The 119569-nt window shown below is 43.8% G+C and overlaps 7 protein-coding genes across 11 annotated transcripts in view; 3 read left to right on the forward strand and 4 right to left on the reverse strand.

The window, feature by feature from the left end:
• mia2 (MIA SH3 domain ER export factor 2) overlaps nucleotides 1-724 on the reverse strand; it is a 10709-nt gene extending 9985 nt beyond the window's left edge. For 2 of the 3 annotated variants that reach the window (XM_079286216.1, XM_079286217.1), the window contains exon 1: nucleotides 1-25. This exon is cut by the window's left edge and continues 183 nt beyond it. Coding sequence is in view for 1 of the 3 variants with exons in the window: in XM_079286218.1 (XP_079142344.1) it covers nucleotides 605-628 (24 nt within the window). In the remaining 2 variants the exon portion in view is untranslated. Of the gene's footprint in view, nucleotides 26-604 lie in introns of those variants that run through there. The other variant, XM_079286218.1, reaches the window with a different exon arrangement.
• Nucleotides 725-9026: 8302 nt separating this feature from the next.
• gemin2 (gem (nuclear organelle) associated protein 2) lies at nucleotides 9027-12187 on the forward strand. Of its 2 annotated transcripts, XM_079286434.1 has the most exons (11): nucleotides 9027-9245; nucleotides 9616-9700; nucleotides 10030-10119; nucleotides 10301-10342; nucleotides 10443-10502; nucleotides 10666-10782; nucleotides 10913-10957; nucleotides 11050-11118; nucleotides 11226-11336; nucleotides 11606-11664; nucleotides 11846-12187. In XM_079286434.1, the coding sequence occupies exons 1-11, from the start codon at nucleotides 9124-9126 to the stop codon at nucleotides 11883-11885; spliced, it is 840 nt and encodes a 279-aa protein (XP_079142560.1). In that variant the 5' UTR covers nucleotides 9027-9123; the 3' UTR covers nucleotides 11886-12187. The 2 variants fall into 2 exon arrangements, with proteins under 2 accessions (XP_079142560.1, XP_079142561.1); XM_079286435.1 differs by lacking the exon at nucleotides 10301-10342.
• Nucleotides 12188-12645: 458 nt separating this feature from the next.
• Nucleotides 12646-20055, reverse strand: pnn (pinin, desmosome associated protein). Its single transcript, XM_079287311.1, has 9 exons — nucleotides 19935-20055; nucleotides 18731-18811; nucleotides 18089-18160; nucleotides 15724-15799; nucleotides 15521-15615; nucleotides 15297-15372; nucleotides 14769-14924; nucleotides 14463-14601; nucleotides 12646-14344 (listed from the first exon to the last, which is right to left on the reverse strand). The coding sequence occupies exons 1-9, from the start codon at nucleotides 20045-20047 to the stop codon at nucleotides 13140-13142; spliced, it is 2013 nt and encodes a 670-aa protein (XP_079143437.1). The 5' UTR covers nucleotides 20048-20055; the 3' UTR covers nucleotides 12646-13139.
• A 13590-nt stretch (nucleotides 20056-33645) lies between these two features.
• On the reverse strand, nucleotides 33646-39841 carry fbxo33 (F-box protein 33; the record flags this gene model as incomplete). The annotated part of the gene is made up of 6 exons (XM_079286956.1): nucleotides 33646-33911; nucleotides 34994-35291; nucleotides 35407-35615; nucleotides 35732-35892; nucleotides 37307-37393; nucleotides 39408-39841. The coding sequence occupies 6 exons, from the start codon at nucleotides 39839-39841 to the stop codon at nucleotides 33646-33648; spliced, it is 1455 nt and encodes a 484-aa protein (XP_079143082.1).
• A 3096-nt stretch (nucleotides 39842-42937) lies between these two features.
• On the reverse strand, nucleotides 42938-53586 carry LOC306789996 (cyclin-K-like; the record flags this gene model as incomplete). The annotated part of the gene is made up of 11 exons (XM_079286101.1): nucleotides 42938-43645; nucleotides 43968-44036; nucleotides 44140-44170; nucleotides 44251-44423; nucleotides 44523-44692; nucleotides 44951-45008; nucleotides 46539-46644; nucleotides 48830-48961; nucleotides 49283-49364; nucleotides 49780-49944; nucleotides 53582-53586. 11 exons carry the CDS (start codon nucleotides 53584-53586, stop codon nucleotides 43200-43202), a joined length of 1437 nt encoding a protein of 478 aa, XP_079142227.1. The 3' UTR covers nucleotides 42938-43199.
• setd3 (SET domain containing 3, actin histidine methyltransferase) lies at nucleotides 50644-76148 on the forward strand. 2 transcript variants are annotated; one of them, XM_079286408.1, is made up of 13 exons: nucleotides 50644-50699; nucleotides 55596-55719; nucleotides 57119-57211; nucleotides 57351-57499; nucleotides 58540-58612; nucleotides 59056-59312; nucleotides 65787-65845; nucleotides 67510-67624; nucleotides 67732-67806; nucleotides 68217-68383; nucleotides 70800-70885; nucleotides 72326-72486; nucleotides 72712-76148. In XM_079286408.1, exons 2-13 carry the CDS (start codon nucleotides 55617-55619, stop codon nucleotides 73183-73185), a joined length of 1812 nt encoding a protein of 603 aa, XP_079142534.1. In that variant the 5' UTR covers nucleotides 50644-50699; nucleotides 55596-55616; the 3' UTR covers nucleotides 73186-76148. The 2 variants fall into 2 exon arrangements, with proteins under 2 accessions (XP_079142534.1, XP_079142535.1); XM_079286409.1 differs by lacking the exon at nucleotides 50644-50699 and adding an exon at nucleotides 51023-51099.
• Nucleotides 76149-109806: 33658 nt separating this feature from the next.
• Nucleotides 109807-119569, forward strand: part of bcl11ba (BCL11 transcription factor B a) — a gene marked incomplete at its 5' end in the record, with an annotated part of 41620 nt that continues 31857 nt past the window's right edge. The window contains one exon of the mRNA XM_079286102.1: nucleotides 109807-109861. Coding sequence (XP_079142228.1) covers nucleotides 109807-109861 — 55 coding nt within the window. The remainder of the gene's footprint in view (nucleotides 109862-119569) is intronic.

Genomic DNA, 119569 nt, shown 5'->3' on the forward strand with positions numbered 1-119569 from the left:
CAAACGGGCTGGCGGCGATTTCACATCCTATTCACAACACCGACGCTCAAGAGTGGACCACGTCACATTGCACGTCGTAGGGGGGACAAGATGTTGCATTCTCTCTGTAAACTCCTCGTCTAGATTCCACTAGATTAGTTCTGCTTCATAACGTGATATCAATTACATTAAAATATATTTGAGGTATTACTTAATGCACATACATTGATTTGAGCACTCACGGGGTCATGTAGATATATTTACACCCCCGCAGTGTAAATGGTTCACTCGCAACGTCACCAATTGTAGAATGCCACACTGGCACATCGGAGCACTTTTAAAGTGACACCGACAGAAACAGGTGTCCCTACACTCAGGGCTCTGACGACACCGAAATGCAAAACTCTCAATGTCGTTGAGTCTTTGATAATCTCCCGAATAACTAACATTATCATTTAAAACGTAGCACATCATGTTTTTACACAAACACCATATTTCTCAAGCTGTTTACGACCATGTGCCACGTGTATTGAGTTACGGCAGGGTCATGGTAATAACAAGCTGGTCCAAGTAGTACATGGGTGAAAACTCGACTCAGTCAGCAAATGTTTCAAAGACTACTCACCGACCTGACCTCGTTTTTGTCCATTTGAAACTATCACAAGACCTTTGAAAATATTTGAAACGGTTTGCCTGTAGAGAAGGGGGGTTGCCAGCTGGCTCAAGGTGTGCAACAGACCCCAGCACTCAGGAATGTGAGCGATGATGACGGAGCCAAAGCCAGCCTGACAGCTAAATGTCCAGAGGGAGAGTCAGGTCGACATGACACAAGTTCCGTCTCTTAAAGAACCAGACTACACAGTGTGTTGACACTGAAAGATCAGCTGTATGGACCACTGAATGTTTGTCAGAAGGTCAATTCCAGCACCATGTACACAAAGATCAAAATGTAGCCATGTATAGGCCATGTGATACATGTGTACTTTTAAGTTACCTTGCTGGCTAGGCAAAATGTCTGACCAAACAAAATGCACCCTGCTTTAATTAAGCCCCAGTCATAATGTCTACGAAACAATGTTGTGAAATGGGGGAAAAAACAGTGAAAGAACATATTTAATTTTAAAAACTATGCTCGTGTTTTTTATTTTTTTTTTACATTCAATTCTTTTCACCTGGGAAGAAGTAAAGTTTTAGATCGCTAAAGAACTGTGCTCCAATGATTTTCTGTTAGGATTAAAATCAAATGTTGTGTCTTTACTGCACATCTTGTGCATGATCAAACACCCCCCCTCAGACACACATACGTTATCTCTGTTCGTGTTATTTAATGGTGTTTGGTACGGACCTGAAAGACGACGTAGAGCGAAGAACAACCATAATGTGTTGTAGCTGTGTAGTTAGATGTCACATGACAAACATATCGTACTTATATCTTTGAGCGTTTTGTGATAGTGGAGCCTACATCCAGCCTCCATGGAGTTAAATCTGCAGATAAATCTTACCTGCACAGTAAGCCAAATGAGGAGCTCCCTCGCCGCATGAACATGAGTGGTTGAGTCTTCGGCGATCTGATGAGCAAAGTCTAGAATTGGCCTCATTACCCCTGGAATTAGATTCACAAACATATTGTCACAAAGGTATATTATTCAAATTCAACTCAAAGCTTTTATCTTTAATGTATTAATGTAGTAGTGTGAGACTAAATAATGTTCTGCATGCCATAATGTTCCAGGCTGTGTGTCGCAGGAGGAATGAGGATGCAGCAGGCCGCGTTGCACTCCTTTTTAATGTCTTATTACTTAATATCTTTGAATCCTCCTTGATTTAGGGATACTTGAGTCATCCATACCTTCCAGTGGCTGTGGTGATGCTGACTGAATGTGAGGACGGGACTCAGGGGGCACTCTCTCTCCTTCACTTGTTTTTCCCTCCTCTCCCCTTTCCTCATCCTCGTCACCCTCTCTTTTGCTGTGCCTCCACTCAGTCGTCCATCTTTCTCTTTATCCAGCCCCACCCATTCATCTCTTGGAGCGTTGCTATCCAGGCCCACGGAGGAGTCCTCCTCAGCGGGCGTCTCCTTATCTTCGCTTTGAGTTGAACAGGATTCCCCGACACAGCTGGCCCCGGCTGCATTTAACAGGGAACACACATGCAACTCTGATTGAGATCATAGCAAGTCAAACCCATACTTAAATTCAAATCTCAAAGTAACTTAAAGAATATCTTTGAGGCCATGAAAATACTTTGCTGGTTTGTGCTGCTGATGTCTGATTCACCTGTGCTGAAAGTCTCTCTCACTCTTGCCAGCAGCGTTTCTAGCTTCTGAAGTGCGATGAGCGTTCTGGTCTTTTCCTTGTCCTCCCTTGGTGCGTCCGCGAGCCTCACGCTGGGAGCCACCAGTGCCTCCTTGTGATAACCCAGAAGTCTCTCTATATCCAGAAATAACGAGTCGTCGCCATCGGGGTCATCGGTCGTGGTTCCCACACTCCCTAACACGTAATCCAGAAACTGCAGCTTGTGTCGCCCGAAGAGCTCCGTCAGAACGGTCAACTCGTCTGCGCTCATGTGGGCGAGGAGGCTCTTGTGATGTTGGGTGAGGGTTTTAGTCTGGAGGGGGCTTTCTGTGGGGTGAGAACGGGTCTGCGTTGGGGACGGAGGTGATGTCTGGGTCTCTGCGACAGGAGGAGAAGGCTGCGGCTGCTGCCGTGACACGGTGATCGGAGAGTCTGAGTGCAAATCTTTCTCGTAAACCTGACTCGAATCAGTGGTTGAATCCAGTTCTTTCACTGGAGGGGGAGAGGTTTGTACCTTGGATGTCTCGCCCGTGTCAGAACCCAAACTCGGTGCAGACTCTTTGGATCCCTCAGTTTCGGTGATGGGCGATTTGAAAAAGCTAAAGGCGCTTTTGAAAAGGTCGGCCGCTCCTCCACTTCCAGGCTCTCCTGTCCCTATATCGTGACCATCAGAAGGAGCAGATAGCACAGCCGGGCTTTCAACGGGGTCAACGGACAAAACCGGAACCTCCATCCCTCCGTCTGTCCTGAAATCATCATGTTTAGCATTCATCTCTCTCTCTTCAATGTCAGTGTGCTCCTCTGTTACTATCATATGATCAGAGTGTACTTGCTCTGTTTCCTTCTCAGGGGAAACCCCTTTGCTGATGGTTTCAGAGTCTTCAACCTCCGTGTTGTGGGCCTCACTGGAATGCAGCTGATCATCTTCTGTGTTCTCAGTTGTCTGGCCAAGTGAAAGTGGATTACTGCCCTCACCTGAATGTGGCAAACAATTGTTTTTCCCCTGGTCGGCCATGACGCCATCATCTCTTTTCTCTTCCTTTTCTTCCTCCACCTGTATTCCATCCTCATCCTTCTCCAGGCCTTCAACTGGTACCGGCTGACTCGCTCCTGTCCTGTCTGCTAATATTTGATCATTGTCGGCCACTGGATTTTGCTGTCCTGTCTCCATTGCCCCTTCCTCTATTGAGCTCAACATATTTGCAGGATCATTTCCATCTGTGTCCCGCACAAATCGGTCTTCTCTAGCTTCAGAACAAAGCTCATTGGAACATTTAAGGGTCACGTCTTCCTCTTTGTTCCTCATCAAACGCTCCACATTCTCCATCTCCTCAACCTCCTCTTCCATTTCACCCCCGACCTTTTCTTCCCCTCTCTCCTCCTCTTCCATCTGTGGGTTTTCGTTCCGGCTCTTTTCAGTCTGCGTGGACGGTTTGGAGAACACAGATTCCGAGCTGTTCTCGTCTTGTGTCTCTATCCTGTCGCTCTCTGGCTCTGGACTGTCTGTGTCTTTCTTAGCGTGAGGTAAAGAGTGGAGGCTGTTTTCCATCTCTTCCTCAAAATTAGACTGTGCTTGTTTTTCTTCACCCTCTTTAGTCTCTTGTTTCTTTACTCCTTCTGCCTCCTTCAACTCCTCCCTTTCCTCCGCTTCTTTCAATTCTTCTACCTCCTCCTGCTTTTCCTCTTTTAACTCTTCTATCCCCTGCTGCTTCCCCTCTTCCTTTAACTCCTTACCTTCATCCTGTTTCTCCACTCCCTTTAACTCCTCCTGCTTATTCTCCTCCTTTATCTCCTCCATCTCCTCCTTCTTTTCCTCTCCATTTGAATGCTCTTTCTCCCCCAGTTTTTCCTTTAACTCCTCCATCCCTTCCTGTTTATCCTCTTCCTTTATCTCACTCACTTCCTCCTGTTTCCCCTCTTCTTTTGTATCTTTCTCTTCCCCCTGTTTCCTCTCTTCCTTTATCTCCTCCACTTCCTTCTGTTTCCCTACTTCCTTTATCTCCTCCACTTCCTTCTGTTTCCCTACTTCCTTTATCTCCTCCACTTCCTTCTGTTTCCCTACTTCCTTTATCTCCTTCACTTCCTTCTGTTTCCCTACTTCCTTTATCTCCTTCATTTCTTGCTTTTTCTCCTCTTCCTTTATTTCTTTTACTTCCTGCTGTGTCTCCTCTCCCTTCAACTCTTCTACTTCCCCCTGCATTTCATTTTCTTTTGACTCCCCCACTTCCTCAGTCTGAGTCTCTGTTCCAGAGCCGATAGCTGACTTGAGACCACTTTCATTCAAAATGTGTTTCTCCAACTCAATTGTCTCAGTTTGAACTGGCTGGAGGTTATTTTTGTCGCTATCTCTCTCAGTTTCTTTAACAGTTTCCTTTAGCTCGTGTGCATCACCAACACTTTGAGTGGACCTCTGTTGCATATGTGGAGACACAGAGTCCTGATCTGCAGTGTTTTCAATCTCTGTTGCACTCTCATTGGTGGAAAGCGTTCTTCTGTCCTCCTCTGAGGCACTTTCATACGTACTGTCAGTACTTTTATTCGTAGAACGGGATGATCCAAACTCCTGAGGGCTGCCCTCACCAGCCTCCCCCTCCTGTCCTATCTCACCCTGAAGTGTCTCTGTTTCTGTGCTATCAATCATAGCTGGTGAATCTGAACTATCATCATTAGTTTCTACACCGTGAGAAGGTAGAGGCTCATCCTCATTAAAGACTGGTTCATTTCTCTCCTCAGCTGTGCCCGACGACAACAGAGGCTGACTCTTTCCACCGCTCTCTCCACCGCCTTGACTTTGTTCTGCTGAGTCATCAGTCCGGGTCGTGGAAATTTCTGGGTGAAGGACATCTGTCTCTGCGTCATTCCCTTCACCTTCATGACTACTCGCACCGATTCTAACCGCATCGGTGGATTCTTGTGTGTTATCACTCTGATTTGGGATCCCGGCCCCTTCCTCAACCGCGTCCTCTGTTTTGTCCTCCTCAACCTCGCCTACAGATTGCCCCACGGAGTTTAAATTCAAATCCACAGTCCCAAAATTGATGCCAGATTGTGTAAAAAAATCCTGATCATTGCCACTTGCAGTGCCACTCTTGTCTCTTCCTGCCTCTCTGTTATTAACCTCAGCCTCACTTTCTATTGATTTGGACATCTGATGATCTTCACCCTCCATTTCTGCAGATTTCTCTTTCTTGCAATCGTCTGAAACATTGTCTTCCTCTTCTTCCTTACTGCTGTTGAGCATTGAAGACATGCCACCTTCAGTGTGGGACATTTTCTCTAACTCGGCCTGAGGAGAAATGTCTTCTAGGTCGACCTCGGATGCTGCATCTTCAGGTGAGACACGATCCTTGCTGCTGTCTGAAGTACCTATGTCGTTATTATTAATGTCAGCATTGACTCGGATCTCTGGTGGGACATTTTGGTCTTTTGGCGTTTCCTCCACTTCTGATTCATTGCCAGTCTCTGTCCCTACCTCTGTCGGTGCACGTTGAGATTGATTGGTATTCACATTCTCTGAGCCTGTCGGATGTTCTAAGGTTTTGTCCTCTTCAGTCTCTTTAAAACCACTTCCTGCACTCTCATCAACTTCCCTCTTGTCTTTCCTGAAACCTAAAATGTCCCCGATCCCCACATCAAACCAAGAACCAGACGCTGGCTGTTCTTCCTCTTCCAGGATTGTCTCCTCGGCCTCTCTTTCAGGCGTTGTCTCGTGCCCTGACTCCTGATTGGTCAGGCCGAACCCCAGCGTGCTTGACAGTCCGCTTCCCAGCCAATCCAATGTCCCATGCTCTTTCTTCTCCTCTTCGTGTAATTGGCTGCCTTCCAGGTCCAGAGACATCCTCCTACTCCTGAATCTCTCTGCTGGTTCTTCGTCATCGTCTCTTTCTTCATCTCGCTCTTTTTCTGCCGTTTTTGTCTCTCCTCCAAAGCCAAGCCACCCACTCATGGTTGATGTAAAATAATCTGCATTTTCTGTGTCTTCTTCTCTACTTTTCACAGCGTCTTCAGGTTTTCCCTCTCCTCCCAACCCCAGCCATCCTGTCACGGACGAAGCTACAGAAGCTTCGGCCTGCCTCTCTGTTCCCTTGTCTTTTTTCCCTGCTTCAGCTAAACTGCTGGCTTCTTCCTCTTTAGCCAGACCTAACCATCCTGTCACTGAAGAACCAAGCCAGGAGGAGGATGGAGCAGACCCACCTTGTTCCCTCAGAGCCGCAGGAGTCTCCCGCGCTCCCTCGAGAGTCCCGGCACCGCCGTCGCCAGCACTTTTGTTTTCGTCCTCTTCTGCCGATGTGCCGTCAGCTTCCTGTGCCGAAACTGCAGAGGGATCTTCAGATGTCGAAGGACTTTCAGCGCTCGTGTCATCTGGGTATGGAGATGTTTGGGTGGTTTCTGACTCCTGGTCTTTCTGATCATCATCAGCATCACCATCCAAATGACTGGACTCAATGGGGTAACCAAACTCATCCATGCAGAAGAAATCTGATTTCTGAATGAAGAGAGGAAATGAGGAATAACAGATTCAACATTACTACTATACAGATATATATATATATATTACGATAGCAACTACTAATTTAGGGTTAAATACTGTACCATATCACAGTCTACCATTCTATTTTATTTGATAGCAACCATATGATTTAGTCTTTATGAAAGAGAATGATTTGACCAAAGCCTATAATCTGAAGAGATACTGAAATCAAAGCCTATTCACCTGTGTTTCCACTACTTTCTCCATAGCAGCGTAAACCAGCTCCTCTTGCACCGCTTCCTTCGGGAAATGGCCGAACTGTTTGTCAATCTGAAAGCAAAAGGAAGCAGAGTTCCGTAAAGCCACGGCAGCGTTGTGGACGAATGGAGGGAAGGAGCACACGGCAATCAAGAGGAGAGGAAAACGAGAGACTGACAAATACGATGAAGTGCATTTTTCATATTCTCTGAAAAAGTTCCCCGCTTAGTTTTAGGTTCCTCGGCTATGAATGCAAGGATGGCTAAGTGATGCTGATGACAATAATCATGTTGTTAACAGCTGTAGGCCCATCAGAAGAGAAGCTTTGACTGTGAGCCTGATTAGCACACAGAGACTTTGTACAAGAACTCTTGGAAATTCAGGAGGATACTTAGTACTGCACAGCATGGTTAAAAGGGGGATTTCATTTCTGTTATTTTTAAATCCTGACACATTCTAAGCTAAAGGTTACGCGTCTGATTGAACTATAATCTTGTACTCCATCATAATGAGAAGTACTTACAGTCCATCCAACTCATTCCATGTGTTTCTTCTAACAAGCATGCTTGTGCTTCAGGTGTACATTTGTGTGAAACACTCCGCTGTATAAAAGAAGGTAGATTCACATTGATTCATGTCTTTGCTTCGCTCAATGCAGGAGCGGGTTTTGGAGCATTTGTCAGGTCACCAAGGTTTAACAAAATCCCTGCGAGGAATGGTGTAGTGTGGGTCATTACTTTAAGAAAAATAATTTACATCTTAATCAATAATAAAATGTCTGAAAAGCAGAGCAGTTCTTATACAGTGGATGTGTGAAGTGATTACAAAATAAAAGACTCACAGGTAGGTAGTGATGTTGGGTCAGCACATTAATATGTTCGTGTTTACAGTCATCCACTCATTCCGTCTGTTTTCGTACATAATTACACCATTATATAAATGAGCTGGAGTGCTCTCACAGACATTTGTTGTTTGTCAGGTACAGTGTTACCATGACTGAGCCAATCAGTGCTGAGAACCCTGAACTCTCTGTATTATAATCAGGACTAATGTCTTCAATCTAGAACCTCACACGAGGGACTGTTTGAATGGAGAGAAAGAGATGGAGCTATCAGACTCACACTGCCTGCCCAGAGGTCTTCTCTCTTTCCCGTCAGTTTGTGGTAAACAAAAATGGTGTCCCCTCGTCTGAAGCTCAGGAAACGGCAGTCCTCGCCATGGTGGTCCCTGGTGGCCTGCACTCTGCTCATCAGGCCTGCACACACACACACACACACACACACACACACACACACACACACACACACGATTAATAACGATTAAAATTAACAAGCAAAAAACGACCATCATAAAGAAAGAAAATACAGACTTAATTAGATAGAAACCACCTCATAAACGACAAGATAATAATTAAAAACTTACTTTGACACTCAGAATCTCCACAGATCTTGTAGTCAGACAACAATCCCAGACTGAAGTGAGGTAAAATCACAAAAACTATGCCTGTACCCCACAGGATTGTGCATGCCTGTGAAACAGCCATTCTTGTTGTCTTAACAGGAATGAATCAAGAAGAAATGTCCACACTAACTCCAAAAGAACTGCGGCCAGTTGTGCTGGCAAGTGGACATTGCCTGTAAACTGTTGCTGTCATGAATACCCAATGGTAAGTGAGAGCGCTGAGATAAGATATAAGGCGAGCCTGAGGATAATCATTAACATACAAGAGCTGTTTAGCAATACAGCATTATATCTGGACACTGGTCAAAGGTTTTTGTTGTATTTTATTTCAGTTCAATATTACAGAGGCACTTCTAAAATGGTCATTTCCCCGTGGACTCTTTTTTTTTAAACATGGCAGCTGATTATTATTTTGGTCAGACCACGTCGTGGACGTTTTGTGGACTTCAGCCTTTCTCTAGAAATATGACAACTCGTGCGGCGTTCACGTCACCATAACAACCAACGCCGCGCACAGAGTCAACGTCATCACTCCGCGCTTCCAATCAAGATGGCGTCCTAGTTTCACACGTTATACCAACACAGGCGCTTGATTCGCACTTGGCAACAACATTGTACCTCGCACGTCTCGACAGACATTCGCTTTCAATTGGTTTCAAAATGAAGTCGGACGTGGAGGAGTTAATGCCGAGGCTGCTGCCCGTTGAGTTTGGAGCCGCTGCAGAGGACCTGGACCTGAATGGACCGCCGAGAAACCCCCGCGAGTACCTCCGACAAGTCCAGTGAGTTCACCTCAAATAATTCCTCTTTTGTTCCGCGTGCACAGTGACAGAATTAGGGTGAATGCCGTGTGCTACACCGATGCTACCACCGGAAAAAGTGTACAAATGGTGGATAACAGCGAAGCTCGTCAGCTAACGTTAGCTAGGTTCATGTACCCAAAGAAAGTCAGACAGCAGAGTTGTATTGTGACAGCCAGTGTTACTATATATTGCTTTATGCTTCCATGCTCAACTATACTTGCATAAAAAACATGTATTTTTTTATGTGAGTATAGTACATGAGGTGAACCAGTTCGCCATGTGCTTGAATGTTATGTTTCATGATATATGTTTCATGTTATAGCTACGTATAATCGATGTTCTTCGTCAGGTTGGAGGCCTCACTGTGCCCAGAGGTGGTGGTTGCTCAGATTGACCCCAAGAAGCTGAAGAAGAAACAAACCATTAATGCCTCTGTGAGTAACCGTGCACACTATGAGGCGCGTCGTATTAAAGGAAACAAAGAGTGCATCAACATACAGTGCAGTACAGATCTTAATGAGTCTCTTTCATGTCATTTGTGCTGTTTATTTGAGTAATAACGTTATGTTTAAGAATCATCAGCTGAAGTGTTGTGTTTTTCAATGTGCAAATCCAATCCCTATTTTATCAGTAGACCAGACTGCTTCTGTAAAGTATAAAATGAGTTTCAAGGGACACACGGATCATTATGGCGGGTGTGAGATCACGTGGGATTGGAACTACTATGTATTCCACTCCTCCAAGAGGTGTCTTCTGTTTGAAGGTGGCGGGTTGCCATGCTGCTCCGGAGGGGTTCTCCCCCAGCCTCAGTTGGCAGCAGCACCAAGTCAGCAACTTCTCACATGTCAGACAGGTAAAATAAAACCCAGAAGACATCTTCCAGTACTTTGTTGTTGTTTTTTAACTTTAGTTCATAAAAAGCCAAACATTGTATCACATGTACCGTACATTCTAAATAACCAAAACCTCAAAGCAATGTCTGGAAACCCTTTGATGAGCCGTCTAATCACTGAAGGTATTCTGTTCTCTGCTAGAAAGGTGTAATCCATGTCACGGGATGGTCAAATAATCTTACGGTACTTGGCTCTGTGTTCGCCTGTGTTTTAAGTGTGTTGCAATGATGCTCTTTGGCAGGGTTATTGAATTAAAAAATACAACAATCCCTTTTGCATTCAGAGCATCACAAAGAACAGGGATCACTGGAGCAGCAACATTCTGGACGACGACGTAAAGATGGTGAGGAGATGGCGTGGGCCGTAGAGTTCATTCCATGGTTACAAGTGCAAACCGATCACCGGTACATTTGAGGTGTCACCTCGAGTTTGTGTTTGAGCAGAATACTGATCACTAGAAACACTTGGATTTGGTATGAATTCACATTTGTGTGTGTGTCCGACAGCCAGAGCTAACAGACGAGGAGGGCTGGAAGAGGTTTTGTTTAGGAAAGACGGTCTATGCGGGCGCTTCATCCGGACAAACAGAAGCTGAACCAGAGCCGTTGCTGGATTACAGCAAGGTTGTATGAATGTTTGTGTGATAAAATGACTCATTTATTGAACTATTGTCATTTTTATTTGATGGTCAGGTAATGGGCTAAATTCATACAAGAATCTTTCTATGATAATGAAACGTGTGTCCGTGCTCAGGTGGGCTACCCTCCCTTCCTCACCATCGTCAGCAGACTGAACCAGGTGAACAGCCTCCTCCTTCACACACGCAGCTCACATTCTGAAAACCAATCCAGCCGTCTGATTACTTGCTCTCTCTGTCTCTGTGTCGTCAGTCCACAGTGCTGATGGTGTTGGAAGTTCTAATCTGCTGGTTTGACGAACACAAGTTTGTTCCACAGTTGGTGAGTTCAGTTCGTTAAGTCACTCCGTGTTTTTCCGCGATCGGTTGCCAACTCCTCATGTGACACCATGTTGTTGTGCGCCTGTACCACCCGTTTGCCTGCCATAGGGTCGCTGGTTGTACGCGTTGTTGGCCTGCCTGGAGAAGCCTCTGCTGCCCGAAGCCCACTCCTCCATCAGACAGCTGGCCAGGGGATGTGCTCAGCTCCGCAGCACACTGGTACGACTCTACCAATGTGTCTGCTGCTCCCTTAGCTCCTCTGCATTTAAGTGGAACATCTACAAGTTGAATTCATCTCGTTGGTGCTCAAAGCTCCCCGCTGAGATGTAGATGGTAGCTTATAGTGTGTCCTGTCATGGTAGCTCTCACAGCTCCTGCCAGAAACATTTAATCCGTAATTCCAGTAGAAATACAACCTTGTACTTTTAAATGTGTACTATTCACAGCCAGGACTGTTCCTTTTATATTTTGCTTTTATGATTCCACAGGAGAGTCAGGAGGACGAGAAACTGCCTGCCCTCAACCTGCTAATCTGTCTTGTTGCCAGGTAGCTACCACTGCGGTCACATGACATTTAATACATGAGGGCTGCCTGGTTATATTAAATCCAAAGCATAGAGAGATGTCAAGAGTTTGTGGTCCTACCGGTATCTTGTTTATACAGTGATACCAACAGATTACAATTTGTATTATATACATAACATGCGTGCTCTGCGTCTTTCCTGCAGATACTTTGAGCAGAGTGACCTGGCAGACCAGCCCGAGTGAGCACAGGGTTGAGTAGAAACGTGTGGCATCCCTCCAGATGACTGAAGCAACATATGGACAATTGAAGATGGACTCTTAAACCCAGCGGAGAGGACGCTCAAAGGAAGCAGCAGTGCAAACTACCACAGAGAGCTGCAGTGAACGTTCAGGACGTCACCAAAAGATCTGGATCATGAACTCACAACCGGGATTATTCTAATTAATTTGGGTCTCTGCTGAAGTATCGGAACAACCAAAGCAGGAGATGATTATCATTTGTTGATTCTTTGTAAAGTTAGTTTTCTATTAAACAGATTTACTACTTATAACATTGTTATTGGTCATAAATCACCTTCAAATATAGCTGCCAAGATCAGCAACCATGAAATGTGATTACAAGGTGTGTTGTGACTTTATACTAAAGTCAAACAAATCTTAGGTCAAAGTAGTGTTGCCTTTGAAAAGACCAGGTAGCTGTTCAGGCCGCTGTTGGTAGAGCTGTGAAAATATAAATATAAATCACTGTGCTGGTTCTCCGGTTTCTCCAAACTGGGGCATGCTGACAGTCATCTACTGTAGGTTATACACCGACTGGATAAGTACCTCACAGTATCCCTAATTGTGGAGATTCTGCTTTCACAGCATTTTAAATGAATTCTTTGTTTTGGACTGTTGAGGTCATCTTAGACTCTGGGAAACTGCAATGGGAATTTCTGTATGTTGACATTCTACATACCAAAAAATGTCTGATTTATACTGAAAAGACACACCACACGTTCACTAATATCTCACCTTTAATTTGAAGCAGATTTTTGGTACAAAAAAAAATGGAAAATACATTTTCAAAAATCAGTATTTGAGCTAAATCACACATGTACCTACGTGATGAAGGTACAAGGGCCCTGACATTGATCAAGTAGTGGAAACAGATGAACAGCGGTCACGTCAACTTGAAAACACTAGCGTGTGTTGATGATTAGGATGGAAACCTGTTAACATTCAACACATTGCGCCACAAAGACCTTTCTAGAACCCAGACATCACCCCTAAATCAAACCCATTTAGTAAGGCGTCCAGTTTACATTTATTTTGCCAAGTAAAGGAAACATTTTAACATCCACCGTTTAATTCCTTTTTGACATCAACTCTTGAATCCCTACACTGAGAAAAAAAAAATCATGTTTAATCACATTTTGAGAGACAATGCCAGTTTAAAAACTATTTTCATATGTCATTAAGCAAACCGTTGATTTCCCCTCAGTGGTTTCCACCCGATCAGCGTCTCTTGTCCTTCCTGTCTCTATCTTTATGCTCCCTATTGCTCCGGGACGACCTGCCCCTCCCGTCATCGCTCCTCTTCTTCTTCTCTTTCTCCGTGGACCCCTTTGAGTCCCTCCCTCCTCCTCCTCCTCCTCCGCCGCTCCCTCCTCTCTTGCGTTGACTTTTCTCTTCTCCTTTCTTCCGGTCCCTGGCCCTGTCAGACGGCCTCCTCTTACGCTTGCCGTCGTCTCGGCTGCGACTTCGGCTGCTCTTGGACGATGAGGATGAGGATGATGATGAGGACGAGGAGGAGCAGCTGGATCCTGAGGATGAGGAGCTTCCGCTGGAGGAGGAGCCGGAAGAGGAAGAGGAGGAGCTTTTACTATGACCTTTCTTTGACTCCTTTGCCTTCTTCCTCCCTCTCCCACCGCCCTCCTTAGAGGGTGCGAGGGTGATGCTGGGGGCCTCCTGGGAATCGGGCAGTTTTTGGGGAGCTTCGTCCCCTAGTTTCTCCTCCACGGCCTGTTTCTCTGTTGCCGTGTTCTGGACCTCGGGGCCAGGGATGAGGAGGATATCCTGCCCAGGCTCCGTGCAGGCTGTTTGGGGTTCTGGGGTTGGAGGGGATGCCTGGGTCTCAGAGGGCTTAACTGCCGGCTCCCCTGCTGTGTGGCTGAGCTGGGGCTGGTGACTGGTGTCTGGTGCTTCTTGGCTGGCTACGGTTGGTTCAGAGGACTGGGTGTCCTGGGTCTTCTCAGTTTGGAGGTCTATGGGCCCCTGCTTACTGTCTGCTTCTTCCTCATTGCCCTTACTCCTGTCCACCTGCTCTGGCCCGCCCTCCCCCTCCATCTCCTCTGACCCCGGACTGGCTTCCTTCTCTCCTCTGTCCTTTACATCTTTATCCCCCTCCTCTCCTACCTTCTTCTCCTCACTCTCCTCCTCAATCAACTCCACCTCATTCTTCTTCCCTTCCTCCCACTTGTTGTCCTTCTCTTTCACCTTTCTAAACCCCTCCCCCTCCCTCGCCTCATCTTCCTCCATCTCTGCATCCCCCTTGTTACCTGTCACCTTAACTACCTGACCCGCTGGCTTACCCTCCGTCGAGTGGTCCATCCCTGTTGCTGCCGTGTTGCCATCCTGGTCGCGGTTTGGTTGCCTCCGGGGGCGGGACTCCATCTTGCTGAGGTGTTCGGCAAAAGCCTCACGCCTCTCCTCAAACACCGCTGTCCAGAAAACAGAACCGAATAGCCACAGAGGTTACAAAGTGATAAACACACAAGTCTTCCTCAAGTACAGGAAACGCATGGTAAAGATGCTTCTGACGAGAAGAAGGCCACTGACCATTTAGTTTCTTGGTGGAGTCACAGAGGAGTTTCTGTGTGGCGGAGCACATTTTTCCAGGTACGTAGAAGAGGGGAGGCTTGGTCTTGGTACGAATGTATTTCACCAGACAATTGTTGTGGCTGGTCCACTCCTCTTGCTAACAGAGGAAAGAGAAGGTTAAATACAATTCTGTCAAAGTACAAACTGTCTCCATCTCATTTGTTTTAGATGCAATCGTAACAAAACACAACAGTATATCTCAACATTCATCTCCAAATGCAAACAATCAGTCTGTGCTGCTCGTTTCTACTGGTATTTTCTTACCAACTGAGCTAATTCCACTTTCTGTTCCAGCAGTCTCAGCTCAGTCTGTTTGGTTCTCCTCTCTTCAAACAGCCCCCTCTTGTCACTCTCCACCTTCTTTTTCTCAGCCTCAGCCTGAACCTCAAGCTTCTGCTCGATCTCTGTACGACGCTTTTGCTGCAACAGCAGAAGATGAGTTCAAGAGGAAGATAAACAGTTTTATTGAATGGTATTGTGCCAGCAGTGACAATACACAAACACTATGGCCCAGACGACAGCCATTACTTTTACAATCAGAGCACATATATCAACCAAATGTTTTTGCAGTCTGTTTCAGTGACAGCTTAGCTAAAGCCCACCATCAAAGTCATCGAAAGCATAATTAGATACAAATATTTCAGGGGCATATTGTTATCGTTGCGCTGTGGATGAAATCAGCCAATACCAAGAACTATTTTCAATTGACATCTCTTCAGGAAGTGGCTTTACTTGCTTTGCCTGCCCTCAGAGGCCAACAGTTCACTCGGACATTGGACAGATGTTCCTCACCTTCTCTGTGGAGACGTGGGACTCTTGTTTGAATTTCTGCAGGGTCCCCATCAGCAGGCCGAACATACGCCGATTCCTGACCGAGAGCACAGACCCACCATCACACACGACTGCCAACTTTCAGCTGTACACTGATCTTCAGTGCCATTTATATTTCCCCAATTTCTGTTTGTTGATGAAATTTAACAAATGTGAGCATAAATATGACAGTGGTGCAGGCCTACCTCTGTTTGCCCCTCTCATCCATGGTTTGATCTTGAATGAGGTCTCTGCGTGTTCTCTCCTTAGAGGTAGCTACTACAGACGACTGCAACGCCGGCTGAGGGAAGAAGAAAACACGACGGAGAGAAACTCATTCGTTAGGTCCATTTGTCTTCAACAACACTGAATGTCTTCGCTTAGCAGCCCGCCAACTCTTCATTCTTACCTTTTTGACGTCGTCATCGTCCTCGGCGTCGCTGTCGTGACGCGAGTCTCTCCTGGCCCTCTGGTCCCCCGCCAGCCTGCAGACACACAAAGAGATAAGACGCCCAGAAATACTTCACACATTCTATGTAACCCCAGCACGCTGACAGCTAAGACTCACATCTGTCAGACACACAGAATCAAAGCAATTCAATTACTAAAAAACACTGGCGTGACCTGAACACAAGGGTACAAAAAAACAACCAGAAAGACTGCACCAAACACCCTCAGAACATATGGTGAATAATGTTGTATTTCCTGATTGCTGGTTGACTGGAGGCAATCTTTGAGCTGTGTGCAAATGAAAGTGTTTGGATCCCTTAGAGCAGCGGTTCCCAGACCGGGTTCACGCAGCCCCAATAACACCTTAAAAAAAAAAAAATGCAACAGAGCCCATTTATCATCCAAGAAACTGGATGAGTGTTTGTCTGGACTCAGACGACCTGATGGAATCCTACCACAGGTACGTCTGTATTCTACTAAACGACGTCTGTATTCTACTAAACGACATCTTTATTCTGTTAAACTACTAAATGAACTGTGAAGAATAGAAGAACGGATCATAAAAGTCACGGATCAGATTAGCACAAAATTAAAAAGGCTACTAATTATTAGGGGTGTAACGGTACGCGTATTCGCATTGAACCGTTCGGTACGAGGCTCACGGTTCCGTACGCATGACGAACCGAATACGTTTTTAAAAACCTTTATATAACCAGGTAGTCCCATTGAGATTAAAAATCTCTTTTGCAAGATGTAAGTAACAATACTACATAACATTAAGGAGCAGTTCTTGTTTTTTATGCTTATGTGTTGCTAAGAAGACACCCCAGAAGATGGGTCACTCAGGTATAGTTCCATCATTGTTCAAAGTCAAAGAATAACTTTATGATGTTAGTTGTAATGAATAAATATATTTTAAAATAAAGTACATTTCTCTGGCATTTATAGTTTTCTACTGTACCGAAACGTACCGAACCGTGGCTCCACTGTATCGCACCGAACCCGTACCTAAAATACAGTCTGGCGGCAGGAGCTGAAGTGCATTTTTTTAAATTATATTTAATATTAATTGTTACACCAGTATGCTGCGTTCACACCGGTCGCGTTGATTTTTTGACGCACTGCAAAATCGCATCCAACGCGCCGCCGGTCGTCTTCACACCAAACGCCGCAAAATCTCGTAGCGCCGGAGAGGGGGCGTGGTTTATCGTCCTGGAACCCGTTCACCTGGCCGCCATTTCTTTCCGCTGTCAACCGTGAAAGGAATAAGGACAATTGCTGCTTTGTACGTGTTGTGGAAGTCCCTCAAACATCGGAATGCCAAACGCCGTCATGTCTGGTTCATAATATTGTTCAGAGGAGCTCCGTGGATTGTATCGAGCTGTATTCACTGTCTAGCAAGCCACCGGTCGCTGTTTACTACAGCTGTAGGAACACAAAATAAACTGATTTGGCTGTGATTCAACGGCAATAAACCAACCAAAAGGGACTCCGAAATAACTACATAATGATGCCGATTTGTACTTGTCTTCTCCGACAAAAAGGGACTCCGAAATAACTACGTAATGATACCGATTTGTAGGTTACTGGTCTTCTCAATGGAGCTCTGATGGATCGGTGCTAGGCTATGCTAACATCGTAGCAGCTCCACCAGCACTCAATAACGTCACGTAGACGTAAATACGGCAGCGTCTATTCATTGTACCGTATGGTGCACGTACGTACACACACACACACTGTACACACTGTACACAACCTTTTTTTTATTTCCTGATTCAACAACGGCAGGAAGTCAGTGATGACAGGGGGAGCAACTCAACGCTGATAGGCTATCGCGCCACAGCGTCACGCGATTATTTCTCAGAAGTTGAAAAATTTCAACTCGCGCGTTGGCGATTTTGCGGCGTCCAACGCACTGCAATAACGCGTCCAACGCGCCATCGCGGTGCGCCAGTCTCATCGCGTCTGTGCATAGACTGTATGTAATCTCAACGCGCGTCAAAAAATCAACGCGACCGGTGTGAACGCAGCATTAGACCACCATTACATGTTTCCTCTCGCGCACCCCACTTTGGGAATCCCTGCCCTAGAGCAACACAAGCAACCAACAAATGTAATTTCCCAATAACCGCAATAAAGTCTCATTTAAACCAGAACATTTTATTGAAAATTTAGTGGAAGTCTATGTTTTACTAATCTACTGAACTTACTTGAGTTCCTTTCAATCTACATGGGATGTTTTACCATCATGAGATTGTGCGCAGGGTTGCCGTTAGTATGACAGTTTGATGCACATTGCATATTGAAAAACATTTAAATCTCACCTCAGCAGGACTCCTTCGATGTCCCTCTGCTTGGCAGGGGGGCCGCCGCTTCCCATGTCTGAGAGACTACGCCTGGGACAGGACAGAGACACAGCGGTTAGACTTTAAAACAATCTGAATCTCTGATCTCTGATCTGTCGACAGCCAATTGTCTGATCTGGTCTGTAGACAGCCAATTGTTAAAATGCATCATTGCACATATACTTATTGAGTGTATTGTACACGCAATGGCCAATCCATTAGGTACACCTGGCTAAAACTAATGCGGTCTGATAAAACAGTCAGTTCTAGCTGCAACTGTTGATCAGGCTATTTCATGGTCACTTTGGAAACAAGTTTGTTGCAAAGTTGACTTGTATAGTTCTATATTAAGAGGTGTTCAGTTTACATCTTAATATTTAGTGTAAACACATTCATATATATACATTGTAATACATACAAATCCACATTAGTCTTTTATCAATTAAATTGGTGGCTTATTAATTAGTCAAACTCACAAATGTGACTTGAAGAGGCATGGACCAAATTTCGTAACTAGTTTTCAAATTAAAATGCGGTCACTTGCACGCCGTCCGAGAGCACACCCAGAGTCTGAATGATCAGAAATGTTGTTGGATGCAGCCGACTGGAGCACTGAGTTACCTGAGCAGGTTCACTCCTCTGCCTCTACCTCCACCGGGGCCTGCCATGGGGCCGCTGCTGAGCCGACGGATCTGACCCGGTCTGTGAACACAACCAGAAACAACGTCCGTCAGTCGTTCGTCACATCAGCTCAGAGGTGTTGGTATAGCATTCTGGCAGCAGAGACATTTGGTAAAAGTAACAAAACAGGTAACGCAACGATGGCCTGCCTCAGTCGGCGCTAGCTGCCATTGGCCTGTCTCGAACGATTCCGTCGTGACGCCCTTTCCGGTCATTACGCTGTAATTTTCTTCGGCGATCGCCAACCAAACGTAAATAATATCAATTCATACATATCAAATAATCTATGTGTCAAATTTCATGAATATATATGGACGTTTATATGTCTAAATACTATAGGAAAGTGACTTTGATGAGAGAACGCAGAAAGAACGCTCGGGCGACGCTTAAACAGCTCAAACGGAAATTAAGGAGCTTTTATTACATCATTTGGAGTTGTTGAAGCGTGATATCTTATTGTGAAGGACAGAACTACGGTCCCGGATGTGTTGACAGCATTGATGGTCATTTTTGCGACCCTGGAACAAGCGAATATCCCCGAAAAACCAGCAGCAGCCAGTGTTTACAACGAGGATAGAAGTCCGTACGGATTAGGCCAAGAGCAGTGCACGGCTAATTCACCCGTGTTAGCATCGTTTTAACGACTCTGGTAAAGGCAAAGTAACTAATAATTACAACAATATTTCGTTTGAAAGGTACGACGTTCAACTTCAGTTTAACACCATTAAATCAACTGAAAACATTAAACGATCATTTTTATCAACATTGTAAGTGAATTGTATTGAAACATTAGCTAAAAACTGTCCGGTTTGGGGTACAACTCCGTTAACGTTTTATCTGGAGTGACACGCCTGCAGGGCCTTGCACGGTACTGTGGTATTCCACTTCAATATTAAGACCAATCTATTGATATTTATGAGTTGTGTGTGGCTAATCTATCAGTTTGGACGCAGCGAATGCGACCTTGTGTAGGTTCCACAAGCACAAAACAATGTACGTAGGTGGTAATGTTTGCTAACTAGCTAACCGACTCACGTTAGCAAATGTTGCTAATCAGTTGAATGCTAGCAATTTGGTTAGCTCACCACGAGAAATACGCCAACAGCAAAAACATAAAAAACACTCGGGCTCGTTCTTATTTTACCTTGATTCATTGGGGTCACGTCCTGTTAATTTACGAATATTGTCGTCCACATTCTTCAGGCTTTCCTTTGCTTTTTCGAGCTGGTCTTGCAAGCTCCGCACTACCACCGCCATCTTGCCAACCAGTTAGCGCGAATAACGTGTTGTTTCTTCTTCTTCTACCTTTGCTCGCTCTTCTTTTCTTCTTCGGTTGTGGCCGCTGCTGAGATGCGAGGTTGTGGCACCGCCATCTGTTGCTCAGTTGATGTTTTTGTATCCGAAAAGCATTAACTCATAATTTATGCCTGTTTGAATTACATGCATGCCGTTTTTAAACCCAACATTGACAGAATAAGACATCTGACGAAATAAAAAAACAATCAACAAAGTACGAACACATGCCCTCAATGGGGTATTGTCAAGAGGAAGATGAGACACCAGACCCAACAATGCAGACGAGCTGAAGGCCCCGATCAAAGCAACCTGGGCTTCCACAACACCTCAGCAGGGCCAGTCTCATCGCCACCGTGCCACGCTGCATTGATGCAGTAATTCATGGAAAAGGAGCCCCGACCAAGTATTGAGTGCATACTGTATACGGACATACTTTTCAGTAAGCCAACCTTTCTGCATTAAAAATCCTTTTTTAAATTGGTCTTATGTAATGTTCTAATTTTGTGAGATACTGAATTTGGGGTTTTCATTAGCTGTAAGCCATAATCATCTAAATTAAAATAAATAAACGCTTAAAATATATCACCTTGTGTTTCATGAATCTATATAATATATGAGTTTCACTTTTTGAATTGAATTACTGAAATAAATTAACTTTTCGATGATATTCTAATTCATTGACATGCACCTGTAACTGCCTTCTCATCAACAAAAATCAAACTGTATGGCGGAGACCCAGTTCAAGAGGAAACAACGACCCCCAGCATTTACCATCAAATAAACAAAAGAGTGCACTGTAGGGCCCACTTGGGTGCAAACCCCATATGGGTGGAGTTTGGAAAGATAGAAATCTTCCATAACAGTACTATGTCAATCGGCAGAAGAGAGTTTTGTTCACAAATCAACAATAAAGTCTTCAGAAGATTGAAAGCTGTCTTTGTTTATTCGCTAGCAAGGGAAAAATGCACAACATATTCAGTAGTCTGTGGTGGAAGCTTCAAAGTATGAATCACACAAGCTCAGTTGAGTTGGGAGGAGGGTTGCGAAGGTGATGTGCATGCAACAAAATAAAAAGGTAAAACAACAAGAAATGAAACAAGAAATATAACACATAATATCCATGGATTCCATGGACAATTTAATTCAGGCATGGTGATGAAGTGGTGAAACAGCCAACCAGTTTGTATAGAGTACACCCGAGCAACTGGTCCGTATTGATTGCTGACACTGTTGATGACACTGTTTGTACCAGTCTTTTGATTCTGGTTCCTGGTGTGTTGCTCCCTCGAGGGTGACTACGTCACTTGTAGATCCCGCGGTGGTGACACAGAGAACTCCATCTGTCGGTCACATGCGGAGGCGGTGATACAGAGAACTCCATCTGTCCGATGGCGATGTGCATGTAACAAAATAAGGTACAACAACGAGAAATTAAACAACAAATATAACACATAATGTCACACGAGCAACTGGTCCGTATGATCAGTTGTTTGTATTGACACCGTAAGAAAGAAACTACGTCTGTCGGTCACCTGCTGTTGCCGTGATGGTGACACAGAGAACTCCATCTGTCGGTCACATGCAGAGGCGGTGACACAGAGAACTCCATCTGTCGGTCACATGTAGAGGCGGTGACACAGAGAACTCCATCTGTCGGTCACATGTAGAGGCGGTGACACAGAGAACTCCATCTGTCGGTCACATGCAGAGGCGGTGACACAGAGAACTCCATCTGTCGGTCACATGTAGAGGCGGTGACACAGAGAACTCCATCTGTCGGTCACATGTAGAGGCGGTGACACAGAGAACTCCATCTGTCGGTCACATGTAGAGGCGGTGACACAGAGAACTCCATCTGTCGGTCACATGCAGAGGCGGTGACACAGAGAACTCCATTTGTCGGTCACATGCAGAGGCGGTGACACAGAGAACTCCATTTGTCGGTCACATGCAGAGGCGGTGACACAGAGAACTCCATCTGTCGGTCACATGCAGAGGCGGTGACATAGAGAACTCCATCTGTCGGTCACATGCAGAGGCGGTGACACAGAGAACTCCATCTGTCGGTCACATGCAGAGGCGGTGACACAGAGAACTCCATCTGTCGGTCACATGCAGAGGCGGTGACACAGAGAACTCCATTTGTCGGTCACATGCAGAGGCGGTGACACAGAGAACTCCATCTGTCGGTCACATGCAGAGGCGGTGACACAGAGAACTCCATCTGTCGGTCACATGCAGAGGCGGTGACACAGAGAACTCCATCTGTCGGTCACATGCAGAGGCGGTGACACAGAGAACTCCATCTGTCGGTCACATGCAGAGGCGGTGACACAGAGAACTCCATCTGTCGGTCACATGCAGAGGCGGTGACACAGAGAACTCCATCTGTCGGTCACATGTAGAGGCGGTGACACAGAGAACTCCATCTGTCGGTCACATGTAGAGGCGGTGACACAGAGAACTCCATCTGTCGGTCACATGTAGAGGCGGTGACACAGAGAACTCCATCTGTCGGTCACATGTAGAGGCGGTGACACAGAGAACTCCATCTGTCGGTCACATGCAGAGGCGGTGACACAGAGAACTCCATCTGTCGGTCACATGTAGAGGCGGTGACACAGAGAACTCCATCTGTCGGTCACATGCAGAGGCGGTGACACAGAGAACTCCATCTGTCGGTCACATGCAGAGGCGGTGACACAGAGAACTCCATCTGTCGGTCACATGCAGAGGCGGTGACACAGAGAACTCCATCTGTCGGTCACATGCAGAGGCGGTGACACAGAGAACTCCATCTGTCGGTCACATGCAGAGGCGGTGACACAGAGAACTCCATCTGTCGGTCACATGCAGAGGCGGTGACACAGAGAACTCCATCTGTCGGTCACATGCAGAGGCGGTGACACAGAGAACTCCATTTGTCGGTCACATGCCGCGATGGTGACACAGAGAACTCCATCTGTCGGTCACATGTAGAGGCGGTGACACAGAGAACTCCATCTGTCGGTCACATGCAGAGGCGGTGACACAGAGAACTCCATCTGTCGGTCACATGCAGAGGCGGTGACACAGAGAACTCCATCTGTCGGTCACATGCAGAGGCGGTGACACAGAGAACTCCATCTGTCGGTCACATGTAGAGGCGGTGACACAGAGAACTCCATCTGTCGGTCACATGCAGAGGCGGTGACACAGAGAACTCCATCTGTCGGTCACATGTAGAGGCGGTGACACAGAGAACTCCATCTGTCGGTCACATGCAGAGGCGGTGACACAGAGAACTCCATCTGTCGGTCACATGCAGAGGCGGTGACACAGAGAACTCCATCTGTCGGATGGCGATGTGCATGTAACAAAATAAGGTACAACAACAAGAAATTAAACAACAAATATAACACATAATGTCACACGAGCAACTGGTCCGTATGATCAGTTGTTTGTAATGACAACGTAAGAAAGAAACTACGTCTGTCGGTCACTTGCTGTTGCCGCGATGGTGACACAGAGAACTCCATCTGTCGGTCACATGTAGAGGCGGTGACACAGAGAACTCCATCTGTCGGTCACATGTAGAGGCGGTGACACAGAGAACTCCATCTGTCGGTCACATGCAGAGGCGGTGACACAGAGAACTCCATCTGTCGGTCACATGCAGAGGCGGTGACACAGAGAACTCCATCTGTCGGTCACATGCAGAGGCGGTGACACAGAGAACTCCATCTGTCGGTCACATGCAGAGGCGGTGACACAGAGAACTCCATCTGTCGGTCACATGCAGAGGCGGTGACACAGAGAACTCCATCTGTCGGTCACATGTAGAGGCGGTGACACAGAGAACTCCATCTGTCGGTCACATGTAGAGGCGGTGACACAGAGAACTCCATCTGTCGGTCACATGTAGAGGCGGTGATACAGAGAACTCCATCTGTCGGTCACATGTAGAGGCGGTGATACAGAGAACTCCATCTGTCGGATGGCGATGTGCATGTAACAAAATAAGGTACAACAACAAGAAATTAAACAACAAATATAACACATAATGTCACACGAGCAACTGGTCCGTATGATCAGTTGTTTGTAATGACAACGTAAGAAAGAAACTACGTCTGTCGGTCACTTGCTGTTGCCGCGATGGTGACACAGAGAACTCCATCTGTCGGTCACATGTAGAGGCGGTGACACAGAGAACTCCATCTGTCGGTCACATGCAGAGGCGGTGACACAGAGAACTCCATCTGTCGGTCACATGCAGAGGCGGTGACAGAGAACTCCATCTGTCGGTCACATGTAGAGGCGGTGACACAGAGAACTCCATCTGTCGGTCACATGCAGAGGCGGTGACACAGAGAACTCCATCTGTCGGTCACATGTAGAGGCGGTGACACAGAGAACTCCATCTGTCGGTTCCGCCTGAGGATCTAAGGCTGCGTGCTGGCCCGTAGGGAGGTCAACATTTCCTCTATATGTTGGGGCCAGCCCAAACGTGCTTTAAAAGTGATCAGTAAAATCTTAAAATCAATTCTAAAACAATCGGGGAGCCAGTGAAGAGAAGCCAGGATTGGGGTGATGTCTGTTATAACCAGTGAGAAGCTGGTTTTGTGGCCCTTTAAGTAATCTATAAAGATTAATAGGAGTTCCAACAATCTAAAATAACGAATAATCATTTATTAATACTTTTCTCTTATTCCCGTGTCCGACAAACCTCAGTGAAAGTTGAGCAAGTCTTCGGTATTGCAAGGGCAGCTTCACGGTAACCGTGGGACACACAGAAATGTGTTATTGTTTCAGCTTGATTACGTAACACCAACCAGGTACTCTCATTACCCAGAAGCCCTTTGTCTGAGCTCTGAACACAGCAGGAAACAAACTCAAATTAGCAGTGAAGCCTTTTTCTGGGAGGTGTTGCCGCCGAGGTCATGGGCAAATATATTTATGTCATAAATGCTGCTTTTAAAATAAATCATGAGTAAAAGCACCCGTACAACAATACCTTTCTGCATATTAAACACAGTGAATAGAGTTGAACGCTTTGTTCGGCACGGCTTTTGGCTGCATCATTATCTATGCCTCCATGTTTTTTCCCCTGAATGAAAGACTTACTATTTGTAACTGTTGCTCAAATTTAAATCCTACAGTTCAGCACCAAAATTACTTCTTGTTAAATATTGAAGTACTGCAGGCTGCTGTTTTCTCTCAGTATCTTATATTCCATGTCTTGTATCTTATATCTCTACAATTAAAGAGAGTGAGCAGAGGGGAATCCTTCCTCCTGGGTTGTTGCCTCATCTCTCTTCCTGCTTGCAGTGTAGGGATGTGTTACCAGAGCTCATGTTTCTGGTGTTCCCTCAACGGTCCTCCGTTTCCTGTGAGCATGGTGACATGTATGGTGTGTGTGTGCTGAATAAGACACTGGGAGCAAACAACTTTTTAATGCTTTTATTCACTGACTAAAAGAAGAGAAGCATTCATTCAACATTAATTCAAATCAACATTCGGCATCTTGCCCCCCCTCAGGTGGACGCCATCTGTCAGTTAAGAGGTTTTACAACAGAACCACGGATCAACACCAAGATAAAACCGGTCCTCTCGGCCGGAGGGGACTCGTTCCCTGCAGACTAAAAAAAAACAACCAAACAGCTGCAAAGGTTTCAAATCAGAGTTTTGTATTATTTTGGATTTACATTAAGAGCAGTTTCACAGATGTAGATTAAGCAGAGTTCTCAATCGAAGCGTGCCCACATACAGACAGACGGAGGGAAGATCTTGGTGCTAATTTCTTTGCTGGTCACAACAAGTCTTAATCCACGCCGCTGCTCGCACTCGGACGTTTAGCGAGACGGCGTACGGATCAGATTAGAATGTCAAACTGCATTTAAAAGATGCTCCATGTGGTTTGAAACCAGGTCCAGCTGTGTTTTTGGGGGGCTTCCGTCTGCTTCCCTGCCCACAGAGAGACCCCACGGCTATGTGCTCACTTTAACAAACACACAGGAACAGAACGCTCAGAATAGTCAATATTAAGGATGGTAAAACACACACACACACACACGACGACGGAGCTTTTCGGATTTACAAAGTCTGTGTGATTTTATTATATACTTCATGTTCATAAATTGAACCCGGACATGTGTTGCATAAGAGTATACCACGGTAATGCATTGTTGATACCTAATACAAATATGCACTGTGAGTTTATATATATATCTATATATAGATCTATTTATAGCTCTTCCTCTATGGTTTTCTAAAGGCGCTGTCAGCACTGCTCGTGCCCCTTTGTGGCCACTAGTAAGACTGCTGTTATTGCAAACTGTCCTGATTTTAAACAAATGCACAACATTCGTACCACGATAAAACTGGGGCCGTCTAGCCGGTCTCACAGAGACCAAGAGTGAGCCCGCCGTCACCGCCGCCGCCGCCCGGGCCGGCCGACCAGAATCACAAAGATCTCAAAAACGATAAAACGAGAAGATTTCAGAAATCATCATAAGGCCAAGTATTGTCATTGCAAGTTCTTAATAGTTTGCGTCTTCATTTCTACTGTGTGACAAAGAGAGAAAGAAAAGAAAAAACTGAAAAAATGAACTAAAACAGAGAAGAGTGTGGATTATATGCATTCCTCTTGCATAGTTGTTGGGCTGGACTGGGCAGCAGGCCTGCCCGGATAATTAGGTTTGGCTCTCCAGACTTGACAAGAAAGACTTTGTTGAGCAGCCAGAAGCGTCAGAGCCACAGTAGCCGAGATCTAAATGAAGAGAGTTGGCTGACACTGAAGCACGGGTGTCCATCACTTCCTTGATGTAGCCGCTACGCGCCACAGCTACGCGCCACAGCTACTGACAAGAGTTTGGCCAGGTCATGTTGTCGTTTCTTCTCTAGATACACAGTGTGACAAGTTGTCTGACAAATACTCTTTATTTCACTGCTGACATCATGGTCATAAACTGAGTTCAGTTGTTATTGTCAAGACTGTTGCTGAAATAGAAAACTGGAAAGTCTCTGGGCACGGCTAACGGTCTTTTCTCTGTGTGAGCCTCCCCATTGGCAGAGACCCCATCCAGCCGTATACACGTCTATCTAAGTCTGTTCCACAGGGCTGATTCTAATACCAGTGCAATGCACATCCAGTGTTTCTTTTCTCAGAGTAACAGAAACGTGCCGATTAGATTCCCACAGGAGTCCAGCCCTGTTTGAGGCTATTCAAAGTCTGGTAGTAGTCTATGGTCTTCGCATATAGGTTTAAAAACACAAAAGAAAAGGGGAAGCGGCTGATAATCTGTGATGAGGAAACCCTGTCTCTTCATGGCAATCCTTTCAGAAACAAGTCCCTGAACCGTCTTACTTCCTCCTCTCGCTACGGCTATTTTCAGCGTACTTTCTAAATCATTGTGAATATTTCCAGAGTTGACGTTACAAACTCAAGCTGGCAATGATCAAAGGGGAAATGAAAGTGGCCGTGTCCGATGTGAGTTTGCCTGTTTAGACTGATGCAGATCTGACGCAGTCGGCTGCTTTGGTACTAAAATAACACACATCTGATCCGTCCACGTCAATCATATAAATATTGGCTGTGAAGTGCGAGCACAGAGGTGTCAAACCCAACTCTTTGTACATGGACAGCAGGACAGATGGACCCACATCGGCGTGTATCTACAGTTTTAACAAGCTGTCCAGGCCAACTGTCTCAGATGGACTACATTAGAGGCCAGCTCTGCAGATTCAATTACCCAGCAGGCCACAGGGGCCCCGATATCATCCAGGATTTCTCTACGAATGCATATAATAAGTACAGAAAAAAACAAATAAGAAGTCAAAAGGGCAGATTGAACTGGCTGCGACCACAACAATGTACAGTAACTGCTGCTAATGGTCTCCTGAATAACCGACGCCTCCTCTCGAGCCTTCACACCTGTCATTTTAATGGCATTTAAAATAAGGCTCCGCTAGCTGCGTGTCAGTCAGTCACACACAAACCTCTGTCTGCATATGGTGTATGAACAAGTCCATGTGTGTCCACAGTGAATGCGTGCTGGGACTTCTGTGTGCGTTCACGTGTCTGTTAAGTATGCAGACTAACTTCCTCTTACTGTGTTGTGATGTTCTTTGACCTGGCAGATTGATCCGAGGGGTGGAACCCACTCATTTGGTGGAAAGAGAAGCTAGTTCTTGTGCTGTATTTAGCACACGGTCAGTGTAAGCTGCTTTCACACGTGTGATCTTTTGTGTACCGGACACAAAAAAAGAAGAAAAAAAGGCCTCGAAAAATGACCTCTGGATGCAGAAGGGAAAGTGTTTAAATAACAGAGTCTATAACGTCAACGCACCTCCACTCTGCTCAGACCAGCTGGTGATCCGGTGTGTCTAGTCCATAATAGCTGCGTTCCAGATCTCTTCCAAAAAAAAAAAACACAGAAAAAAACCCCCACCACTCGTTCAAAAGTTACAAAAAATATAGCATATATTTATATCGTCTAAATTTCATGCAGACACTTAACTAGCCATGTAGTAAACGGTTTGCCAAAGTCAGACGGCCTGAGCGACCCCCCCCCCCCCCCCCCCCCCCCCACAGTGTAGAATGTCCCGTTCCTAGCAGCAAATCACGTAACAGGGACTTAAAAACACTTCCAGTCAGACTTGACCATGGCCCACAGGCCATGCAACACGTCAGACCGTGTCCCGGCTGAGAGGAGCTTCAGGAAGCGTTTAGTCCCCGGCGTGTTCGGAGATTGAACCAAACTCCTCATCCTCCTCGCCTTTTCTTAGCTTTTACATTCACTCACAGTGAAACAGGTGATGGAGGGAGGACCGTATAGAAGAACACTGCTCTGGACTAGAGAAACGCCTGGCTTTTGCTCTGTGAGGTGCACTTCACAGACAGGAAATGAGCCACGTTGTAACAACGCTGCCTACCCTCATTAAGTAACACATGCTGGTTAGAAATATCAAACAGCGCTTTTCACAACCCACATTCTATACAGCTGGTGTGAACACAGGGTGCAGCCGCTGCGACAGCGCTGGCCCGACTTTTTGGTCTCCTTTCGCGCCAACCGCAGAGCGAGACTGTTCCCGCGTTATGTGGTCCAGCACAGTCCGGTCCGTAGCACGTGGAACAGAATGGTCAGGAGCTCAGGGGGAGAAACCACAAAGTGGAGCGGAACCACTACGAGGGAGGAAAGAGAAACAGAGAGGACAGCACTCGAAGGAGGTGGGGAGTGGGAAAGAATACTGGAGCAGCCTCCTGCCAGCGTGCGGGCACTTCAGATAGACTTGTGTCTGGGTTTAGGACCTGGTCTACGGTGGTCTTTGGCAGCTTAAAAATACATCAAGGGAGGAGAACAGCTCCAGTGCGTCCTACTGTTCATAGAGTGAGCTAGAGGCCTGAGCTAAGGGAACTTCCCCTCCTTTTGAAAACAGATTGTACCCTGAGAACTAACGAAAGATTTGTTTCCTGCTGCAGTAGAAGTGTTAAGACCCCCCCCCCCCCCTTTAAATATATACACACTTAACACGCACACAGTCACGCCATGTTACTCACACATTTCTACTGGGTACACTTTAGAGAGCTTACATGAAAACGTGCGCAGAAAACACAAGCACGCTTTACAGGAGAGATTAAAACGTGCGTGTGCTGAAAACCAGAGACACGGTCGCCTCAAACGCTGCTTCCCTAAAGAGTGAACCAAACAATCACAGCAACGAACGACTGAAGCAACGTGAAGCTATCACCCCGGTGGAGAGCAGAGAGACGGCTCAATGTTGAGCTCCAGACATTATTGAGAAGCCGATTCTCCACTGATGTAGTAGGAGTAGTCAACATGCTATGCCATACTGTCTCCCGCATATCATCAACGTCGTCTTTCTCTCTGCAGATTGTGAAATAGTTCGCAAATTGTCAAAAAAAACATTAACTCTCGATTAAGAATTTGCCCGGGAGCCTCCATACAGGAGGACATTTCCTCACCAGTGTATGAGAGTGGAATTCATGATAACAACACATCTCTTTATACCTCGTCCAATTGGGAGTATTCAAGTTTTTTTACGTTCTGCCCATAGTCTGAGGAAGAAACGCAGCCCCCTCACGAGGGGACTTCTAGTGGGGAGCCAATAACGGTTAAGAAGACGAGAAGCGGAGGAGGAAGCAGATGCGGTGGCTAGGGTGGGATTTGTAAAATCAGCTTGTTTAAAATAACTTGCTTGTAAAAAACATAATCCATTTGCTCAGCTCAGATGACCATCTAGTTTTAATGACTGGAGATTGTTTCCCTCTTTATCAGGTGATGCCTATACCAACACAAACAGCTTAAAGTCAAGCTCGAAAAAAGAAAAGAAAGAGACGAGGCAAAATCAGGAGGCAAGGAAGAAGAAAAGATAAAAAACCAAACACATTTCGGTCTGAATGCGTCCTGTTGGCATTGCTGGCCTCTGAGTGTTGGGAGTGAGCAGCTCTGTGTGCAGCCGCAGAAGGCCTTCAAAAGAACCTCCTGGTACCAGAGCGCATTAATCCTGAGACATGGACTAGAGACTCGTCTTAGCTAGACCATCGAGGTCCCTTCACAGATGAGCAAACATTTGGTAACCACAGGCCCACCGCTGGGACCCATTTGTTCGGAACCAAGCTAAGTGCTGGCCCACTCTGTAACTCAGGATCCGTATCGGTCCATGTGTAGTAAAAAAATAAATGAAAAAAATAAATAAATCTCTGGTCAACCTTGTAAACGACAGACCTGGATATGGACCTTCACAGTCTGCAATGCCATTGGCCCGACCCTCTAAAGCGCCACGGTGTGCAAAACAAGTGAGCGGATTTGGGAGAGTCGACAGCGTTTACTTCGGGAGGTTAGGTGCTCGGATTTCTTTTGGTGAAATCCCACTTCGGCTCTAGAAATGCTGTCAGGACCATTGAGCAGTCAGGACCCCGGCGCAGCAGATGTCACCACACCGGCCCAGCTATCGACTGGTCTCCCCGCGGTGGCCCCTGGCTTGAGTCCTGATCATGGCGTGCTTGTGCTTCCGCAGAGCCTGAATAACATTTCTTTCATATATTGGGGCGAATGAAATTAGGACAATAAAAGCGACTGTGATTCAACCGAAGTCGCGCCTTCACCCTGGTTAAAGGAAGCCTGAGGACCAAGCCAGCTGCACCGCCAGACGGGAGGAAGTCGTTTCACACCAGGAGATTGACTACATTCACTTCAGAAGGTAACGGGGCCCGGCAGGTCCTCCGTGGACAGCATGGACTCCCTTCACTCCGCAGCAGCAGCAGCTCTCTGCCCCCCTTATTGACTGAGATATAAAACATGTGCAACGAGCAGACAGCTTTTGCCAGTCTTTAGTCTTCATCAACCTTAATCTTTGAAAACAAATGTATGATTAAGTTTACTGATCCCCCAATCAACCGAGGTGGAGCGAGGGTCTATCAGATGGCATAATGAACAACATCATCAATAATAATAACAACAACAACTGTATCCATAAATCATGGGGCTGTTTCCAAGGCAACTGTGACTCGAGGGAAAAAAAATAAATAAAAAAATAAATAAAATAAAATAATATATATATATATATATATATATATATATATATATATATATATATCACACGAGCTGATTGTTTCACACACCCTACTCGACATCATCACCACCTCTCTCCTGGTCATAGTGATGTTAAAAGCCGACAGCAATACGCCAAAGGTTCACACCCAAGACCTTGTTGTGCTGTTGGTGCCACGTTTAAAAAAGGAAAAACAAAAACCCAGCCTTGGAACCTACGACTTCCTCGCGCATTTATTTATTCAGCCGCCGTGACTGCTGTGGCAAGATATGCTTCTGCCAGGTTTCTGAGGCATACAGAGCTATACAGCAGGTCACTGGCCAACAGAAAGGGACAGGGCGAGAGTTTAGTTACATTCAGTGCATCTTCTTCTTTTACCGGCTCTTTCGCGGGAAAGGTCTTACTCCAAAACAAGACATCCATCATGAGAGAAACATCTAGTTCCTGCCTACTGAATTGCTGGCATGGCTGCAACACCTGGGTTTGGTCTTTGTCATCTTTGAGGCTGTGCCTACAGAATACTGGTTGTGTTTGCATGGCCGCACCAGATGTTTAGTAAAGTAGTCAAAGAGATTCCTCTAGATATAAATATATATGACATTATAGAATGAAAACCGTTTTTTCCCTTAAGAATTAAGCAGGACTGTTTGAAGGGTTTTTCTTCTCAGAGCCCTTCACATTATATCGCACACTCCTGTTCTGTTCTTTGACATGATGACGTCACGTTTGAATACAAAAGGGCTCTGGAGCCAGCGATACCAGTCAGGAAGTCTCGACCTCCAAAGGTGAGCAAAGGCAGCTATATTCATTCTGAACATAGAAAGAAAAGATGCAACTCGGAGCTCCCTACAGATGTGTCGCACTGTGACGGGCTGATTCTGGAGTTGGGCTCTGAATGTCAGTCGGAAGACGCGGCTCCCCATTTACTCTACTAGCGAGGTTTCACCAAAGATCCACAAGTGGGCAGGGTGGGAAGTGTGGCGGCTGCAAGCATGTAACAATATTCTCCAAAACACCACCAGCAAGGAGCTCAAAACCCTCAATAAAACCATTCAAAAAGGATCAGAATATCAGAGTCATAGCACTGACATGGTCCATGCTGGTAAACAGCATTAAAACTGATTAGCACCCCGCCACAGTCAGCCACGTTACAGTGGAGATTCCCACCCTGCTGCCAAGGCTCTCCAGCTAGTGGACACGGTGACAAGAGGAGCAGCTGTGGTCGTGTTACCCAGGAAGTGATCGATTGGGTAAGTGTGCTAGAGTGGAGCCGACAGAAAGACCAACGCAGAGCAAAGGTTTCTAAAGAAAGCGATGTTCACAACTAAAGCCCCCCCCCCCCTTTAAATCCCACCGGCCCATCACTCAACCTGCCTGCTTGTCCTGTTCTAGCTGTGAGCAGGATAATTATATGTTTGTGTTTAAATACACACAAAGCCTATACAGGCAAGGGAACCACCACACGGGGGAAAACAAGGTTATACAGAGCAGGTTGAGTTGAGAAAAGAAAAGAAATCAAAGTTACATCATACAGAGGCTCTGGAGGTTATTACGGCGAAGGAGAGGACATGGAGCTCTGAATACTTGGCCATCAAGACCAGACCAGACTGGGCCACGCCAGACGAGAGGGCATTTGAAGCGGCCGAGTGACCCATTGTAGCAGTATTAAAATATCTAATTTGAAAAGGGATATTCTTCATTTGAAGTCATTTTCTAACTAGATAATCAGGAGGCAAAGCAAGAAAACAGGGAATCATTTGGAAAATGACTTGATTGTGAGCTAAAACCCCCGCGAAACAAACAAAAAAATAAAAGTAAAATAAAAACAATCAGCTCACCCCAGTTCACATAAATGTGAGTCATAGACTGTTTTAAGATCCAGTTTAGATTCTCACTTAGGTCTCCAGTTGGCCTGGGTCAGGGGTCTGAGTCGACTTGGACTTTGGTCGGTCTGGCCTGGTCTTGACACAGTTTGGGCTGTGACGCGCCGGACTTGCCATCCCTGCCTACATGCTGACGCTGAAGGCGTGCAGCTCGCGGTGGAAGTGCTGGGTGGGCTCGGATAAAACAAGGCTGGAATCCAGGCAGGGGTGCCAGACGCGGCCGAGGCCCAGGGAAACCTCCTTGACCAGGTTGTGGACCGGGTCGCCCTCCATGCACACCAACTGGTCCGGATCGAAGTCGACGCTCTCCTCTGAGACGGTCAGGACGCGGAGGCTGGAGCCACGCAGCCGGGAGATGGCCACCAAATTATGGGACCAAACCGTGTAACCTGCAGAGACAGAGAGAGCGGTGCTCAGGGAGGGTGGACTAATCTCACTAATCTTTAGGATTAACAATGAATGTGCAACACAGCTTTACACACAACATTGGATACAAACCATGACGTGATTTATGATGAGATACTGGTTGCATATTCAGTCATTATATTTTGATTCATTTATATTTTGCTGTAAATTTGAATATGTTTATATTTCTTGCACTGTGTTTGTTAAATGTCATGCACCCCCCGCCATGTCAAATTCCTTGTATGCGCAACATACCGTGGCAATAAACGGTTCTGATTCTGACTAAGGTTGCTTTCCCTTTCCCCATCTCACATAGTTGCCTGGGTGGAACTTTGACCTACTTCGAGACAAACACAGGGCCTGTAACCGGCAGGAATAATAACCACGATGTCTCGACCAGCTGGTGTTCAGCATTTGAAAACATGCACATCTCTTCATGTGTGATGTTAATGTGAAAGATGTCTCACATTGACAAACCCAAAGATTACAACCACCAAACTCTGACATCAGCAGGAAGCGGTTTTCAGTGAAAATAAACCCACATGTATGCTGCGTGCACCAGACAAACAGTCGGTGAATAACTCGGGAACACAGCATTTAGCGGTGGACAGCTCAATGGAGCTAAAAGGAGAGTTTCATCCATCAGCAGGTCACAAACATAACTTCAAATGAATGCTCATCTATCTCGGTCTACTGGATGTGTGAATGGACAACACCCAAAACACTTAACGTAGGTTAAACGTTGAGCCGAACATGATAGTGACCCTCATTATCTTCAGTTACCACATGTAGAATTAATGATGCTACTAAAAATAAGCACAGCAATTCTGTAATACTAGGTTTCAACAGCAGAACTGGAATGAAGGCATCGTAGTAGTTGGGTGATTTGAAGCAATTGATTATCAGATTTAAAGATGCTGTAGTTTCTCTTGGCTTCCGACCCATATTTAGATAATACATACACGACAACCATATGTGTATGCTATCACAAAGTTCACCCGGCACAGACCAGAATGAACTTAAAGTCCCATTACGGTACATCCCCGAAACAGCGAGCTGAACTCACCATGAATCACCAGTACAGCCAGCTTCGTACATCTCCATGACAAGAGGACCAGCGGGTCTTCGTTCCGATTGATGCTGAGGTCGGGGAAGTCGGGGTCGTCCCTCAGGAGCAGGAAGTGAGTCAGCGTTTTGTTGTACTGCTGAGAGATGAGCTCCAGTGTGCCGTCGGTCACCAGCGTGCTGTAACTGTCGAGGTGGAGGCGCTCCAGTGGTAGGCTGGGCTTTAGGACCCTGAGGAGCACCGAGCTGTTGACCTCCAGGGCCACGATGTACACCCGCAGGTTGGCGCTCACGCGAATCTGGGGAGGAGAGGTGACACTTGACAACAAACGGAGCAAGAGGCTGTCCTGGAATCATTCTTTCTGACTAGAGGGCGCCAACAAGACAGAAAAAGGGAGATACGCGCTGCATTACCAGTGCTTTCCAGTCGTCCTCTGTAGCGGTCCCTTCTAGCGGTTTGAATTCCAGGGCGGCGCCGTTGAGCAGCAAGGAGAGGCGATGCAGCGGCGTGCGAAGAGGAGATGCCAGCAGACCGCAAAGCTCAGATGTCAAATCGGCAAAATCCAGAGCCAACGAATGAAGGTTAGATAGACGATCCAACTCTGATGGTGAGATGAGGGGACCTGAGGGAAAGTCAGGAGAGGTTAGTTGTACGAAACATAATATACTGCCGTTCTGGATTTACACCAATATAATCAAATTGTACACACAGATCCAGAAGAACCACACCTACACATACCCAGCTGGTGGTCCAGTAAACTGAGGTGCTGCAGGGTCTCCGCTGAAGGGTTTGACAGGCAGGCTAAGGAGCAGGGAGTCACCAGACCCAGCATGAAGCTACAGGACAACCACCTCAGCTGTCGGCCGTTAGACAACACCTCCATGAACAACTGCTGGATTCTGCAGAGAGCACAGGGGAGGCACAGAGAGGGTGCAAGAGAATTAGCTTCAAGTCTCTTTACTAGCATAACATTTAAGACGCCATGAGAGCAAATCTAAGACAAACTTCTTCCCAGAAATAAACCGTATCTGTGTGGGGAAGGAAGATATTAGTTTGTGCTAAGAGAAAGATATGTAAGAGAACAACACTACGCTGACAGAACATTTCACCATATGAAACTCTTTGTGAGGAGCAAACAACAACAGACTCTTGTAATCTGACAAATTATATTTCAACACATTTTTTGTGGCTAATTTGAGGTTCACGAAAACAAGCTGGCATCATTCAGACCTGTTGTGAAGGTATGACTCGACGACGCGTTTCCATGTGCTGCCTCCCACCTCACTACCACTGAGCTGCAGAAAGAACACATGCTGGTTGCCATGAATGACAAATACTGGCATACCAAAAGGCCATTTTAATAGGCAGTGATCTGGATCAATGGGCTGTGCACCCCAAATTGAGTAATCTGACGCACATACAGGGTATTTATACATGATAGTGAAACATGAAGGAAGTAACACTACTCTCAACAAAGCGTATCGTCCCCAAGCTCATGCAGAGATAATCCTGATGACATCCACAAGGTTATTTTCTCAGATTTTGGAGATCTGCATCAACACAACTTCAGGTTTTTTCCAGTTGAGCAAATTAGAGCTCGAGAACCAGATCCAGAATCATGATTTAAAGGAAAGGATGGAAACACCATCAATATGTGAAACACAACATGGGCTAAAATTTCAAGGAATTATCTACGCACGAGTGCCACTGCTCCCCAGCCGAGCAGCACATCCGCTACCGAGGGTAAATATCCGCTTGACTACGACGACCGAAATGAAAACAAATATCTACCCCCATCCCCGTTGTTGATTAGCATGTTGGCCCACTGGATTATTTTAAGATAATTACAGCATTATTTGCAGTAAACAATCCCTCGCTTCAGAGACTGTGATCACCCGGTCTGCTGCACCTCAGTGGTCCACGCTACATTATTCATTCATACATCAGCCCAACAGTCTGTTGACAGAGAGTTGGTCACACACAGCGAGAGTGTTTAATGGTGTGTGCTGTGGCGATGCTGTGTGCCCGCTGACTGGATGAAGACAACCCGTCTTGTGAACATCTACCCATTCTGAAAGTATACCATCCTTCTGAAACTCCACACAACACACATAATAACTCTCCCACACAAACAGCCACTGAATATCAAAACAAGACAAGAAGTGGTGTTTTGGCCATTCGTGTTAGACGGTCAATCATGTACCGATATAAAGTATAATATATTTACAACACAAGTGAGCGCTCTACGGGCAGAAACTTTTACTGAATCCAAGCATTTCTTATTGAACCATGTGTTGCTCTACTCGGGCTTACTCATTGATCTTCTTGTCCCCCCTGTCCAGAAGTCCCTCCTGCTGGAGAACACAGGTGTCTCCATACAGACTCAGCTTCCGCAGGTTTCTAGAGAGAGAGAGAGCGAGAGAGAGAATGTTAGGAGTATGAAAAGGAAACAACCGCAACAGTGCATTTGGTTTTCACCGTGTGAGTCTGTGTCATTGAGCTGACGGACAGGTAACAGTTACCATGAACGCAGTACATCTAAAATACATTCAGAACAGACGGGTGGTTCTTATTTTGTGTTTAAATCCCATTCAAACCTGGGAAATAAAGTCAAACCTAATACATGACAGTTCTGCCTTTATCGAGAGTGGGTTATGAAGTTATGTTCTTCAAAACTAAGAATGGGTAAACATCAGTGTGTTGGTCATCACTGACACAACTGTGTCATAAAAGAAAGCATTATTCCCCATTACATTTTAGTAACAGAGAACCAAACCTAGCAGCACAATTATCTCAAATGGATGGTTTCACGGTCGCCTGTTTGCTCTGTCAATATTTGTTGAAGTTATTACTGGTGGAAGTTGTGCAGCTGGTTCAATCGCTTGAAGCGCATGAGAGGTGCTTGGGAATTTGTAACAGAAGAAACAGCAGCTCGAGGAGTAGTTTCACCATTTCCAATGCAAACACTTCGCTGCACTGCCATCTAGATCATATCCCGCTGCCCAAAATAGACGTCCAACAATCAAGCAGCAGACTATACGCCACAAGTCGATGCTTTGAAATGCAGTCCCACCCGACCGCCTGCATCCGTTTTGACGATGACGTTTGGAAGATCAACGATGTAGGTTGAGGGAAAAGATAATGAACACACACGTTGTGCATTATATTTGATGAAGCCCACTTCCTGCAAATGAACTGAGAGCTAAGCTTCAACAAAATGAAACCAACAGCAGGCTCATGTGCAGCTACTTAGTGTGGGAAAGCACTAGTTAAGGAACAATGAGTTATCTATCCCCATTATTTTGAACATGCACCAGTACCCCTGGAGTTGGACAGATGTTGGCTAAATGAAAAACTTGCTTTTTGTCACCTGATAACATGAGAGTTAAGTTAGATATGACAGCTGGCATCTGTCTTTATCATGGGTCAACTGGTTTGAGTTGATAGAAATGGTAACTATCAATGAAATAACATGATAAGCCAAGTATGGGACATTCTATTATGACACACTGCTAAAAATACTTTGAATTACTCAAACTAGTGTGCTGAATGTAACTGGGACACCAGCTAGTTACATCAGTCTGTGTTTGAATGGAACATATTGGAAACTGGTCAATGAGAAGAAGTCTGACAACAGAAAAGGTTTCAACGCCCTCAGCAGAAATAAGACACGAACAGTGGCTGGCTGCTATTTTCAGCACTACAAAGCACTGTAGAGAATAACAGAGAACGTGGGAGAAGGTATAACACAGAGATAGGTTCTGCACTGAAAATAGGAAGCTTAACGTTCAAAGGAACGTTATACTTCCACAGCAGAAATGAGCCAAGTGGCTCGAATGCATGTGTGCAGCACATCGATGGTCACATCTCACATTATGCAACGACATAGCAGAGCGAAATGCGTATCCACATACACTAAATATGTGTGTGTGTCAGTGCTGATATCAGCAGGTCGTGGCCAACAAAGCCTTCTCTAGCCACCACCACGGCTGCAGCATTGTATCTGCTGGTATGAAGACCCCAATGTGACGTAGAAAACACAACTGGCAACAAAAGACGCAGACGAGCGTTTAACTCGTCAATGAAGCCTACATCATACATACGCTGTATCATTATTTTACGTCTGTATACATATGATAAAGCAATACAATAATGATATATGAATAACGTATTCAGAGATATTAAGATAACGTTGGATGCTGACTCCAGCGCAAAGACACGACCCTATTACGTAACTCCTATTGGCAGGGGTTTGTTTATAGCTAACTAAGCTAGCTAGCTGCTAGCTTACTGCGACGCACCACAATACTACGAAATTACAAAAAAAAAAAGTAGAGTAGGGAGTCACGCAAAACCCTGAAATTTAATATAAACAAACGCTCAAAATGGGATTTTGGAGAAAATTTAACAATACCTGTTGTTGCGGATGCTGGAGAACACACACAGCACCTGGTCCAAGTAGGTGGCCATGGCGTCTCTCCATCGCTCGGAGAGCTGCGGGTCGCTGTCGGGCTGGTCCATCCTGGCGGACGATGGGTCGCTGTTCAGAGGACTCAGGTAGCCTCCCACCGGTGCGAGCTCCAGCTGCAGCTCCCGCACGAAGGAACCGAACTTACGCATGAGAAACTCCAGCTTCGGGGTCTCTTCGGAGCTGGAGCCGCCGCCGTTACAACCACCACCTATCCGCAGTTTGAGCTCGGTCCACAGCGCGGGGTAGAAGAGACACTCCCTCCATCGAGAGCACACGGCCGAGGCCCGCAGCTTGTCTCGGTCCGACAGAAAAGAGAAGATGTGGACGATAAGCTCGCTGGGCAAAGCCATGGCTCCGACACCCCCGCACAGAGCCATGGCGAGCTAAGAAAGCTGCTGTCCGAAAACAAACCAGCTATTAAACAAATGTTACAGCCGTGTTTTAAAAATGGGGGCTACAGCAGCGCTTCCTCCTCTCGGTGAAAACAAACCCGTTTTCTAGCTTTGCGTTCAATACTATCGGACCGTACCACTCTAGTTCAATGCACGAAAAGCAAAACAGCTCTCAGAAGTGTTACACAACATAACACATGTCATCATTTGTGTTTATTAAAATTAAGATTTTCTTTATTCACGCATGCTTTCGTGAAAATTCACCGTATTTGTAGTAATCGGTAATCGCATCGCCTCAAGTGAATGGTTTAGTCCTGAAGTTCTGTTATTTTTGCCATACCGCCGTGGTCCACGAGAGGGCGGTGCTTATTTTGGAATTGATTCAAAACCAAAACACAACCCCTCCAGTTCACACCCCACTCCAAACACAGATGACAGAGGGTGAACAAAACCAGACCACAACATAAATTTAAAGGGACTACAGATTTTACACAAATGATATGCCTCAAGGAAGTAATAGCAAGTAGTAGCCATATACTGTATATAACAAGGGTAGCAGCCGATATATTGTAGGGCTGTTGCACTGGAATGCACTTAAAAAGTATTCCTGTTATTTTGTCTATCTCACATCTGTGAAATCATACCTATAAACCTTCACTTCAACCTTTGTTAAATAAACCAACAATTTATTTAACAATGAATGGCATCCTTTCTGCCATTTGATTCATAACAATAACTTTAAATGGACAAAAAATCTGATAAGATAGATTGAATAAGATCATCCTTTATAAGTCAGGGATCAGACATTTGCAGTATTACAACAAGAGGCATCATTAAAAAACAAAGCAAGTATAATAAATCAGTAGTCAAACAGTAAAGATGGTATAAATCAATTGTTTGCTTGCCACTTTTTGGTACGTGCGGTTGGGAGCAGTGTTGTATCATTGTTGATTAATGTAATGCCATCGTGTAAACTGCTCCAGTAAAGGTGCAAAGGTTAAATTTGTCATGTGAGTGTGTCTGCACGTAACCTTTTAAGACATGTAAATCACAGTTTGACATTAATGTTCAATTTCTTCTGACAACATTATATGTTCCCCAAATGTTATTGATCAAAACACAACATCAGCTGTTGTAGATCAAACCTGTGAGGCTCTGGTCACGGTTCAGTTTCTCTACCCACAATGTGTGGTGTGGGATGGAATAGCAAAGACTGCAGTGGGTCCGTTCATTCAGTTGCAGTTATCATCACAAGATGGCAGTACAATGACTTATCACAGCAGCATCAAATTAATCAAATTCTCCTTAAAACCTTTCATCACTACTGGGCCCCTATCTCGTCCATTCTGAAAAAAAAGCCGTAATACTTTTCATGATAGCAGTGTTGTCACCACCCTCTCACCTTTCAGCCAATCACGAGCCCCGAGCAACTCTTTGCAAGCAAGTTCAACAACCACTTTAGCTCGTGTTAGCTGTTAGATTTCTGTTCTGGTTGATTTCTATGTTGGTGGAAACCATGGAGTTCAGCAGTCTGGAGCTTTCTTGTTAATACATTTCAGAATTGTGTGCATATTCATTTTTGTGTGTACAATGTAGAAAAACTGTAATACTTCAGAAATTGCATACAATGCACATACTAGCATGTGTAATATTGTTCAACATACTTTTGTGTGAATACACAGTAGTATACATCTTTTCGGACGCACTGTACTGTAATAACTAAGTTCCTCAGAGCCTCCATTCTGGTTGGAGACGCATAACCATGGTAACACGTGCCAACCTCATGTCACCAAACGAGGATTTGTGAGAATCATAAAGTCTGGACTAATTAAAAAATGTATCAGCCTAGTAAAGTGGAATCTTATTGACGTTACAGAGCTGTTGTCTGTTGTGAATGTTGCCGTCATTATCGCAGTGCATTGTGGGACACTAATGCTGGCCTAGTGTCCAGTTTTTGCATGCAGTAATATTTAACTGCTATTGATTTCAGACATAGCAAAAAATCTTTTTCTTTTTCTGTGAATGTCACCCAGTTTGTAATTCTGCAAATATATAAATATTGCAATACTTTCAACAGTGGGCCATCTGCTCAGTCACCATTGTGTTACCTTCTTTGTTGATGATGACTGAACAGACGTTTATTTGAATGAAAGTCGTAGAGATTCCCGCTTTAAACAATGCCAAAGTAATTCTGCTGTATATGAACACAGACAGTAATTAAAACCCTCCTTTATTTAGTTTAACAAGGCTGTATATGCTACTTAGAGGTGTAGGCCGGGGTGCTACACCTCTGTGGGTAGAGGATACCCTGCAGTCCATCTCGTTGGCACGCTGGTGCTGTGGCTGGCAGTCAGCGCACAGGAAGGCCCTCCTGTGTGGAGTTTACATGTTCTCCCCGTGTCAGCGTCAGTGGGTTCTATCCGGGCGATGGAGATTCTCCCACAATGTCAAGACATGTTAGGTTAACAGCGTTTATAAGTAAGTCTAAGATTCAATGATCCAGTGTATGTAAATACTTATTAATCCATAACTGACTTTAAAGACCATTGTAATACATGCAACCTAAAATGATTTATGAGAGGAAAGTTTACATCAACAGGGAAATTATTAAAATTATTTACAATTGGTGACACACTTCTGGTTTATTGCGCTTTATTTAAAAAAAAAAAAGTAAACATCAACAGCATTTTTGAAAGAGTGTGCTTCTGTATTCACAACATTAAATACACCAATTAAGCTCATGAAAAGGGTTTCTGTACAAATGAAAGAAAGCAAATAGTATTATATACCAGTTAAATAAAAGTGGAAACAATCATAATTTCTGCGTGAATCGAGCAGAAAAATCTTGTTCTTCAATGCAAAACGTTTTTCAGAGAAAAAGAAAAAAGTTAAATCAATGAAAATAAGCTGCCTTTTACAGTCACTGTGTTCCTTTTAATGGGCTAATACAAAGTTAACAGTATGGAACACTGTCTTCCTATCAATATTAAATTAGGATATGAAGCAATAACAGAGATTATCCGAGCAAAGGAGAATACAGATGAGAATACTATTGACATTAAAATACGACAATGCAAATAAGAGCGGTAACTGAAGACATGTATTTTACAATCCTCTGTGTCTCTGCTAACACTGCCGGCTCAAGTGAAGCCTACCGGAACATTCACATTTGTGTAAAAGTACATATTTTCAGAAATGAGTCAACAACAGAATTGGTCACATATTGGGTGCATTTTATTTCCCATAGAACAATGAATTGTTTCCCCTCATCTTAAAAGTTGAAAATTGCAATTTCAAGTCAATCAGAACATTATAAAAACATCTGAGCCTCTCTTTGCCATACTCATCTCATCCACGTACCACGACTCAGACCGCTGACTGGAGGCATCCCAGGTGGCAGCGGAGGGGGTAGCTGATTGTGTCCAGCTGCTGATGGCGGTGGTGGGTACCCACTGCTCAAGCTAGGGGCCATCCCTAACACTAACGGAGGAGGAGCAAGCAAGTAGCTATAGGTTGAGAGTGGAGGAGTGTGGTAGGATGTGGTGCCTGGGGGGTAATGGTGGTACCCCAGCGGTGGAGCACAGGCCTGGGGTACAGTGGTATAACAGGAGCCCTCTGTCGTCATCATGGATTGGAGCTTCTGGTAACCTTCGCTGGACATCAGGGAGCTGGAGGTGGGGAGGTCCATGGGTGGAGGAGGTGGTGGAGGTGGGCAATGGGGTAAAGGTGGTGGGGGTGGTTTAGATGACAGATTTGGGGCTGGTGGGTAGGAGGAAGGGGGTTTAAGGTCTGTGGGAGAAGAGAAAGAGGCTGCTTAGCTGGAACACAAAGGTGCTTGCTGGTCAGACATCGATCTGAAATGGCACGCTGACAAAGACCATCCACTGCCAGTCTAGCAGGTGACAAATGTCTTCTTCAGGGCTATGTACTGCATAGTGTGAAGTAAATAGTGATGTAACATTATTAATCACGAAAAAGGTGAAAAGTAAATATAAATATTGTGCGCACAAAATATTCTTACTGTGGTCAACTACATTCATTTCATTCCAGTTTTAAGGCAGTTGACAACTGATGCTCTATCTAAATGGCATTAAGGACCGAGGACACTGACCTGGGTTTATGGAGACTGGAGGAGGAGGGGGCGGAGGAGGAGGCGGAGGAGGTTCTAGATTTGTGAGTTCTGGAAAATAAAAAGACAAGATACAGAAAAAACATGAATGAGCTTAAACTCACTTATACGTCATTCAGTGGGTTTGGTGTCTGCTAGCGGGATTTTTACTTACTAGTGGGCTTGCTGTCATCTTTGGGAGAGGGCTAAAACACAAGAGAACATGAATCAGTCGGATTCAGAAAAGCACAATTTAAGGCATACAATGAAACACAGGCCCACTCACCTGAGCTGGTCTAGGTGGCATGGGGCTGGTCTGAGGGGAGGCCTTCTTGGCCAGCGGTGGGGCAGTGGGGGGCAGAATGGACGGTGGGTGGGGGTCTTCACCAGTCCCTATCGCTCCATCGGGTATCTGCTGCTTGACCTGGGAATACAAGTCCAGGATCTGGTGACAGATATCTTTGTAATGGAGGAGAGTAGGAAACAGGAGAAGAGGTAGAAAGACATTAAAACTTCATCCTAAATATACGATGAAAAATGTGGCAGTATTCCTTTTACCTTCCAGCACCTCCACAGGCACATCATAGACAAACTGCTCCCACCAGCGCCGGGACGATTGCTTGGAGGTCCAGTCCTGGATGTCGAACTTACTGAGACGTCCAGCCAGATACATGACAGCCACAGCTATGATCTGCGGCTCCCACTGCAGGGCCACCATGGTACAAAGGCTTAGGAGGAGCACAATGAGTAAATAATCATATTCCCCTTGTACACACCTGTTCATCTTGCACATGATCAATTCCAGTCAAAGTATAAGAGAAACAGAGTTTAAAATGATTATTTGACACTTTAGGTTATTCTGCCCGACAGAACCATTACTAGAACTAGAGTTTACTGTCCTTTCATCAAGTGAAAAGTAAATATACTGAATATGTTATGTTATTTCCTTGGTCAACCTTAAAACAAATACTGGTTTTTAAGCTTACCCGTCATTCACAAAGGTCCAGGCCATCTGAACCAGCTTCTGCACCTTGTTCTTGTCACCTGGAAGACAGTAGCAGATTGTCCATCAGCTTTCCTCCCTCTGCAACTGGATACAGAACTCTCTAACCAACAGAACCTAGCCTGTTAGGTTAGACAACTACACCTCCTCAACCAGAACACCACCTGTTCACAGGGCTGCGTGCCGAGTCCTCTCCTCCCTCCTCACCTTCGAATACACGCCTGCACATGCTTTCGACATCATTATCAAGTTCACAGACAACAGAGGCTGGTGAAAGCTGCCCAACGCATCACCAGTTCTCCACTACCTGCCGTCCATCCTCGACCACTGCAGGTAATGTTAGCGATGCCATAAGAAGTTTGATCAGAAGAACGGGCTGATCAAGGAAAGCTAATCGCTTAGCTAATTGTTTCGCTGCGATTGTATTTTAAGGATTTGGGAACTTCTTGTAGGTTGTCGGGTGAGGCCGCAGCCATGACCCAGCCCATGCATGTGCATATGTGTATGCAGGTACGCATGCATGTGCGTGTTCATGTATGCAGGTACATTCGTGGATTTCAATTGGTGGACAGGCAAAAAGAAAATGATAAAGAAATAAAAAAATACGACTAAATAATAATGACTATAATTTCAATATTAATAGGATGGGTGGTGTCACGTTTGTAAAAACATAGTGAAGGATGACCAGATGGAGTGGTGTTACGATGGAGGTTAGATTTTCCATTGAAATGTAATCTGTCATTAAGTTTTTCCAGTGTGTGATGTGTGGTATTCCTTGATTTCCAGTTCATGAGGATAGTTGTCTTGGCCATAGTCAGGGCTACGAGGAGTAATGGGCTGTTTGTGTTGATCAGATTAATTGTTGAAATGTCTCCTAGGATGCACATAGAAGGGGATAACGGGACGAAGCAGGTATTACACTGCTGTAATCGTGTTGTGGTTAGATCAGTCAGCGCAGGTGGGGTTGGTAACTAACTGTATCAGTTAAAAGACCAGTGCGAATAGTACTTTGACATTTTGAGTGAACTTTAATTTTGAGTCTATAGTTTGGTTATTGGTCCCTGATCTCGGGGTGGTGCCCCATTACTATTAATATTTGTTAATAATCTTAGTGACATTAATAATTGTATTAATGTCAATAATTTAGTTTTCATACTTGCTGATAACCAAACACGCTCCTGCCAGATCCCAACAGCTGTCAACTCCAAATATACTCCTCCCTGTAGGAATGTTCTCAAATTTACATTTGTTGTTGGCATTGAAACAGTAGAATCATCAATAGTGAACAATTTAAACATTTCTGCTGCTGCCGTTCAAGAAAGACGATTTGTTAACATATGGATAACAACATTTTCTCACAAAATAATCAAAAAGAACCGATAAGAGTATCGATAAGAGTACTGGTATTGTTTCAACACTAACAATCCTGGCACAGATTTAGGCAAACTAATTAATGCAGGCACACAGTCGAGGTCTAAAGTTAAGTTAAGTCCCTGTTTTTCGTCACTATAATTGTATCGACTGGATTTTTGCCAAATGCCGAAGAAAGGGACAAAAAGAAACAGAAGTACCTTTGAGTTGCTTGGCATAGCGCAGCAGGAACTGGTAGGGATGCTCCACCTGCAGGTCAAACTTGATGGTCTGCAGCAGGATGCGCTCCAACACCATCACCTCCTCCTGTAAGGAAAAGCATTCTGCCGTGAGCATATGGTGACCTACCCAGCACCCCAGAGATAGACAAACATACAGTCTGCAGGTTGTCCGTTTAAATTCTGAAACTTAAAAATAAGATATGAATCTGAAAAATATAAGACCTCACATATCAATATTACGGGTGTAACGGTTCTCAAAAATCTCGGTTTGGTTTAATACGACACAGTGGTGCCACCGTTTTGGTGCCAGAGAAGTGTCCTCGATTTAAAAATATTGTTATTCATTCAAACTCATATCATAAATTATGGTTTTTTTGTTACTTTGAACAATGATGGATTCATTTTTGTACAGGAAGCTGCAGCAACTCCAGTGAGTGTCAGACAACACGTCATCTGTTACGTCGGGTGGGTTGTCATGTTGAGCGCGGTGGCTCCATCGAGAAAACATTATATTCAAAACAATTACAGAACTGAATCAAACTCATATTTAGCACAAAAAAAACTTTTCCTTCACTTATTTTTAATTTGAATACATTGTTGTATTTTTCCAAGTTCAAGAACAAAACTTTAACTTTTAGTTCTGTTGAGGTTTAAAAGAAAGGATGCGAGCCTGCAGGCCGCAGGTACTTTTCTGCTGCGAGCTTCTTACTGCGCACCAGAAAAATGAGCTGGATCCGGTTCAAAATTAAAAACAAGATTTAATGTACTACACAAAGTTCACTTACAAACTGAATTAACTATCAGTAGTAATATTTCATGAAATAGAGGCCCCATCCGCACCACACGACAGACTGGTGTGTCCGCCTCATGGTCCAGATGAGGTCTGATCATCTCCGGGGATTCACAGTTTCTTTGTCTCTCCAAAGTCTCTGAAATGTCTCATATTACACATTCCTTAGTCCATCGATCAGCTCAGTGATTGGCTGAACCCGTCGGACTTCAGTCGGCCACTTCCTTGACCAATTCCTCCCCTTCTTGAAGGCTGTGCTCAGAAACTCTTCAGCAACATCCCTCTCTCTCTGACTTCATGGCGGTGTCATCAATTCTCTAGTTTCTCTCACAGTGCACAACAAATTCAGTAACTCTCCCTTTAGTTTAAACTTTTCTACAAGTAAACATATTGTAACACATAATATCCATCGCTAGGAGCACTTTAAAACTTAAATTCCTCGCAGTTCCAATTATGTTTTTAAAATGATCAAAACTACCAGCCTGGATTTGGCTCCATAAGCCTTCCCACAACAACACTACTTCAGGGGAAATAGAAGTCAGATGGCAACATTCAGCACTCTGCCGCTCCCGTTACCGCAGGTTCACAAGTGTGATGGAGAACTACAGTTAACTTCGTGAAGAGGACCTGCTCCATATGTAGATATTGGGGTTCATTAATAAGCTAACAAAAACATGATTCTTAGTTTCAGGTGATATGCACGAATGCAAACATAAATATAAATATTTATAATAATATTTATATTCCATTTCTGCCAATAATTCCCCTGAAATGCTGCGCACTGAACCTTTAATAAGGCGTGAGCATGAATTAAGAGTTTAAAAAAAAAGAAGAAGGCTTAATAACTTGCACTGATTTTTTTCTGTTTTCAAACCCTGGTGACACTGGAAGAGAGAAGGGCTTACTGGGCAGAGTTGGACATTATGGCTACATCCTGGACCTTTGGCTCAGCAGTACAGCCCATACAATATCCTTCAATTGTAAAATACATGATCACAAACTGTAAACACATAAATTAACCTAAAGAAGGCTAAAGAAGGCAAACCACAGACAAGAACATATTTTTGTTTAAGGGTCTGAAATAACTGTTTAAATTATTGTTATTATTTTTTAATTCAAGCATGTATAACAATTCTGCTGTTTTGTTTGTGTAATTTCTGCTAAATATGTGGGTGGCAACTGCTTTAATAAAGTTTTCCAGCACCATGGACAGTGACATTAAGACCGCTGCGTGTGCCTTCATGGAAGGTGCATGTACAAACTTTAAGGTTTGTAAAAATTCACTTACAGTCAAAACACTGTGAATCTCTGAGGTTAATTGTTATAGAGACACAGGGCTGAGAACAGAGAAAACTAAAGGCTGGGGATTGTCATTTCTTCAAGAAGTTCTCTGAATCCCTGTCTCAATTTGCCAAAATGTCAGCACTTTCAACAAGACAGTACGAGTTACACCCTGATGAAAGGAGTTCTTGCTACCGACCTTGGGATCATCTCCAAACTGAGCAAACTGGATGTCGTTGAGCAGGCTGCGGGCTGTCTTGATGATGTCTTTGCACTTCTTCGGAGTTTCCTCCACTTTGCCTGCTAGGAAAAGGCAGCATCCTCCTGTCACCTACAGAAACAAAATGTATTTCTTCAAACTGTACAGTAACTTTTGTTGTCACTGTGCTGTGTGAGTAATGTGTAGACTATGGACGATATAACACAAAGCAGGTTCGAGGTTCAGGTCGTCTTGTCTAAACAGGGCTGTTTAGACACGTGCTTCCAAAACACAGTGCAGCAGTTCAGTGTTTCCTCAATGAATAACATTGAGAAAACATTACATGCTCGAGTTAAAACGTACAGTAAAAAACTGCACTATTGGCGTTGTGAAACAATTTTGGGCTAGCACAGAGATCTCCAGACGGACACTGATGAAGAACTACATACTTACATATCTAGGGAACTGCTTGAAGGAGTGGAACATGTAGAAGCGGTGGAAGTAAACAATTCCAGTAGCCAGTGTGTCATAGTGCCTGCCGCCATAGAGGTTAAGAAGAGTGACAGACGGATCTCAACAATGTTAGTATTATGTTCGTCTTTCTTTGTCTATGGTCAGAATTGAAATGAGACAATTACTGCTGATGAGGGGCAGCTGCAGTATAATTTAAATACATGTGACTCGTCACATTTAGCCAAATGACACATTAGTTTACTCTGTAAAATTAAGTTCATTTTTGTCTTCAGTCTTGAAGGCTACACATGCAGCCTAGCCTATAGCATTACACAGAGCAGTCACATCAACGTGTAGGTTTCACATACTGGGTCAGCTGTTACACAGTGCAACCGTGTACGCTCTGAACCAGGTAACGATAATGGTTCCGACTGTATGTAACGTTAGGTGATATATAGCTACGTTAACTAGCCAGTATGTTCCCCACGGAAGGATACAGCCCAAGCCGCGTGCCAACATCAAAGATGAAGCGAGCCCCCTCTCTGCGGTACCGGGCCTCAGTGGCGGGGTCCAGTCCCTCTGACTGGGATGGGGTGTGGGCCAGGTCTTTTTTGTCCCAGTACCAGCATGGCTTGATGTGTTCCAGGGTGGCCGCGTCCTTTCTGTCCCAGATTAACAGGGGTTTGATGTGGTCCAGGGTGGACAGGTCCTCGCTTTATCCCGCTGGCAGCAAGAACTAAGGCTGGGATGAATTCAGTTGTCTTACTTTTGTGGAAGAACGCGTCATGCAACGACTAGCGACTGTTTCAGCAAGGCTGCGGACAACAGATGCTGCTAGCTACTGTCACATCTAGCGTTACTGGACAGCAATGGAAGTGATACAACCAATTAACTACTGAAAAGCACGTCACAATGTGCTCAACCTAACCACTGTTGTATTTACACAATAATGCCAGTAATCATCACAGGTGAGATGTCTACAAAAGGAATCCCGTGAATGTATGAAAAGTTGTTCTGTAGTTGTTGCTGTATTCTCTCGTCCAGCTGCAAGCGAGGGGAGCCACTCCATCCAAACAAAGACCACCGGCCCACCGTGGAGCAACATTAATGATTGGCACCTCATCAGCCAATCATTGTGGCCAACATTACCATTTATGGTCATTTCAATATTTTGAAACGTAAGTGTCCAATTGTAAGGCGTGATGGGAGGGACATAGGTAGATTTACATACATCAGCCCCTCCCATGGACTGTATAGGCTGTTCCGCGGGCGTGCTGCCACACAACCTATTAGAAGGCCGGAGTCCAGGGTCGTTTCTGTGGGCGTAGTTCACGACTACTCCAATCACACCCGCAGCTCAGTCAAGGTAGGGTTCAGTGCAGGAACAGAGGAACTGCTGCTGTCACTTAAAAAAAAGGTATGACTGAATTGGATAAATGTTTATGGTCTGGTTTAGTGAAGACTGACTTGGTGTTGAGTGTAATTCTGTATAAATGCGTGCATTGGGTTTAGAGGCACTTGTATTTTAACAGGCAGGGTTAGCTAGCCAGCATTTCCAGCATATTAGCCTCCTCCAAAACTCAGACTGATCCGTTATCACTTGACAGTTTAGCAGCTAACCGCTAGCATTGGGGCGTTTAGTGAGTCCAGCCAGTATAACGTAGATGAATGAGCTCTGTTCACCGTCGCCCTGCCCCGCACTCAGCTCCTAATAAGTCTCCGCTCGGATGGGCGTGAATCCTCCAATGCTAGTGAGCTAAAGTTAGCTGCTGGCCTAGTGGGAAACACTACAAACGACCCGACTGCTAGCTAGTAAGGTTAGTAACTCTAACTCTTAGCTGGAATATGAAAGCTCTCTTGTGCTATGTACTAAAGTACGTCCCGACACTGACGTTACCGTGTTAAATACATATCATTAAACGTATTGCGTATTGTTGTAGCTTTTTAAACCATTTAATTTCAGTAGTCAGTTCGCTGACAGCTGAGATTAGCATTCGAGGGGTAGTCGTGACAAACCACGCTGCTAACTGAGACATTACCCGAGGGGTGTGTGAAGTATCCCCAAGTTTAAAGGGCTATATTATTCTCGTGCATTGTCCTTCCCTGCAAGTTTAGTTACCACAATTTAAGCGAATTCTGTTCCCTTAAGGCTCGGACAGGAACGCAGTTTTGTCTGCGTGACTTCTGTCAGCTACTTGTATTGTTAAGACATAAAGTTTCTACCTTGTACACGTCTGACTGATTTGACAAGCTTCAGAAAAGTAAAGTTGGTTCTGCGACCCATCTGTGGTTGTCTTCATAACCACATGTTCAACACTGTTATTGATTTCCTTTCATGTAATTCAAACCACTGATGACTATGCTAGAATACATCTTAAAGCTGCAACGAGGAACTTAAATTTAGTTATTTTCTCTGATTTCTTTCTTTCTGACTAGGCGCGCGCACGATCAGTGATTTTCAAAAGTAATTGTCACTAATAGGTCACTGATAAAAGCATTTAAAATGCTTAAGAAACGGGAGGTCTTAACAATGTACTTTGAGTAAATATTTTGAAGCCAAATCAAATAATTTACAGGATTTTCAACCGTTATTTCTTTATAATGCATATAATACTTGACTTTTTGTTATTTATAGGGCTTGCCTAAAGGCAATAAAGTAGTCTATTAATATGATATGAGTTTACAGTTGATTACAATTCGTTCTCTGCATTGTGTAGGATGCTTTTTGGCCTTTACACTTGTATTCTTCTTGCTTCTTCACAGTACATTTTGTTTGTATGCTCTGGCGTTTCAGAGAATAATGCAACAAACTGCTCGTTGAGCATAAACACCTTCTGTGTGTGCTTGTAGCTCACGCGCCATCTGCGGAGGCTCTCGCTATGGTGCCACGCGCAAGTATAAACACGATAGTCAACCAAATGTTAATGCAGCCAAGCCCCCAGGAAGAGGGGGCGTGGTCATTTGCTGGGCTTTGAGGCAAATTTCACATAGTGGCCAAACCGTGGGATTCCAACTTCCAGGTCTATCACGTGATGCCATTGGTCCCAAAAATACTTTCCCCCATAAACTTAAATTGGGAAAGAGATGACCGTAAATCAACCGATTTTATTTTGTAGGTAAATCAACTTCCCACTACGAACACTTGAATAGCTCTAATTTAAATCATTAGGTCCTACATGTTGTAAAATACACTAATAGTGGATCCAGAGTCATGTTCCTTCTTCTGTTGGTGTGAATGAGCCCAAGACCGAGGGCTCCGAGGTGGGGTTAGAGAAACATTAGTGTGCCTACAGTATGGAACGACATCCTGTCATTTTTCAAAATAAACATCCTTTACAGACTCCCGATTCTATTACATTACTATAGCCGCAAATCTTTGATCCCTTTTTAACGGTATTCACTTTGTCTGCAGGCTACAACACAACAAAGAACAACAATTAAAAAATGACAAAAGAAACCATTTACGTAACTATGTAGCCTACTTGTAGAAGCACAAATAACCAGGAAAGTGACTAAACCAACAAAATCTGAAGGGCCCAAAAGACAGTCTGCTTCTGAAACGCTGCCCTTGTTGTATGACACATTGTGGAGGACGGAACAACAACCGCGGATGGATCTTGGCACATTCTCGGCCTCACCTTGCTAGCCTACTACTTCTGTCTGTAGCCTGGCCTATGTGCTTTATATGTTCCACAGCTGACCTATCTGGTTTAAATAAGGAGTCGCCTGCGTCTGCCTGACCAAAACCAATTGGATAAGATGTGATGGAAGTAGCCGTTGAAGCTAATATGGATCTATTGAATCACGCTTGTCAAATAAATCAAATACCACTTAACAAAGGCTTTGAATCCAAATGACATTGCATGCTCTGTGCAATCCACTGCAGTATTGTGCATGGTGTGTGCGAGAGGTGCCTGCAACAGCCCACACAGTTGTAATGTACGTAGGAGTATAAATTAGGCATAACAAGTCGTGTCTGTCTGTCAAAAAATTTCAGACATGAAAGTGCTCTCAGCACTTGTGGATTATCTTGAGTAACCAGGTCATGATTTCTGTAAAGAGACATTGCTGTTGAGTTTTCCAAATGTTTGTTTGCACTTTGAGCACCACAAGCTGAGAGCCATGTTGTCCCAGTGCAGTTGAGAGAAGGCAGACATCTCTTCGGCCGCTAGGGATGGAACAAATCCATACAGCATTAGCTAGTCTGTGTACTTTGGATATCTATTTTGAACCTACCTCAGTGTAACACATTTTTTTTTTTTTTTGTATTTGTTCGAATCTTTGTATAATCATACAAACGTCATCTTGGGTTACTGACTCACTAAGTGTAGTGAGCCTTTATTAATTGTGCAAGCTTGAAGTTGACCAAATCTTTAACTTTGAAAACATCCGAGTTTATACACATTATGTCGTGTTAAGTTTATGATGGGCAGCTCTTTTACAAATCTTTTAGTTTCCTGTCATATTAACTGGATGTTGATTGTTCTGCCTCCAATCAAAACCAAAGACCAAAGTCTGTTCAAAGAGGGGAGAGCATCGCTCCCCCTTCCTTTTCTTCTGTATCTCACCCAGGACACTGATTTGTGCTAAAATGTTGAGTTTAATCGTATCCATTTGTTTACTCTGCATATGGTATCTACATAGGCATGTCTGTTGTGCTCCCGTGTCATGATAACTGTGGGAGTGTTTAATTCAACTGATGAGGTTTTCTTCAGTGATTCAGTGTTTCATAGCATTCTGCAGCTGAGACAGCCCAGCTTTCACTTATGGAAGAATACTCTACTGCCAAACCACAGCTGAAGTCATGCTGTTAGTGAGGAGAGGGGGAACAATATAAGTAACACACTGAGTGTGAGATACGTCTGTATTGTTTATTTGAGAATAAGGGCAGTGTTTCATGTCCAATGACTCAGAACAAGGATGCTGCTACAGGCCACTTTCTATTTCTTTTCTTCTTCTTCTCTATACAGTGTTGGAAACCCAACACTCCAGTTGATGCATCTCTTCTATTTGTTACTAATATTGAATTAATAAAAGATAATGGAAGTAAATCCATCTGTTTTTAAATTATTAACGATTGCAACTATGCAGTGTTTTTAAAATGGCAGAAAAATTAAATCATGTTATGAAAAATGTTGAATCGATAATGGTTTTATAATCACATCGTAGCTCTCTGAATCCGAAACATTCCATTCATTTTGTTCATTGTATGGTTTGTTCCTTTTGTTCTCAGTTTAGTCAGGTAGTGAGTCTAGAAAATGTTTCATTTCTAAAGAAACTGTTCATATGATGTGTGTGTGTGTACATATGAACTAGTAAGTCACTGTATACCAAGAACTGTGCAGCAACCCATAGATTGAGACTAAAGTGATTCTCAAATTTTGAAGTTTTCCTTGTTCTTCCAGAATTGGGTGGCATCCTAAATTGAGTAGTTCCTGTGTTTGATTCATAATTGAGTTATTCGTTTTTGTTACATATTTAATAGTGGTGCAACGGATCCTAAAACTCACAGTTCGGATCGGAACATCATTTCAACCACTCTGAAGTCTGTAAACATCAAAGGTTCTAAACTTAAGGTTATCCTTTTACTTTGTTTGTCATTTAGTGTTTTCTTCATAAAGGCACACAATTGATAAGGAAATAAAAGTTTTGTTTTCTTCATTCATAAAAATTCAACAGCTCTTTTGTCAATCGGTTGTATTATTCTTTTTAATATTAATAATTTTTAATATATATATTATAATCTGATTAGAGTTGGTGTAAATGGCTTATTGTTCATATCTAATATCTATTTATGTTGCTGTGAAAAGTCCTTCAAACAACTGGATTCATTCAAGTTTCTCACCAACTGTAGTGTTGGTGTAGTGTTTACGAGATCACATGTGAACGCATCATGATAACATAATTTACCTTCACCCAATACTCATTTTCACTGAGCGGAGCCTGAACGCATCATAATGTAACTGAACTGAACCTTCATTCATTGTCCATGAGCCACTTTACTAGCTCTCCTCCTGTCACTTTAAACACGGATTGGTTGTTTACATGTAACATTATCAGAGATCAGCAACTAGAAAGGCATGAATGATGTCCTGATCACATATTTTACTGAACATTGGCGGATAACGACGTCTGTAAAACTTTATTTCAAACTGTGATGGTTAAGGTAAACTGTTCACATGTGTGCCTAACCGTGAGGGGTGATCTGTACAATGATCTGTTACACCACAGTACTGTGTGGCGTTGATTCATTGTTCAATCTGCTTCAGGGAATAACACTACAGCTAACGGTAATCATGGTGTGTCTTCCCAGCCCAGTTGTCCATCCAGCACCATGGGAAAGAAGAGTCGAGTGAAGATTCAGAAGTCCGGCTCAGGAGCCAGCACTGTGGTTTCCCCCAAGGAGATGATGAACCTGATCTCTGAGCTGCTGCAGAGTATGTTTCACTTCATTCTTTACACCCTGTCCACCTTCATAGTCCTCTGTGATGCTTCTTTACTCACCCATTCCACATTCCAGTGGTTACAGAGAAGTCTAGATAGTAACCGAGTAAGATATTGTCCAGACCGACATCAGACCCCTTATTCATTTCACTGAGGTCACTGCATTGAGCAAGTGGGGTACCCACACAGATATTGCCTCATTTCACTACCAAAAAGTAGCTGGCTGGCTGGAAGGAGATTGTCAGGGAGCTCAAAGTTTGCTCCTTGCTGTGACTATATTGTATATATTGTCATTTCCAGTAAACATTACACAATATGAAACGTGTGTATTCTGTTTAAAAAGTACAACAGTCAGTAGATAGAAAGTACTACTCTCCCATCTTTCAAGTGGTTACTTCTCCAGTCTGATCTTGAGCACACAGCTGATATGTGTGTGGTTTGTTTAAATGACTTAACGTAACCCTTGCTGTTAGGACAGGGTGTCTCTCTGTGTGTTCAAGTTCTCTGGCGTCGTTAATGGCGGCTCACATGAGACATGTCTCTTCAAAAACATCCGGGCAAAGCGTGTTGGGCAAAACAGCTGGTGCGCCTGTGAAACAGGACGCTGTGCATTATGGGTTGTCGTTAAATGATTCCTTGTTCAGCTTGACCAATCCTCACCCAAAGCGTTTGAGAAGCATCAGTCACTCATCATGCTTCCATTATATTAAAAGTATCAATCCACACCCACTCTAAGAGACCCACGTCTGACGGAGACCCCAACACACATTTTTGTATTATACTAGTCGAATACACATTCAGATTTAGAATATTCATTGACAGAACGATTGTCCGGTCTGGGAGTTGTCTGTGTTTTTGTCTTCCAACTTTAACCCTTTCACGGTGTGTTTTCAGTTCATGAAAGTTCATTGTTACCTTCTTGGTCGGCTAAAATGCCTTATTCATAGTTCGGCTGTACCGTCTCCTGTCACTTGTGGTTGCAAAAAGCCAAGATGGCAACAACCAAAAACCAAGATGGAGATGACCAAAATGCTGAACACAAGGCTTGAAAACAGCAGTCCACTAACCAATGGGTGACGTCAGAGTGACTCTGTCCACTTCCTATATACAGTCTATTGTCGTAATGTCTTAAACACCAGAGATGAGTGAAGATGGAAGGATGCCAGAAAAGGAGACAAGGAAAAAACAGTTGTCACAGACGGTGTAACTGATTTATGTTACTCCGAGTTGGCATTCACCAGAATTGCATCAGAGTTTGAGGCAGTAGAAAGCAGTGAATCAACAGGTTTCTGCACTTACTATTGATTTAGGTGAACATGTCATGGGTAAGGTGTGAGTTGGCTGTACTATCCATTTAAAGTTGAGATGTTTATGGTCTGCATACTTCCCCAGAATGCAGCAGTGCGGCACCCTCTGCTGGTAAAGAGTGGGAGGAGTACATCCAGATCAGAGGCATGGTGGACAAGATTAGCAAAAAACAAAAGGGTGAGTACACGAGCATGCAGCTAAGCACAGAGTAATATAGTATTATAAGTAACACTTAGTGATAAGCAATATGTCATTCATGTCATTTAAAGTCCGAGACTAGTTTATAGGTAATTTTTTGCTCTGTGTGTGTATTCAGGTATGTCGATAGTGTTTGACGGCAGCAGAGAAGACTCCTTTCAAGACTTGTTGTCCTGGGCTCAGGACAGCGGGGCGTCCTGTGACAGCTTCACAGTGGCAAACTTTGGAACCGAGGGCTACGGCTTGCAGGCCACCAGAGACATCAAGGTGAGCTCAACCCTGTGGTTGTCCCTTTCTATTCTTCAGGTTCCCCCACCACTTCATTGACTCCCAGTGCAAAATAAAATCAATCTCAACATTGTGCGCCCAACAGACTCCAGAGGTATACCTTTTGTCAGATTTTTCAGGGCTGTGTCAAACAATTTGTTCCTAAAGACTTCATATCATAGTTTTCTGTTTCTATTTTAATTACTGCTCTGAAAAAATACTAATACATTGGGGTCTAGGGGAGCCCAGTCAAAAGCACTAAATTGCAGCATATGCAGTTATGATGAATTAAAGAGAATAATGGATAACATCTGATGGGTCCAAAGTTTAAATATCAAGCCTGTAGGTTCTCCTATGAAATGTTGACGCCTCGTATTGCCAGATGTGAGACAAATTGGAACGCAAGCACAGATCTGAGGTTGAATCTACCCGACCTCAAAGAGCCTCGGCTTCTTTCTGAAAAGCTACATGACCAAAGACTGAGTAAAACACAGGGAAATATTGGAGATGCATTTGAAAGATGGAGACAGCTGAGAGGACTTGGAACAGGTAAGTATTTAGCTTCAGCCACAGTAGGCCAACTTGAAATTCTTTATCAACATTCAGGTACTCTGATTAACAAAGTACACACCGTCACACTGGTGACAAGGCTGTTTTCTACCTCAACTACCAGCAAGTTTGACTCTAAATTGACAAGATGTTCAAATGCAATTCCACTATGACGTTACGTTGAACAAATACTGACTTCCTAATTGGGTACTTAAGTAACGTTACTCATTTAATAGAAGCCATATTCACATTTTAGAAGAGTTTATTCAACTTTGTAACTGAATCAAACATGTTCAAATGTTCTTGCACTCGTGTCATCAACCCTTGTGAGCTTCGGATCGGGGAAGGAGGGGCTGGGGAAGACCATCTTGAATGACCCGGAGTAGTTCTAGTACTCAATCGGTTTCCTCCCCCGCAGACATGGATGGAACTCCTGCAGCCTGTTGTGGCAGATCAAGTTTGTTACATTGTGTTTCTGTGTTTCTATGCAGGCAGAAGAACTATTCCTGTGGATTCCCAGGAAGATGCTCATGACTGTGGAGTCGGCCCAGAACTCTGTACTGGGTAAGGATTTAAGATGATAAGTTTATAGTGTCAAACGATTTGAGCTCCATGAGGAAATGGGGCCATTCCAGTAGCAACTAGCTGCTACACACACACACACAAGCTCCCTTTTCTGGTATATTGTCAAATACTGTTTTAGAGATCTAGGTTACATATAAATATTGTTTTAGCAGCATTTCAATACCTATTACAGTGTGACGACTGTCTTAACCACACATGGAAATAGACTGAAGCAAGTTTGAACTTAGACATGTAACCTGGAATTCGCCAAATCGGTACCTACGAGGCTTTCTTCCACCACAGGTGTTCTGTGAAATCAATAGAACTTTCCCCCCCTCAGATTTTGCGAACTTCAACCTGTATGACAGCACTTGGAGAAGATTTTCAGTCTGCTCCGGTAGTGTTCTTCTGTCCTGTAACCGGTTGTAACCTCCGTGTCTCAGGTCCTCTCTACAGCCAGGACAGGATCCTACAGGCCATGGGCAACGTGACACTGGCCTTTCACCTGCTGTGTGAAAGGGCCGACCCGGCTTCATTCTGGTTGCCGTACATCCGCAGTCTTCCTCAGGAGTACGACACACCGCTTTACTACCAGCAAGAAGAGGTGCAGGTGCTTCTGGGCACACAGGCAGTGCAGGACGTCCTGAGCCAGTACAAAAACACGGCACGCCAGTACGCTTACTTCTACAAACTGGTACAGGTGGGCAGAAGCACTGAACACACAGACACAGAAAGGCGTATAGATACTGTAAATTCAGTCCGTTACGAAATAATGCAGAGTAAACTTATCGCCAAATGTTTTGTGAGCATTCCTATGGAAGCCCAGAAAATGTGCAAAGACTAAAAGAGAAACCCAAAGGTAGAAAGTTATCATTTCATACTGTCTTTAATGTGCGTTCGTGCCAGATCTGGGAAGTCACTAGGTTTCATAGACCCTTTTTCACAGTAGACATTTTGACTCGTCACTGCAGAAAAAGAGCAGGTGTTACTAATAAGGATAATGATGGCTGTGTTTCTTGAGTCGAGATGAAATGAAAAAAGCCTTTTTAACCCTATTGGATCACATCCCCATCCATATTGTGCACTTATTTAACAATATATTCAAATAATTACAAAACAAAATCTCATTTATTCACATAAAACATGTGAAAATGTTCCAGATCGCATTGACTGTGTTTGTTTCACAGTGTAGATAAAAAGCTCCCTACTCCCTAAATTCCGCCATTCTAAACACACTGCTGACATCGCTTCCTCCATCCGTTACCCTGGTAACTAAAGCAACTCGGATACCCGTTTCTTCTAGTGTGGGAACTACTCTCCTGAGACATTGAATACATATTGAAAATAAATGTATTTCGGTGGTCTCCTCCCTCCCTGTATTAAAAGTTGGATTAGATATCAATACCATGATCTATAAACTCATCAATCAGAAGCACAGCGCTGTAGCATAATGAGTGCTGTACTTGGCAGCTGGTAAGGAGTGCTTGGGGTCCAGCAGCGCTGACGACTAATGTTAACGTTTGTTGGAACTGGTGAATCTAAATAGAATGAAGCCATTATCAATATAATGAATTCCACCTGTTGACATGTACATATATCTGTGGTGAAACAGGTTTATTACTGTATACAAGTCTAGCTTTGAGGTATAATCAGTGTTTCTGTTAGAGATTTTGTACTTTTACCCCAGTGATGATCTGATGGTGTTAGTTACTACATTGAGATGAATGAGAGGACATTATACAATGTGAGGCTTGGCTTGGGGTTTTACTGGTTTAAGAGTTAAATGGCATAGCAGTACCTAAGATAATTAAGACGTGGTGCCACCTTGACTAGTTCTAGCAAAAATAATACTAATAAATAACACTTAAAAGACACTACACAACCATTGTTACCCATCCATACAGTCTCTCAGACTCACCTTTATTGTTGCACCTGTTTGGGTGAGATTTTCTGATCAGACACGCATGATCTGAACCCAGCTGTGTCCACATGTGTGTGTCCACACTTTACACGTCAATGCAACATGGAACACATCTTCCTATGAATTCTAAACGATAAAAGTCCCTTGTACTCTGAGCAAGGAGCGCCATGTCACTGTAGTGAGAATAGCGCTGATCCACCTTAAAGGTCAACTCACCTCAAGCTAGCCTGAGCCAAAGTTGTTGCTGACTTTGGGGCTAACCCCCTTCACTTTAATCAGCAGGATGCGAGCGCGACACAGGAACCTGGCTTGGGTTGTGAGGAGTTCGAGCCTTTCTAACTCATCATAAAACAGGCTTGATTCAAATGTGGATAGAAACTAACCACGTTTTTATTTAGTCTTTCCACTGTTCCAACAACCAGTAACTCCTTCATCCACAGAGTAAGGTATGAAAACATGCCGCCTCTACATGCTGTTTTTCCCCCGTTGTAGCTCTCACTGGTGGCTCGCACTTTTTCAGAGGCTAACTATTAAATTAGCAAAAATACAATGAAAAAGTCTCCCTTCTGGCCTTGGGTGTCTCATACTGCTTCTGTCCATGATCCTGAAGAAGGTCCAGCACACCTCTATACCAAAGAAGAGGAAAGCCCTAATGCTCAGTGATGCGCACATGGCTCACTCCCTCGGGGTTGTCATCAGCGACATCATCCACCAAAAACTGCCCACGCTGACATTCATTACAGCAGCATGATTCTTTTGATATGAATTTGATAAAAGGCCCCACCAGCCGGTGTTTGCTCGCAGCAGCTCAGGTTCTAGAAGCCTGGAGCGGCCTCTCTCCGGCTGAATACAGCTGAATCAGAGTCGGACAAAACACTGTATAATGGACACTGTAAAACGTCTCGTCCATAGAGTCCTCTACATTCATGTTTTGATGATGCCATTCCACTGCTAGAAATGTAACTAGTTTGCAAAGAGAACAATGAGGTTTTTGAAAGGCATCCCACAGCTAAGTTAAGCAGCACTCTGTCGATCTTCCTCCCGTCAAGGTTTAAGACTTTTTATTGAATTCAAACCACCAGGATCTCAGATGTAACAATGTATCTGCTTCATTATTACAAAGCCAACACGGCTCATTATGGCTGCCTGCTACCACTCACTGAACCCGCGGCAAACACAAACTCCTCACCATCGCATTTGGCATTTTTACTCCCTGAAAACACGAATGGCAACTTCAGTTGTTGTTACACTTTATTTTAACAGTTTTATTCCCAACATACATTAAAACAGTTGTTTATATCCTCAACAAAAGATTGGAAAAGTTGATGAAACAATGATGTAAACTTAGTGAACCAGGATAATGTTTGATTCAAGATAAGAAGGTAGAGATGAATCTTCTGATGAGCCCGCTAATTGAACAAAAGCAGTTTGAATTGTAACATTGAAATCATGATTTCAGTGCAGCAGATATCTTTCTATAAAGTTTAATACTAGAGGTACCTCATAACACTACTGTCTCTTTGCTAAATGCTGTTGAGTCACAGCCAGTCTATTAGCATCAACAGGTTCCTTTGGGGGTCTTTACCAGCGGGCATTTGGACTTGTCATTATAGGACACCATTAACAGTGGCTACATTCTGTTCAAATGTCCCAGTAAGTCATAACGGTGTGACAGTGACCCAGCATGAGCAATACCAGGACCCTGAAGGGGAGACACTGGGCCAGAACAATCCATTTAAAAGGTAGTTTAGCTTGAGGAAACTGAGCAACACCTTAAATCTGAAGAGGAAGTGAACTAACGTAGTCTGATATGTTGTCATTAGTGAACTAAGGAGCGTGTTCATGTCACGGTTTGATGTATGACAAAGTAATTATAGAGTATTTCATTTCTTGCATGATTTTATGTTTTGAATTATAAGTGCTTTCAGCTTTGTGTGGTGCAGTGTTTACATTCCGTACCACTGTCTGAATTCTAACTTTTGATGCCATAGCTTGTCCAGGGACTGCTGATGAAATGTATCTCACTAATTAGGAGACAGTCAATGACTGTCCATTGTCCCTGTTGAATAAATACAATAGATTTACATATGAAGACCAGCAGTACCCCCTTTCAATAGGTCAGTTGGTGAACTTTTGAAATTATCATTCAAAGACTTCATCAGTCCGGTGATGTGCCAACAAATGGAATAAGATATAAAGACAATGGTTAGCAGGCCCAGGCAGCAGGTATTGGGACAGTTATCTCCACACATGCTCGTGTCCTATTACTAAGCTGTAACATGGGGACATGACAAGCCCAGCTTTGATCAGAACTCACCGCGGTCCTCTCTGAAGTCCTCTTCTATCAAAGAAATGGTTTTCAAAGAATCCATTCTATACGTCAGGTGTTTGTTAGATAATAAACAGGCAGTGGAGTGAATGATTTGCACGTCAGGATAACGGGCATGATATCTGTACATTGAATGGAATATCTCAGATAGTGTGTTTGTTTTTGAAGATAAATGTGTTGCTTTTCCTCTTTGAAGATGACTCAGCGATGTAATGTCAGTGGACTGCACTGGGTGGCAGTGTTGCATTCTAAATGACCTGATGTCAGCGAGGTAGAAGAAGAATCCCAGCGCTTGGTTAGTGACCCGGTGCTCTTTGTGTCAACGGTATGAAGCGCTGCATGGGATTGATGTTGATCGTCTGGAGGCCATGGAGACTTTTTCTTCGAGTTTTCCTATACTTGAATGTTGTTCAGCCTCTTTGCCAGAGTAAAAAACAAGCGATTAACACATTATCTTTAAATGATTCATTCAGGGATGTTAGACGGACCCGTTGTATAATAGGGTGTCGTTGGGTGTCTTTCATTCACAGCTAACCTGAATGTTGCACATAGTGAAACATCACTCTGTGTTTTGATATCAACTTTTCAACTGTGTCTAGTGCTGGTATAAGTAGAGGTGCTGCGACTGAAGAAAGTGGCATGTTTCTGAAACCAAGTGGTTACATCATCCTGTGACTGCTGCGAACCCCAGAGTGATGCTAAGGAGGTTATGATGTTGACAGATTAAAAGTTATATTTGAACTAGCCGTTGTAGAAATGTTCATGGCTAGCATCGATAAGGATGCAATGTCCACAAGGAAAGAGAAAAGAAGTTATTCTTACTTATCTAAAATACTTCATTGTCTTCTCTTGAAGTGAGGCTTTTGGGATTTGAGCAACAAGCAGCTGAATTTCTAATAACTCATACAATGTGTATTTATTGAAGAAATATATTAATAGGTATATAAAAGTCAGGGCTGTGCTTTTCTCTTTGCCTAAACGGATATGAAGTATTATATATTGGTAGTACACGCTTACTAATAGGGGTGGGGTAAAAAATCCATCGTCTTGCCATATTTTGCGTAGCAATATTGTATTTATCCATATTTTTTATCATATAAACTATTAATATTGCAAGTACAAACCTTGCATTATATCGTTGAGTATATAAGTATTTGCAATACTCGGCATGTCTTAAAATGTTTTGACTCGGATGGTATCATGACTTAAGTATGGTGATGATATCGTACTGTGGGGTCTCTGGTGATTCCTGCTCCTACTTGCTATTAACGTAACGATTCGGACAGCGTTGTGTTGAGAACACTGACTAATCAGAGTTCATTTGAATGCATCAGTTTTGGACACATTTCTGCAGAGGTTTTCATGAAAATCCCCACTCGTGAACTCTGTATTGATTCTTATCAGGAATTAGGCCAGCCGTCTTCTGGGGGGCTGAGCATACCAATGCACCGCTAGACAGTGAAACACAATCAAACCCATTTTAAATATAGAAATAATAATATGTGCCGGTCAATGTTGTTGTTGTTGTTGTGTGTTAAACTGTTCGGTTTCAGTGCTGTATTTAATACTGATCCTGACAACCACACACACTTACACACCGCTCTGTGTGGCACTTGGCTTGAGATGGAGACTGAGCATGGAGGTGTGTGTCATGTAGCCTCATCTCTGATAAATCTCCTTTCTTAACACACACGCACATACTCATCTTCTCGTGTAGCCCCTTACTCTGCCCCTCCTCCTCCTCCTCAGATGACCGGGCTGGAAAATTAGCTTGTCACATTGGCTTTGAATTGAATTGACCTGAATGTACCTTTCTCAAAAACCCCTCTCGCTCTCCCCTCCCCCCCCTGTCTGTGCTGTGTGTTGGAGGTATGATCAGCCACACAGACTGATATATGCTGATGTATAGAGACGGGCACAACCACTGCTGACATTCCCCTAAACAAAGAGATGTGTCTCTTGCATTTAAGCACATTACCCTCTGGGAAGCAGGGGGCTTTTTGTAACTATTTAAGTGAACAAAAAAACAAAGCTTCATCTGCATTTCAGATTTACAATTTTATCTTTTATTATTGGTGTATTTTACCTTTATTTCTATATGACTTTGTTTCGTAAATTGGTGGAGTTATTTTGTCTGTCTGGGGTTCTTGAAATCAGTGATTTTCCACCGTGAGCAGGATTATTAAAGTCTGGAACTTTAACAACCCAGATTTTATCAAAAATAAATAAATAAATTGGGACTCTATGTAAAACATAACTTAAACAGAATGAAATATTTAGCGTATCTGTTTTGAGAGAGCCACAGACCCCTGGCGTACTGATGACGTACTCTACTAGAGGGGAGTGAGGGCCCAGCACAGAGCTGGTCCAGCTCTCATACCCCGTAGGTCGTGGTTTACAGAGAACCACCAGCACAGAAGTGCTGGGCGGATGATTTCGGCAGCAAATAGCTCCGGCATGTTATCACCCTGAAATCACAAACGAAAAGACTTATTGTGTTAATAAGAAAGCTTTAGAGGTGTTTGCTAGGCGATCCATGTCCTCCCTCTAAGACCCCCCCCCCCCGCTTAAGCTTAGGACTGTTTGCTAATGGCTGTGGCTTTAAATGGAGAAACCAGTTGCACACACACACACTCTTTCAGGCCCAAATTGATGAGGCAGATTTATGACGGCTGCTGGCCACAACAAATTAAGTTGACAGTGATGTATGTGAGGGGGCGAGTGTCACACTGCACTAACAAACCGCACACACACACATACATGCGGAACCCAGGGGTGGCCCCCTACTCCCAGTCCTTGTTAGGCGTCCTTGTCAGGCAGCCCCCCTCCAGCCTACCTGCATAATGCTATTCCTCGTTCTGATTTGTATTTCTTCCTTCTCTCTCCCTTTTTCCTCTCCGCCACCTTCTTCCCTCCATCTCCAGACTCATCCCGCCGCCAGCAAACTGCCCCTGAAGGACAGCTTCACATTCGATGACTACAGGTCAGTGTGTGTGTGTGTGTGTGTGTGTGTGTCTGTTTTTAGATTGCAATATCACCTTTAACATGTTTGTGTGTCCTTCCTCTAAGAATATGTTCCTAAGAATAGTTCTGCTTTATCATAACTTAGGTAGGATATTAGGGTTAAACGGCCATCATTCCTTTTGGTAATAATGTTATTGCACTCAATGACAAAAACTAAAAGTCAGATGATCAAGCAGTTTATCTAAATACTGCTTGAAACCAACAGCTTAGTACAACTTATTCTTAAAAGAAAGCGAAAGCAAACGGATGTTCTAAACCGCCTTCAGCATTTAGAGTCTGGCTTATTGGTTCAACTTGGTTTGTAGCGTTCCCTCAATGCTTCACCTTCGACTTGCAAAGACGGCGTGCGTTTTCCCTTCTGAGATTATATTATGCAAAGTGAGTTTATATCCTTGTCTTCATTGGGGATGAATTCTAAGTGACTTGCAGCACACTGTCTGGTGTAATATGCATTTGCAGCACCATTTTCACCTTTTGTGTTCCCTAAAATGATCATTTATGTACGGTGATCAAAGTTTAGATTGTGTGATTGAATTCGGAACTGTGGTTTAGATAATCTGCCGAAACTGTTGGCTTGTTAACAGCTTGTCAGCAGAGTGCAATGTTACCATAACTGATGGAGATAATGGCCAAAAATATCACCCCAGCAGTAAGGGAGATTATCCATGAAGCTAAATTCTTGCATTGGAAAAGAGGGCTCGTGATGGAATTATTTCTTAAATCGCTTCCCTCTACTATCTTCTCTCTCCATCTTCTTCTGCTCTGTTCGCTCTCAACTCTACTTCGCACCCCCCCCCCCCCCCTCTCTTCATCTGATGCAAGGCTTCTCTCTGTTTGGCAATACCAACGTTAGAGTCGATGAACTTCCTCCTCCTTAATGAAGCAAGACCTGCTATTGTCCAACGGGATCTCGCAGACATCCGTGAAATGACCACGACCTGTTAACAGTGAATTACATGGTGGTGGCACCTAATCTGTTAGAATTACATCTTGGCACCACGGACACAATTCAACGTTAGATTTAGGCAACAGAACCACATAGTTAGGTTCACGGTTACGAGGTTATTTATTGTCCGAGTACAATAGGGCTGCTCAACGAGATGCAGTTTGTAGTCTCATTTGGCTACACAAGAAAAAAACCCGAATGCATATTACATGTTGGTACGTCAGCTGATACTTCTGCGTCTCTTCCCAGGAGGCAGCAGGGCGGACGGGCTGTGGCTGGGGTGGGTAATGTCTTTTAATATCATTTGAGCTCTTTGCAGACCGCTATTGTCATCAATATCACAAACGCGTCACAAATGTAACTTCACAATAACTCAACAACACTTTGGGACACAAACAAAGGTCTCGTGGTCTGAAGTCCTGAGTACGTCCTGTCCCGCTGTCACACCACGTCACTAGCTCTGAGCGTCACTTGGTAACGTGGATGCATTTAATGTGTCCACCATAAAAACAAAACCTCACTGACTTTGCATTGTTTCCGAGGTGCCGACTCGTCATTTTATCACCTTAAATGCCACCGCCATGTTAACAGGTCAAGGTGAGTTCACATATTTCTGTGAGACGGGAAGTCAGTGCGGTAAATGTGACGAGCAGGGATTGGTTGATTGTATGTGACAGGTGGGCAGTGTCCTCCGTGATGACCCGCCAGAACCAGATCCCAACCGAGGACGGCGGCCGGATCATTCTGGCCCTGATCCCCCTCTGGGACATGTGTAACCACACAAATGGACTGGTAAAGTCTTTACCACACACTCTCATGTGCTTGCATACACTATTGTTGTTTTGATTCACATCAAAACGTATTTCTGGAGCGTTGTAAAAGTTGCTGCTGACCTGCAGATCACCACCGGCTACAACCTGGAGGACGATCGCTGTGAATGTGTGGCACTGCAGGACTACAAGGAGAACGAGCAGGTCGAGATACTGTTACTACTCATACTTGGGTCTTTATTGTCTCAACTGCTGTTGATGTTGGCAACAAAGTAAAAGAAGGGGAGACGGAGGTGAAAACTATCATTTTAGTGTTGTTCAAAGGTCCGTCCACCTTAAGAGAGCCTGGGTCGAAGTTGTCTCCTTCACTTTAATCAGCAACCACAAGACCTTGGCTTGGATTTTGAGGAGTTACGATGTGTCATGAACACGGACAAAAAACCATTCAGACATGCACTGAACATAGTTCCGTCCCGACGAGAGAGCGGTGTAGTTTGATAATTGTCCTGAAGTGATGCATTTCATATGCTGTGTATTAATAGCTCTTAAAAGAAACTGCCATCAGGACCGGTGACGATAATGTTGTTGACGCTGAGGATTTATTCTTCCTGTAGATTTACATCTTCTACGGCACACGATCCAACGCCGAGTTCGTCATCCACAACGGCTTCTTCTTCCAAGACAACGCCCACGACAGAGTGAAGATCAAGCTGGGCGTCAGCAAGAGCGAGCGCCTCTACGCCATGAAGGCCGAAGTGCTGGCACGGGCCGGCATCCCAGCGTATGTCCTCTTCTCACAAGGGGGTCCACCACAAGCAGTCCTCTTTTCTTTCCAACAGTGTCTGCTCTCAGAAGTGAATTAATCTGCAAACTCAGCTGTTAATATAGGTCAAGGAGAGCTTCAGGGTCACGACTTACTCCATGCACCCTTCATATAGCCGGGGAGCACTTCTGTCTTCCAACAGTAGATCAACAGTAGGCCCCCCCCCCTTTTGGCGTAATTGAAACGCATAATATAAATGTTGCAGCAGATTTCTTTTCTCTTTTTTTCCCTCCCCACACCACCAAGTATGAATTTGTCAACTGCCCCAACACTTTAATCACCAAGAAGCTTAATCATTTTATCATTAGCCCCTTAATTGTATGCAGCATTCTCTTCCCTGCAATTTTAATCAGACGCCTTTTAATCTCTTATTGATGACAGTCTAAATCTTAACAGTGGAAATTAAATGAAACGATCCCTGTTGTTGCCGCGATGCTCTATTAAGCTGACAGATATGCTCATAGATCATTTTCAAAGGAAATGGCAACCGAGTCAGTGTCGGGCTGAGATGTTGAACGGCTGCAGTCGTCCGACTCTTCACTACGTGGAAATCACTCTTCTACTTCATTTCTGTTTGAGAAGAGTAATTTAGTAAGCATATTTGACTACCGGTATTCATTTTCCAATTTGCTCTTTTTTTGAAAGTTCCCTGTACCCCAAAGTAAGAGGCAAACCAACTACACAAACTCAAAATGATGGATTTGTCTGAGGGAATGTCTTGAACACTACAGTTGTTGTTGTTGTATAGTATTTTAGTTTTTTGCATCCTTGTAATTTCAGACAATGATAATGTAAAGAAACGGTTCACCATTTTGAGAAATGCGCTAATTTATATTCTTTTCTTGAGGATGACGATTTCAATCTCATGCTGAGATTTAGCTTAGTTCAGCATAAAGAGCGTAAGCGGGGCTGAACAGCTGATCTGTTAAAAGTGAAAAAAGTAGGCGTGCCAACAGCTCCAATGAACATGAAGTATGTTGTCTTGTTCATTTAAATATTTCAAAAACAGCTTGTGATTTAAAGGAGAGTTGCATTGTGGTAGTATTTAATGGTGGCAGCTTATTATTCTGTCCAGCACTCAGATTGCCTGAATCAGTGGATAAACACAGGTATTAGATAAATAGATATCTGTACTATACAGTACATACGATATCAACACTAGCGATATGGATCTATATAGAACACACAATAAAAAGACTGTTAGAATACAGCATAAATAGTAAACTACAACTAAAGTAGAAATCTAAATGTAGGATAGCATACCATATAAATTGACATCCAAGTGTTCAAATGAGTTTCAGTTTTTAAGAGGAATTAAATGAGGTAGAGTATAAAGATGTGCAAGGTTACATAAGGCGCTAAAGAGGGTCGAGTATAATGGTTGAGAAAGAAACTCTGAAGCTGTGAGTTCTCTGTCAGACAGACGTGAGCGGTAGAGGGTTTGCTTTGGACAGGAAAGATGTCCTGTATCAGTCCTTGTCACAGCACAGCGGGATCCAGTCTGCTAGAGAAAGAGCTCCGCTCTCTTTCCACTTGCTGGTTGTCATGATTATCGATAATGGATGACCGTTTGTTCAGTGTCCTCCTCTCCACCACAACCTCAAAGGTGTCTGGTTTGGACCGACTTCCAGAGCCAGATTTCTGAATCAGTTTAAGTCTGTTGTCGTCACCGGCTCCAATGTTGAAGGATCTCAGTCTAGTCTGTTCATCCCCTTCCTATATACAGCCTCAGTATTGGTCATCCAGTTCAGTCTGTTGTCGATGTAGACACCCATGTAAAACGTCAACAAACTTTCCCAGAATACACAGGGGTTGTGAAGTCGACCTCTTCCTTCCAAAGTCTTCCCCACTGGCTGTCTGTCCCTTACCTTGAGCCAATGATTTCCTTTGTTCCAGTCTACACAGCCCTTATGTTGTTCTGCTGGAGGTCGGCCTCCAGCCCCCTGCTGTAGGAGTCCTTCCATTCCCTCAGGTCACGCTCGATATTCTATGTTCTTCTTCTTATGAAGAAGTACTTTCAGGTCAGAACTAGTTAGGTACCAAACATGGCAACATCAATATGACACCAGGACTATTGGAAGTTGCACTCTGCATCACTGCTGAGCTCTCTGTTTCCTACTGTGCCCAGTCCTTAAGCTAAACGAGGCTAAACCCGCCCTGACTCCAGCTGATTGATATCAATCTCTTAAGTTCTCGCTGCAGTTGTTTTGCTGCTGTCTGTTCCGAATATTTATAACATTCTGCTTATTGTGCTAGAGGAGTAGTCTCTTATTACATATCCTACATGTGTTATATATAAACAAGTCACATATTGTCCTTTTGATTCTTGGATTGATTTCTTGTTAAAATGTTGGTTTGTATGGTTCGTTTTCAGGTCCTGTATCTTTGCTCTGCACTGTAATGAACCCCCCATTTCAGCCCAGCTCCTAGCCTTCCTCCGAGTCTTCTGCATGACAGAGGGTAAGACACTGACACACACACACACACTCAAAGCCACCAACATGGCAGCCCACTCTAAAACCAAACACGCCTCAGTTTCCGATGCTCCTCGGAGACTGTTGTCGAGCGACTGCTTCCTTCTCACATCAGCAGAGGAGAAGAGGTGGCACGACGGTGGAGGTAGAAGGGAGAGAGAGTGAAAGAGCAAGGCCTGTCCATTCCTGCACTTGTTAATTGATCAAGGCAGGCCACCAGATGTGTGGAGGGAGCAATCCACCGGGGGATTTACAATATTCATCGGCATGTATGCAGAATGGCACCGGCGTCATAAATCCCAACCACACAAGGCCACATCCTCCTCTGTCACGGGGCTCATCTTCAGGACCCGCTTGACATATTATTCACATTTTTTTTTTTTTGCTGCATGTTAATTTTTAAACCGGCTCATCTTTGGATGTGTGGGTGTGTGCATGGGGGGGGGGGGGGTAAGATATCATCTTTTACTTGCTTGTGTGTTGATATTTCTCAACAGATGTGACATGATGGAATCATGTACACACAAGCAGGGAGCTGTCATTCGCCTCTTTCACCTTCACATGTAACGAAGCCAAGTTTCCATGTATTCTCTCCATCATCATTGGATGCTCTGCATGCTGTAAATGGTTTAGTCCGATGTGGGGAATCAGACCGGGGGACAGGCTTTAAGACAATAGAAATAGCCGATCGTCTGATGGCTCGCTTACTTATGTAGGTCATGTAGGCGTCGGTAATAAATTGACTGTTTCATAACCAGTTAAAAGTTCCCTGTAGTTACTCTACAGAGGGCACATTAAACAAACACCAGCTACATGTTTCCTTTGAGCCATTATAGAATTGTTGCTTTAGCTCCAGCAGTAAATGGAACCAGCCATCCGATCCTTGCCCTGGAGACGATACTGAGACGTGTCGCATTACGTCACAGAAATCTTATGGAAGAGGAACTAGTAGCTCATATCTCTTTGAAAAGTGTAAAAGTTGTCTTGCCAACACTATTTTATACTTGCTGTATTACTAGAAGCATCACAAAGGCCTTGTCTTTGTAGTTTAACTGTTCACCAAACCCTTAGTTGCTAGCTTACAATTCATTGGAAGTATCATCTTCTGCCAATGCTGGTGTTGTCTCTCTTATTGGATCTGTTCAGAATTGGATCAGGTCTTATTTCAGAGTGTCATCAGGACCATTTCAGATCGGGTCTGTATGGTCTGTTTGTGATAAGCTCCAAAACCTTGGACCCATGAAGACCTCTACTCTGACAGCAAAGCCTGCTTCTAAAATGTTTTCGTTTTTTTAAATTTGCGAAGAAATAACCAGCTGCCTTTCTGTAGGTCCAAGTTTTACGAACCAATAACCTCAAAGGCGCCTTCGGCACACTTCTCTTCTGACTTGCAGGTGTGCGTATATTTAATTTGTTTTGATTTCAGAGGAACTGAAGGACTACCTGCTGGGAGATCGTGCAGTCAATAAGATCTTTACTCTGGGCAACAGCGAGTTCCCGGTCAGCTGGGAGAATGAGATCAAGTTGTGGACTTTCCTTGAGACCAGAGCTGCTCTGCTGCTCAAGACCTACAAGACCACCTCACAGGTCAGTTCACTGGATTTTGAGTTGGGTGTAAAGTTTAAAGGGCTCGGCATGGTTCAAACAAACTGGACCATACGAAGGTCCGATGGCCACAATCAAGCACGTGATTGTTGGATTGAAGATTCTGACGAGCGCTCAGTGAATGTGTCAAGTTTTCACTGTTTATTATTTGTTTACCTTCGTATGACCATCTTCTTGACCTATTAAAAGCGGCCTGGTCTCTTTTAGGAGGACTGCTCCATGCTGGAGAAACCTGATCTATCTCTCCATGCTCGAGTGGCAGTCCAGCTCCGCCTGGCCGAGAAGCAGATCCTGGAGAAGGCGTCGGACAGCGGACGTGCCAAACGTCTGCATTTTGAGAAGAAGCTGGAGGAGGGCGCTCCTTTACCTCGGTACGAGGAAAGCGATATCGCTTTGCTGGAGAATACTGACGCGGATGCAAAGCTTCCTATCATCCTACGCCAGCTGGAGGAGGTTGAAGAAGGCCGGGAGGAGCACAGTCACCTCCTCAACGGGGAGAAGGATGTGTATGGTATGGAGGCTAATGGAGAGCCAGTACAGGAGGAGAGTCAGGAGAAGGTCAGAAAAGAAGTTTATTCAACTTTGGACTCAATTGGAAGTTCAACCCAGAGAGGCCAAAGGGAAGAGGCCAACCGAAGTGACAGTCGAACTGAAGATGATCCCAAAGAGAACAGTGAATAAATAGGTTTCACTTAATGCCCATTGACCATGCTATTTAGTTATTTCTGCATCTGTTAAATGACTCAGAAATAGGAAAGCTGAAAAAATAGAATTTTAAGTCACAGAAGTTTTCTGGCTGTACGTTCATCCAGCGTGTCTTTTCTTAGTTTCCCGCTGCTGCCAGTGTGTCCCTCAGCCTTCTGTGCTGCGAACTAGCCTCTCTTTTTTTTAACATTTGAAACGTTACATTAAAACAGCTGGAAGCCTACAGAATAGTAAGAAAGTGAGGGGGCGGGGCCAAAACGGGTTCCAGCTAATTGTTAGGGGAAGAGAAAAACCCAACTAAATGGAGTAAGGTGAATGGTATCTCCACAAAGCCAAAATGTCTCTTATCTTGTGAATTGGTTGGTTTGTTACTGCAGTTTGTCTCCATATGTGTCCCGTATGCTTTGAGTTGACAATCCGATATTCATTCTGGTGTGTGCTGCTCAGTTAAGACCATCACTGCCCTCTACTCCCTTGTCTTCTGGATGAAATCCTTTCAAGCTAAACGTAAAATGATCAGTTTTAATGACAACACTTGTTTTCAGTTGATGGTGACTCTTATGGTTTGGAATGAAGCTGGGGTTCTGTTACTTTTTACCATTAAATTGTACATTTTCCATCATTACTTAGTTGCAGCCCTCATTGAGAAACATGGAATTGTAGGTGTGTGGAAATAAACAAGGAGGCTAGTATTCCCTTTGGCTGCACCTTGTGGCCGTTTATTTCCATCCATACAAAACATAAAACACATTCACTTCCTGTCACCCTTTAACCCCCTCTGTCACCAGGGTTACGCCCCTTTCCTTAAAGGGGCCCCGTGAATTCGGTCGTCCCCTACAGAAGAATGTTTTACTGTGTGTTTTCAAGAAGTATGTTTATGAAATGTACCCAGTTTACGTTGCAGGGATTATCTGCGGATGTCACCCAAAGAGAGTGACGAGTGACCCGGTGATCACTGAGACGGCCATATGCTCCGCTGAGGACGCAGTGAGACACAAGACGAGGACAGTTTTTGTGAGTTCTCCTGTTGGAAGTTTTTCGTTCCGCTGAATTTCAACACAACACTTTTTGTAGGAAAAATATGGAAGCAGTGTCAGTAGGTTCTTCCTCTCTGTGGTTAGTTTTAACTGTAAGAGAGTCCCTGACAGTCAATACATCTAGGAGGGAAACATCCGGCCGTCATTTCCCTCAGCCTCATTGTAGAAGGTTCGGGGTTCTTCCAGTTAAACCCACGAACTTGGTTTTGAATCAGTAAAGTTAAATTCAAACATCATAACCTGAATTGTCCATTAACTCGCCCATTACGGTGCTCTGCTGCAGTTATGCAGAGACACAGGTTTGTTTATAGTGTCTCTGTATGTAGCTGAATGGCAATACATGAGTGATATGGATTGACAAAATATTCTCAAGTCAAGGTCCAGTTTTGAGGAGCTGTTGACCACATTTCAGTCTTGATGAACATCTACGGTAGTTGTTGGTTCCGGTAGGTGTCCTCACATAGCTTAGGTCAGGTGGTTGCATGTAGGGCTGCCCCCTAAACGTGGATGATTCCAATCATCCGGTGAGAAGACCTCGAGTCAACTCTCATTTAGTTGAATCATTGCACTTTTTGCATTTGCTACAGCATACACAGAGCAACGCAGCATGGCACGCTGTAAACCTTTCCCTCACTGTGGCAGGCCTTTGTGTCTCCTTGGATGTCCTCAGTCTTTCTCCAGGCGTCCACTGACTCCTTGACTTTGACCTCTTCCCAGTCAGGGTCAGTCGGTGGTTGTCTGGAGAAAGATCAAGGAGGACGTTCACATCAGAGACTAGAGAGGTTACCTTCTCCAGCTACAGTATGTGCAACCACCTATCACGTGATCAAAGTGCTGTATTTTACTGTTGGTCACATGATGACATCTAAACCAACCCTAGGGAAACTGAGCCAAAAAGATGTGGTTGAAAACACGAGTAAGTACCTTTTTAGTTAAGACTATCGTGACAAAATACAGTTTCAAAAGTCAGGAATGAGCTTTAGTACCCTCGGGTGAATACAGAGTAGAAATGTTTCACGACAGCTTCAGTAAAGGTCAGAAGGAAATTATACTAGAACTATAGAATTAAGATTTTTTGTCTCATTGCTTGGTGTTTCTAAATTTAACTTTCTCTAGTCTAGTATACCGTTTAAAGTGGTCTGATCAGAGTGAACCATGCACGACTGTTCATAAATGGAATGGAGTTCAACTGAACGACTCATTGTTAGGTTATTTTAAGATGCTAGTGCAATGGATAAACCCAGACTACTGTCTCACCTCACTGTGTAGTTCTAAACTTCAAAAAGCATTGTGTCTCTTTGTACCTGATCTACTGTGACTGTCCGTGAACCCTGACTCTGGCCTGCTGATCTTGACCGGACCACCTGACCTGTGACTTTCCTGTCACTCCTCGTTGACCCGTAGAGTTGTGAAGGCTTGATGGTGGTGGGAGATGATCACTGCCACAGTGTTCCCTCTTCAAGTGGTATGAGTTGATATGACTAAAGGTTTGGTTCACCTTCGGTCAGCTGTTTGTGACCACTTTGTACTACACCATGCTCTGGTTTTGTATCACGTTTGAGGTGTCACTCGTCTTTCTGTGGCTCGAGCAGTTTTCCATCACAGATCTGTATTTTTTTATGCAATCATGTTCTTTTAACAACCTTATTAGAATCACGAAGTCTGCTCCTTGCTTTTATAAAAACATCTGCACTACTGTGTGTGTGTGTGTACGTGTGTGTGTACCCAGCTCCATAGCTTAACCATAGACTCAACAAGTCCTGTGCAGGTGTATTGTTCTAACCCTAACCGGGCTCGTCACCATTTCACCGTGTGCAGTAGCTGTGGGTTTCTGTAAGCGTGCAGAGATCCAGAGTCTACAGTAAAGCTGAAGCTGTCGGAGATTAAACTTCATCTCACTTCTCTCCTCTTGTGTTTAATGTTGTTTTTAAACCATATCCTCCTGCAGACACGAGGTCATCGGCCTTCTATTATTCCTCTCCTTTCTCCTTTTGTTGCGGTGAAAAAGGTTTATTTAATGTATTTTCCCCTTCTTTGCCCCCTGGCCCTATTACCAATTTATAAAAGAAACATTATCTTGAATCATTTAATTCGGGGCAATTACATTTTGAAATGCCCCGTTCATAATGCATGGCTCTCTAAGATAAAACCCCTTTAATCCTTGAATATATTATAATAATGGGCATTGGGGTGGGCAGTGGAGAGCGAGGAATGTCCGGTATCGTTAGTCAGTGCTGGGAGCAGGCCTGGGACCAGCACTCCCAAGTAATCCCGCCCAATGAATTATAAACTGCCATCCATATTAATATCCAATGTCAGCGGCCCATCTCATTGTGGGACGGCGCCAAAGTGTTTACCGTTGTCACGCTGGGCGGTGGAGGAGTCAGCGTAGAGCTCTTACGCTTTAAGAGAGCGAGCGTGAGGTTGGAGGTGATAGACGGATGCATTGTTATCTTGCTTTCTGCCATCTGCTCGTTAACTGCATTAGGACCAATGCTTATTGTTTAGGTTACTTATTCTAGTACGTTGCAAAAGCCACTTTGTTTCGTCACATGTATTTTTAAGCAATTATTTAATGTTTCAGATTAGGTTTTTGAGCCACTGTTTTCTCCAAATATTTTGAGGAAAAAAGATTTTCAGTGTCATATATATATATAAAAGGAGTTATACTGTGTTTTGAGAAAAATACATAACCATGCTTCGAAGTAGAATATTGTGACTTTCCTCACAATGTTCCATTATTTTCTTTTAATATCAGAAAGTCAGACTTTTAGATAAGGCACATTTTTAAGAGTATGGTGTATATATTTCAAGAATCAAGTCTCTATGTTCTGAACACAAACCTGTCAATCTTGGAAACTTCATCAATGTTATTAGCAGGCAGGTAAGGAGCTGATAGCGAATGAAGACTGATACGTGAAGGTCCTTCTACATGCACACAGACGGTATCGGAGCAGCTTTGTGTCTCATCAGCATGTACAGATGCATCTTCTGTCTTTTAAGCCCTCCTGTTCTTTCAGAGGCACTAATGCTATTTTAATAGCTGGAGAAATAAAGTTAGCAACAGCTGAATCCAGAGCACAGCTTACTTAAACTACCCAGTTTTACTTTTCATCAATCAATATCAATTATATTCATTTGTAAAGCCCAATATCACAAATTAGCTTGAGAGGGCTCTACAATCTGTACAGGGTTACAAAGTTTTGTCATACAACAGATGGTTGCACAACACACTTCAGATTATAGTCTCATTTTTGCTGCATGAGAAAAATACACAAAAACCCCTCTTATTATATGTGGAGGATGAGTTAAGAAGTCTCTCAGCCAGAAGAAAGAAGACATGTTAGGACATCCTCTGTTCTTGGACTCTGACAGGTGATGCTGTTCTGGTCATATTCCGCCCATCAGTTGAAAGCTGCCTGACCTTTTCTTAGACACCCAAATTCACCAATCTCACCAACATTCTCACGGTTTACTTAACTTGCATAAAAGGTATCTGCGTTTTATAAATCTGGTGGCACCATCACGTCAGCGTGACTTCCCCAGCCCCTAGCTGTCCCCCGTCCTCCATAGCATGACTGACTATGTGCCAACTCCCTAAGCAGCTCATAATGGAAGTATCTATTTATTATTAAAGAGGGGGGTGGATGGATGTGTTTCTGGTCTGGCGTGAGAGGTCTTCATCACAAAGGAAATGAGGAATGAGAGGACAAAGGATGACTGGCAGAGAAGATGGAGTGAATAAAGATGAAGACTGGAGGAGGACGAGCACGGCCTTCTTCTCCCTGAACAAACTGGTTTTAACATTTAAACAAAATAAATGTACACCAGCAGCAGCACTCGGAGGTAAAGCAAGGTTGCTGGGGAAAGAAAGGGATGTTTGATGATTAACTATTATCTGTGATAACGTGAAAAGCAGCAAAAGATGACATGCAAAATGCCTAAAATTCCCTCTATCAGGATGGACAGAAGTGTGATGGATGTCATGTGTAAAGAATGAACGTTTTGCGAAAGGACAAGAGGTCCTTAAACATGCAGCTGTAACTGGCCACTCAACATCTTTTGCAATTTGCTTTACGTAACCAAAACTTTGTTTCTTCAACCTCCACTGGCTCCCGGTCAAGTCCCGCATCTCATACAAGATCCTCCTCCTCACCTACAAGTCCCTCCATGCCCATGCCCCCCAGTACCTATCGGACCTCCTCCGCCCACATGCCCCTCCCCGGAACCTGCGGTCTTCAGACTCTGGCCTGCTTGCCACCACCCGCACCAAACTGCGAACCTTCGGGGACAGAGCTTTCAGTGTGGCAGCCCCCACCCTCTGGAACTCTCTCCCTGCGGTGATCCGCAACATCTCCACTCTGGACGCCTTCAAAAGGGCCCTCAAGTCCCATCTGTTCGCCAAGGCTTTCGGCCCCTAGTTTACTTGTTCTGTTTTTCTGACTGTTTGTCTAACTGTTACTCTTGTAAAGCGGCCTTGGGTCCCCTGAAAGGCGCTATATAAATTAAAGTTATTATTATTATTATTTACAGCCAAGGCATCTTTAAACGTTGCTCTGTTTCTAATCATCATTTTGAACTCATTTAATCCTGAACCTTTCCACCTAATCGACATCTGAACCCTCACCCTGAACTATCTTTAAATTTTGAAGAAACTATCTTGAAATTGAAGGCTCGGCTTGATATCATTTAGTCCTAAACCCCCGACCCTAATCCTGTATTTGCTGAAACCTTTTAGCAAAATCGAATCTAAATCTGACACCTAAATCCTAATTGAAAACCAGCCCTTTCAAGAGGTGAGGAGCAGCCTCCTGGTGGATTTGGAAGGCTGGTACAGTCGTTCACTGACACATGCGCTGCAGTGCTGCGTCCCAGCACCTAAATCGGGCTGAATCTGCGCTTCCACCTCCGCAGGCGCCATTTCATTTTGAATCACCCGTTAGCCGACTGCAACCAGGGAGCACGGCAGCAGAGTGGCTGTGTAGGGTCAGAGGTCACAGTGAGCTCAGTCGACACCTTCAAAGGGATTTCATCTTGGGTTGTTGATTAAGTTTCGAAAAGATTTAAATTTTCTTTTATAATTTTAGTGGCATTATGCATATAAGCGTGTGCAAAGACTGTAAAGTGTCACCGCCAAAATACTGACATTTAGGGAAACGACTCACTTCCAAATTAGATTTTGATCACATTGGATGATGGAGAGAAGAAAGACAAATGGACACATGCTCAACCCAGATGCAAATATAATGCTGATAAGGGAGCATACATCGTGTGTGTGTTTGTGTGTGTGTGCGTGTGTGTGTGTGTGTGCGTGCGTGCGTGCGTGCGTGCGTGCGTGCGTGCGTGCGTGCGTGCGTGCGCGCGCATGTGGTCCGCCTAAATGCCCCCCATCCCCCACCCACACACCGGCTCTCAGGCTTTTACGAGTCATGAAAGTGGATCTCATGTCTTGCCTCCTCTCTTTGACTTGTATCCTTTCGTTGTCCTTTCCTTTCTTCTTCTCTCTGCTTGTAATCTGACCTAGAAACACAGAAAAGATGGAGAGAGGAAAAAAGAGGGAATCACAGAAATGGAAAGAGAAAAGAGAGACCAGCATTGTTGCCCTATCCATCTAATTTAAATGTAACAGCCAGGTATTTCTTTCATTCTTTCGTTCTTTCTTTCCTTCTCAATCTTAGGGAGAGGAAACAACATTCTCTACTCTGCAGGTCAGAGAGGGAACAATTAAGTGTGGAGGACGCTGGGAGTCGCCTACAGGTGATGAATGACCGGGCCGGCTGCATCTGACAATATGCAGACAAGCCATATCATTTGCAAATGGATGTGGGGAGATGGAGGATGGGTGGGGTGTATGTGTGTAGGGGGGAGCAGAGTCGGGGGCAGCCAAACTGGAGGAGGAGGAGGAGAGAAGAAAAGGAGGAGGGGAGTCAGAAGTGTGTGTGTGTGTGTGTGTGGGGGGGGGGGGGGGGGGGGGTTAACCCTTTCTAGGATCATTTCTCAACATGGAGAACAGGGACGAGGTGCAGGTTCTCTGCCAGGTGACTGCAGCGGCCAATGCTGATTGAATGAATACAGCCCACTACTGACGAACCCCCGTCTACCTGCACGAGCTCTGTGCAGGCGTGTCTCACAGGCGTAACAGCAACTTGAAGCGTTTATTTAGGCTTCAATATTTTCCCCACAAAAGGCTTGCGAAAGTGCGGCACGGAATAAATGTTTGTGTCCAAAAAGCAGAGGCAGAGCAGCGGCTGAGTGGCGGAGATGCAGTCAGCTGTGTCTGTAGTTCCAAAGAAGATGATGGGGGGGGGGGGGGGAAGAAGGCAAGGCAAGTTTATTTGTATAGCACATTTCAACAACAAGGTAATTCAAAGTGCTTCACATAAAACCATTAAAAGCATCAAAACATAAGGCAAAAGAAAAGGAGATTTAAAAACAATTAAAGAAACAGTGTAAGAAATAAAATTCAGAAGTAAAATGCAGAAATGCAGGAAATTGATTAATATAATCATTGAATGTGGTTCAATTAAAGGCAGCAGCAAACAGAAAAGTCTTCAATCTTGATTTAAATGAGCTGAGGGTCTCAGCAGACCTGCAGATTTCTGGGACTTTGTTCCAGATATGTGGAGCAGAAAAACTGAACGCTGCTTCTCCATGTTTAGTTCTGACTCTGGGAACAGATAGTAGACCGGTCCCAGACGACCTGAGGGGTCGGGATGGTTCGTAAGGTAGCAGCAGATCAGAGATGTATTTTGGCCCTAAACCATTGTTAAGATAGTATTTTTACCTCATAACAAAGGGGAGGCCGGAGCCATGCTGCCGGCTTGTGCCGTCGACACGCTGCACCAATAATGCAACCAAAACTGGTTTACAATTATAAGGAATTTAATTCCACTGATGTAAGCACGATTACAGTTATACATTGGAGTGTACACTCCTATGACATATTAAAACAATAAAACCCCATTTGGAAAAAAACTACCTCTGGTCTCAGGACACAGCCGTCCAGCAGATTCACAAAACAAAGAGGCAGAAAAAACGCTTCTCACCCACCCACATATTAATTCACGACTCCTCCCTTCCGTCTATCTCAATTTCTATTGGCTACCCACCCTCAGCTCAGCAAACGCCTGTCTTCACATCTGTCTCTCCTGAGCAGCTAACCCATTCAATGATTGTCAGTTACGTTTTAAACCCTTCTATAATAATCCTTCAAAATAAAAGTTATACTTCTGCACTTGGCAGAAGTTTCATGCTTCTGCATGTATGTTTATGCTTATGTTTATCTTAATTATGCATTCTCAAAACCCTTATGATTATGACTAACTATGAATTATTAATTATGAATTATTAAACACTTTTATTATATCTACTAACTACAGTTTTTTACTCAAATTTCTTACAATTCCCCCCTAACTCACAGTTCACTGTGAGTTAGCTACTCAAATGTAGTTAGTTTTTCAAATGTCCCTGGAGACCTCCCCCCTACTCAATCCAGGGAAAGGCTCCCTATCTATCTAAACCGAGGCAAAGAATGCATGCACACAGATATCATTTCAAGTATTTCTGTTCAGTTCGTTTCAAGATAGAGTGCGTTGGAAGTCACTGCCTTCCACGTCTTGGGGCTGGCAGGATCAGGATACAGCCTGTAGGCTAGAGAACACATACTGAGAAGCCTTGACTGTTCTTTTACACGTGACAAAATTACATTTCTTAATCTTTTACACCCTAATATCCCTTTATAACCCAATTAAACAAAAAATTTAATCTCCAAATACTCATCCAAAACAATCCGTCTATTTTCCAAACTTCCAACATCTCACTGGATGTTTTAGAAGTCCATCTGGATGGTCAGGAACCGCTCGTGAAGTCCCTCTGGTGGCCTCATCTAGACTGTGGCCATCAGAAGCTCCAATTCGTCCTCATCCTCGTCACATAACTGGTTGCCTGGACTGGTGTCTGGCTCATCGGTGAAGCAACAAACCCCTGTAGAGGTCCACGGATGCAAGGGAACCCCCATCCACAGACAACTCGGAGGCTTATGATGACAGCACACAGAATAATTACGATTGCCAAAAATGTATGTTTTCACTGGCTAAGCATACTTCCCAACCAGTCGGTGAATGGATTCGTGACACCAGAGTTGTCTGCTAGCTCTTGGCTGAGTGCTGTCAGTCCCTCCAGAGCCCTGGTCACCGATCCATCAGGAGCTGTGTTATTTGGAATGAAAGTACAGCACGCAGACCCAAACATCTGGCACACGCCACTTTTCTCTGCTAAATCATATCTAATGCCATTCTGTTCTGCAAGGTCATTAAACTAGTCTTCGCCAGCTGTGCATGCAGTCCTGATATGGCATCTCTGGTGAAGTTTACTAAACGCTGTTGGTTATAGTAAATGTAGTTGATCCAATCGACATTTTTATTAATCATCACCCTCTGAGAGAAAACAGATTCTAAATCTGCTGCTATTTGATTTCTGGCTTGAAAGTCATTAGACACCCCCCTTGGCAGTCTTATGACATCTTATGTACACTTGGTCATCAAAGGCCCCCTTCGGGCCACCGGCATCTCTTTTGGATCTTCTGTTAGCATGTGGGCGTGGAGAGATGAGTTCTCCATAAGTTGCATCAGTGACAGGCAAGATATAGAATGACAATATAAGTTGCACCAACGCACCTGTCCAATCTTTAGGCAGGATTGGATGTATGGTTCTTCCTCCACACCATCACCATAAATCAGCTCTAGGTGCTGTCTGTCTTAACACACTGTTATATAGATAGTCGCTAGCGTTGTGACTGTTGCTACAATTTGCTTCAATAATACTGCCTACATTGGGCCCCATAGCTGTATCTGAGGCTATACAATCAAATGGACCCTCTGAAACCTTGAACAGAGGTGGGGTATTATATTCTACAGGTGGGTAATGCCAGTGCAGCCTCTGACAAGTGTGTTGGAGGGGCAAAGTGTCATCAGTAAACAGAGTTAAAATACAACTAATTCAGGACTTAGGAGTCTGAATCTTGAAGGAACTGGTGTTGCTAGGGGTCTAGATCCTAAACACACAATACAATCTGTACTACTGGCTTGAAGCCGTATATTGTACCCACCATAAATTCCCATCTGCCATTCCGGTTTCCACCCCTTACCTCATTCTCTGCGTCAGTCGTATGTCGAACCTGGTCTTTTTACAGGCTTAACAATAATCCTAATGAGCCCTTGTGGGGCAGGACTATCAGTAGCCTTTCCCTGTATTACGTAAAGTCCTCAGTCAGTCAATTTAGGTAAGTCTTAAAGGATTACATCTACCCACCCCCTTTGTACACATCACAGGCATAATATGATAACAGCTTCCCATACTTTTGTGTGGCAGGCCCACACTCGTCAGTTATGATGCACACGGTTTTGGTCATCCACCCGCAGGCGTGTTCATACTTGGGACTGGAAACTTCTTCACAGAAGTCGAACTGGACCGTTGATGTTGTACCTTCTTTGAACATAAGAGTGAGAGTTACATTTTCATAGGTGAGTGTCGTCAGAGAAGCCTCTCTACGTGGTCTAAGATCGGTTTGATTAGCTACTGAGGCTAAATGTCGAATCCTGATGTAGTCATGCATGTGATCTGGTTCCTGTCTGTGGTTAATTCCACATACTAAGAGGGAAGCTACTGAACTCAGGAATAAAATAATTACAGACTTCCATAACCCACTGACCCTAGAGTCTCCTACAGGACGCCCTCGCTTAAACTGTGGGGAAAACATCATCTTCAGTACTGTCTAACCCCTCTTTTGAGGTGTCTTTGGCTTCAAATTTTCCTGTCTGATGTTCACTCCTGTCTCTGCGAGTGTCACACTCGTTACCTTCGCTGCTGCACAGTGAGTGAGGTGGTGTCAAGTAGCTCCATTTTACCTTTCACCTTGGTTCACTCCACCTGCGTTTGTGGACTTTTATCCACACCAGACTGCCTGGTGACACATCAGCCTGCTTCCTTTCGTCAGCTGCTGCTTCTGCGTTTGTCACCTGAGAAAACAACACTCGGCTCATGTTAGTTAGAGCTCCCGTATATTTCTCACTTTCTAGAGTTAGCAAGTCTAGTTGTGGTTTATCATGACGTTATTAAATCTCAAAATTTGTGAGTAGCACCTTTACTGAAAACGATTCTAAATGTGGATCTACAAAAAATGTTTGACACCTTACCATAAATGTTTGACACCTTACCATATCCCCCCTTCACCTCGATATCTCTGCTGTAAGGGATCACATGGCAACCATCTATGTATCTTGCCTATACAGTGAACTCCCCCATGGTCCTGGTGACAGCATGGGCATCTGTTGATGTCTCATGGGAGGAGGTCCAGCTGGACCTGGTCGTAGGTGCTGCTGATGTTGTGGTGGGAACGGAGCATGTTGTGGTGCTGCACTGATCTGTCTTCCTCTCCTTTTATGTGGGCAATCTCTTACCCAATGACCCTCTCTCCCACATACGTAGCACTTCCCTCTACCTACAGGTCTTTCATAACCTCCTCTGTAGTTACCTCTCCCTCTGTTAGATGCTCGTGCACGTCCTCTGCCTCTATAATGTGGTGGAGGTTGGTAGTACACCACTGTGTGGGCTGGTACTGCTGGATTTGGTTGGTATGAGGTCGGGGGTGCAGCTGGATATTGGGGCTGTTGTGAGGCCTGAGCCTTGGCTACGGCCATCTGTTTCTTGGCCAGATGTTTTCTACTTATTTCTCTGTCAGCCGCCGCTATTTGAAGTTTCAGCAGCCGCCGCTGCATGCTCTTTATATCCTCGTCTTCTTTACTTTCTGCTCGTCTTTCCTCTATCTGCTGTTGCAAATCTTTTCTGATGCATTCTACTTCTCTTACTTCACATTTTAGTCTTCTTACCAGTGCTCCTACTTCCTTACTCTGCTTCTTTAATGTAAACATTATGCAGCCTAGGAGTATTCAAATGTGTGTATTAAATGTGCATGCTTGTCATCACATGAATCAAAGTCAACTCACCCTCTGTGCTGTATGGCGTGTGGCCGCTGACTCCAAAACTGGGATCCGCTGCTCCACTTCCCAGATCTGGACCCACTCACCCACGCACCTTGACTAAAACAAACACAGAACTGCCAAAAGTTCAGCAGTAAATGTTAGCATACGTCTGTAGTGTAAGAGAGGTCAACGATCTCTCAGATATGTTGCGCCGTCCGTGTCAAAATTGATTCTTAGGAACTGTGTAAATTAGTAAATGTACCAAAATTAGTCAATACTGGATATGTGAAGGAATCTCGAATCCAAAATTGAAGCTGGAATTCCGAAATCAAACTCAACATCTAAATCAGAATCACAATCACAATCCAGTTCCAAATCAGAATTCGAAAGGTTTAAAATTGGAAGTAAAATGAAATTAAAAAACAATGAATAATTAATCAATTAAATATTAAATTCAACTTTAAAAATCAATAACTGTGTTCAAAGATATTCAATCAGAAATACCAATGTAAGTCAAACTGTTGAACTGCACTTACACTCTGGTCTGCACAGTAATGAGTCACAATTAAGTTCAAGAATTGAAGAAACACAACTGAAACCATTAATCTTTGTTAAAATGCTGGACTAAAACCAAAGTCAACAACTAAAGTTATAATGCTTAATTAAAACTAAAGTCAGGATGTAAGCACAAAGGTCATAGACAATGAATTTCTAAGACTGTTTTGTGTAATTTATCTAGGAAGCCACTGGGTGGCATAGAACTATGCTGTGATTGTCTCTCTAAGTCACCAGATGTCAGCCTCTTTTAGTACTAATGTAATGACAGATTCAAAACACTAGGTTTAATATTATTATTATCATTAACTAGCAGTTACTCCTTCTTCTGTTTAATTGTTTTTAAATCTCCTTTTCTTTTGCCTTATGTTTTGATGCCTCCAATGGTTTTATGTGAAGCACCTTGAAATGTGCTATACAAATAAACTTGCCTTGCCGTCTGCGCCGAACCGGAAGTTGTTCTGCGCCAAACCGGAAGTTGTCATGAAACCGGCTTTTTTTTACAGATATGCTATCCGCAATGCTAACGAAAAAACGGAGCTTCTGATAAAGCGTACGCACACACAAGTTTCACCAAAATCCCACACTTTATTTTCACTCATACGCCTTCTGTCTCCTCTCTCAATCCAGCCGTTATTTTATTTTATAAGCACTTATTTTACATACAGAGTACCGCAACGCCGGAGCTACACGTAGCTAGCGTTAGCTCCTCACAGCGCGGTCATGCAATATCAATCATTTTAAACGTATTTCCACGCTGCTAAAACACAGACTAGTCACACGTATTATTGGACTTATTTAGTCATCATTTTAAACGTATTTCCACGCTGCTAAAACACAGACTAGTCACACGTATTATCGGACTTATCGTCCGGTTTTTTTCCTTAAACCCTCTGGTTTAACCAGACCCTACGATCGTCGTATATAACCTTTCACCCAGTGTGTTCTCACAATCGTATCGCCAACACGGCAACCACGCACATGACAAGACACAATTGTTACCGGACTTATTTATCTTTTACCCACCCGAACGTCCTTTAATATCTTGCATTCAAAAGCCTCCCAGCACCCCGCGGCAATCTTACCTTTTGCAGACTCGATTCCCGGCAGCAGTGCCTGGTTGCTTCCAAAGCTACCGAAGCTGTCCTGGCTCACCAGCTCCTTCTTGTCAGTGTCTTTATTCCATTTTGAACCACACCATCCAAAACTCAAACTCTAGGTAAGGCCGGCGAGGTAATCCGCGGACATCGGGCTCTTACCTATACCGAGCAGTGTTGGTCCGCCACTCCCAAAGAACACGCAGTTCGGCCTATCAGGGCTGCCGCCCATCAACGCTTATCGATTCAGCGCTCCCAGTCCTCGCAGTTTACCAAACGCTCTGAATCTCAGTATTCACTGAACTAGTCCCCTCTGCTCACCCTGCTAGTATACTTCAGACTGCAAATCATAGCTTACCTCAGTGGAACGAGGCCTCCTCCGGGGAACGTCCTCACCGGCACCTCAGAGCTAGCTGTTAGCAACGCTAGCCAAAGACACTTCCTCTAAAGTTCTTACAAAACTAACTCACAGATTTCATGAAACGGCTCTGCCTACCGATATGATGGGCCCAGGAAGTGTGTTTGACCAGTGCAGCCTTCAGCCCACGCAGCGAGGCCGGTAAGGAAGTCTCCATCTGGGGTGCCAAATTTGTTAAGATAGTATTTTTACCTCATAACAAAGGGGAGGCCGGAGCCATGCTGCCGGCTTGTGCCGTCGACACGCTGCACCAATAATGCAACCAAAACTGGTTTACAATTATAAGGAATTTAATTCCACTGATGTAAGCACGATTACAGTTATACATTGGAGTGTACACTCCTATGACATATTAAAACAATAAAACCCCATTTGGAAAAAAACTACCTCTGGTCTCAGGACACAGCCGTCCAGCAGATTCACAAAACAAAGAGGCAGAAAAAACGCTTCTCACCCACCCACATATTAATTCACGACTCCTCCCTTCCGTCTATCTCAATTTCTATTGGCTACCCACCCTCAGCTCAGCAAACGCCTGTCTTCACATCTGTCTCTCCTGAGCAGCTAACCCATTCAATGATTGTCAGTTACGTTTTAAACCCTTCTATAATAATCCTTCAAAATAAAAGTTATACTTCTGCACTTGGCAGAAGTTTCATGCTTCTGCATGTATGTTTATGCTTATGTTTATCTTAATTATGCATTCTCAAAACCCTTATGATTATGACTAACTATGAATTATTAATTATGAATTATTAAACACTTTTATTATATCTACTAACTACAGTTTTTTACTCAAATTTCTTACACCATTCAGTGCTTTGTAAACCAACAGCAGGATTTTAAAGTCAATTCTTTGTTGGACAGGAAGCCAGTGCAAAGACATCAGAACTTGGGTGATGTGATCCACCCTCCTGGTCTTAGTGAGGACTCGAGCTGCAGCATTCTGAATCAGCTGCAGCTTTCTGACGGACTTTTTACAGAGACCTGTAAACACACCGTTACAGTAGTCCAGTCTGCTGAAGATAAATGCATGGACAAGTTTTTCCAAATCCTGTTGAGACATAAGTCCTCTAATCCTTGATATATTCTTCAGGTGATAGTAGGCTGATTTTGTAATTGTCTTGATATGGCTGTTCAGGTTGAGGTCTGAATCCATAACTACACCTAGATTTCTGGCTTGGTTTGTGGGTTTTAACATCAGTGACTGAAGCTGAGCGGTGATTTTCAATTGTTCGTCATTGGTACCAAAAACAATTACTTCTGTTTTATCTTTGTTTAATTGAAGAAAATTCTGGCACATCCAGTTGTTGATTTGTTCAATGCAGTTACCCAGCCCTTGTATGGGATTATAGTCCCCTGGTGACATAGTTATGTAGATTTGTGTGTCGTCTGCAAAATTATGATAACACACTTTGTAGTTTTCCATAATCTGAGCTAGTGGAAGCATGTAGATGTTGAACAGAAGAGGCCCCAGTATTGAACCTTGGGGAACACCACATGTCATTTTAGTCAGCTCTGATGTGTAATCAGCTACAGACACAAAGTATTCTCGGTCCTTCAAGTAGGATTCAAACCAGTTAAGTGCTGTGCCAGAGAGTCCCACCCAGATGTTTAGTCTTTCTAGGAGTATGGCATGGTCGACCGTGTCGAATGCAGCACTGAGATCCAGTAACACTAAGACTGAACTTCTGCCATTGTCTATGTTTAAGTGGATGTCATTGAAAACATTAACAAGAGCAGTTTCAGTACTGTGGTGCTGTCGAAAGCCTGACTGGAAAACATCAAAGCAGTTATTTACGGTCAAGAAGTTGGTCAGCTGTTGGAAAACCGCTTTTTCAATTATTTTACTTAAAAATGGGAGGTTTGATATTGGCCTATAATTTTTCATCGTTGCGGAGTCTAAACTAACCTTCTTTAGGAGAGGTTTAATAACTGCAGTTTTTATGGCTTGTGGGAAGACACCTGAGAGAAGGGATGTGTTTACAATTTGTAAAAGATCAGTGGTCATGCAGTTTGAAATATTTTCGAAAAGTGTGTTGGTAGAAGATGCTCTCAGCTGTGTTATTACTTGTGCCCCATACCGGCCAAGTGCCGGTTAAGTATAGTGAGTGATGAGTAAGCACGCAAAGCACAATGGCAGTATAATCAAGGCAATACAATATGTTTTATTCAATTCATTTCAATTTATTTGTATAGCCCAAAAGCACAAAAATGACACGGATGCTTTTTCCATTACAGTGACGTGAAAGCCCGTGCTTCTCACACACACACACGCTAACGAGTGCCTTGTACGTCCGTGTCGGACACAAAGGGGTGTGGGAAAGTGTTTGTATTTGAGGCTCTGGGAATGACAATGGGCTGGCTGTTGATGTCACGTGAAATGTCAAAGTTGACTTACTTTACCCTTTTCTTATGTAAGTTAGGCAGCCCACCTAACGCCACTTTTGTAACAAGCATACTTATTTTACAAAACAAACATTTATTTTAATCCAAACCAAGAGCTTTTCCTAAACAAGTATTTAATTCGCGTAAGTAAAATTAAAAACTAAGCCTTAACAAAGTTTATTTTGAAGAAAGACTATGCGTGTAATACAGGTTATGATATTGTAACCCTAGTTCTATGAGCACAGGCGGAGCCCTCTACTAGGCTCTATGAGTAATACCCTCCTCTAGTCACAAGCACACATTTGCCCACGGAAATTTAGCATAAGCGTCGTCGGTCAATCAGGATGTGCCTACGTGCCGGCCCTACAATATATAATGCAGCACTCACCGACGTCCATATCCTACACCCTCTTCAGCGACTGGAGTAGAAGCAGCAGGGCCCCCTGAGTAGAGGGCTCCACCTGTTGTTATGGAACCAGGGTTACAATATCGCAACTCTTCATTTAACCTCACACATGCTCCGCTCTCTATTGGACTCTATTAGTATCGGTGGAGCCCTATGAATACACCCCCTGCAGCAACATCACATCAACCCAAACACACTGATCCTGACCGGCTAAAGGTTCGTCGATGTAGCCCACCCCTCACAGACGTAGGGGGCCCCAGCCTACCCTGGTAGTACGCAACTGAACTGGAGAGAGTCATAACCCTCAACCTGAAAAACTCTATGGAAACAAGGAGGTATTTGGTCTGAGAGCAGCCCTGCTGCAGTCACCACGAAGCAACAAACAACTGCGGTACACCAACAAGGCGGGTAGTTCACACACTCTCTTAGCTGAGGCCGAACAAGCATAAACCCGACCCGTGGGCTCTCGCACGTTTGCCTCCCCTCTCTGCTTTTTCACTGAAGTTTAATGTCAGTTCAGCAAGACCAAATAGGTTCTAAATATACGTGGAATACATTACCTATTCTATGGAAAGAAAGGACATGTAATGAAAGTGTCTACAAATATTACAGTGGTGACAAACAATGAGAAAGCAAAAGGCATGCGCTCAACCCAGTTTGTGAGGGATTGCACAACCGTCCCTAGAGGTAGGCATCACCTGACCCCTGTAAGAGCCCCTTTACAAGAAGGTGACCAAAGACCGCTCTGTCGCCAAAACCCTGGTGGCAGGAAGAATTGGCTGTTGCCTACACTTATTAAACAGTGGCACGAGACAGACTTCTAGCCATCAAACACTCCAAAAAGGAGAGAACGCGCACCAAAGTTGAAATCTTTTCAAGATATACCAGCATCTCCCTGTCCGGTCGCTCGAACACAACTCTCTGCGTCAAGGCATTGGAAGCGGATGCTGTAACGATCAGTCCAGGTGATGAGGCCGGCATAGGATGGCCACTGACAAGGTTCCTGAAGAGGAGACTCGTTGGAGGTGAGCAGTCAGTGCCGTTCGCTGACGAGAAAAAGGATGCAGGCAGGGTCCACACGTATTTGGGTAGGCACGTCCTAACTGGCCAGCTACCCTTATGCAAATTGTCAGTGGGCGAATGTGTGCTCGTGATCGGAGGAGTTTTACTCATAGAGTCCAGTCAACAAAAGTGATACTAGAGGGGTACATAGTGTGTCATGAAACGTATTGGGCCGCTGACCAAGGGTCATAGTTTTTGACAAGTTGGGAGTGCGAATGTCAAACACATCCTTCTCTTTCTCCTTTTTAATGGTCATGGCTTTCCTTCTCAATCTTTCTTCTCCTTAATCACTTCTCTCTTTCCCTCTCTCACTCAAACACACACACACACACGCGCACACACACGCACACACACGCACACACACACACATTTCTTAATTGACCTGAGGTGTGGACAGAAGCACCACTTAGTCACCTGACATGTAGATCAATCACTTACTTGATCGCTAATACCCTTAACAAATTGTGTCTGCACTGGAGGACATCTGAGTCATTCACACATGCACACACAAAGGTGGTGTCCTTGTTTTACATGTGGCAGGCGTTGACTGTCTGCATGATGGACCTGCTGTGCAGGAGCACTCCTCCTTGTCATGTAGTCTGTGTACATATAGATATATAGTAATGGTACCTGTATAGTGCCTTTCTAGTCTTCTGACCTCTCAAAGTGCTTGAGCACCACATGTCATTCACACCCATTCATACACTGATCACAGGGGCTACCATGCAAGGCGACGAACTAACATTTACACAAATACACACATCCTCAGGAGCAATAATTAATAAAAAAAACTTTTGAAGGCTCTTAACTGTACAAATAAAAAAAACTGCAGAAAGGCAAACAAACTATCTGCTAGGCTAGACAGGTAACGTTAAGCAAATAGACGAGCGTCTTGAGCCATGTTTCATGAGCCATGGATGGCCCAGAATGTTTCCTGACATAAGGAGCGGTCGAGGCTGTACAGGGCATTGGATTCTAATCTAATAAAGGCTTACAGTCGAAGGACCTAACCCCTCAACAACAACGGCATCCCAAAAAAATAGTATCTGCTCCAACTGCTTCAGTTGACTGAACTTTACAGGCAGTAACAGCACTTTTACATGCAGATGGGTCTGAGGCCAAGGAGCCAATAGGTAGGCTGCGTGGCTCATTGGAATCCGCCCCTCTTCTGACGAGCTTGCTCGTTTAACTGCCCCGGCTGGCCACAGTACAAACCGCTATTACTGGTGAAGCAGCGTCAGCTTTCCTCCGAGCCGAGCCAAAAGCGGCCCATTTGCATCGGCTTGCCTTCAAGTGGAGTCTGTGACACCAGTGGCTCTCTGGAAGCGTTAGCACTCCTCATTGCATCCACTCTCTGCTGACACTGTACAGAACTCAATGGCATATTCATCAACACTGTGCGGAACCTTGCGGAGAGAATAAAAGTCTCAAGAAGCATTGTCAAACACCTTACGCATCTCCGAGTTGAAAGGAGAGTGTGACATGGTTAACAAGGACTGCTTCTCCCACAACGCTGTCGCCCAAGCCAGGATACTTACTTGGAGAAGACCAATGAGAAAAGCTATCCTTGCACCATTGGTAGAATAGGACCTTGTAAAAAACAAGTTCACATTGAATTAAAAAAGATCAACATAATCCCAGATTTCCATTGCAACGTTTAGGCGTGGGAGGAGAAACAGCCGTCGGTGGGCTAGGTTTAAAACTAGCAGGCAAGTTTATCTGGCCCTGAATCCTGGACACATTCCCCGAGAGCTCACGAAGGCCGTCCATAATGTCCCGCAGAGCTTGGCTGCTATTGCCTGGCGGCCTGATTCCAGATGATTGCCAGGTGTGCAGATGTAGATGGAGAGAAAGGGGAAAGTGAGACGACCAGGCAGACAAAACCAAAACACAAACACTCGTACTAAAAGGTTGAAAAATATAAAAACACCAGACTGCAGGTGTCACGGGAGGGACTGCGACGAAAGCAATCTGGTACACATTTCAAATTTCTGTTCATTAAAGTCATATGGATCAACTGTATAGTAAAGGGATCGAATGGGCCAATTTCCATTTAAAGGAACAGATCAACATTTTTGGAAATACACTCATTTGCTTTCTTTCCAAAAGCTTAAATTGATATCAGCCTCATTTCTCTGGGTTATCTTAGCATACAGGCTGGAAGCAACGGGAAACAGCCTGGCTCTGTTTGAAGTACGAGCTCCCGAAATAATGTGTTGAAGCCAGACACAAACAAAAAGGTATAAAATGACAATGTGTTATTTTACGGCACAGATTTAGTAGAATTATATTTCACTTTGGACAAAGCCATGATCGCTGTTTCCCGGTCTTTTGATTCTATGCTCGGTGAACCACGTCCTGAATCCAGCTTTAAACGTAAGACATCCAAGTAAAGTAACTACATGTCAAGATTGGACTATGAATTATTGAAAAGCTTTGTTTCAGTTAGTTTAAGGATTTATTTAAAGTGGGAGGAAATAAGTAGGCTAGCATCCAAAAACCCCCACATTTGAATAGAAGTTTGCAAGCGCTGTACCTGCCCTCACTGCTGTCAGAGGAATAGAAATAGATTCTCCCAAACAGCCAAGATGTAAAGAACTGTGCTGCTACACTTTTAACACATCACCCCAGTTTTAGCTACACTCTATTGGCTCACAACACATTTCAAAGAGATCGTAAGGTTCTTTTACTTTATTTTTGAAAGCTCTTAACTGTTTGGGACCAGCCTGCAGAGCTTGCACATCTCCTGCTGCTGGGTTTTTAAAAACACACAATTACACACACAAGTAAATACGCAGCACAGCTTTTAAAAACTGGGCTCCAAAAGTATGGAATACCCAACCAAAAACTATGAGATGCAGGCTCTGTGAACATTTTTAACCAGCATCTGAAAACCTATTTATTTATTTTGGCTTACAATTGATGTCATACTTATTATGTTTTTTTTTTTTTACTGATTCTCAAATAATGGTTTTTTTTTTAACTTTCACTCATATATTTCAGCTATTTATCTCCTGTATTTTTATGTTCTATCTGCCCTTGCTTGAATGTGTTGCATTTCTCTTTTTCTTTGTGAAGCACTTTTAGCTGCATCTCTTTTGAGAAAGGTGCGTTTTAAATAAAGTTATGTTTCGCATAGGTCAGTTTAACTTTCTGTTCTGCTCCCTGTCTGACGGCAGGTTTTGTGCCGACAGCCTTCTGCTGTAGTTAATACACGCTCTATGGAAACTCATACAACCGCACTTCAAAACCTCCGAACTATCCCTTAAACCAGGAGCGCTAACCTGCCCAATCATCATAAAAAGATCATTTTTTAAGATGCATGCAGAATTATATCATCCCTCATGAAGCTCACACTATTATCAAAGAAAAGAAGAAAAATAAATAGTGGGGCTAGACTCACGCCAGAAGAACTTGCATCTCTTCTGAACATCATTGACAGTTTATTACCAGACCATCCACAGAGTGACTTCCCTTTCCTTCAACCTGCTACTTTCCACCCCCCACATCCTCTCTTGTCCTTCTCCTGGTTATGGTGTGATGGCCTGTCAGGAGATGCTGCTGAGAGGGCATTGAGACGACAAAATCAGCTCAGCTCAGACCTGATCCCCTCACACACACACATACAGGCAGCGCGGTGTGCTGACCAGTGAGCGGTGAAGAGGCCCAGTGTCTGTGTCCCACCTTATCTTCATCAGACCTCCCAGCCCTGACCCAGAATCCTCCAGACCTGTGTGTGTGTGTGCTTCCTCTGACCACATCCATGATTACTGTGGTTGTGGCCCTGGCTGCTCAGGTGGACAGAGTGTGTGTGACATGATGGCTTTTGGCACAGTGGGCTCTCCTGCCCAGTAGCCTGACTGTCAGGCCAAATATCTAAGAGTGGAGAAGAATGAAGAGATGGAAAGAAGACGGAAGGATGGAGGAGAAAGTAAGGGGTGGTGAAAAAGAAAGTGTCCACTCTGAAATAATAGAGGGCATTATGTTCCTTCCTTATATACCTGACTGTCTAAGCTCTTAGATCAGAAGACTTGCAGAGCCGTGACGCCTTCACATTCATGATGAATGATTGTCTCCTTCTTTGTTCAACTTCTTTTCCTTTCTCCTACTCTTCTCCCCCATTTCACTTGGTTATATACTCTTATTTCATCACTGTAATAAAGAACATATTGACATTATACTTTTGGGCACTGTGATAGTGAGGTGGTCTGTCCTCGGTGCATCTGGGGTGGGCTCCAGCCTCCTCAGAGTCAAACATGTGGATTGCTTATTTTAACTCCATTGTCATGTTTGAGCTTCACTGATGTCTGTGCAGGGTTTATCTTTGGCACCTGCTGAAGCTCACCTTTCATTTCATTTTTGGTAGAGAAGGAAACAACTTAAGTCCAGATGTTAACTTTTGAAATGAAAAACATGTGCTCAATCAGATTGTGTTTTTTTTCAATGAAAGAGCAACCGTAACTTTAACAACAAGGTAACTTTTTAGAGGAAAATCAATAATAGACAGATTATTACTCCAAGCAGAGTCTTTTTTTTTTTACATATCCTGCTATAAATGCAGCAGAAACAAGTATGAACACGCGTTTCTCATATCATCACCTTTGAAGTTGATATGATGAACCGGTTGGAACAGTTGCTTATTTTCAGAACCAGCAGGTACAGAGCAACATGATCAATCATTTAATGTGGTGTTTGTGTCCACCTGATGAATATAAGTATGAGATCCACTCTCTATTATCTCTGTTTTTGGTCTCCACCGTCTCTCTCGCTGCTAAATGCTCCACTCTGTTCACCAGCTAGTCTCTAACAGTGTCACTATAAAGCTCTGTAATGCTGTTGGTACCGGAAACACCTTTCACACTTAACATGGTTTTCACATTGTGTTTAATGCATTGCTATAAAACTATATGTTTTTGTTCTTGCTTTGTTTTGTATTGAATGTGGAAGAAAGTGCTGAATACGGGTTTAGGACGTCAGATCCCCCTCTGGAGAGTGTATGGTCAGGTCTGCGATGCATGTGACACAATGGGGGAGAACCGAGCCCACCACCATGTAGAACTCCTTGGTGTTAGTTTGTTTGTGCACTTTACGTGCCCCTACAGAAGAACAGAGAGAGAATAGACACACCAGACAGGTCCAACTGAGCAACAACAAATGATTGTGACAAGACTACTCCACTCAAAGAACAAAGGCATGATATAAGAATATGTGAAACAATATTTAAATATAGAATATCAAGACATAGTATCAGTATGAAAGTATGAAATGAAACTCAGGACAAAAACAGTATTACTACAGATTACCGATACAACAAAAATAACATTGAATTGAATATTAATATGAATCACAATAACAGGACATAATCAGAAAGAGAGATCACGTAGCATCAGCAGAAAGGTATCATTATGATCACTAACCATCACAAAGTGACACCAAACCCTGTGGCACCATAGGACGTAAAGAACAGGAAAGTCAAGATGAGGAACTACAGGAGCAGAGTGAGGAGCTTGCTGTGTTCCACATGAGGACAGAGCGACCAGAAGAGGGCAGCGGAGGACAGTTTACCAAGAACACATACTCTATAAACCCACTGAGAGAGGGAGAATAATACATATGATATCATGAGATCATATTTCTTACTGTACTGTGATAAATATGAGGATTAAAGAAAAGTTTGCTAAATATAAATAATATATGTGCTGCGTTCATCCGTCTCCCCAATCTTCAGAAACGGTGTATGTATGTGGGGAGAAAAATACGAGCTGCAAAATATGTTTCCATAGATAAGAGGTGCTACGAACTCTGCAGTAAATGTTTGTGACTGTGTTCTGTGTATCTGTAAAATAAAGTGTATTTGTAATCTTGTGATGAACTAATTTGTTTTCTTGTGTAAAACGTAATTGTTCAACAATACGCAATTTAGCTTCAGAAATAACGTAACCTGAACATTCATGCCAATACAGCTTATTTGAATTGATTTGAATTGCGAGAGAGAGAGACACAGAAAGAGAGCTCTGAACTCGCTGCTCTCCGCATCACATTGTCATTCCAACTCGTCACACACTGACGCTGTGTCCTGAGCCTTGGCATCTCCTTTCCGGGAAGCCCAGTGTGTCACTCTATGACACGCCACTACGGTCGCAGTAGAAGAAGAAAGAAGAAACCATTTTTATTGTCATATACATTTTTTACACATACACAAAATGGAACTACTGCATTTGACCCATCCCTGTATATAGGCAGTGGGCTGCCATTGATCGGCACCCGGGGAGCCGGGGGTTCAGTGTATTGCTCAGGTACACTTCGACACGTGACACGTCCCAGTCAGGGATCGAACCGTTCATCTTCCGGTTCCCAGACGACCCGCTTAACCCGGCGAGCCACGGTCAGTAGCAAAAGCAGTGAATACAAACAAAAACACGAGGTTTAGGAAAACGTACAACATGGGCTTAAAACTAACCCATAAACTAAGTCAAATGTAAACAACAGAATATAAGCACGGAGGACAACTAATGCAACTGGATGTATTGAACAACTTTGCCTAGAAGGCCAAAGAGAATGGGTTTCCTTTGGAGTGAGTCCAGGTGTAGTGCTGCTGGGTTGGATGAAGAGGCCTCAGCGTCACATGTGGTTCCTGATGGTTTCTATCTCGAGCTGCATTGTCTTGTCTTTGTGGATGAGAAAGCTCTGGTGAAGGAATAACCACTTTCTACATCTACATCTGTTTCCAGTCACTTCACTCTCGCTCCCCTTTGTTGTATTTTCCTCTGATACCATTTTTGTCCTTCTTTTAAATATTGAGGCTTAATTCTGTACTTTTTCTTTTGACTGATCATTCTGAACACCATCATCCATCACCGTGTCCTCTTCATAATCAAACACTAACTATTGTTGTTGTTTTTTTTCAAATGTGTTGCTTTCAGCCAGATCTTTCTGCGTACCCTGCTGACTCAGCAGACTTTCCAAGTGATCATGTTCTTCTTGTTCTCCTAGTTTCCACCTCTGAGTTCTGTGTGATCTCATCTCTGTGTATCATTCTAACAGTGGTGGGCCGTCAGGGCCAGCAAGGCCTTCTCCGCTGGCCTAGACAGAATCACAAAGTTATAGCTATTTTATAATTAAATTATTATTCATAAATACACTACATGCATTGTAAATATGTTTTGTTATTATTATCTTATTTTCTCATTGCACAGCTACTGTCTTCCTCTGTTGCTCTGCTTCCAGCGCTGCTTCTTTTAAGTAGAGCTTTTATCCAATCAGATTTCTCCCCTATGCTGTCTCTAAGGAAAAGAATCTGCCCGGAGGCCTTCAGAATTACAAGTGAATCCCTTTGCAGTACATGGGGACGATATTGTTGATTGTCATAGGGTTCCACCAATCAGATTGTTAGTTTGACATGTTGGGCGTATTCTTTGACGTGTCAGAGCTTCTAGCTGGCCTACAAGTAGGTCAGCATTAACGTGCGGCTTGATTGGTCAGTGGGCTAGCGTGACATGTTGGGCGGTGACAATCCCAATATCTACTGCCTCTGTCGAGCGGACATTTTCAGCCCTCAAACGCAGAGGCTGAGCCTGAAATGGCGGTGGCTAGTAGTGCTGGCTGCTCAAATACTGCCAACAGCGCTAACAACAGTGTTAATGGACGATAGCTCTCACTCATCGGGGCGACCTAGCTTCCGTGACAGCGTTATGGGCAGTAACCGCCATACGAGTCTGCATTCACGCAAAAGCCTGCTGCAGTGCAGAGCAGCGGCGATTAGCTACCAGTGGGACATGAACTCTGAGGGATGGAGAAATAAACGAGGGGGGCCAACAGTTTCAAAGGGAGGGACTCGCATGCACGCCAGGCACGCCACGACTACCAAAATAAAGCACAGAACATCTGGGATTACAACACACACAGAGGAAGTGTGACTTCCGTCTTTACTCACTGTATCTTTACATAGCAGGTGCAACGTACAACTGTGATCACGTCTGTCCGGGTTGAATTGATCACTAGCAGATGGTTATTAATTCATCTGAAGATTACCATTTAATTGACATTTGTATGTTTGTTACTTGACTTTAAAGTACTCAAACAGACAGCTTTGAGTTTTATTGGCTGTTTAAAAAGCCTGCAGCTGTTTCAAAGGTGGATTCCACTTTTTCATTGGCGGCTTCAACCACAAGTGCTTCCCCCGTGCACATTTGTTTTCTCTTTCCATCACTCGCAGCTCTTTCTCCTTGTTTTTGTTTCTTTCTCCTTGTATGTAAGCTGTTTGTAGGAAAAGACCCCAAATGAACACTGTAAGCACACTACTTGATTACTATAAGCAAAATATTTAAACAGCATTTGTATAGCAATGATTCTAAAGGTTTTGTTTTTTACCTTTATTTCCATATGCTGTCATATAGAAGTGAACATACAGACATGATCCAGAGATCATAAAACAAAGGTTCAATAATATTTGGGTTCTGTTCATAGAGACACCCCTTTATCCTGATCCCCTCTACTGAGATTATGGAGAAGTTGTTTCTTTAATCAGTCTTGGTAACTATTATTTCCAACATCAGTCCTTTAATTGGATGTTGGCTGTTATACCTCCCATCAAATATATGCTTTGAACCTTTCCCTCCTTTGGTGGGCCGGTGGCATGCTCCCTAACACTGTAATCATCTTCAACAGCACAATGTGATTGGTTGTTGGTGTCTCTAGGCTGTGGTGTGTCACTAGACGGCTGGCTCAGGAAGCAGATCTCCACCTCAATGTGTCTCCAATATTAATACAATTTGGTTATGGTCGCCAATCGTCCCACATTCTCTCCAGCTTCTGACGTGTTGCTGTGTCTCGCTAACACAAGAGGAGTCTTCAATATTCTCATTGTAGTTTGTCATTTAAACTCTCTCCAGGTAGGGCTGATTGTTAGCTGGTGACCATCAGGGCACGTTTTTCCCCCCACTTCCCATTTCATCAATGATACCAACATTCAAATACTATTTCTGTTTTGTTTCCCGAGTGCTCTCTTGAAGCCTTTTGTATAAGTGGGCTCTCAGGTTCCTTTTCATATCTCCCTCCATCGTCATCATAAAGATCCTTTTTAGATAGTAGTTTATCTGCTCCCAGTCTGCACGTGTCTGTACATGTGTCACGTTTAAAATAAATCTAAAGACATCCATTGACAAGCCAAATGATTTATCAAGATGTTCATATGGTTTCAAAGTTTCACTCATCCACAATCGTTTGCCCTTTATCGGCCCATTATCTGAAGCCGCTGTCTATTCTACTAGGAATTCTAGAATAGCTGCTATTTTGAATGCTCTGGATGTATAATTAAAAAGGGTTTGTTGTTTTCTTATAACTAACCAAGTGTTCATTGTTAATTTAATCCATTCATTAGAGAAATACTGGGGCATGAAATTTGCTCTCTACTCACCTACCGAATTATTTGCTGCTATACTTCCATGCTTTGGATGTTGGGCAAATTAAGGCCCACTTTTTGCTTTGGTAGTTAAAAAGTGTATTTTGCCACGAGTGAATTTATCAAGACCTTCAAATGTTATCAGCAAATATTGGAATAGAAAAAGCAGTCTGGGCCAAACATTAATTTGGATAATTTCAATTTATCACTTAGTGATGAGAGGACTTTATCTTCTTCAGTAACGCTCCATAGTTGGCTTGCCATAAGCTTTTGATCCATGTTTATGGTTGATCCCTTTAACCATGATCACTATAAGCCGTTTCCGCTGCTTGCATCTATATTAATGTTGTGAATGTTGTAAATATAGTTCCTTTAAAGACTAGATTAAGCTCCTCTGCTCTCATTTTTAGGATCATGTACACTTGTCCTCCAAACGTCATGGCATGTTTGAGGTGAGGAGACAGCTGAGGGGAATCATTTTGATCACGACTCAGTTTTCCTGGAGCTGATTCACTTTTTCTTCACGAAACAGAAACATTCCAAGAGATTTCACTCGATCATAGCCAACAGTTTCACCTACTGAACAACCTACTCGCATGCCGGCATCTCGGTTTGTCCAAGTGAAAGAAAATGATCAAATCCTCCGACATGCACTCAGAGGGAGACAGAGAGAGAGGAAGCTTTCTTGATTTTATGAATTGGACCTTTTTCTTTTTAATGTCATTATTACTTGACACTCGGGCAATCTTGTTTTTGTTACACTAATGCCAATAAAGCAAATTGCATTGAAAATTGAGAGGGCGAGAAAAGGGGGAGAGAGAGAGAGAGAGAGAGACAGAAAGAGCGGGAGAATTGATGGATGGGCTTGGCTCAGGAGTCAGTCGCGGTTCAGCCTGATAACAGCTGAACCAGTGAATGTCTGTCTGTATGTGTGTGTGTGAGTGTGTGTGAGTGTGAGAGTGTGTTTTCCAACATTTTGACATATCCTTTTTTCAGCATTGATTACTTCAGCTCTTATTCATGGCTGTGTGCCGGGTGGTGAGTGTTAAACTACGTGCTTTGCTCAATTACTGACAAATTAATGCCATTATGTTGTGCATTATTTTACAAAATCTTGCAGTGCAGGTGCAAGGGTTTAAACTATGCTGCTTTCCTCACCGAAACAGATTCTGAAGGGTATTTTATTTCAGTTATCTCCTGAAAATCTGTCAACTTTGTGAGATTGTGCTTCTTTTTTGCTCCAACGTGATCTACTGACAACAAGCAAACCAAAACAACGAGCTTGTGTGAGTTTACATATTGAGTTTGTGCCTGTTCATAGCCTGCAATAACACTTTGACAGCCAAAATCATATCCTGCTATCATCTTCCATCAATCAACCTCATTAAGCCTCCTCTCTCAGAAAGTGGGAGGAGACTTGTTTGTGTGATGTGGCCCTGAACAGTCAGTGTGTTCGTGTTTTTTTTCCTCAAAAGGAGAAAGTGTGGGGTGAGACAGCCAAAAGTCATGTCAGCAATGGAACAGAAAAAGAACATGAGAGCTTCTTTAAAACAAAAGCGTGGACTTGGCTCACCACCTCTGGTTTAGGATGAGCGTCTGAGGAAGGAGCTAATTGTGGGGAATACAGAGCTTGGCAGCGCTGCGTTCCTCTTTCAGATGCCAACGTTTGCATGTGGGTGTGTGTGTGTGTGTGTGTTCTGGGCCGTGCATTCCCTCACTCGTTTGTTTGCTCACTCTCCCCATTCCTCCAGGGACTCTGATGGAAGTAGGCCTGCTGTCCAGCTGCCAAGCTAACCTGATTTACTTATACTTGGCTGCCATTTTTCTCTTGACACAACAATTGTGTTTGGTCTGGTGGCCGGTGGCCGGTCGTCTTCGGCTCATAAACTGGTCCAGGTGGACAACCTACTTCAGATCTGGTTTAGCCTGCAGCAACGCTGCCGATCACAGGGCTCCTCTGTGTTCTGTGTGTTTTGAAGGGGTGGACTTGTGTGTGTCTGATGTAGCTTCCAATTCAATCTTCACATTTCTGCTGTTATTAATGTCAGAAACATACCAATGTACAGTGTGTTTTTAGCTTCTGGAGCTGCTTTATAATTGTTGTATTAGGGTATATATTTTGTTATATCACTCACCTGGCTGCAGCATCATCCTCCTTGATACCAATACTTTTTGCCGATACCAATTTATTAATTCATCTGTACTTATGGCCAACGCTTACTCTGATTTAGGAAGAATTCTCAAATGGTTCCAATAAACAAACAATCTCTCAATGTCAAAAAAATCGAATTTGATCATGTTTATATCAAAAGACAAAAAATACTGTAAATCAAACTCCTGTCTCTTTATTGGAAAGAACCCAACAATCAAGTCTCATGAACTAGTTTCTTTGGAGTCCTAAATGATGATTGTCTCAGCTGGAAGAGTCATAACATATCTACATTTAGTGGCATCCTTGGTTAAGTTTGGTGAATCAAAAGTGTTTCTTAACTCTTTATTGTAGCTTGATGTATCCTCACCTCATATACTGCAATATCATTTGTGGAGTCATCCCTCTCACCTCCGTTAGCTTCATATTACACAAAAAAGGTTTTGCAGAACTTCCACATTTAGCGGCAGGACTGAACACTCAGCCCCTCTCTTGAATCAGCTCAATATCCTATCAATTTATAAATATATATATATAATATATATCAAACTTATACCTTCATTCATAACATTTTGTATCAGCCTACTTTGCTTGCGATGGCATGGAACGTATTTTTCCAGCCAAACTGTGATGTACATAATATGAGACATAACAAACGGTTACACCTCCCTATGTGTTGATTGTATGTGTGCATGTTTGTTTGCTGTTTGTTGATTATAAGTCCTTTGTACTTCATGCTCAAGATGTTTACTGAGGTGAGACTCCTCCTCGAAGCCTCGACAGGTTTTTAACATCTCACCTGGACAATTCGCTTCTTTTCTTTTCTTTCTTGTGTTTCTGCTGCTTTGTTTTACTGTTCACAACTAAAACTCAAATCGCAATGTGTTAAACTTGGTTTGTTTAGTTTATGATGTGAGTAAAATGAAAATGACTTGAGGTGGCTTTTTACGCGGTAGAGCTTTAAAATGCATCAATTAATCCTGAAAAAAAACCATACTGATATATGACACCCTAATAAAGTTGCTTTGGCTAATGTGCTAGCAAACCGTTGCTAATATACACAGCCGGCAGACGCAGAGTGCCCGGCCTCAACAGACATACGTGTTAGTCTGCATACGGAGGATGTCAGGGTGAATAGAATAGTCGAATTAGCGACTTTCACCCAGGAGGCTGGTGTTTGTGTCCTGTATGAAAAGTCCATGTTGACTTGTATTAAATGACACGCTATGTAAGAAGTTATGTAACAACCCGACTCATAGTCTTTTCTTTCCTGACCCTATAGCCAAGTGGTTTTATTGCTTAAACCTCAATTGTGTGACGTGTTAAATTGAACACGTAATGTAATGTTAAGAGGTAGTGGTCATTTCACATATTTCTGTGAGATCACGTTGCAAATACATGGCAGGAAGACAAACTGGTTTGGCTTATAAAGATTGTACAATATTCAAAATTCAAGTTTGCTTCCTTTGCTTATACAAATGTTTTTAGATTTGATGTCTTGAGAACAAACTCATGAACTGTTTCACGGGTCTTTTTTCCCTCACAATTGAAGTCTCAAAACACTTTTTTACAGCCTTATAGGCTCAAACCATTTTGTGAGTGTGGCTCCTGGTTTCTCTCAGTGCATAAGAACTAGCATGAAGGTATCACAGGGCTGGTCTGCTCATCGACAGCCTCTAATTGAAGGCAAAGCTAATTAGGACGCTACACTTTGAGTTGAGAACGCATCCTCTTTTCTTGTTTCCACTCTCTGCCTTATTAGGCCCTGAATAATGACCAACATATATATTAACCACTGCTCTAATTGCGGTGGAATTAATTATTCTGAAAATAAATCTCTTTGAAAAGAGAGGAGGAAGGAAAAGAGAGAGTGTGAGAGAGTAAAAGGTCCTGAAGTGAGAGTGCACACATGTTTGTGTGTGAGAGTGTGTGTGTTGGTAATGAGAGCGCAGTGCTACTGCTAACTTGCTCTAAATAAATCTATGATTAGCATTTCCCCTTTAAAAGGAATAATTTCAACTTTGATATCCATAATTGTGCTTAAGGGCTTCTGCATTTCTCCGCTAGCCCTCAAACGCTCGCTCTTCAACCCATGCAGAGACGATCACAGCAGCGTTTTATTCACTTAACACTTCATTTAGAACCTGTAATAATGAGCCGCACTGAATACCATTTTTAATAAACCATTGCAAGCCCCAAAGAGAAGCATACACCAGATCTGTAAAGTGCTGAAATCACCCTGTAGGCTTTTCAGCATGCAACAGTGTGTGTGCAGATAACACACAGCAGAGCAGACACTGAGTGATCAATCCTCTGTAACACTTTCAAACAGGCTCGGACACCCAGAATAGAAAAGTCTGCTAATCCACTACTCTGCATACACACACACACACACACACACACACACACTGGAGCTGACTCCCGGTGAAAGTGAGGGGCTTGTTCTTTGCATGTGGCAGTGGCTAACCAATAGAGGGTGGTGTTGCATTGCAGGTCTGAGTACAGAGGGTCATCATACTCAACTGGGAGCAGCGCAGAGCTCATCACATCAACACCTGCCTTTCTAATCTGGTTTTCATTACTGATGACGGGATAAAAAAAAGAAAATCACCCTTTTAATGGATTATGCTGACATTAAGACTTGATGGTTGCTGTTAAAGAGGACTTGTCAGCTGCTCATTGGTACACAGGACCTGGTAAAGCTTTCTTTAACTTGGATGCATCTTAAAACACCAGCTAAACACTGCAGTGTTTTAAAGTTTAAATACATTTCACATGTGATTCTGTTTGAAACATACTTTGACTCGGGGCAGAAATCGTCTTCGTTTACCACAAGGTCCATTCTGGAGCTTTCCGCCCGATCGCATGATCTTCATTTGCTGCTAAATCCTGTTGTCAAGGTCAAAAATGAACTTTGATAAGAAAAGCTTCAACACTCCACCTGCTGATGAACATCATTTGATGTGATCAAAAGCCATGAAAGAGAAACTAAATGGACCCCGAGGTGCTATTACCTAACCTTTTTGCCTCAGCTCATTTTCTTCATGATTTGACAAAAAACAAATACTTGCTTCATTTTCAGGAGATACCAACTGCATTGTACTTCATCAGCATATGGGATTTGATAAAAGCAGCTCGATTAAAAGGGCATTCATCAGATGCGTCTCTCCCCACAATACTAGTTTCTAGCTGACAGCCAGGCCTTCGCTATGCGTAAAAATAGACTAAATGTAGCTTTCCCATCGTAGCTTTTCTCTAAAGCAGAGAACTCAATGAGCAGATTTGTTCCTCCCCACACCCGGCTTTATCTCCCAGAATGCATCTGAACACATAAACATCAATATTAGCAGTTTAGTGGTGAACAGTTGTTGGGAAAGTGATCTTAAAACTCTAAAGGACACCTCCACGTCCCTCTAATTAAAACTTAACCGCCCAACCGAGGCGATGTGAGATAGGAGGGGGGAGAAAAAAAGGCTTATTTAGCATTAACATAAAAACAAACAGCCGCATATATATATGCAAATGAAGGAAGGGCAAAAGCAGGATGCCGGGAGCCATCCGCCATAACTCACACTGATGGCCTTTAAGTGAGAAATCGCCTTCGAAAAAAATGTCCAATAAGAAAGTGGGAATGATGCACCTGTCGCCCATCTGACTAATGAGCCAATCAGGTTGCAAGGACAAGGAGCACATCCGGGTGGTGATGTTGGCCTGGAGTGTCACTTGGCACAGAATACACTCATGATTCCATGACAGGGAGGATTTAGGAGCCTGCGATGATATGAAAACGGTCCAAAAAGGCAACATAACATCTTAAAAACAGCAAAGCTGCAATAAGAAATGATTTACAAGTTGTAACATAAGCAGGAATCCAACCAACCAGAAACAGTGCGATCCTGAACATGAGTGTGTCGAGGCAATCCTGAATGTGTGTGTGGATTGAATATGAGCGACAATGAAGACAGCTTCTTCTTCTGTCCCTTCGTCCGTCCACCAAGCCGCTCAAAAGCAGCTTTAATCCCATATCTTCATGGAAAAACAAACAAACACTGGCACTGAGTTGCGCCTTAAAAATGACAATGATTTACATTTCAACATAATGCTCTCTGTCGGCTGTTATTGTGACAAAGTGCTGCATGTATCGCTCCCAAATGAAAGTGGGTGTTCTGTTGTGCGTGCGACAAAGACATTTGGACGAACCTGCCATCCTCTCCTTTTTCTTGTAAATGAGCATGGGAAATCTATTTATGTCCTCCTACAGTATACTGCTGAAATAAGGAGAGGCTTTTGGCTTATTGGGAGATGAGCCCCCGTGAAGATATATAGAAAGAAAGAGAGAAGAAGGACGGAGGAGAGAAGCGGGCAATACTCGAGGCGATGCAGGAAAAGCAGCGAGAAGTCCAAACACAAAGCCGGGCGAATGAGGGATGGGGGAAAGCGTTCCCTGCGGATGATCTGCCGCTCTGACAACACCTGGCCCAGGAACAAACTAGAGGCTTGTCTAGATGCGAGGTAGAGTGGGATAAAAAAAAGAAACCCTGAGGCCTGTACCCCCCCCCCCTTTCTTCTGTAAGCCATGGGGTTGTGGATAGAGATGGAGCGACAAAGTTGAGATGCAGACATGCAGATGAAGAAGGAAAAAACAAAAACAAGGAGTGTTTTTGGAATGTGATAGCAGCTAATCCAGCTCAGATGCTGCGCTGTAGGGATGAAGGGGCTGGCAGCAGTTTCTAGTCAAGTCTGACTGGCCACTAGTTCACACCTCTGCTTTAAAAAACTCTGATGTTCCTCTCATCTAAATCTGAGCTAGGTGGAGTTTCATCATCGAGATGCCACTGTTCAGCAAATGCAACTTAGACATTCACTCTCACCCACTTTCTGTCTGCACACGAACATACACACACTCTCTATAAGGCACCAAATTTTACTTTTGCTTTCGACTCTCCTCCCCTCCCAAAGGGACGCGTGAGGAGGAACATCTCTGTATCTGCCTCTCTTCAGTGTGTGCAGCTGCAGAGGCAGCCAGCATGCAGAGACGCTGCTTTCTGCCACCAAACCTGTTATCCATCTTCAGCATGCATCCAGCAACTAACACACGCATGCTTACTGTAAAGGCATGCACACACACACACACACACACACACACACACACACACACACACACACACACACACACACACACACACACACACACACACACACACACACACACACACACACACACACACACACACACACACACACACACACTGTGCCAACCAGTAGCTTCAGCACCTACAGTTGATGGTGTTGATAGCAGAGTTTTCTCTTGAAACCCTCTCGATGACAAATCTTTCTAACTCGTGATCACTGTTCATCCTAATTCATTTGTATCATCTTCCACTCGCCCTGATGTCACCATAAGGTCACAAAGCTGACCTATTAAAAACACAACAGCTAAATTGTTAATTATTTTCTGATATTGATACCACTTTCTAATAAATAAGATAAAACAAACCGTGTCTATTCATAAACTGCAAGCTCCTTAATGTTCAATGATTTGGATGTGAAGAAATATGGGTGAATGTGTGGTGCGCATATCTAGGCCACCACGACGCATCAGTGGGAACATGTAGTGTGATAACACCGCCAGCTATATGAATGATCAGCATACATCCCTACAGTTGGCGATAGTAAGCTTGTAAAAAAATGTAGATCTGATCAATCAAAATAATAAAATAATGTATGAATATTTATGTTTCAGGCATTTCAATAACAACACGAGTAAATGAATTATTAAAGATTGTATTATACGACGGGCCTTTATTGTGGTAAAGGTGTGTGCACGCACATGGAACTAAGTGGTTTAAAAGGGTCAAATGATAATTAAATGTTGAGTTTAAACAATATTTAATAATCAGATCATTTTATGAACGCTAGCAAAAGGGGAAAGTGTGTAATGATCGGCGCATAATTGCACACTTCAAGCCTGCGCGCATTTTAAAATGTGAACGCAGGCTCGTGCAAAGTGTCCAGCATCCTGTGGATGAGGTACGGAAGCCCCTCAGGTCACAATTTAACAGAAATAAATGCCATTCTAATCGTGATGGGACACCGGAGGAGATGACTTGAGCGGCTCTGACCACTGCTGCGTGCGCGCCACTCGCCCGAGTGTGTGCGAGGGTGTGAGAGCAATGTGTGTGTGTGTGTGTGTGTGTGTGTGTGTGTGTGAAAGCCACCACTAGTCGCCCCCAGTGCTCTTCAGTCTCCACTCTCCCTTCTCACCACAGACTGAACGTCACGTCCGCACTTGAACTTGAGTTTTCTCCCATTGTAGAAGCCAGAGAGCCGCACAGAGCCGCACAGAGCCGCACACAGCCCGGGGATGCGGGACACTGCAGCGAGCACAAAGAGAAAAGAGGGTGGCAGTCTGTCCTCAAACCAGCACTGGGCTTTGACTTAAAGAGTTAAAGTCTAACCCGCCCGCCTGGCTGGCGCTGCCAGTGCAGCAGAAGAAGTGCCCACCACTTAGCGACACCCAGAGAAGTACCGAGAAGGAAATTGGATTCCTATTTTACACACTTTTAGACGTCAATTTGCGTCATTTCACCTGCTTTCTCCGGACAGGGACGCGCTGTGTCCAGGGTGGCCGGAGAGTGGACACAGATAGTGACTGTCCATCAGGAGGTGACCGCCGACCTCCCGCGTCTTGCCGCGTCTCTCCTCCACTCCACTCCAACACACTCCGTCCTTTTTCCGCTCTTTTCTGACAGATGGTGTGAACGCGTCGGAAGGTAGAGCCGGACTACCCCCTCCCTCACCACCAGAAGGAAGGCGCGCCACCACTTTGGCACTGAACTCCGACCGACCACCCGGCCGCCCAGCGCTGCGCCACGGCCGGTCACCGCAGAGCGGAGGAGCCGCTGCTCGCTGGAGGGAGATCCATCGTGCAGGGGTCAATTCAAAGGGCCACATTTGGGGCCAGTGCAGAGTGGTCAGTTTGGAGTGGCCAGCGAGCAGACGGTTTTTGGGGCCAGTTTGTGGCCGGTATACACGAGCAGCAGGAGGAGGAGAGCCGACCCTTCCAGCGCCGCTCTCCGGGCAATGCTCGTGTAAATGCCAGGGCGATGTCCCGACGCAAGCAGGGGAACCCGCAGCACCTGTCCCAGAGAGAAATAACACGTAAGTATCTTTGCAAAAATTCACATGTCCGCAGCACAGAGGCAGGGTCTCCTGAAGAAGTTGAGTGGATTCGTTTTTACTCATTTTCTGACTTGGAGCAGAAAGTTTGTCAAAGTGCGTCCTGAAGGCCAGTTCTCTCCTCTCATGGTTTACTGGCAAAATTAGACAAAGGCCCAAATTTACTGAACTGATTATTACCGTCTATAAATAGCCTGCTATTATTAGATCACATTTACACATCGAGCAGAAAGGGAGGAAAAGGCAGTGGTTGCGTGTTGGATTTCTCCCGTGAAAGGACCGGAGAGTCGGAGACCCGCGCTAAGTTAAAAGAGAGATGACTTCTTTATCATTCCGCCTTTAGTTTCTATTGAATTACAACCAGCGCTGTCACCGAGGAGAAAAGAACTCTTTATTTTCAACCGGGAAGAAAAATACAATTCCATCTCCATCAATTTAAATCAGAAATAAAATACTTTTTTACGCACTTTCATAAGCAGATATCGCCCCCCCCCCCCGATGAGCATTTTAAACACCAGCTCCGTTTCCATATTACATGAACACACACAGATAAGTCAGTTATGTTTTCGAGTGTTTAATTCCAACAAATTATTTTCATATTTCGCTTCCAGAAAACGGCCAATAATTTATTTGAACATAGCAGACAACCACTAAACTGAATTATTGTGCCATGCTGCCGTGCAGGAAATTGATGAAATGTAATAAATCCAACCGACGATCTTCTCCTCGCACTTGAACGAAGCCACGGAGAGCCTCAGGTTTAACACGTCGAGTTGATTCTCTGTCTCTGCAGGTCATTGCATCTTTGATGGACACATTACTGCCTCGTGCCAGTCTCTCTGTATTCACTGGAATTAGTTGGTCCCGTTCGATGTTTTTTCACGCTGCGTGGCTGCAAAGCTTCTACTTTGTAATATTAATGCTCGCTTTGGATTATTTAATACCCTGCACGCCTGGACAGCGAAACATTCCAGGGTTTGCCCACAAGCACTGTTATGCAGAGTGCAGTAAGTGACGGCATTTACGGGCAAAATGCGTTGAAGTGAAGTCGTTATTACAAGTAATTAAGGAGTATTAATATGACATTAAGGCGTTTATTGTTGGAAAGGAAAGGGCGTCAGAAAAGAAATGAGATATTTTAGAATGAGAGAACTAACTTTTTTTTAATGTCATGTGTCAAACCTAAATTACACAAATGATTCAAAGAGGAAACGCATCGCTCGTCCTCCTTATTTAACGCAAACATTCCATCTTTTGGCGCTTTGACATTTGTGCAGCTAAACTTCTCAGCTGTGAAATATTTGTTCTGGCCTCAGATCAGTTTTTCAGCTGCAGATGTGGCTGCTGTGTCCTGACAGGCGCAGCAGACCTTCACGCAGGACTCTTTTAATTGCTAAAAGAAGTTGAAGTGAAAGTAAACAGCAGTAAGGGACGCTTAGTGAGACAAAGTCATTGAGTTACACGATGTGCAGTAATGAGTCTAAATCACAGAGGAGGAAATGTTGAGTGAGCACTTTTTAAATGCTGCTCAATATCACGTTACGTTTGGTGAACATTGCTCCTCTCTCCTGACTTGTCTCGTGTGAAGCCTGAGATCACTTTCACACCAGTGGATCAGGGTGCACTTCTGTGTCACAGTGCGTATAATGTAACAGCCATATTTACAGGAGAGACTCAGCACACTGAGCGTCCTCACCTATAGGTCTTGGGCCTGGCTGTGTGCTGCACTCCGCTGCTGTGAGGCCTGGCTTCATGGCGCTGCACTAACTCCCTCGCTCGTTACACAGAGGCACACGGCCTAAAGACCATGCGTGTGGCTTACACGCCAAATCATCTCCTGACAAGTGCAGATGCGATTGCTTAACATAGCTACGACTTGTGTGAGGCAGGACCGCAGCGTGTACTCGCTTACCTTCAGAAATGGGTCACATTGTGCACGCTGCAAAGAGCCCAGTTCATATTAGAACAGATAAACAGACGATTGGACAGACGGGTAACAGTTCACGAGATGTGGAGAGACGAGAGAGCGCGAAGATGGAGGCTAAATCAGCTTCCTGTTTGTATTGTAAGCTGTTCTCAGCTCACGGTGTGTGTGTGTGTGTGTGTGTGCTCATGAGTGTGTGTGAAGTGTAAAATGCAGTAGTTGTGTCCACAGAGTAGGTCTGACCTGTCTGTCTGTCTGATTTATCACCATTCAGGCTGCAGCACGGTTCTTTACATTCCATAATTTATGTGTAAGAGATGCTCGCCAATTTAGCATGCTTGAGTACATGCACACACACACCTACACACACACATGCACACACACTATGCATACAGTGTGTGCGTGTGTACGTGGGGTCGCATGGACATCAACCCACACACACACAGATGCAAATCCCCTCACAAAAATCCTCATAATTCCTCTCAAGCGGTCAGGTCATAAAATCCGACCTGTGTTTTCATCGGAAAACACTTTTTTTTATTTGGATTTCACAAAATGATGCATCACAGTCCAAAATATGACATTGTGTATTAATTAAAGGCTCTCCAAGAAGGAAGGACGGGGGAGGAAGCGTTCCTCGTCCTTGTTTGACTTATGGTAGCGATAAGAATTGTTTAAAATGGTGAGACAGATTTCTTGTAGGTTAAATCGCTGATTTTTAAATGCACTTTGGCAAGGCCTCAGTTGTCGTGCAACATATAAAATATACGGGATATTGAAGCCCCATTTTGCACACTTCCCTGTTGCCTCAAAGCTTAAAAGGAGTCTCTTATTCACCGTCTTCTCTTTATGTTCATCTTTGTGGTGTGAACAGATTAAGAAGCGAGAGGTGAATCATGTGGAGAGCTATATATTGTTGTTGCCCAGGCAGATTCGGTGTGGGTTTTGGCATCACCACATCGAGACAGTTTACACCCGAAGGTGCAGACGTGCCCGTCTGCTTCTCATTCACTGCAAATAACCCCAGCTTTCCTCCGAGAGGCTGATTTAGTGTGAAGAGACGCAAACAGGACGAGAGCTCCCATTGTAGCCGCAAACACACGCACACACAGGCACACACACACACACACACACACAGACATTTGCACACACACACACACACACACACATGAGGAGAGAGCGAGAGAGAGCTGCGTGTAATTGCAATCGCCCACTTGAGATGCATGTTTCCCTTTGGCTTGTCAAATAGCCGTGCACCCTGCTGGGGCTAAGTCTTTGTCATTGAGACAGAGCGAGAGAGAGAGAGAACCGAGTAACTCCTAACTTCTTCATAAATGAGTCGTATTAAGTGTTGCTGCTGATGGTAATGAATACATAATGATATGCCTAATGGTCATTTCATACGTTATTTTTAATAAATGTCCTCTATAGTATAGAGACTGCATTGCCTTGAGAGGGTCGGTTCACTGAAATCAACTGAACATATTGTCTTGTTGTCGACAGTCTTCGTGGCAACTTCAGGAATAGTCCCAATAAAGAAATTGACACCATGTGTGTATTATACAGAATAACCAGCACATGGTTTCTACAAAGACACATTGCTCCTGAAATATTAAATGTATTTTTTTTAATGTCATGGCCACCCACAAATACAATCGTATGCACCACGAAGTGAGAAAATATGTTTGTGTTATGGTCATTTGGATGACATGGTCCTTTAGATGCCAGTTGTTGTTATTTCTGGTTTTGAGAAGAACAAAACAAATCCATTTTTGTACATGCAACACAAAAAGTGTGACTTTTTAGAGCGTGTGTGTTTGTAAATGAAGACGATGTGCACAGGACGAGGGTTTCCAGTTCCCAAAGAGCATGCCTTAACTCATTTTGTTCATCAGCAAGCTGTACACACTCTCCCACTACTGATACCACAGCACACACACACGCACCGGCACACGCACACACGCACCCGCACACACACACACCTGCACACACGCACACACACGCACACCCTGCATAGCCTGCATTCCAGAGTGCTGGTTTGCTCAGCTGAGGCTTGGTGAGCTGTCTGTCTGTCGACGCTCACCCTTCAACGCCACACATCTCCCCCCCTCCCCGCAGCCGCACACGCAAGCACACACACACGCACGCACGCACGCACGCACGCACGCACGCACGCACGCACGCACACACACACACACACATACACACGCACACACACACACACACACTCTGTGTCTATGTCTCTCTCTCTCTCTTCCTGCTAGGGGGAGCTCTCAGGCTGTCAGAGCAGCGCTGGCTCTGCCAATGAGAGGAGTAGCTGAGTGCAAACGTGTGTGTGTGTGCGTGTGTTAATCAGATGACATCAGCACTGAAAGACCACATTCACCTCTTAACTGTCAACACCTGCACACTGTACTTTACTGTCACTGCACTCACACTTTTTATTTACACCTTTAAATTCACAACAGTGGCTGACTAACATCTATAGTATTCAGCACGAGAGTGTGTGTGTGTGAGCACACGAGAGTGTATTGACATACTCTATGATTCTACCTATTGTAATTGATTGGACTAAATGTTTTTTCAGTTTCTGTGTGTATTTAGCTTTATTGCTGTTTCGAGTATTTGTTTCCCAATCAAATAATTATGTCAATTTTTTAGAAGATATCAACTCTCTTTTTTGTTTAATGACATTTTGTAAACTGCTTTGAAAATACCTTTTGTTCTGAACAGCAATGAAAGCATATTAACTCTGCAAAAGACCTGTAGATAAATGAGTCTATTACAAACTGTTATTCATTTGTAAATGTTTATTCCTGAGCCAAATTATAAAATATGTTATACTGTAGAAAAATGTCATTTCATACTAGGTTTGTTATATTGGGGGTGAAGCACTACACAGTTGCTCTGCTGTTTGGAGCCGTTTGCGCTGCGATTCTGAGGAGCGCTTTATTCCTAACACTGCACCTCTCAGGCGGGTGGCTCTGTGCTCACTTCTCCAGTCTGAACTCTCTGCCACTCTCTGTATTGTCAAATGTGAGTCCAACTACTACCGTAATTACACCGAAACAAACGTTTAGAATGATTTTCACATTTGCCTCTGATCAGATCCACGTCTGGTTGGCTTGACACGGTAATCCTGACGGACCAGAGCGGTAAACAGGTTTTCCTTTGAAATCAGGTCAAATCCGAAAATAGGCTGTGAGTCATAACGGGGGAACATTTATTCTCAAACATTACTGCATTACATTTTTTAATTACTAGATCACCAAAATGTTCTATTCTAGTAGAATAAATGCTACTGTAGTAGTAGTAGTAGTGGTAGCAGTAGTCGTAGTAGTAGCAGTAGTCGTAGTAGTAGTAGTAGTGGTAGCAGTAGTCGTAGTAGTAGTAGTAGCAGTAGTCGTAGTAGTAGTAGTAGTAGTAGCAGTAGTCGTAGTAGTACTGACATTTCCTTTACTTTGATAGTTGGCAGTAGAGAGGTGACAGGAAATAAGGTTAAAGCGAGGAGACGACGTGCAACAATGAAGTGGGGATGTTGCGATTACAGGGTTAGCACACCAACGCCATTCTCCCAGACAAGCTACTTATATTCACCAGAAGGTAACACATTTCAGTAAAAGTTGTGCAGTTACACTTCATTATTAAAAAAGGCAACACTGCTACATACTGACTAATGGCTCCAAAAATGAACAAGATTAATGAATGACTTTGAATTCTCAACAAGTCAATAATGCTCCAAGAACACGACTCAGTACATCATTTTCAAATCAGCACCGTGGATCGAATGACCATATATGTATTGCCCAGCCCTAACTCCTAATATCACCGTCATGCAGGATGCATCTGGTACATTGTGAAGCTGTGTGTGAGTACACACTCTGCAGTAGTGTGTGCAGTATTACTTCTACCGATGACCAACTCTGGAATCTGCTTTTGTTTGAAGCATTTGGATGATTTCAGCGGCCAATTGGAAACTGGGGAATAACTGCGGTGCAGCATTCAAGTTCTAAAAAGTAATGTTTCCCAAAAAAACGGACCTTCAGATCAAAGGTGTTTAGACAGATGAGCTGTGTGTGTGTGTGTGTGTGCATATGGAGTAACTGTATTTGGGTGTGGAGAAATGTGGAGGTGTGGCTATTGCTTAGTGGGCGACTAATCAGTGAAGTGTGTGTCCATGCCGAGAGTGTGCGACTACTCTGATCTGTGTGCGTGAGTGCGCTGTGCAATCTCAGCCACAAGCATTGCATCTTGATTCCAGCCCTTGCATGTGTAGCTGTGTGTGGTTGAGGAAACAGTAAAAAAAACAAACCAGTAAAGTCTAGTTTTTAAAGTTTCCATCAAGTCTTTTTATTCTTAACTGGCAGAAGCGTTCTTGTTCTGGGAGAAGATTGCAGGCTTTCATCAGTCAAAATAGGATACGGGTCATTAAAACAATCTGTTGAAGGGAGGGGGAAACAAATATTTAAGAAGCAGCTTGCAGCTAATATGCTATCTCATTTGTGTCTTTGAATATTGTGAGGGTTGTGTAGAGCGCTTGAAGGGGGTAGATGGATTAACAGCACATTCACAGTGATAGGCGCTGAATAGAGGGAGCCGAAAACCCCGGAGACGGTTGCCTGCTCGGAGAAAACTTCTCCTTGACGACAGGAACTCAAAGCAGCGGCGTTTCGGCCTTGACACGAGCCAAACACCATAGTTAGTTTAGCACCTTGAATACCTGTTGCACTACCGTTACTGCAGACACTGTAGATGGCGTGTGTTATTTTTGAGCGGTTCATTTTTAGACGTTCCATTTCCTTTGATTCCTTTGTTCGTCTTCCGACTCGGTTTAACTGAAATCCTATTAGCGCTCTTGCCTGACTCACTCGAGCCTTATTAGGTAAATCAGGCGAAGTGACGCGTTTTCCTTTGCGTCTGTCATTTGCATACACACCATAAACACTGTCGCCCTCATCGGTGTGCAGTAATTATGGGCGAAGAAACCACAACCAAAATGCACATTTAGCTTTTTGACGCAGTCTCTGAATATTCCCTGGAACTGGCTCTGGCTGTGAACATAAATACCTATATGTACAATATATCTACAAACATTAATGCATACATACCTGCCTTTGAGTTTAAATATAACAATATTTCTGTGGTTTAAAAAGAATCAGACCATGTTAGTTGACTTCACACACACAGGAAGTCAGCTGTGTATTTGAGGTTGGGCTGTCTATTTAGAAGAAAATCACATTATAGTGCAAGTGAGCAGGGGTCAGTGTAACTGTGTTTGTTCCAGGTCAGCTCACTGGTTTTATTCCCTCTAATGTTTATTAGAGAAATACACTCTGCTGTTCATGGCTGTTCATTTCAATAGCGGACAGATGGCTGCAGCCTGCAGGCCACGCGCACACACACACACACACACACACACACACCCACACACACACACACTGCACACTACAGTGTGTGTGTACCAATGATGTACACATGCACATACAAACATGATAGGACACACGATGCATCTAGTGCAATCATGCAGCACATGCAGAAGGAGCGGTGCAGTCGGTGTGTGGGGATGTGGGCTGACAGATCTCAGGCATCGTACACCTGCTCACGCACACACATGCTTCCTGTAGCCGTAGCAAAATAAAACAAAAACAATTTTTTTCGCAAAGAAAGCTTTAACCAAAAGAAGAGCTTTCATTTCTCTCAGAGCCTCTTTTTCAATCAATCAATCAATTAATCAATCAATCAATCAATCAATCAATTAATCAATCAATCAATCAATCAGTCAATGTGGCTCTATTGGCCTGAAAGTTTCATCAACAATTGTGTTGCCAAAGCATCAAAACATAAATTACATAATAATATTACAATCTTTATTTCCGCAACATTAACATAACATTGCAATTGTTGTATTATGATGATATATGTACAGTATTACAATTGCATCTCCACAACACATGTCTTTCTCTGTGTGTGTGTGTGTGTGTGTGTATATGTCCCTCAAGTTGTGGCATGTTGGTACATATCGGGCATCTCTCTTTCTCTCACTCACACACACACACACACACACACACACACACACACACACACACACACACACACACACACACACTTGGTGGTGTAGCTTGGTTAACTATATATTTGTAGTCTGTAATTTTTCTGTCTCCTTTTTAAAAATATTTTAATTGTGGTACATCTAGCAGTAAATATTGTACTTATGTCCTATATTACTACTATAACTTTATAATCATAGTTAATAACCTGGACTTTATTACATAAGACTAATTCCCAAACAAGGGTTTGAAAGCACACATCAGGGGCCATGATGAATCTGAGGGGTCAGAAGATGATTACAGGGATAAGAAAGAAAATATCTATACATTTTGATACTGTGTTTTTTAAATTATGATTATTTTTATACATTTTTGTGTATTTTCTCTACCTCCCTAACATATTATTTTTAAATTGGACAATGTACTCTTTGGTTGAACTTGTCAGATCCAAAGTAAAGCTCTAACCTGTTATGTGTGCTTCATTCCAACCCAAAAAGGTCAGGAACCAATGACACGCATGATATATTTGCAGAGGCGTTGGGGGATTTTGGTTTAGTGGGGAAAAGCCCAACGGATGGTAGCAGGTAGCAGAACAAATATGGTTTTAATGGTAATGAGTAACTTAGAAATCAATAGTATTACATGACAAGAAAATTGTCCCGCTGCTGCTGCTATATATCATTATTCTACATTCAGGATCAGTGGATATACTCATTTTAAAACGGTGTTTTAACTGTGCTCGGCTTGGGTGGCGGCTTTGTAGGGATAGCCCATCACCCACAATGTCAAGCGCCCTGAGTGCATGCAAACACCAATACACATGCCCAAAGCCTGGCAGTGAAACCGGACACAATTGATGCTAAATGGGGCAGATTGTCTGTCGCCCCACTGCAATTTGATTGGCTAATTGCCAAGTACTGTCGTCGTCATTTGCTCCTATATTGGCAGAAGTTAGTATTCATTTTAGAGAAGACAGTGAATGTGGTCACGATGAACGATGTCGATGATCTTCTTCAGCAGGAAGTGAAAAGTCTGCTTTTTGAAGACAAACTTGAGATTCAACACCTCAGTGCATGGGCTCTATATAACCCAGCATACAGTATGCTAAAGAATTAGCATGGACTACCGACACTCAATATAACAATATTCCCGGAACACATTAGTGGTTCCCAAGGAAGATGAATAGACCTATAATGAAGGGTTCCACGGAGACACAGCTCTGTTCAAAGATCAAATGTTAGGGAAGCACTGAAGCAGATAAAGGATAATTTCTCTTCACTTACTGTTGAATTCGTCTTCTTTTGTCCCTCAGAAAATAATACACTGCCTTTTAATTTAAATACAAGTTACTAAAGTGTTAAAAATTGTTGGACGTCTATAGAAAACCAGATAAGCAATTTCAATCATACTGAAGCCGTTAGAAAGGAGCTACTGGTACACACGCCACTTGCACACGTACAGGCATTAGAGTGGTGGATCCTGCTTCACGTTTATCTTTGGATGTCAAACAATATTCCAGGTGAAATGAACAGAAAAAGCAGCTCTTTCCCTGTGTTGCTCACGGGCCCATATCAGTGTCATATCCCACTCACCCATCTAAGGAATTCAAACCTGCTTCTTTTTTTGCTCTAAGCATTTCCATAAATCCTCCTAAACAGTGTGAGAATCAAACACCAGTCCAGTTTGCCAGTCATGTGACATGTCTCTTCTGTTTTTCTT

The sequence above is a fragment of the Melanostigma gelatinosum genome (assembly GCF_949748355.1).
Source record: "Melanostigma gelatinosum genome assembly, chromosome: 16".
NCBI classification, from domain to species: Eukaryota; Metazoa; Chordata; class Actinopteri; order Perciformes; family Zoarcidae; genus Melanostigma; species Melanostigma gelatinosum.

What these genes read in the sequence shown, in the direction of transcription:
- gemin2 (XM_079286434.1), top strand. Translation starts at nt 9,124, where the DNA reads ATGAAGTCGGACGTGGAGGAGTTAATGCCGAGGCTGCTGCCCGTTGAG. An exon ending in CGTTGCTGGATTACAGCAAG is followed by an intron (nt 10,783 to 10,912) that starts GTTGTATGAATG and finishes GTCCGTGCTCAG; the next exon opens with GTGGGCTACCCTCCCTTCCT. An exon ending in TCGTCAGCAGACTGAACCAG is followed by an intron (nt 10,958 to 11,049) that starts GTGAACAGCCTC and finishes CTGTGTCGTCAG; the next exon opens with TCCACAGTGCTGATGGTGTT.
- pnn (XM_079287311.1), bottom strand. Translation starts at nt 20,047, where the DNA reads ATGGCGGTGGTAGTGCGGAGCTTGCAAGACCAGCTCGAAAAAGCAAAG. An exon ending in CCCACGTCTCCACAGAGAAG is followed by an intron (nt 14,925 to 15,296) that starts GTGAGGAACATC and finishes CTGCTGTTGCAG; the next exon opens with CAAAAGCGTCGTACAGAGAT. An exon ending in AAGTGGAATTAGCTCAGTTG is followed by an intron (nt 14,602 to 14,768) that starts GTAAGAAAATAC and finishes TTCCTCTGTTAG; the next exon opens with CAAGAGGAGTGGACCAGCCA.
- setd3 (XM_079286408.1), top strand. Translation starts at nt 55,617, where the DNA reads ATGGGAAAGAAGAGTCGAGTGAAGATTCAGAAGTCCGGCTCAGGAGCC. An exon ending in GATCTCTGAGCTGCTGCAGA is followed by an intron (nt 55,720 to 57,118) that starts GTATGTTTCACT and finishes ATACTTCCCCAG; the next exon opens with AATGCAGCAGTGCGGCACCC. An exon ending in AGGCCACCAGAGACATCAAG is followed by an intron (nt 57,500 to 58,539) that starts GTGAGCTCAACC and finishes GTTTCTATGCAG; the next exon opens with GCAGAAGAACTATTCCTGTG.